The following is a 135,024-nucleotide window of genomic DNA, read 5'->3' as shown; positions in this document are numbered from 1 at the left end:
TTAGTTTTTGTGAAGGTACATGTACAGCTGAGTAAAAGCTATATTCCCATTCAATTTCTATTCCCATTCAGCTTTCTCCAGAGGTCTATCATATCTTTTCTAAAATTCTATTTATTTTTTTTTGCTTCTTTCTTATTTATTTTATGGTTAGATTTATCTAGCTGTGAGAAGGGAAAGTTGAGGTGCCCCACTAGTATAGTTTTACTTTTTATTTCCTCCAACAATTTATTTAACTTTTCCTTTAAGAATTTCAAAGCTATTCTATTTGGTGCATATGGTACCTTTTAGTACAGTGCAATTTCCCTACTTATTTCTTTTAATTAGGTCTATTTTTGCTTTTGCTTTGTCGGAGATCATAATTGCTACCCTCTCCTTTTTAACTTCAGCTGAAGCTTAATAGATTCTGCTCTAGCCCTTTATTTTAACTCTGTGTGGGTCTCTGTTTCAAGTGTGTTTCTTGTAAACAACATATTGTTTAATTCTGGTTTCTAATCTATTCTGCTATCCATTTCTGTTTTATGGGTGAATTAATCCTATTCACATTCAAAGTTATGACTTCAAGCTCTGTATTTCCCTGTATCCTATTTTCTTCTGTTTTTCTGTTTCTGTTTTTACCTTGTCCTTCCTGGGGTGTATGGGGTGTTCAGGGAGGACTAGCATCTCTGGTGTGGGGCTTGCTGAGCCCTTTTCAGGGCTACTCATACACCTTTGGTATCCAGCCAGTCAACCAACACTCACCTGTGACTCTAAGAAGCTGTAACATGTGCAGCAGCCACCGTCTTGGCAGATGAGCTAAACCAGGTTAAGAGTAACTGACAAACCTTAAACCCATTGGTGAATTAGGGGATGATTACCCCAAGCATGTGAACACTTTCCCCTGGGAATGGACAGGTGAAAACAATTTATTCCAAATGCTATGAAAGTGCCTGAAACAGGTGTTGTAGAGTGATTAGAGCTTGGTCAGACATCAAAGATGCCAAGGTTTTCCACTGCATCCTAGGCCATCACCAGTTATCCTGACTTTGTCTTGCCACTGGACTTTGATGACTCAGGAAGAGAGTGAGGCTGACAACTATGCAGCTGTGCCTCACTTAAATCCATTTCTTGATGGAATCAAGACATCACCTGGTGATATCATTGGTCCTCTTCAAAAACAAAGGACAAACAACAACACCTTATCCATTCTCAAAAATCTGTTTTGCTTCTGACCACTGCTTCTCTTAATCTGCCCTCCCATTTATCACCTTCTGCCCCCTTCTTAATCCCCTTCCTCTTCTACTTTCCTGTTGGGTAAGATAGATTTCTATACTCAATTGAGCATGTATATCAGAGTTTCCCAAATTTATTTGGCCTACCACTCCCCTTAAAATCCTCAGAAATCTACTTATTTTAACCCTTTAAGAATTATTTTGAAATTTGCATCATTTCAAATAATTTTTTTAAAAAAAGATGCATCTTAAATTTAATAATTAATTGTAAATTTGTGGGTTTTTTCCTGTATTGAAATTTTGGGAAGATGCAATATTGCATCATGTAACTGTATAGTACCATATTGTAAACAAGTCATTACACATACATATTCCTGCCCGTGTATGATGGACTTCCCAGCAATGCAAGACACTCTCACCTGCCGTTACTTGCTTGTTAAGACCTGTTGGTAGACTTGACTACGGATTGGTTATAACTTGCATTTTGTGTGTTTATTTGGAAAATAATGTAATCACTACAACTTTAACTCTGTTACACAACAGATGAAACATATATGAACAATTTTTCAAAAATTTCTTATAACCTTTAAACTTATTCTTCTTTAAACTTATTGAATCCTTTATGATTTCTGTATATAAAGGCTTCTGTGTCCACAGGAGATAAATTGCTTTGACTCCTTGACTCCTGATCCTTGGGTCTTTGGTAGTATCAATAGAATTTTAGCTATATTGACTTCAGAGCCCTTCATAACGTAGCCCCCTCCTACTTTTCCAGTCTTCTTATACCTTACATCTCACCACAAACTCTTCAATCCAGTGACGCTGGTTTTCTGGCTGTTCCATAAATAAGATACTCCATCTCTTGGCTATGGGCATTTCTTCTGTTCCCCACAACTGGAATGTTCTCCCTCCTCCTCTCCTATTACTGACCTCCTTGTCTTCCTTTAAGTACCAACTGAAATCTGACCTTCTATAGGAAAACTTTCCCAATCCCCCTTAATTCCAAAGCCTTCTCTCTTTTAATTATTTCCTATTTATCCTGTATATAACTTGCTTTGTATATATTTATTTACATGTTGTCTCCTCCATTAGATTGTAAGCTCTTTGAGGGCACAGACTGTCTTTTGCCTCTTTTTGTATTCCAGTGGTTAGCACAGTGCCTGGCACATAGGCACTTAATAAATGTTTATTGGCTGATCTTTTCCTCTTCATCCCTTTAAGCCTAAAGTAAGGGGGAGAATCTTCCTTTTCATTCCCCATATTAAAATCTGCCCTAAAACGGGTTATATTTTCCCTGTAAAGAAAGTAATTTTTGCTTATAGTATATTTCTTCAAATCCCTATTGAGGCAGTTTTCCCCAACCAGAACAAAGAATCTGTTTGATGTAGGGCTCAGCTTTGTCATTCCTCTTTCATAGTATTTATGAATAATATTAACCTAGAGAGGGTAAGTCACTTGGTCATTCATCTAGAAGAGCAGGGTCTCTAACCCAAGTTCTTGACCTACTCTCAGTGGACTTTTAAAATAATTTTTAGCTTCTCCAGGAATTCTTGTTGGGCTTGTATCCTATTCATATTTTTTCTTTGAGATTTTGCTTGTAGCTGTTTTGACATCATTGTTCAGGAATAACCATTGAAGATTTAAAACAAATGATACCTTTCTATTTGAACAAAAAATGGAAATAAAATATGTAGCCATCAAGTGGGGAAATTGTGGCATGTAACTGTAATGGCATAATGGAATTGCACCATAAGAAATTAAGGATATGAAGCATTCAGAAACTGCTTCTAGAAGTATGTAACTATAATGATTTTTCATTTCCAGTCTCCACTAGACCATGATCTTCTGTGCTTCTATGGAAGAATACAAGTGTGAGCTATTATTTCTATGTCCTTCAAGATGTTCAAAGAACAGAGAGCACCATTAGATTGGGAAGCTACAGTACACACACTTGATTTATTTGAAAATGACCCTTTAGGATTAAATAGAACTGTCCTTGTGTAAGGAGGTGTGGGGCCTCTCTTGTGCTTTGACAAAGCTGAAGGGGAGAAGGGACAAGACAGACTTAGAAAAATAAGAAAGGGCCTTCAGATGCAAAGGATTAGACAGCTTCTCTATCTTTGTCCTCAGCCACTCAAATATATGAAACTCTGCTAGAGCCTACAAAGTATAACTCAGTCATTCATCATTAGTAGAGTTGGAGGGAATGAAAGAAATGAGGGAAGCTATCTTTGAACCAGGACAAACTGTCTAATTAGTATAAGACCTTTCTCTACCTCCTGCTTAGGGGTGACAAAGCTCAGAAGGTAAGTTCCGAGGAAGTGAAAGAAGAGATGTGTGTGCTAATTCTAGGCTAATGATCATAGCGCTTGGTGTCAGAACTCATAGGTACTCCAGCTGAAAAGAGAATGGTAACGTAGCAGCTGGAAGGAGTGTGGTGGAAATGTCCTATTGAGAATATCCCATTGAGCCTGGGCTGACTGTGGTTGGACAGCAATCCCAGGGAGGAAAGGAGGTCAACTTGTCCAGCAGAAAAGCCACAACCTGTGAAGAGCTCAAGTGATTTTTCTAGCATAGGCCAACAGCTACCTGGTGGCAAAGTAATCTGCCCAGCTTAGTCTAGCAGCAGCTCAGTGGCTTAGTGACCCATTCAGACCAGATGGGAAGCAGCTGTGCCAGTGGCCAAACAACCTACCAGGTCTGGTCCAGCAGCAGCTAAGTCTGTGATGAGCCACTTCAGCAGCCACATGATTTGCCTGATCCATCCCAGCATTGGACAGGCCTGTTCAGTCAAGAGGCAGAGATATCGTTTCTTGTATGGAGTCAGCTCCACTGAACCTCCGGACAACTTGTATAACACTGACCCATGCCCTGCAGTGACCTTTGTAGAGACTCTCTAGAGAAAGAAAGGACTTGGAGGCCCACCCTTCTGGAGCTGTGAATTGCTTGGCCCATGTATGTTTCCTGTACATGTACCTCTCTACAACTGTTCCACAAGCTGGTGCCTACTCCTCTCCTCACAGACTCTACATGTATGTGTCAAAGGGTTCCTCGGGTTTTTTTGGGGGTGGGCTTGCAGAATGCTTTGTAACTACTATTCTTGCTGTGCCATTTGAATAAATGCCTTTGGAGAGAACCAAATCTCAGATTTACATGAACTGATGCAAAGTGAAATGAGCAGAACCAGGAGAACATTGTACACAGTAACAGCAACATTGTACAAAGATCAATTGTGAATCACTTAGCTATTCTCAGCGATACAATGATCTAAGACAATTCTGAAGGATTAATGATAAAAAATGCTATCCACCTCCAGGGAAGGAACTGATGGAGTCTGAATGCAGATTGAAGCATACTTTTTTTTTACTTTATTTTTCTTGAGTTTTTTTTGTTTGTTTTTGGTCTGTGTTTTCTTTAGTAACAATATGACTAATATGGAAATGTTTTGCATGACTCCACGTACATAACCTATTTCAAACTCTTACTTTCTCAATGGGGGAGGAGAGAAAGGAGGGAGAGAATTTGGAACTCAAAAAATTTTTAGATGAATGTTAAAAATAGTTTTTACATGTAATTGGAAAAAATATTTTAAAAAACTGAATATCCTGGCTAATTGTTAATTGTGGCTCATTAACCACAGGGTTACTCCTAGAACTCTGGGAGTACTAGCAGCAACTATCCCTTTGGATCCAACCTGGTGGAAAGAAGAGGAATCACCCCTGGGAATTACAAAATCTGCCTCATTGAGCTAGGTCTAATTCTCATCTCTCTATCCCTAGCACCTAGCACAGTATACAGCATATAGTGAGTGCTTAGTCCATGTTAAATTGACTTGCATTTCAATAAACATAGGCCCTGCACATTGTAGGCTGTGATTCCAATCCTTCTCAAAGGCCTCCAAGCCTTATCCATTCTCTTCTGGCTAAGCGCCTGACATTGGTGCTTGATGGTGTTGGCTTGTCCAGAACAGGAAAGGTAGAATTTGGGCATATCTGAATGTGACCATGACCTACTTTGTAGTAGCTGGTAATGGGCTTTCATCACTGTCTTATTAGACTCAAATATGATATGACATAACCCAGAGAATGAGCATACTTCTATTTTCTACTACTATTCACACAGAAAGCCTCTGTTTTATCTTCCCCCATTAAAAGACAAGCTCCCTGATGACTAAGACTGTCTTGATGGCTTATATTTGTATTCCTGGGGATTAGCACAGTGCCTGGTACAAAGTAAACTCTTAATAAATACTCTCTTATTCATTCATTTACAAAGCTGGCACTGGTCACTGTTTAACATTGACAGGGCCTAGAATCTACAAGCTGACAGGGATCTGGCCTACTTTCATCACCCAATGATATTAGAGTGTAAGCTTCTTGAGGATAAGAACCATTTCATTTTTGCATCCTCAGCTCCTAGCACACTGTCTGACACCTAGTAAGTGCTTCATAAATATTTATTGACAGAAAGCCCTGAGAAACAGACTAGTTGTGTAACATTGGGCAAGTCACAGAATACTCAGTGCCCCACGTATTACCGATTTTCACAGGTGAAGAGTCCCTACCTTCAGGAAGTCATAGCTGTGGAAAGATTAAAAAAATACAGTGAAAACATAGTGATACAGTGAAAAGCATAGTGGAGCTGGACCACTAGTAGTTTAAGTCAGAAGTCTTTGATTTGAATCCTGGATCTGCTCTGGTCGTTTTAGCTTGGCCAAATCACTTCCCCTTTCTCAGTTTCTTTAAATGCAATATGACAGGGTTGGGTTAGATGATTTTTGAGTTCTCTCCCATTTCTGGATCCTATAATCTTGTGAATGGATGAGGAGCCAGGGGGGATGAGATAGAGAGAAGAGAAGATGAGCTCAGGGCTCCACGCAGGACTCTAGTAACCCATGTCCACAGAGCTTCATCACATGTGGGCTCCTCTGATACACACTAACTGTGTGCCTACTAGCAAGATACTTTTCCTCTCAGTCCCCAGGTCAACTCTCTAAGACCATAAGTTACAACATCTTCATTGGTGGAGAGAATTTCCAAAGCAGGTGAAGAAGTGGGAAAAAGAGTAGGACCTTCCTCTGTCCTCAAGCATTCCATCTCTTATCTGTCCCCTGAGGGGCCCAGAAACTTCCCTGAGCAGGGGAGGCTTACATCTCCTGCTGCATTTGATCTGATCACCAGCCTCAAGCATGAGGAGGTGTTCCTCTGACCAATCACCTTCCATTTCCTGCTGTTCCTGTCCCTTGACAGAAGAGGAAGAGGAAGGGGAACAAGACTTTTCATCTTCTGTTACATGGGTTCAACTTCCATCTTCTTCTGCACCATCTCCTGCCTAATCTCCAGACATCAGAGGGAAGAGGAGTAATGAAATGGGAAGTCCTGACTGACCATCTGACCATGTGCCTTCCATCTTTGCTGCCCTTGTCTCCTGTCTGATCTCAGCCTCGTCGGAGGAGTGGTGCCTTCTGGTCAGTGACAAACACTCTCATGCCTGGTCATACCCTTCACATATTAGCGATTGTGAACCTCTGTAGGTCATTGTCCAAATCCCATTTCCCCCCCCCCAAGTCCTCATTCCCATCACCCTCAACCTTCCCACCCCAAAGTCACAGCCAAATGCCACTCACCCTTTCCACTGTGGCTTCTGCAATTCCTGTTCCACAGGCAATACACTTCTCTTCATCCTTTCCTTCTCCTTCTATCTTCTAGCAACCACTGAAACCTAGATTGCTGCAGTGACACAGATTCTCTGGCCACCCTCTCCAGTACTGGCTGCCCCTTCACTCATTACCCTCTGCTCACTGGTCCAGGTAGGAGAAGTGTAATACTCCATGCGCCCTGTTGTTCCTCCTTCGACCATTACTCAGCAACCTCTTTTCCTTTGAGGTTCATGCTATTCATATCTGCCTCCCAATCAAAATCCTGGTAGCTGTTGTCTTCCATCTTAAGATCACTCCCCTTCCTTCCAAAATGAATAAAGTACACAGCTCACAATTTTTCTCCTTTCCAACTCCTGCCTTCATAATAGGGGACTTCAGAACAGACCCTCCCTCAAACACCGTAGCCACTCAGTTCTTCCACCTACTCATTTCCCACGATCTACTCCATTACCCCACCTCATCCATATACAAAGATGGCCATACCTTCGATCTTTTCATCATTCACCATTGTACCACCTCCATATTCAAGTATTCTGAAAACTCATCTAACCATAATCTGCTGTTTTTCAACCTCTCCCTCTGCCTTCCCCTACCAAATGCTACTTCTTTATCTACCCCATGACCTCCTATCTTCGCCCCCTCAGTTCTCTCCCAGGTCATTTTGTCTGCTCTAGCCCCTCTCTCTTCTTTTCCCCATCGTGACACATTGGTGAACAAGTTCAGCTCTACACTGTACTCTTGTCTGGAGTCCCATTATTATTTTGCCAATTGTGCCATGCCAAGCCTCAACCTTAGATGACTCCTACCATACACCATCTTTGCTCCTACGCACATGCTACTGAACATAGAGAAAATCACACAACTGTTCTGACAGTGTCTACTACAAATTTATGTCATACAACCCCAACTAGACCCTCACTGTTACTAAGCAATCTTTCTATACTACCCTTATCAATTTCCTGCCCACCCTCCACAGTAGCCCTTCCAAACTTTTTTTATTTCTCCTCAAACCTCTTATGCTCCCCCTCCTCTCCTCTCAGCTGAGAACTTTGCCTTATATTTTACAGAAAAAATATTGTGGACACTCACCATGAGTTCCCTCTTCTCCACTCTTCCTCATCTCATATCACTCAGATGCCTTCCACTATTTCCTCCTTCTCCCCTGTCTCACACAAAGAAATGGCCTTACTCTTTACCAAGACCCATCTCTCCATTTGCACAATCCCATTCCTTTCTGTCCCCTCCAACAGACTGTCTCTCTGTCACCTCCAGTCTCTCACTTATCTTCAGTCTCTCCCTGTCTACTGGCTCCTTCCCTACTTCCTACAGTCATGCCTATGTCTCTGTCTTCCTCAAAAAATATATATTTAATTCTTCCATCTCCACTATTATTCTATATTTCTTCTGCCATTGTGGCTACACTCCTTGAAAATATATCTACCAAGGAGATAGACATTCAATGAAATAAGGGAATTCCAGACCTTCCTGATGAAAAGGTCAAAACTTAATGGAAAATTTGATCTTCAAATACAAAACTCAAGAGAGACATAAAAAGTTAAACAGGGGGAAAAACCCCCACAAACCTTGTTAATCAATAAGGGTGAATTGTTTACATCCTCATATAGGATTATACACACACACACACACACACACACACATATATGTCAATCTTGAGAATAGTACAGTTATTATGACAATTGAAAGGGATACACACAGACTGTGGGTGTCTATAAAAAATAACTGACATAATGATAAAAACATAATTAAGGGATGTAAAGAGATGGATCTGGGAGAAGAGGTAAGGAAGTAGTAGAAAAGAGTAAATTATATCACATGAAGAGGCACAAAAACGTATTATAGTAGAGGGAAAGAAGGGAGGGAGAAGAGTAGTATATGAGCTTTACTCTCATCGGATTTGGTTCTAGAAGAGAATAACATATTTTGATCAATACAGAAATCAAACTTGTCCTACAGGCAGTAGAAGGGAAAAGGGGAAAGAAAAGGGGGGTGGTCAGAAGGGAGGGAAGAAGTAGCAAGGGGAAAAGGGTAAGATAAGGGAGGGAAATCAAGAGGGAGGGTAAACTGAGGAAGGTGGTGGTCAAAAGCAAAACTCTTTTAAGGAGTGGAAGGGAGAAGGGAGAAATAAAAGCATAAACGTTGGGGGGAGGGGAGGAGGAAGAGGATGGAAAAAAAGACACAGCTTGTAATCATAACTGTGAATGTGAATGGGATGAACTCTCCCATAAAACAGAGGTGGATAGAAGAATGGATTAAAAACCATAATCCTACAATATGTTGTTTACAAGAAACACACTTGAAACAGAGGAATACACACAGGGTAAAAGCAAAAGGTTGGAGTAGAACACATTGTGCTTCAGCTAAAGTAAAAAAAGCAGGAGTAGCAATCCTAATCTCAGACAAAGCAAAAGCAAAGATAGATCTAATTAAAAGAGATAAGGAAGGACACTGTATCCTGCTAAAAGTCACCATAAACAATGAAGCAACATAATTATTTAACATATATGCATCAAGTGGTTTAGCGTGCAGATTCTTAGAGGAGAAGATAAGGGAGTTACAGGAAGAAATAGACAGCAAAACCATACTAGTGGGGGACCTCAACCTCCCCCTCTCTGAACTTGACAAATCTAACCTCATAATAAACAAGAAAGAAGTTAAGGAGGTGAATAGAATTTTAGAAAAGGCAGATATGATAGACCTCTAGAGAAAACTGAATGCGGATAAAAAGGAATATACTCTTTCCTCAGCAGTACATGGCACATACTCAAAAACTGACCATGTACTAGGGGATAAAAATCTCACAATCCAGTGCAGAAAAACAGAAATAGTCAGTGCATCCTTCTCAGATCATGATGTGATAAAAATTATTTGTAATTAAGGACCATGGAAAGATAAACTAAAAATTAATTGGAAACTAAATAATCTAATCCTAAAGAATGAATGGGCCAAAGAACAAATCATAGACACAATAACTTCATTCAAGAGAATGACAATAATGAGACAACATACCAAACGTATGGGATGCAGCAAAAGAAATTCTTAGGGGAAGTTTTATATCTCTAAATGCGTACATGAATAAAATAGATTAAAAAGGAGATCAATGAAATGGACATGCAACTGAAAAAGCTAGAAAAAGAACAAATCGAAAATCCCCAATTAGATACCAAATTAGAAATACTGAAAATAAAAGGAGAAATTAATAAAATTGAAACCAAGAAAACTATTGAACTAATAAATAAAACTAAGAGCTGGTTTTATGAAAAAAAAAAGCCAATAAAATTGATAAACCCTTGGTCAATTTGATTTAAAAAAAGAAAGACAAAAACCAAATCACCAGTATCAAAAATGAAAAGGGTGAATTCACCTCCAATGAAGAGGAAATTAAAACAATAATTAGGAACTATTTTGCCCAATTGTATGCCCATAAATTTGACAACCTTAGGGAAATGGATGAATATTTACAAAAAAATAAATTGCCCAGGTTAACAGAAGAGGAAATAAATTACCCCAATAGCCCCATCTCAGAAAAAGAAATTGAGCAAGCCATCAATGAACTCCCTAGGAAAAAATCTCCATGGCCAGATGGTTTTACACGTGAATTCTGTCAAACATTTAAAGAACAATTAATTGCCATACTTTATAGACTATTTGAGAAAATATGTGGAGTCCTACCAAATTCTTTTTATAACACATATATGGTACTAATACCTATAGACCAATTTCCCTAATGAATATTGATGCAAACATTTTAAATATTAGCAAAAAGATTGCAGCAACTTATCAGGAGAATAATATACTATGACCAGGTAGAATTTATTCCAGGAATGTAAGGCTGGTTCAATATTAGGAAAACTATCAGCATAATTGATCATATCAATAACAAAAGTAGCAGAAACCATATGATTATCTCAATAGATGCAGAAAAAGCTTTTGACAAACTACAATACCCATTCCTGTTAAAAACACTAGAAAGCATAGGAATAAATGGTTTCTTCCCTAAAACTATAAATGGCATCTACCTAAAACCATCAGCAAGCATTATATGTAATGGGGATAAGGTAGATGCATTCTCAACAAGATCCGGGGTGAAGCAAGGATGTCCATTATCACCCCTATTATTCAATTTTGTACTAGAAATGTTAGCTTTAGCATTAGGAGAAGAAAAAGAAATTGAAGGAATTAGAATAGGCAAAGAAGAAACTAAACTATTACTTTTTGCAGATGATATGTTGTGATTTACTTAGAGAATCCTAGAGAATCAAATAAAAAAACTACTTGAAATGATAAAAAATTTTAGTAAAGTTGCAGGATATAAAATAAACCCACATAAATCCTCAGAATTCCTATACATTACTAACAAAGCCCAACAGCAAGAGATAGAAAGAGAAATTCCATTTAAAATTACTGTAGACACTAAAAAATATTTGGGAGTCTACCTGCCAAGACAAACCCAGGACCTGTATGAACACAATTACAAAACACTTCTCACACAAATAAAGTCAGATCTAAATAAATGGAATAACATCAGTTGCTCATGGTTAGACCAAGCTAATATAATAAAAATGACAATTTTACCTAAATTAATTTACTTATTCAGTGCCATACCAATCAAACTACCAAAAAATCACTTTACAGAGCTGGATAAAATAATAACAAAATTCATCTGGAAGAACAAAAGATCCAGAATATCAAGGGAATTAATGAAAAGAAATGCTAGGGAAGGTGGCCTAGCCATACCAGATATCAAACTGTACTATAAAGCAGCAGTCATCAAAACTACCTGGTACTGGCTAAGAAACAGAGTGGTGGATCAATGGAATAGGTGAGGTACACAAGAAGCAGTAAGTTAATGACTATAGCAATCTACTCTTTGATAAACCCAAAGAATCCAGCTTCTGGGCTAAGAATTCACTATTTCACAAAAACTGCTGGGAAAACTGGAAAATGGTATGGCAGAAACTGGTCATAGACCAATATCTTACACTGTATACCAAAATAAAGTCAAAATGAGTTCATGATTTAGAAATAAAGGCTGATACTATAAGCAATTTGGGAGTACATAGAATAGTTTACCTGTCAGATTTATGGGAAAGGGAAGAACTCATGACCCAACAAGAGAGAGAGAACATTACAAAATGCAAAATGGATAATTTTGATTATGTTAAATTGAAAAGTTTTTGTGTAAACAAAGCCAATGCAACAAAGACTAAGAGGGAAGCAGAGAATTGGGAGAAAATCTTTACAACCAATTTTTCTGATAAAGGCCTCATATCTAAAATATACAGGGAACTGAGACAAATTTATAGGAATAAAAGCCATTCCCCAATTGAGAACTGGTCAAAGGATATGAACAGGCAGTTTTCTGAGGAAGAAATTAAAGATATCTATAGGTCAAAGGATATGAACAGGCAGTTTTCTGAGGAAGAAATTAAAGATATCTATAGGCATATCAAAAAATGCCCTAAATCACTATTGATTAGAGAAATGCAAATCAAAACAACTCTTAGGTACCCTATCTCTCCTGTCAGATTGGCTAACATGACGAAACAGGAAAATGATAAATGCTGGAGAGGATGTGGGAAAATTGGAACATTAATATATTGTTCGTGGAGTTGTGAACAGATCCAGCCTTTCTGGAGAGCAATTTGGAACTATGCCCAAAGGGCTATAAAAATGTGCATTCCCTTCGACCCAGCAATACCACTCCTAGGGCTATATCCCAAAGAGATCACACAAGTGGGAAAGGGACCTGTAAGTACAAAAATATTTGTAGCAGCTCTTTTTGTGGTGGCAAAGAATTGGAAATCAAGGAGATGCTCATAAATTGGGGAATGGCTGAACAAGTTGTGGTATATGAATATAATGGAATGCTATTGTGCTATAAGAAATGGAGAAGATACGGACTTCACAATAACCTGGAAATACCTACATGATCTGATGCCGAGTGAGAGGAGCAGAACCAGGAGAACATTGTACACAACCACAGATATTGATTCTGTGATGGCTAACTTTGATAGACTTCGCTCTTCTCAGCAATACAAGGCTCAAAGACAGCTCCAGAGGAATCATGATGGAAAAAGTTATCTACATCTAGAGAAAGAACTACAGAGTCTGAATGCAGATTGAGGCAAACTATTTACTCTCTTTTTGGGGGATTTTGTTTCTTCTGTCTCATGATTCATTCCGTTGGTCATAATTCTTCTTTATGATTTGACTACTGTGTAAATGAGTTTAATGTGAAGGTATGTATAGAATCTATATCAGACTACATGCCATCTGGGGGGGGGAGGGGGAGGGGCAGGAAGGGAAGAAAATTTGAAACTCAAGAACATGTAGAACTGAGACTTGTAAACTAAAAATAAAAAAAATCTAATTAAATTTAAAAAAAAAAGAAAGAACGGGTGAACTTACAAAAGAAAAGAAAAGAAAATACATCTACCATAGATGCCTCTACTTTCTCTCCTCCCACTCATTTCTTAAGCCCTTACAATCCAGCTTCTAACTTATTGATTCCACTGAAACTACTTTCTCCAAAGTTAGCAAGGATCTCTTAACTGCCAGATCCAACAGCCTTTTCTCAATCCTCATTATTCTTCACCTCCCTGCAGCCTTTGACACTGTCGACGTCCACCCTCTTCTCCTTGAAACTCTCTTTTCTCTCTATTTATAAGACACTACTCTCTTCTGGTTCTCCTACTTATCTAATTGCTCCTTCTCAGTCTCTTTTGCTGGATTCTCATCTACATCATACCCTCTAACCAAAGGTGTCCCACAGGGTTCTGTCCTGGGCCCTCAGCCCTTCCCCCTCTATACTACCTCATTTAGTGACCTAATTATGGATTTAATTATCTTCTCTATAATGATTCTTGTGATGATTCTCAAATCTATGTATCCTTTTCTAACCTCTCTACTGATCTCCAATCTCATATCTCCAGCTGCCTTTCAGACATCTCAAACTCAATGTCCAGTAGACATCTTAAACTCAACCTATTCCAAACTGAACTCATTATCTTTCCTCCTAAATCATCCCCTCAACCAACTTTCCTATTATTTTTGAAAACATTATTCTCTCAATCCCTCAGTTTCACAACCTAGATGCCATCCTCAACTCCTCACTCACTCACCCTCCCACATCCAGTCAGTTGTCAAGTTCTTCATTGCCACCTTTGCAACATCTCTCCTCTACACTACAACACCCTAGTGCAGGCCCTCACCACTGCACACCTGGACTATGTTAATAGCCTGCTGGTGGGTTTACCTACCTCTGGTCTCACTCCAATTCATTCTCCATTCAGCCACTAAAGTGACCTTCCTAAAGTGTAGGTCCAACCACTTCACCCCTTCTCCCTGATCTCACTCCATCACTTCCAGTTGCTCCCTATTTCCTCAAGGATTCAAATGCTGATTCCTATATTTGGCATTCAATTTCATTCATATAACCTGCCCCCTCCTACCCTTCCAGATCTTCTTACACTTTATTTGCTGACAAATACTCTTTGATCTGGTAACAATGGCCTCCTGGATGTTCAAGAACGAGACACTCCATTTCTTAGCTCCAGGCATTTTCACTGGCTGTGCCCCATGACTGGAATGTTCTCTCTCCTCATTGCCTCTTGGCTTCCTTTAAGGTCCCACTAAAATCCCTTCTACAAGAAGGCTTTCCCAATTACTCTTTTTTTAAAAAAAAAAATTTATTTAATATATTTAGTTTTCAGCATTGATTTTCACAAGAGTTTGAATTACAAATTTTTTCCCCATTTCTACCCTCCCCCCACTCCAAGATGGTGTATATTCTGGTTGCCCCATTCTCCAGTCAGCCCTCCCATCTGTCACCCCACTCCCCTCCCATCCCCCTTTCCCTTCTTCTCTTGTAGGGCAAGATAAATTTCTATGCCTCGTTGCCTGTGTATCTTATTTCCTAGTTGCATGCAAAAACGTTTTTTTGGTTGTTGTTGTTCTTGAATGTCTGTTTTTAAAACTTTGAGTTTCAAATTCTCTCCCCTCTTCCCTCCCCACCCACCCTCCCTAAGAAGGCAAGCAATTCAACATAGGCCACATGCGTATCATTATGTAAAACCCTACCACAATACTCGTGTTGTGAAAGATTAACTATGTTTTGCTCCTTCCTAACCTATCCCCCTTTATTGAATTTTCTCCCTTGACCCTGTCCCTTTTCAAAAGTGTTTGCTTTTGATTACCTCCTCCCCCTATCTGCCCTCCCTTCTATCATCCCCCCTTTTTTATCTTCTTCTTCCTTCTTTCCTGTGGGGTAAGATACCCAATTGAGTGTGTATGGTATTCCCTCCTCAGGTGAAATCCAATGAGAGCAAGATTTACTCATTCCCCCTCACCTGCCCCCTCTTTCCTTCCTACAGAACCACTTTTTCTTGCCACTTTTATGCAGGATAATTTACCCCATTCTATCTCTCCCTTTCTCCCTCTCTCAATATATTCCCCTCTTATCCCTCAAATTGATTTTATTTTTTTAGATATCATCCCTTCACATTCAACTCACCCTATGCCCTTTGTGTGTGTGTGTGTGTGTGTGTGTGTGTATATATATATATACATACATACCTACACACATACATACATAGATACACACATATGTATATATATGTATACACACACATATATATATATGCATATTCCTTTCAGCTACTATGATATTGAGGTCTCATGAATCATACACATCATCTTTCCTTGTAGGAATGTAAACAAAACAGTTCAACTTTAGTAAGTCCCTTATGATTTCTCTTTCTTGTTTACCTTTTCATGCTTCTCTTGATTCTTGTGTTTGAAAGTCAAATTTTCTATTCAGCTCTGGTCTTTTCACTAAGAAAGCTTGAAAGTCCTCTATTTTATTGAAAATCCATATTTTGCCTTGGAGCATGATACTCAGTTTTGCTGGGTAGGTGATTCTTGGTTTTAATCCTAGCTCCATTGACCTCTGGAATATCGTATTCCAAGCCCTTCGGTCCCTTAAGGTGGAAGCTGCCAGATCCTGTGTTATCCTAATTGTTTTTCCACAATATTCAAATTGTTTCTTTCTGGCTGCTTGCAGTATTTTCTCCTTGACCTGGGAGCTCTGGAATTTGGCGACAATGTTCCTAGGAGTTTTCTTTTTGGGATCTATTTGAGAAGGCGATCTGTGGATTCTTTCAATTTCTATTTTACCCTCTGGCTCTAGAACATCAGGGCAATTCTCCTTGATAATTTCTTGAAAGATGATATCTGGGCCCTTTTTTTGATCATGGCTTTCAGGTAGTCCAATAATTTTTAAATTATCTCTCCTGGATCTATTTTCTAGGTCAGTGGTTTTTCCCATGAGATATTTGACATTGTCTTCCATTTTTTCATTCCTTTGGTTCTGTTTTATAATATCTTGATTTCTCATCAAGTCCCTAGCTTCCACTTGCTCCAATCTAATTTTTAAAGTAGTATTTTCTTTAGTGGTCTTTTGGACCTCCTTTTCCATTTGGCTAATTCTGCCTTTCAAGGCATTCTTCTCCTCATTGGCTTTTTGGAGTTCTTTTGACATTTGAGTTAGTCTATTTTTTAAAGTGTTGTTTTCTTCAATATTTTTTTCAGTATTTTTTTGGGTCTCCTTTAGCTAGTCATTGACTTGTTTTTCATGGTTTTCTTGCATCATTCTCATTTCTCATCCCAATTTTTCCTCCACTTCTCTAACTTGCTTTTCCAACTCCTTTTTGAGCTCTTCCATGGCCTGAGACCAGTTCATGTTTTTCTTGGAGGCTTTTGGTGTAGGCTCTTGCACTTTGTTGACTTCTTCAGGCCATATGTTTTGGTCTTCTTCGTCACCAAAGAAAGATTCCAAAGTCTGAGACTGAATCTGGGTGTGTTTTCGCTGCCTGGCCATGTTCCCAGTCAACTTACTTGACCCTTGAGTTTTTTGTCGGGGTATGACTGCTTGTAGAGCAAAGAGTACTTTGTTCCAAGCTTGAGGGGATGTGCCGTTGATTTCAGAGCTATTTCTATAAAGCCAGCTCTGCCACCCCAGCACTCCTCCTTCCTCAAGAACCATCAACCCGGACCTGACGCAAATCTTCAGCAGGCTCTTCACTCCTGCTCTGATCTGCCACTTAATTCCTCCCACCACATGGGCCTGGGGCCGGAAGTAACTGCAGCTGTGGTTCTGTAGCTGCACCTCCTCCACTGCCCCTGGGGCGGTGGCCAAACCATGAACTCTGTCCCCCGCAGCTTTTCCCACTAACCTTCTCTGTCGTCTTTGGTGTTTGTGGATTGAGAAGTCTGGTAACTGTCACAGCTCACTGATTCAGGGTGCTAGGGCCAGTTCTGCCTGGCTCCTGGTCTGGTTGATCCTGCTGCCTCCCACGCTGAGCTCTGCTCCCCTCCACTCCCTGCACGATAGACTTCATCCAGCAACCATCCAGGCTGTCCTGGGCTGGATCCCTGCTTCCCTCTGCTATTTTGTGGGTTCTTCAGTTCTAGAATTTGTTCAGAGCCATTTTTTATAGGTTTTTGGAGGGATGTGTCCCAATTACTCTTAATTCTAGTGCTTTCCCTCTATTAATTATTCCCTATTTATCATACGTACATATATGTATGTATGAGTACACACACACACACACACACACACATACATATCTTGTTTGTATGTATGTTTGAATGTTGTCTCTTCCATTACATTGTAAGCTCCTTGAGAGCAAGGTTGTCTTTTGCCTCTTTTTTATCCCCAGAGCTTAGCACAGTACCTGGTACATAGTAGGAAATTCATAAATGTTTACTGACTTGACACGCTTTCCTCATACTGATGAAATCACAGGTTCCAAATAGCATCTTCTAAATAGTTCACATTTACATAATACCACTAGGTTTGGAATGGTTTGAGACCTGTCTTTCACATTTACTAACTATACAACCCTAAGCAAGTGACTCAACCTCCATGAGATTCAACTTTCCTATCTGTGAAATATGGACAGTAAAATACCACCTAAGGTTTTGTAAGCCTTAAAGAGTTATAGAAATGAGAAATGTTATTATATTATTGTAGCCAGAATGGACTTTGTTTTCTTTGAATGACTCAGCTCGCCTCATTGAGCTTCCCTGGACGCTGGGGCTTGCTCTTCTGGGGCAGGACCAGAGCTTCCTGTGTGATGAGTCGTGGCGCTGGCTGAGGGGAAGTGTGTTAACGTGGTCTACGCTGGGGGAGGGGCCAAGTCAAGAACCAATCGGCCCTGGTCGTTCAGGTGGCGCTTGATGATGTCAAAAACTCTATAAGAGGGGAGAGGACGGCTTGAAGATCCTCCTTTCCTTTTCCGGTTGGAGCCAGAGACGCCTACAGCCGAAGCTGAGCTGCCGGTAGCAGAGCTGACTAGAGGCTAGTGGGTAATCTTCTTACCGTAGAGGGGAAGCATGTATACGATTTTGCCTTATACCATCTTGCTTCTCTGTGGCCTCCTATTTACCCTTGTGAGGCGGACTTATTGGGCCTGGAAGCTTTTGATGAAAATATCAAAATGGGGATGCTGGTTTGTGGGATTGTTACTGTGGAGTGTAAATACATGCTTTAGTTCTCCTGCCTTCTGCCTAGAGAATTCCTTATATCCTGCAATATGAGATTCTCTTTGAAATCATAAATTCTGCCTTCCTAATATAATTATTCAGTTTTTATAACAGCCTTGGCAGGCAGATAGTGAACAGATTTTCATTTTACAAATGAGGAAACTAAAGCTTAGAGAGTTGTTCACGTAAGACTAGATGTGTAAGAGCTAGAACCAGGACTTCAAAACTGAGGTCTCCTGACACCAAGATCAATGCTCTGTTTTTCACATGATGATGCTACTTGTTGAAGTCACTTGTTTCAGGCCCCCAAACCCAAAGGTAATGAGAAGTCCTCTAAACATGTGTGGCTAGACTCGTCCTAGTATTAGTGTTTCAGCACCTTAGTATTAGTGTTTCAGCTTCTGGTCAGAGACTCAGACTGTTAGAGCAGGAGAGGATTCGGAGACCATATAATCCATACTGGTCACCTTTCAGGGGACGGAACAGAATCCCATAGTGTAGAAGGGATTGGCTCAAGGTCACATAGCTACTCCTTTCCACAAAAAGATGAGCTGAATATTTGTCTTCCCAAAGTAGATTCTACACCATCAGCATTCCTCTTCTGGTCCTAACCAGCTTTGCAACAAAAATAAACTACAAACTCATCTCTCCCCAGGAAATTGGCTAAGTACGAGATGTGTGTGTGTGTGTGTGTGTGTGTGTGTGTGTGTGTGTGTAAAAACTAATCAAAATAATGTTAATGTAGGAAACTAGAAATCAGAGCCTAGTGATCATTAAGTAGGAATTTTATTTTGAGATAATACAGTATAAGTGTCAGCAATCAAATTTTAAAGGAAAATATTCTTGGTTGCAATGCTGGGTTATTGTCATAATAAAACACATTTTGGTAGTTTTTGTTGGTTACAAAGTACATTCACATATATTTTCTCATTTGGCTGCTCAAGAGTTGTTAGCTGGCAGATGAGGAAACTGAAGCCCAGAAAGGGGAAATGACTTGTCTCCACTAAATGGCAGAGCAAATAGAAGACAGGTTTTCTGACTCCAAATCTAATGCTCTTCTGACTACATCAGGCTGCCTTTCAGTCAAAGCTGGCTTGGCTTACCTGTTTCTCTCATTGATACCTGGTCTCCCATATTCATAACCTTGGGTTATCTTCAACTCTTTCCTCTTCCTCATTTCTCTTATCTAAGTAAATTCCCAGTCCTGTCTATTCTGCCTCCACAAAACCTTTCATGTCATTCTCTTCCTTCCCACTGTTTCTACATTAGCAGAAGACCTCATTATCTCCTACCTGGACTACAGCAATGTATTCCTTACAAGTCTTTCTGACTTCTCATTTTATCCCTTTCAATCTGTCCTTCCTACTGTTACCAGAACCAGTTATGTGATTTTACTGATCAAAAAATCTTGAAGAGCCCCTTAATGCTAACCAAATGAGGTTTAAATTCCTCTGTCTGGCATGTGAAGGTCTCCACAGACACTACCTAACTTCCTAATTTTATCTAGCATTCTATGCCCAAGTAAAATCAATCCTTCTGTCCCTATGGTCCCTACCTGTTCTTCTGTCTCCATGTGTATGTCTTTGCTTATGTTGTTCTCTCTACTGAGTTCCTACTTATCCTTTCATGTCTAACTTCATTGTCACCTCTTCTATGAAGCCTTCCCTGATTCCTCTCCAACAACTGGTAAATGACCTGGGTACTTGGCATTCATCTAATGAACCTATTCTGTAATACTGTATATTATAGTTGCTGGTGTTGATATCTTACAATCCTAAGGACCATGCCTTGCATAAACTTTGCCTCTATCCCATTACTCATTCGGTTGATAAGTGGCTATTAATGCCTGCTATACCAGACACTGGGAGTACAGGCCCCACCTTCAAGGAGTTTACATCCATTAGAAGATCCCATGTTCACAGAGAGGTAAACAGTAATGATATACACAAAAACAATAAAGAGGGATAGGGGTTAGGGCACTATCAACTGGAGGAATCAGGAAAGGTCTATTGGAGCTGAGCCTTGACAGGAGCTATGGGTTCCAAGAGGTGATGAAGGCTTGAACTAGGTCTGCACCTACTGCAGAGCTCTGTATATAACAATGTCTGATATACTTTTATATTTCATGTTAGAAGCATAGACACAATTCTCAAGTTGATGCAGTCTACATAAGTCTATACCTTACCTATAAAAGGTTTCCATAGGACACACTATGAAAGGCATAGCCATATCAGTAGCAGTTCCAGTAGACTCTCTGAGGTCTATCTTCTCATTAATGAACAGAAAAAAGAGCTGAAGGAGGGAAAGAAACAGAAAAGACACAGTTATATTAGCAGCAGTCATGACTTATGCTTCTCGGATAGGAACAATATTTATCAGAATTCACTCCTAGTTTTTCCTTAAAAGTTTTAAAGTTATCCTTAAGACTGGATTAGTCTGTGGAGCTCAGGCTCAAACCACCGACACAACTTCCTTGGTGACCTAAGAACAAAATCCAGTTTAAAGGAAATCAGGAGCTAGTTCCTCAGGCTTTTAACCAGTGTGTCAGCATGTTCAACACAGAGGCAGGGAAACTATGCTCAAGTGAATCAATGCTGTTTCCTTGCTGAATATCCTTTCTCTGCTATGGCTGAGTGAACCTCCTTTTGTTCATTGCCAGATGATCTATGAATGTCTTTTTCCATTCACATCCTAAACATGAAGCATCAGAGAAGCCTAAATCAGGCCTAATCTACAGTAGCTTCTATTTCTGAGATGCTGAATTAAGTACTGGGAAAGTTCTTTTTTTTTTTATCCAAGTTTTGGGTAGCTGCTCGCCTTCTACTGCATTAACATTTTAAAATAATTGTTTAGAGGAAAGGATATGAGGGACAGGAGCTATCTCTAACAGAGTGTAGGCAGTGACAAAGTGTGATGCCTTATTCCATCAATATGCTAGTGACATATAATTAATTGCATCACCATTACCAAAAAGTCACATTTCTATAGGGCTTTACAGATTACAAAGCATTTCTCATTATGGCACAGTGAGACAGGGAGTATGTATGTTACTATATTTATGTTACACATGGAGGCTGATTTGCATGGGTTCACACAGTGAGTGTCAGAGCTGGGATTTTTTTTTTTTTTATCGTGAGATGGCCTTTATGAGGCCTTTATTTGCATGAGGTATTTAGCTGAGCTGGTTCCCTGATATTACAGCGTAGAAATCTCAGACAGATAACACAGATATCTAAGAAACTGTAGAGAATACAAAATGCATAAACTGGCAATAGTTTGGAATGCCGCGCATTTGTAGCGAGCTTTATGGTTACAAAGCATTTTGTAATGTACAGTTTCTTTGCAAAAAATTGTGCACTAGATAAACTATGTATGATTCATTTTTATTTGCTAGTATTCTTTAAAAAAATTTTAGAAACATTTTTATTTAAAGTTTTGAGTTCCAAATTCTACCCCCCTTTCACCTCTCCCCATCTCCCCTCCCTTGGATAGTAAGCAATCAGATATAGGTTATACATGTACAATTATGTAGAACATTTCCATATTAGTAATTTGATATAAGAAGACTTGAATAAAAGGAAAAAAAGAAAGTGAAAAATAGCATGCTTCAGTCTGTATTCAATCAATATCAGTTCTTTCTCTGGAGGCAGATAATATGCTTCTTCATTAGTCCTTTGGGATTGTCTTGGATCATTGAATTGATGAGAATAGGTAAATAATTCACAATTCTTCATTGAAGAATATTGCTGTTACTATGTACAATGTTCTCCTGGTTCTGTTCACTTCACTCTGCATCTGTTCATATAAGTCTTTCCAGGTTTTTCTGAAATCATCCTGCTTGACATTTCTTATAGCACAATAATATTCCATTACATCATATACCATAGCTTGTTTAGCTATTCCCCAAATGATGGGAATCCCTTTGATTTCCAATTCTTAGTCATCACAAAAAGAGCTACTATAAATATTTTTATAAAAATAGTTTGTTTTCCCTTTTGGGGTGGGGGAGTGGGTAGGATATCTTTGGGACCTAGCAGTGGTATTGCTGAATCAAAGGATATGTAAAGTTTTATAGACCTTAGCTCCAAATTGCTCTCCAGAATGGTTGGGTCAGTTTACAACTCTACCAACAATGCATTAGTTTTCCAGTTTTCCCTTATGCTCCAACATCCAATGTTTTCCTTTTTTTGATCATATTAACCACTCTGATAGGTGTGAGGTAATACTTCAGAGTTGTTTTAATTTGCATTCCTCTGATCAATAGTAATTTAGAGCATTTTTTCAAGACTTTAGATAGCTTTACTGCCTGTTCATATCCTTTGACTGTTAATCAATTGGGGAATGACTTGCATTTTTTATAAATTTGACTCAGTTTTCTACATATTTGAGAAATGAGGCCTTTATTGGAAATACTTATTACAAAATTTCTTCTCTAGTTTTCTTCTTTCCTTATAATTTTGGCTGCATTGGTTACGTTTTTGCAAAATCTTTTTAATTTTATATTATCAAAATTATCTATTTTATACTTTGTAATGCTCTCTGTATCTTCTTTGGTCCTAATTCTTCCCTTATCCATAAATCTGACACATAAGCTATTCCATGCTCTCTTAATTTGCTTATGGAATTACCCTTTGTGTATAAATCATGTACTCATTTTGACCTTATGATGTGACTTATATGGTGTGAGATGTTGGTCTATGCCTAGTTTCTGCCATATTGTTTTCCAGTTTTCCCAGCAGTTTTTGTCAAATAATGAGTTTTTGTTCCAAAAGCTTGGTTCTTTGGGTTTATCATATACTAGATTACTTTGGTCATTTACTATAATGTAGTTTGTACCTAATCTATTCCACAGATCCACCGCTCTATTTTTTAGCCAGTAACAAACAGTTTTAATGATTGTTGCTTTATAATAGTTTGAGATCTGGTATGGTTAGATTACCTCCTTTCATATTTTTTTTCCATTGATTCCCTTGATACCCTTGAGCTTTTGTTCTTCCAGATGAATTTTATTTTTTCTAGCTTTATAAAATAATTTTTGATTGTTTGATTGGTATGACACTGAATAGATTAATTTAGGTAGAATTGTCATTTTTATTATACGGGCTCAGCCTACCCATGAACAATTAATATTTTTCCAATTGTTTAAATCTGACTTCATTTTTGCGAAACATGTTTTATAATTGTGTTCATATAGTCCCTGGGTTTCTCTTGGCAGGTAGACTCCCAAGTATTTTATATTGTCTACAATTATTTTAAATGGAATTTCTCTTTCTATCTCTTGCTGCTGGACTTTGTTGGTAATATACAGAAATGCTGATTTATGTGGATTTATTTTGTGTCTTTCAACTTTGTTAAAGTTGTTAATAATTTCAAGTAGTTTTTAGTTGATTCTCTAGGATTTTTTAAGTATAACATCATGTCATCTGTAAAGAGTGACAGTTTTGTTTCCTCATTGCCTATTCTAATTCCTTTTGTTTCTTTTTCTTCTCTTATTGCTATAGCTAAAATTTCTAATAAAATATTAAATGACAGAGGTGATAATGGGCATCCTTGCTTCACCTCGATTGTATTGGGAAGGCTTCTTATGTATCCCCATTAAAGATAATGCTTACTGATAGTTTTAGATAAATATTACATATTGTTCTAAGGAAGGCTCCATTTATTCCTATGCTCTCTAGTGTTTTTAATAGGAATGGATGCTGTAGTTTATCAAAGGCTTTTTTGCATCTATTGAGATAATCATGATTTCTGTTGGTTTTGTTATTGATATGGTCAACTATGCTGATAGTTTTCCTAATATTGAACCAGCCCTGCATTACTGATGTAAATCCCACCTGGTCACAGTGTATGATCCTTGTGATATATTGCTATAATCTCTTTGCAAGTATTTTATTTAAAATTTTTGCATCAATACTCATTAGGAAAATTGGTTTATAATTTTCTTTCTCTGTTTTGGCTCTTCCTGGTTTGGGTATGAGCAAACATATTTGTGTCATAAAAGGAATTTGGTAGGACTCTGCCTATTTTTCCAAATAGTTTATATTGTATTGGGATTAATTGCTCTTTAAATGTTTGGAAGAATTCACTTGTGAATCCATCTAGTCCTGGGGATTTTTCTTAAGAAGTCCATTGATGGCTTGTTCAATTTCTTTTTCTAATATTGGGTTATTTAAGTATTTTACTTCTGTTAATCTGGTAATTTATATTTTTGTAGATATTCATCCATTTCATTTAGATTGTCAAATTTATTGGTATATAATTGGGCAAAACAGCTCCTAACAATTGCCTTAATTTCCTCTTCGTCGGTGGTGAATTCACCCCTTTCATTTTTGATACTAGTAATTTGGTTTTCTTCTTTCTTTTTTTAAATCAAATTAACCAATGGTTTATCAATTTTTTTCTTCATAAAACCAGCTTCTGGTTTTATTAGTGCAATGCCTTTCTTGCTTTCAATTTTATTAATCTATCCTTTGATTTTTCAGGATTTCCAATCGGTATTTAATTGGAGATTATTTTGTTCTTTTTTTAAAGTTCTTTTTAGTTGCATGTCCAATTCATTGATCTGCTTTTTCTCTATTTTATTGATGTAAGCAATTAAGATATATATATGTATGTATGTATGTATGTATGTATGTATGTATTTTCCCCCAAGTGCCATTTTGGCTGCATCCCATAAATTTTGGTATGTTCTCTCATTGTTGTCATTTTCTATAATGAAATTATCAATTGTTTCAATGATTTGTTCTTTGACCCACTTGTTTTGTAGGATGATTATTTCATTTCCAATTAATTTTTAATCCCTTTCCACTGTCCATTATTGAATGTAATATTTATTGCATTATGATCTAAAAAGGATGCATTTACTTACTATTTCTGCATTTGGTTGTGAAGTTTTTATATCCCAATACATGGTCAATTTTTGTGTAGGTGCCATGTAGTGCTGAGAAAAAGGTACATTCCTTTCTATTCCCATTCAGTTTTCTCCAGAGATCTATCATATCTAACTTTTCCAGAATTTTATTCACCTCTTTAACTTCTTTCTTGTTTATTTTTTGGTTAGATTTATCTAATTCTGAGAGGGGGAAACTTGAGGTCCTCAACTAGTATATTATTTCCTCCTGTAACTCATTTAACTTCTTCAAAAATTTAGATGCTATACCATTTGGTGTGGATGTATTTAGTATTGATATTACTTCATTGTCTATGGTACCTTTCAGCAAGATACAGTTTCCTTCTTTATCTCTTTCAATTAGATCTATTTCTGCTTTTGCTTTGTCTGAGATCATGATTGCTACCCATGCTTTCTTTGCTTCAGCCAAAGCATAATAGTTCTGTTCGAGCTCCTTACCGTTGCTCTGTATGTATCTCTCTGCTTCAAATGTGTTTCTTGTAAACAATATACTGTAAGATTCTAGTTTTTAATCTATTCTGCTATCTGCTTTTGTTTTATGGGTGAGTTCAGCTCATTCACATTGAGTTATCATAACTAACTGTATTTCCCTCCATGCTATTTTTCACTTGTTTATCTCCCCTCTCTCTTACACTCCGTCCTCTCCCTCCTCACAGGTATTTTACTTCTGATCATTGCCTTCCCCAATATACCCTTCCTTTTATCAGCCTCCCCTCCCCCTTCTATTATTCCTATCCCTTTTTACTTCCTTATAGTGTAAGATTTCTATATCCAACTGAGTGTGGATGTTATTCTCTCTTTGAGGCAATTGTGATGAGAGTAAGGTTCAAGCTTTGCTCTCCACCCCCACCCCCACCTCCACATCTTCTCTGCCATTATAATAGCCCTTTTATGTCTCTTTTATGTGGGATAATTTACTTCATTCAATCTCCCCCTTCCTTCTTCAAGTGCAATTTTCATTGTTATCCCTTTTTTTTTTCCTTTTGGGTATTATCTCATCAAAGTCACCTTATATCCATACCCTCTGTCTACATCTACTCCTTCTAATTGCTCTTATAGTAAGAAAATTGTTAAGAGTTGCGAATATTATCTTGCCATATAAAAATGTAAATAGCTTAACCTTACTGAATTTCTTATATTTTCCCTTTCTTGTTTCTTTTTTACCTTTTTATGTTTCCCTTGAGTCTTGTATTTGGAGGTCAGATTTTTTTATTTGGCTCTGGTCTTTTAATTAGAAATGCTTGAAAGTCCTCTATTCTGTTAAATATCCATTTTTCCCCTGAAAAATTATATTTAATTTTGCTGGGTAGGTGATTATTGGTTGTAATGCCTTCTACTACATTGTATTGCAAGCCCTCTAGTTCTTTAACGTGGAAGCTGCCAAATCTTGTGTAATCCTGACTGTAGCTCCATGATATTTGAATTGTTTCTTTTTGGCAGCTTGCAATACTTTTTCCTTCATCTGTGAGCTCTAGAATTTGGCTATGATGTTCTTGTGAGTTTTCATTTTGGGGTCTCTTTCAGGCAGTGATCAGAAGATTGTTTCCATTTTTATTTTGTCCTTTGGTTCTGATATAACAGGGCAGTTTTCTTTGATAAGTTCTTGAAAGATGTTATCCAGGCCTTTTTTTTTTAACCATGGCTTTCAGGTAGTCCAATAATTCTTATATTACCTTTCCTGGATCTATTTTCTAGGTCAGTTATTTTTCCAATGAGAAATTTCACATTTTCTTCTATTTTTTTTTTTACTTTTTTGATTTTGTTTTATCATAGCTTGATGTCTTGGAGTCATTAGCTTGTTTGGTTCTAATCTTTAAGGCAATATTTTCTTTAGTGAGCTTTTGTACTTTTTTCCCATTTGGCAGAATCTATGTTTTAGGAAGTTAATTTCCTCAATAAATTTTTGTATATCTTTTTCCATGCTATTGACTCTTTTTTCATGATTCTCTTGCATTACTTTCATTTCTTTTCCCAGTTTTTCTTCTACTTCTCTAATTTGCTTTTTGAAATCCTTTTTAAGCTCTCCCAGGAATTCTTTTTGAGCCTGAGACCATATTACATTTTTCTTTGAGGCTTCATATGTAGCCATATTGACACTGTTGTCCTCTTCAAGTTTATGTCTTGATCCTCCCTATCACCATAGCAACTTTCTATAGTCAAGCTCTTTTTCTTTGTTTGGTTTTTGCTCATTTTTTTTCTGCCTCTTTTTGTGACATGATGTTTTTATGTGAGAGTTGAGCTCTGGTCTTGCACTGTCCCAAGTTTTTTGTGCTGAGGCTCTAGGTTTTATTGCTGGCTTTCACTGCCTGCACCAGGGGTGGGTGCTCCTATGATAACAGAATCCTTCTGGTGGCTAGCACTGGAGGAGAGCCCTTGTTGCTGGTCTGCCCCAGGGCAGGGCTCTTCTGCTTGGTTACTATGGAACCAGGGTCTCTTCTAGCAGGCCTTGGATGAGTAATTTTGTTGCTGATCTGCCCAAGGGGTGGGGCCCTGCTGCTGGTTGCTATGGAAACAGAGTCTCTCTGCTGATAGGCCCCAGGGGTAGGGTCTTGCTGTTGGCCAGAGCTAAGGAGGGGCTTCACTACTGGTCAGCAACTAGGGTCAAGGCCTGGCTTATGTCTTGTACAGTGGGTGGGATCGCTGGGGTGGGGCCTTGCTACACTACACAGAATGCTCACTTGTCTGGGAGTCTTCAGGTTTGCAGGAGGGTGGGACCTCACTGGTGGATTGCCCCAGGCTTGGAGCCTTGCTGCAGGCCCCCTGCTGTGAGGCTGGCTGCTGCTGCTGGTCCTGGACCTTGTTACCCTCCCTTTCCCGCTATGCTGGTAAACTGCTTCCCTGCTCCTAGATCACTTCTGAGGTGGTTTTCTAGTGGTTTGGAGGGGAATTTGGGAGGGCTTCAGAGCATTTCTTTCTCATCCACCATCTTGGTACTGGAAGTTCGAGAACTGGGATTTTAACTCAAGTAAATCCATTAGTCTTTTCTTTATGCTGGGAATAGTAAGTCTAGAGTATGTGGTCTTTAAAAACCAAGATTATTAAAATAAATAAAAGGGAAAAAAAGTGAATGAATCACTTAACCTAAGAAGATACATACCTAGATGCATCTACCCTGAGTTTTTCAGGCAATTTTAAACCTACTCTTCTGCAGCCTTCATCTCTGATTACACCATGTTGTCACCTGAAAAAGTTCAAATAAAATGTGAGGCAAAACAAATTTTGTTACTTTTAGCTTCAACTTGATAGTAGTGGAAGTCTACTAGTGGAGTAGTAGTCTAGTAGAGGAAGGGGACTGCTCTATTTATTCTTATGTAAGAATGGGGTTGAATACACCTTCACCCCATTTTAGCCTTCATAACTTGTCTAGGTGAAAACAAGTCTTAATCAACCAATAAAAAGATCTTAGTCATTGTTTTTCAGTTGTTTCAGTCGTCTCTGACTCTCCATGACCCCATCTGGGGTTTTCTTGTCAAAGATACTGGGGTGGTTTGCCATTTCTTTCTCCAGCTCATTTTACAGATGAGGAAACTGAGGCAAACAGGATTAAGTGATGAGTGGGAGATAACTTTGTGAAGACTTCACAGAGAGAGAATACAGGAATTATTTTCTTCCTAAAGTAAGTGGAGTCTTGGAGGAATGAAATGGACTCGGGATTTAACCTTCTAGGGATTTGGTTACGCAACTTCTAGGAATTCAGGGCTTGGGGCAGTAAGTGCCCTCCCTTCTCTCCCTTAGTGCTAGCACAAAGTTTTACCAAATAAGGATCTAATGGACTACATACAAGTTGTTTGTCTCCTGCTCCAGGAAGACCCTCCCCTCCCCATTCCTCCTCTTTACCTTAGCCATATTACTGCCACATCAGCAACTACTTGCTAAATAAGGAGATATGTTTGGATTGGCTATGCTTGATTTCCTGGTTCTTTGTCTAGCTTTTCGCACCTAGATTGTAAGCCCACCTCCCAACCATGAGAGGAAGGATAGGGGTGGGAGGGAATTTTCTAGCATTAGGATATATATTGGTGCCTTTCCTTTTGTAATTTGCCTCCTTCTGCTAGTCCATCCTAGTGGAGGTGACACCCCTTTCTCGTGTGAATTGAATACTTTCTGTTCTTACCTCAAGATGCCTCTTTGCTTTATAAATTTTATATTGGCAAGGGTCTTGTACCCCACAGCAGTGACTTGCCCAGGATCACACAGCTAGGAAGTGTCTGAGGCCAGATTTGAATTCATGAAGATGAATCTTCCTGACTCCAGGCCTGGCATTTTATTCATCATGCCACCTAGCTGCCCTTGGGGAATAAAAGTCTTTAAAAGTCATTAGATGGAATGAAATTATATCTGACAAGAACTCTATTCCAAGAAGCAGGGAAACTTAACCAAGCTTCTAGGGACTGTCTTTATATTATCAAGTCAACTGAGGATGGGGGGAATTCCAGGAAGTAGGAATTTACTGGGAGTGATAGGGAGGGAGAGACCTGTGCTTGGGCCTATCATCCTCTCCCCCTCCCCTTCGATGAGAGGACCTTCAAGCTTCATAGGGTCCAGACTGATGTTGTACTCCCCATGTTCCCAGTGCTGTCTCTGCTGCATTCCTTGGTCAGCTGATGGCAGTGCCCACATCAGCAGAAGTGGACTCATCGCTCAACAAGGATCCTAGCAAAGAAACTACACCAGGCCTAAAAAGAACTTATTCAGCTCCCCATGGAGAAAAACACTTCCCATGGAGAAAAAAGGAGCTGTGAATTACCTACTTGCCATATGTACTTTCTCTAAGATTGAGCCTACTTTCAATAAATATTCACCTTTAAAAAATAAAATTCCCTAGATGCATACCCTAATAACTGTGTCCACAGACTATTCACCCATGGTCTGTGTAATCCACATCACTTGTTGGGAGTAAGGAGGTGGTCATGGTGATAGTGAAGGAGAAGATCTCCACATGGGACCCGCTTAATCTCATAGGGTATTTCAGCGAATGGGGTTGCCAAAGGTTTCCTCCACCACCAGCAGCAATGGCTCCTGGCAAGGAAATAATGAGGAAAATGGATGAGGCGCTGATAAGGCGTCAACAAAGAGATCACATGCTGTTGGTGTACAAAAGGCGATGCTTGGAGATTTGTGGAGAGGATGAAGGTCCTGAAGGCGATAACGAAGGGGAGGAGACGGAGACCAGCACGAACAGTGAGTGTCCTGTGAACTACTCAGGACGAAGTAAGATAATTAAATTTATTGACTTACACAATAAACCTTACAGTGTTTTACATCTTAAAACATTTTAACATGCCATATATCCTTTAGCTGCAATCATTTATTTTATACTATTTGGCAACACCTTTGACAAACAGAACATTTTTCTAAGTCTAATTTTGTTTATAGCCCATAGGTTTTCAGTCAAGTTCCAAGGCCATTGAATCATGTTTATTTCCATCACTGGATAAATTTCTTGACATTTTGTGGCATGGTTCTTAATACGCAGCATGATGCAAAGTTGTGTTGTAGCATTCCATCTCTATTTCAGAATACCTGTCATTCCAGAACAATTCTGCTTCTCAGTAGACCAATATTTATCCTCCTCAATGGGAATAAGATTTCCAGGTACACTGGAAGAAAAAAGTCCCCAAACTTCTGGAATTCTTTAAACAATGGTTTTGGTATGTCCCAGAATGAAAGAATGCATTGCACCAGTATTTCAATCTTTGTATTGCCTTGCCCATAACTACCTCACATTGTAAGAGGAATCAATAACAACCTCTCCAACTGCCAAATTTCCCTGAAGGTCTTTGTTTGTATTCTCAGGATTAATTAGACTGTTTCCCAGCAATAGTTTATCAATTGTTGCAACTGTTTTTTTTTTGTTTCTTTTTGTGCTTTGATATGACTGTTCCGGTTTTATCACGGGCATGAATGATCCTTGGTTTCTCTAATTCTGAGCCTATGTAATATCTCTACTAGAAACTGAAGTATGCTCTTTAAAAGCTAGAACTTTTGCATATTTCCTTAAGGTAAAAATCACAAAATTAAAAGCATAATAAAAGAGTAATGACACAGAACTCCAGCACTCAACTGATAAGACAACTAATGCAAGGTGAGGAAACCAGCTCATTCTGGTTTCATTTGGTCAAGGCTACATGTTCTGTGGCAACCTAGTGTTAATATGGGAGGCATCTATAACAACTGATGGAAAAAAAATCAAAATTATTGCTTACATCAAGTATTTCATAGAATTATTAAGTCCAGTGGATTATGACGAACAGCCACCACGAAAGAGATTTCCAACTAGAACCAGAAATTGTGACTCCAGGAGGAAGCATAGAAAAACATATACTGTAAAGCTGGAAGGGACCCTTCAATTGAACATCTTGTGGACTTGGGGATCTTAAACTAGTCTGGATTTTTTTCTTCTTTATTCTGTGTTTGAATAATGAAGTTTTCTCTGCTAAGCTCTGGTCAGCAGACTGCAAAGAAAGATTTGGTGTGTGAACTCTGAGCTAGTTGAGCAGAAAGATGTCATAAGATCATATTATTTTGAGACTAAAATGCCTTTAGAGGTCATTTAGTCCAACTCATTTGATAAATGAGGAAACTTAGGGAGATTAGTCAAATTTTATGCAAGTAAATTTGGCTTATCCAGGGTTACACAGGTAGTATGTCCCCCTAACATGACTTAGCCCCTTTGTATCTTTGGGAGGGAGGTCAAGGGACTGGGCAAAAGTTACAAATCCATGGAAATAGAAGTATTTGATAGTCTTACACACTATTGTAATAGAAACATGAAAAAGGAGTTAGAATGAATTCATCTTCTGATGACCTAGTGGCTACCGTGAACTCAAGCTGCCACCTAGTGGGAGATGAGCAGGATATTTACAGCTGTGGGGACTAGAAGTGATGAAAAAGCAAGTAAGAGGCTCTGGGCTAAGGGCAACCTTCAATAGAGAACCAGATGCATGGTTTTCTTTCCTTTTATATCTTCCTTCCTTTCCTTTTTTTCTTTCTTTCTTTCTAAAAAGAGGACACTGTGGCAGATTCTGAAGTTGAAATCAAGGACAAGAGTGTCAGCAGTAGTTGGATTTCTTGTCATTTGGTTTTAATTTTGAAAGACCACCACGGAGACGAACCAGAGGTTTTTTTTGCAACTCCCCTAGCACCTCGCTGATAGCCCATAAATTTACACTGAACTTACCTGTTGAACTAAATCTTGTTTACAGTGCTATGAAAGGCAGCTTGATGTAGGAACTAGGAATCTGAATAGGATGACCTGGGTTCAACTGCCTTTGACACTTACTGCTAGAGTGAGGAGCACTCCCTTTAAAGTGTGGTGTAATGAAAAGAGCACTAGATTTGAGGTCAGAAGACTTGAATCTGAATCACTTTTCTGATACTTAAAGTAATAGATAGTACAACGGATACAGTGTTGGATCTGGATTTTAAAAAGACCTGAGTTCAAATCTTTCCTTAGACTCTCTTTGCTGTGTGACCCTGAGCAAGTTACATAATTTCTAAATGCCTCAGGTTCCTCATCTTTAAAACGGGGATGATAATAGCACCTACCTCCCAGGATTGTTGTGAGGATCAAAGGAGACACTTATAAAGTATGTTGCAAACCTTAAAGTGCTATCTAAACACTAGCTATTATTATTATCTATGTGACCTTGAGGATGCTGTCTCCGTGTTTCAGGTTTCTCATGTGTGAAATGAAGGAATTGGATAAGGTGACTGTTGATATCTTTTCTGCCTAACTATATGACTGATCACCTATGAAAGGCTGGCTCTGTCTGAGATGGTAGGTAAATCACTTCTGAGTTTTAGTTTATAAAATAGGGTTAAATAATAGCTTGCTTTACCTACTTTATAGGGTTGCTATATGATACTACAGAAATGTCAGTGCTCATTATTAGTATGTTCTCACAAATACTAAGTAATTCATTTGTTCACTTGACAAATATTTACTGAATGCCTACTATGTGCAAAACAATGTGGCAGGCAGTGTGGAAAGTAAGACTCATGCTTGTGAAACATTGATTAACAATGTGAAGCAGTTTATGTGTCACTTCCGATAATACAGCTAGCATGTCAGGAGTGCAAAAAAGGAAAAAAGATTACTGGTCTAGAATGGTTGGTGAAGACTGTGTGGAAGATGTGAGACCTGAATTGAACCATGAAGGAAGAAGGGCAAAGGCTAAGATTTGCCAATAAGCTCAGGGGGCCTAAAGAACAGGGAAGGAGACCTACCTGGTTAGAGCTGAAGATTAGAATATGGGATATAAACTTAGGTATGGTACGGTGAGATTACAGAATGTCCCGAGTGCCAGATCAAGGAATTTGGACTTTATTCTGTATGAAGCAAATTGGGAACTATTGGAAGTTTTTGATTAGAAGACAGATGTTTGCCTTTAGCGTGTAGGATGGAGGAACAAGAGAGGCTGAAGACAAGGGAAGACAATTACTACTGTAATAGTCTGGGTATATGATAGGGGCCTGGCGGTAGTAGGAATGCAAATGAAAGAACTTTTCAAAGAAAAAAATCAACAAGACTTAAAATTGTGAAATATCAGAGTTGGAAGGGGCATTAAAAATCTAATCTACCCTACTTGTTTTATTGGTTCAGAGAGGGGATGTGGCCTAACTGCATTTTTATAGTGTATTGATGACTTAGCTCCTCAAATCATCACCAGTCATTCACTTCTATGACAGTGAACCCATCTCACTGTCACAATTTTGTTCAGTCGTTTTTCACTTGTGACTGACTGTGACCCCATTTCATGTTTTCTTGGCAAAGATACTAGAGTGGCTTGCTATTTCCTTCTCCAGCTCATTTTACAGACGAGGAAATTGAGGCAAACAGTTAAGTGACTTGCCTAGGGTCCCACAGCTAGTAAGTGTCTGAGGCTGGATTTGAACTCATGAAGATGTCTTCCCAACTCCAGCCCAGGTACTCTATCCACTGTACTGCCCAACTGCCCAGTCACTGCCACAGGAGTTTTGAAACAAATGATTTCATAGTGTTAATTTGGTGGAAACGAGGCTTACCCTTAGAGACTTAAGTCAATAGAGAAGTAACATTGTCAAGCAATTCAATAGTCTTAATCTAGTTCTCTGATTTCTTAAGGAGTCTTGAGATAATTTAATTACCGCTATCCTTCCCTTCAAAGTAAGAATGGAACTCCTGGACTCTCTGTTAGTCATGAATATATGTTAATTAATTGATGTATCTAAGTTTTCTAAGGCCCAGATATAAAAATACTACACCATATCTCTGTAGTACTTTATTTTTGCAGATAGCCTTGTGAGGCAGGAAGCACAAGTGCTATTACCTCCATTTTTACAGATGAGAAAACTCAGACCCAAGGAGACTGTGACTTGCCAGGAAAGTTACCCCATGAATGAAAAGCATTCTGAGGGCTAAAATGTCACAAGATGCAGATGCTAGAGGCAGTTGGACCTTCCTTCTGATTCCTCACTTAGGTCACATGCTCTTATAGTTTCAATGCATCATTCCAAGTCATGCTGCACAAAGGCCAGAACTAATAGGCCTATATATAAAACCGGAAACTTCAAGTCACACTAGATTGTGTGTGACAAGGTTTCTCACCTGACAAGGTGTTCCATACACATTACTGCTGTCTGAGTCATACCCCTATAAAGCAAGCTTCAGCTTCTAAGACTGATTTACATAAATATTGCAACAAAAGAGATTCATCAACTAACATAATGTCAGGACTGGAACGGATCTTGACTTTCATCTAGTCCTACCCTGTCGCTTTAAAGAAGAGGAAACTGAGGCCCAAAGAGGTAAAGTAATCTGCCTCACGTCACAGAGATGATCAGGGCTAAGGGTCTGAATGAATGAATGAATGAATGAGCATTTATTAAGTACTTACAGCGTGAAAGGCACTGTGCTCAACACTGGGGATACAAACAAAAGAGCAAAAGCTGTCCCTGTCCTCAAAGAGCTCACATTGAATTTCTTTGATTCAGAGAATAACTGCTATTTACTGTGATGTTTTATAAGTGAAAGTTACACCCATTTCACCTGTAGAAACATTCATTTCACAGGGCTAAAAGTAACTCTGTTATTATCTTTGTAGCTGTCTCTGCTGTTCTTATCTGTCAGAAGTTACATACTTTTTCCCAGCTTAAAATGAATATGAGATATTGAAAATATCTGCAGAAAATGCCCCTCAAAAGCAATTAACAAAAGAATCCATCTCATCTTCCTTCCACTTGCACCTGTTAGGGAAAAAACCCCCATAAAATCCCTTGTAACAAAGTATCTGTCACGTATTTGACAAGCAAAACAAATCCCTGTACTGGCCATGTCCAAAAACTGTTTCAATCTGAATCATCTCCTCTTTCAGGAGGTGGGTAGCATGTTTCATCACAGGTCTTCTGGTGTTGTGGTCTTGGAGACTGATGGAGAGGAAGGAGTGAGGCAAAACACAGCTGAGGCTTTCCTGAAAGCATTCTGAGAGGCAACCACCAATCAGGAGAGGAAACTCATGCTGCAAGTTTCTCCAAGGCAAGACTTTTGGTGTAGCCAGACAATACCTGGAAGTTTTAGAAGAGATGTCTGGAGAGAAGAGAAAATAGTCATAGCTAACATTTATAGAGCTTAGAATTTGCAAAGTGCTTTACACATATGATCTCATTCGGTCCTCACAATAACCCTGTAACATTGCTAATGTTACTTCGATTTTACAAATAAGGAAACAGGCTGAGTGAGAGGCCCAGAATCTCATATCTAATAGGTATCTGAGGCAGGATTCAAGTTTACGTCTGTAAGTTGGGTGCTCTATCCACTGCACCACTTGGTTGCCTAAACTAGTACTTTCCATCCTCCAACTTTTTGGGGGGGCTGGAGGGAGTAGGAATGGAGGCAGAAAGGTAAAAATGAGATTAGAATTTAGTTGTAGCTGGAGATTTTGTTTTTGGTAAATGTAGCTGTTCTCAACTCTGGAATCCTTCCTGATGGCATCTTGGCAGATGTCACTATCAAATAAATTCAAGTCAAGAAGCATTTATTAAGTACCAACTAAGTGCTAGGGGTACAAAGAAAAGCAAAAGACAGTCTCTGCTCTCAAGGGCCTCACAGTCTAATGGAGGAGACAACATGAAAACAACTAGGTACAAACAGGATCAGTATAGGATAAATTAATCTTAAAGGGAAGGCGCTAAGATTAAGGAGGATAAGGATGGTTCCCTGTAGTTGGGACTTTAGTTAAGATTTAAAGGAGGCCTGGAGGAAGAGATGAGGAGATAAGTTCCAAGCATGGTGATTGGCCAGTGAGTATGTCTGGAATTAGGAGATGAAGTGCCTTGTGTAAGGAAGAGCAAAAAGGCTGGTGTCACTGGATCGTAGAGTACAGAGGAGAGTAGGATATAAGAAGCCCGGAAAGGTAGAAAAAGGCCAGGTCTGAAGGGCTTTAAAAGCCAAATAGGTTTTACATTTTATCTTGGAGGAAACAGAGAGCCGCTGGTGGTGGTGGTGGTGGTGGTAGTGGTGGTGGTGGTGGTGGTGGTGGTGGTGGTGGTGTCAGTGTCAACCCTGTACTTTAGGAGTGTTAGTAGCTTTAAAATGGACTAAATGTATATGTTCAAGTCCCCTGATATAAGGGCAAGAGGTGAGGATAGAAAACTGTGAGCCAGGCACTGAACTCACTGAGGAAGCTAGGAGAATCCTGGAGGTTTGTAGACAAGAGCCACTGGAATCTTGAGTGATAAGTATAGCTCAAACGAACTTCAAAGGAGGAAAGGCTACCCAGTAATGGTGGCAGAGAGAGGGCCTAAAAGTGGCAATGGGAAGCAAGTATTTCAACTTCTCCACCATAATCAGTGAGTTGTAGATATTAGTGAAAGCACAGCCAGTGCTGGAAAGAATGACCAGTAAGTCATATCATTCAGTGGGAGCAAAGTCTCAGTGAGCACAAGAAGATGCAGGGAAAAGGCAAGAAAAGGGCTTAAGATGGATTTTTAACGAATCCCAGATAGGCTTTGAAAATCATGTCCCATTTTAAGTCCTAGCTCCACCACTTACTAGCTGTGAGGCTATGAGCAAATACAGATCTCAATCCTTCTAATTCTGTAATTCATGTCAATGTTCTTCCATAAATTTTCCACTTAGGATCTAGGCTATGCCTGGAGGCCTTCCTCTGAGTCTTTTAATACTTCATATATATATATAATAGGGGACTGGCATATGCACAGTGCTTTTGATGCTATTCCCTATATGGAAGAGTCTAGGGAGCCTGCTTCTGAGAATGTCATGGTAATGTGTGATAGAAGTCATGTGATAGAAGTATGGGGCACATACATTAGGTAAATGGTTCTGGCCTTCCAACTGCATGGTGGACAGTAGCCTCTTTGACTGTCTGTAGTTATGGAACTGGAGTGACCTTCAAAAAGGTCTCAGTCAGTCTCAGCCTCTTTCACACTCAGTAAATTTCTGCTCTTGGTTTAATTGCTTTGCTGATAGTTTCCAGGAAGAGACAATGCTAAAAAGTACTTGGGCCCTCTCTCTTCTGAGGCCATGTAGTCCCACAAATATGGATCTTGGTTCTTTTCCTACCTCAGTTATATCCTCTTTTATTTAAGGTGATTAATCTGGAGGGTCTGACCTTGTGAATTTCAGAAGATCAGGAGAAAGAGCTTCTTGGAGTCCAGGAATCCAGTCCATGCTGGGTTTTTCAGACAACTCAGCATCAATGCCCCATGGAGAGAGGAGTGTCCTGACCTTTGGAACCCCACCCAGCAGTAGGTGAGATAAGGAATTATCTGGCATGAACGTTGCATTTTGACATGAACTTACTGGGACCAATGCTATGCAGAAACTGTGCTAAGTTTAAGACCACTCTCCTCACAGACTAAGACAGTATAGGGGAAGGTCTGCCCCCAAGGGATTGAGGGAAAAGGTTTGCCCTTTTTGTTATCACTGTATATTCTAAGTAAATATCCTTCTGACACAGCTAATTAACATTAAGTACTTGGGAGCTAGTCACTGTTGGCTAACAGTGGAGGGAACACAAATAGTGGGATTTAAGCCAACAGCACTATAGAGGAGATGCTGCTTAACCCCGATTCCTCAGAAGACCTATAGAACCCTGAGGGGAAGAGGTAGCTGGCCTTGATCTGAGCTCAGAGTATCTCTATAAACATACTAATGCTACATATACTGTGTCTGCAATCGCTTGCCCTCACCACAATTGGCCCATCTCCTACTCCCATTATACATGTCCTTAAAGACATCTTTTTTTGCTTCTTCTTGCATACAAGTTGTTGTTAGTAATAATGCTATGGATCATCACACTTCTTTCTATAGTCATTTTGGTTACCAGCAATTTTGATTCTTCTTAAAGAGTGGTATTCCATGATTCTCAACCACAGTGCATCAATGGGGAGGATGCTGACATAAAAAATGATGGGCTTTTGTATCAGAGGGCTAGCTGGCATCACTGAAAGCAGTGCTCCCTTCCCCAAATGTAATCAAGTCTCATTGTTAAGTCAATTCTTTCCTTACCTCACTGTCCAAATGCACTGCTTGATCAAGATACATGTACTCACAAATTAACTCAATGATCTGCCCATCTGATTGTATGTTATAATATAGGCAATATTTACTCTATCCTTTTTTTCCTGTGGAAATTACCAGGCAATTCTCTTTTCAATGTCTGGATACATTGAGGAAGTCCTGTGGTATGAATATAATTGGTACAATATTAGCTGCTAACAAGAGTATCACCATCCATATACAATCTCCTGTTTAGATTTTGTGCAGGGTATCCTTTATGACAGTGGTGAAGATGTTCAGTAAGCTTATATCTCTGTTTTATATCTCACTTGATAACTGATAATCAGATGATTGTGGAACAAAGTTATCTCTGTGGTGGCATCTATCAAAGACTCTTGTATGGTACAATCATTAGTCAATTGTATAACGGTGAAGATGTATTTTGCCCTAAAGAATTGTTAGCAAAAGCCAGTTTCCTACATATATTTCCATCAAAGATACCTTCACTAAGTACATAAGTCTTTCTAATAAAGATTTTAAAGAAATAAGAAAGTAGACATAAGAGTCCTAAGCATGTGCTTGTATTTTAAACAGGTATTGTCTTTTGTCACCATACCTCTCTGGCATGAAGATCAAAAGTGTTTACTTAGAATACAAACTCATTTTCAAAAGAAGATCAGCAGTATCACCTCATAAAACAGCAAAAAGCAATGGAAGGGAGAAAAAGCCTACAAAAGTTTGTCATGATAGACTGGGTATAATAAGTGTTCAGAAAACACTGCACCAAAAACAAGTAGATAAGCATAGTACCCAAAGGCAAAATCTATTCAATATTTATTTGTTGCCCTTTGTACAATTTTATCTACAATAGTTTTAAAAATTATAAACAAAATTCATCACATTGGTTATATCCAAAAATGTATGTCTCTTTCTGCATTTCAAGTTTATTATCTTATGATTTATTATTACTGCAGGAGGTTCATCATCTAGTCTCTTTGACTCATGGTTTATCACTGCATTGATCAGAGTTCTAAAGTCTTTCCTAATTTTGTTTTCATAATGTTGTGATTACATAAATTGTTCTCCTAGTTCTGTTCAACTTAGCCCTTCATCAGTTCAGATAACTCTTGCCAGGCTCCTCTGAAACTGTCCATTTTGTCATTTCTTATGGCACAAAATATTGCCTTACAGTCACACACCATATTTTGCTTAGCCATTCCCCAATATGACACCTGCTTAGTTTCCAATTTTTGGCTACCACAAAAAGAGCTGCTGTATTTGTGAACATATAAGTCCTTCTCCTCTCTGGCTTCTTTGTAGTACAGGTCTAGTACTGGTATAGCTGGGTCAAAGGTCATGCAGTTTAGCAACATTTTGGGCGTGGTTTCAAATTATTTTCCACGATGAATGGACCAATTCACAACTCTATCAACAAAACACTAGACTTTATAGACCCTCCAACATTTGTCATTTTCCTTTTTTGTTATCTTTGTCAATCTGATGAGTATGAGGTGGAAAGTTGCTTTAATTTGTATTTTTCTAATTGTAAGAGATTTAAAGCATTTTAAATGATTATTGATAGTTTGAATTTCTTCCTTTGAAAACTGCTTGTTCATATTCTTTTTTTTTTCTTAGCCAAAGAAAAAAGACAAAGTTTATTAAGGATTCACCATGTTGGGTTGTCTTAAGAAATCCCACCCCTTGTGACACCTGTTTTCACAAGCGGGCCAGATTCAGTCTAATCATTTTGAAAAACAGGCAACTCGCTTGGGGTCTGGTCCTAAGGACTGGATTAGGATTCCCAAAGCCTGTCCTCTCCTTTCATCAACATACAGAGTAAAAGGTTTTTCTAGATTTAGGTAAAGCTAATGCTGGAGTAGTGGTCAATTTAGTTTTCAAAGTCTCAAAAGCTTTTGCTTGGTGTGGGCCCCACTCTAGAGGGAGTGAGTCAGGGCCCTGAGTGGCAATTAATGGTTGCAGTCCCTCCCAAGCCTTGGGCTTAACTGGATATTGAGGGCATGTAGGGGAACTATGGCTGGGGTGGCAGAAGTAGCTTGCCCAGGAATTCCCTGATCCCAAACAATTGGCTCAACCCTCTCCCACACCTCTGAGGAAACATGGGGAGGTCTGGTAAACAGAGGGAAAAGGGAGTTATGAGGTTTAACTAGAGAAAATTGGCTTTCCAATTTCACCACCAGGTCCCGTCCCAACAAGGGGGCAGGGCCAGAGGAGAGTGCAAGGAAGGAGTGTTCAAACAACAGATCCTTGATGCCCATGACCCGATAGGTCGAGGGGCATGTAGGGCCAGAGCAATTAGTTAAAACAAGAGAACACAGCCGTGATAAAGTGGGTAACCCTACCTTCTGCCTCGATTTTGCCCAAGGCTCAATGAGAGAGGTGGAGAAAGTGAGAGCACTGCCAAACCCCAAGCTTTCCCCTCCTGTTGAGTATTGAGAAGACTGGAGGACAGGGTACTGGGAGGAGGCTCCACCACTTTTTAACCTCGGGGACAATCCTTCCTCCAATGTCCCTCCTGGTTACATGCTGGGCACGGTCCTCGGTCCTCGAGGCGTGGATCCTGGAGGCTTCCTCCAGGGGGGCACCCTAGAGGGGCACTCCTTGGACCAGCGACCCTCCTTGTGGCATCCAAAGCAGGTTTCCCCACTGCCCAAGTCGCGGGGCTTCCTCCAAGGGGGCGCTCTGGAGGGACGCTCCTTGGGTCTTTTCCTGGCCATGGCAGCAGCCAAGAATTGAGCGTGTTCTCTGTCTCTAGCTCTTTCCCTGCATTTTCTTTCCTCTGCTGCGACCAGGTCTCTATTGTTGAAAACTCCGAAGGCCGTCTCCAGTAATTGGACCTGAGGTGTTTGGGGTCCCACGGCCAATTTCTGCAGTTTCCTCCTAATATCTGGGGCAGACTGATTAATGAAATACACATTAAGTATTTGTATCAGGAGGGCCGAGTTTATAATCTCAAAGAGGATCATAAACATGTCTGAAAGGTTCGGAACCGCCGGATATAAGAAACTCTCAAAGTAGAAGGCAGAAGAATCAAAACATTTATTTAGGCTCCACAGTAACCAACCCATGAACCAGAAGCCCCATTTTGATATGTTGATCAAAATCTTCCAGGCCCAATAAGTACGCCTTGCAAGAGTAACCAGGAGGCTACAGAGAAGCATGATTGCGTAAAGCAAAATCATGCTTCCCCCTCGATGGTAATAAGATTACCCACTGGCCTGAAGTCTTTGTTCAGCTTCCTCCCGTAGATCAGCTCTGCTACTGGCAGCTCCTGCCTCAGCTGTGTCTGTGGCTGAAACTGACGTAACTGTCGTAACTGCCTCTGTAACTGCCTCTGGCTCCAACTGTCGCTGTAACTGTCGCTGTAATGGCCTGAAGTCTTTGTTCAGCTTTCTCCCGTAGGTTAGCTCTGCTACTGGCAGCTCCTGCTTCAGCTGTGTCTGTCGCTGTGGCTGTAACTGACGTAACTGTCGTAACTGCCTCTGTAACTGTCGTTGTAACTGTCGCTGTAATGGCCTGAAGTCTTTGTTCAGCTTTCTCCCGTAGGTTAGCTCTGCTACTGGCAGCTCCTGCTTCAGCTGTGTCTGTCGCTGTGGCTGTAACTGACGTAACTGTCGTAACTGCCTCTGTAACTGTCGTTGTAACTGTCGCTGGCTCCAACCGGAAAAGGAAGAGAAGATCTTCAAGCTGTCCTCTCCCCTCTTATAGGGTTTTTGACATCATCAAGCTCCGCCCAAATGACCAGGGCCGATTGGTTCCTGAGTTGGCTCCTCCCCCTAGGGTAGACCAGGTTCTGGAGCTAACACCTCCCCTCAGCCAGCCCCATGACTCATCACACAGGAAGTTCTGGTCCTGCCCCGGAAGAGCAAGCCCCAGCGTCCAGGGAAGCTCAATGAGGTAAACTGAGTCATTCAAAGAAAACAAAGGCCATTCTGGCTACACTCCACCCCTTGTTATAGGATACATAATCTAATCAGCCATGTATCCTAGAACATACATTGTGATCCAATTACAAAGGAAACTAAAACATATCATTCATTATAAAGCAAAACATATCATTCAGTGACATTCCCAAATATTGGTTTACAATTCAAATGTGATCCACCCCTAGATCCCAGCAAGATAATCTCTTCAATCAATCATCCCCAAAATAATTATTAATAATCCAAATGTCCACCCCTAAATCCTTGTATCCATTACATAGGATCAATAATATCATAACAATAAAACAACACAGCAAGGATAACACAAAATAAGTAAACAGAACACTATCATCATTTCCACCCCCCTTGAACGATTGGGGCTCAAAATCTTGGGGTGAGGGGTGAAGGTCTCATTTTCCATAGCTTCTTCATGCTGAAATTGGATGTAGAGATGGCCCTGCCCCCAAAAAGTCCCATTCCAGAGGTCATTTCTTTAACGAGCTGGCAGGAATTCCAAGAATGCTACATGCTTAGGCAGTCACCGGAAAGTGCAGGGTGCTTAAGCCTGAAGGAAACAAAACTAGCAACAAGGTTAGCCAAAACAAAGGACAAAAAGAATAGACAAGTATGGACTATAATTCTTCAAATAAATCATCTCAAGTTTGGTTGAGATTTCAGTTATGCAAAGATCCAACATCAGAGCCAAACTCAGGTAGGAAATGTTTCTTTTCAAAAGGAACATAATGAGGAAGCCAAGAGGATCCCACCCTAGATAGAGACTAGGATTGTCCTCCCAGCCTTTCCCCAAATGTACAAGTTTTCATCCGTTGATCACACAAGGTCACCTTCAGTCTGAGTGGCTTGTAGGCTTGCAGGAGCAGTTCTTATTTCCCTATTTCTCGTGTTATCAAGTCCTCTATACATTCTGTATAATTCATTGGTTGGAATTCCATCTATCATTTCAAAACCTACCCCTGCTCTCAATAAAGCAGTAAACATTTCTTTCCTTGTTACTCTCCTTTGGCGCCAAGTTTGCTGGTTATTCACTCTTCTCTCTCGAGGAGATCTATCCCCTCCCCAGTCACCTAAGTCATGTAACTGTAAAATCTTATTTATCACTGTTGTAAGACGGCTCCCTACTTCTCCAAGTAATAAATTCAAAATTAGTTGTTTATAAGCAGGGGGAGCTGTCTTAATTATTAAATTCCTATGAGGCAGTTCCATTGAATCATTGTAATATTTGTCTGCAGTTCCTGTCATAATGGCAGTCTTCATTACCTCCTCCTTTAGTCTCATGATACAATCTCTAAGTGAATACCAGGGTCTGTGCTCAGTGGGCCACATAGAATCAGTAGCATATCTCTTATTGCATCCCACAGCGGCTAATGCCAACAGAGTAGTCCCGCTATCACCATCTCCTTGCTGATGATGTTCCCTAAAAGCTTGTTGAACTAGAGGATCATGGCTGATACCTATGAATCTCATGCAGTCTGTCCCATCTACTGATATTCCACCGGCCCCTTGATCACTGAGTCTTACCATCCAAGATATCAATGGTTCTCCTATTCTTTGGCTGAATCTACTCAAAATATCTGTGACCTCTTGCGGTGAGAAATCTTCCTGAATTTCCCTTGTAACTGAATCTTCACCTCGGGTTTCTGTCTTCCTCCTTTGTATGGGTCAAGCCCTTGTCTGATCATTTAACCATCTCCTATTCTCTGTGTGAGGCACATCCTGAACCCCAGTAGTGTTTTGTGCCTCAGCCCCTAACATTGTCTCATTCTCTCCCCACTCACTTCCTCTGCCACCATGGCTAGGACGAAGCAGGCAGTCAGGCTCTTTCTGGGCTGGGTTGAAATGCACTCTGGGCTTTTTTGGTCTCCTGTTGCTCTTAGCCACATTAATAGAAAAGTTCTCATTTGAGTCAGTTTGGTCTTCTGCTATCTGAGATTTCCCTTCTTCCTGTGGGGTAGGAGTGCCCCCATGTCTTTCACTTAATCTCAATCTTTCGTATACTAGACGGTAGGCTGATAACACTATCCAGCTTTGCCTAGATAGTGATGCCCCTGACTGAATCCCAACTTCTCGTAAACACTTTTCCAAATCCCTAGGATCTCCTCTCCGTAGCCTTGGTTCCCAGTTTTCACAGGGTCCAGCTTTTTTTAGCCAATTCTTTTGCTAGGGAGGAATAAAATGGATCCTCCCATCCTGGGATATTCATCTCTTCCTCTGAAATTGTTCTGCTTCTAAATAGAGATCTTATACCTAGCGATCCTGTTCGTGACGCCAAATGTATCAGGAGGGCCGAGTTTATAATCTCAAAGAGGATCATAAACATGTCTGAAAGGTTCGGAACCGCCGGATATAAGAAACTCTCAAAGTAGAAGGCAGAAGAATCAAAACATTTATTTAGGCTCCACAGTAACCAACCCATGAACCAGAAGCCCCATTTTGATATGTTGATCAAAATCTTCCAGGCCCAATAAGTACGCCTTGCAAGAGTAACCAGGAGGCTACAGAGAAGCATGATTGCGTAAAGCAAAATCATGCTTCCCCCTCGATGGTAATAAGATTACCCACTGGCCTGAAGTCTTTGTTCAGCTTCCTCCCGTAGATCAGCTCTGCTACTGGCAGCTCCTGCCTCAGCTGTGTCTGTGGCTGAAACTGACGTAACTGTCGTAACTGCCTCTGTAACTGCCTCTGGCTCCAACTGTCGCTGTAACTGTCGCTGTAATGGCCTGAAGTCTTTGTTCAGCTTTCTCCCGTAGGTTAGCTCTGCTACTGGCAGCTCCTGCTTCAGCTGTGTCTGTCGCTGTGGCTGTAACTGACGTAACTGTCGTAACTGCCTCTGTAACTGTCGTTGTAACTGTCGCTGTAATGGCCTGAAGTCTTTGTTCAGCTTTCTCCCGTAGGTTAGCTCTGCTACTGGCAGCTCCTGCTTCAGCTGTGTCTGTCGCTGTGGCTGTAACTGACGTAACTGTCGTAACTGCCTCTGTAACTGTCGTTGTAACTGTCGCTGGCTCCAACCGGAAAAGGAAGAGAAGATCTTCAAGCTGTCCTCTCCCCTCTTATAGGGTTTTTGACATCATCAAGCTCCGCCCAAATGACCAGGGCCGATTGGTTCCTGAGTTGGCTCCTCCCCCTAGGGTAGACCAGGTTCTGGAGCTAACACCTCCCCTCAGCCAGCCCCATGACTCATCACACAGGAAGTTCTGGTCCTGCCCCGGAAGAGCAAGCCCCAGCGTCCAGGGAAGCTCAATGAGGTAAACTGAGTCATTCAAAGAAAACAAAGGCCATTCTGGCTACAGTATTGCAGCCCCTTCAATAGAATCAGGATCCAAATTTGTATTCTTCTTAATAGCTTCTACTAGCCTGGCTTAGAAAAGAGCAGGGTTTTCCTTTTCTCTCTGAGTAATTTCCCTAATTTTTTGAAAATTTATTTGCTTTTGGAATGAGGTTCTTAGGTCTTGTAACAGGCAAATTATCATATGATCTCTTTTTCCTCTATCCTCACTCCTTTGATAATTCCATCTTGGGTCACTATTGGGAACAGCAGCTGTACCTGGGGGATATTTCATGGGGTTATCACTAGACAAACCATCCCCAAATTTTTGGGCTTGTTCCTAGATTCTCTTCTTCTCCTCAGTGGTACTGAAGAGGTTAAATCAAAATGATGATTGTTAGTGAACCATAGGTTTCTAGGCGTGCTCGAGACCCCAAAATACTGACACGCTGGGTCCTGCCAAAAGAACTCGACTCAAGCCTTCTCAGCCAAAGGAAAAGATAAAGTTTATTAGGGATTCACCATAATGGGTTGTCTTAAGAGATCCCACCCTTTGTGACACCTGTTTCCACAAGCGGGCCAGATTCAATCTAAGTTAAGTTAGATTGAATCTGAGCCGAGCTAGATTGAACCTGAGCACCTTCATGGAGGCAAGATGGAGATTACATACACAAAGATTGTAGGAGGGATTGAGGGGTGGTCTGGGGTGACTAGAGGAGGGCTTTAGGGAGGGTCTTGAGGAGGAGTCTAAGGAGGACCAGATGAGGTCAGAGTCCAGGAACCAAGAAAATGGGATTAATGATGGGAAGTAGCTGAAAGCATGGATAGCGAAAGTATCAAGGTTGGGAAGCAACTGAAGGCATGCATATCTATTGTAACAATAGAGGGCAAGGTTTAGGCAGAGATTTGGGCCTAATGATAATGTGAGGCTGTAGTCTCTGGGGAAGGCCAGATCTAGTTGGAAGATTCAAGGACAGTTCAAGGGGGCTCCCAGAGACTGTATTCCAGATGCAAGGGGGTTCCCAGAGACTGTGCCCTCATCAGTACAACAGGTAGAGAAAAGGATGTGCAAATCACCCCAAGAAAGTTCAAATTGTAGGGCCAGATCCCTAAAACCCTCAGTAAATTTAGTGGGATCTTCTGAGTATCTCCCCAGTTTTTCTTTAATTTGAATGAGATCTGAAACGGAGAATGGAACATGGCACTCTCCCTGCCGGGGAGGCAGGCGACTCCCTCAGGGGAAAAAGCCTTGAAGGCGCTGTGGGAACTGGAGCTTGGGGAGGGATATAGGAAGTCCCGCTTCTGGTGAGGGAGGGGCTGGGGGGTGCTGGCTGACCTAGGTTAGACTGCAAGGCCAGGGCACCTGGCTGGCAAGGGAGAAGATCAGCTGGTACCTTAGGAGGGGTGGGGGTCAGAGAAGAAGATACCAAAGAGACCTGAGTGGGAGCCACCTCAGAGACAGGGGAGGAGGTACTGCCGTGGGGGCAGGGCCCGAGGCTGGAGCCTGAGTAGGGGTTGCCTCCGGGGTGGGGCCCATGGTGGTAGATAATGCAGGGCCTGAAATAGGGGCAGGCCATGGGGCCAGAACCTGAGTATGGGGTCCCTTCAGGGGAAGGGGCCACAGAGGGAGGCACCTCAACCAGACCCTTGGCTGGGACCTGAGCAGGGGTCACCAAGGGGGGAGGAGCCATGGGAGGAGTTGCAGGATGGGAGACCTGGACTATGAAGGAGGTAGGAACCACAGGTTTCTAGGGGTGCTTGAGACCCCAAAACACCAACACGCTGGGTCCTGCTGAAAGAATTCAACTCAAGCCTTCTTAGCCAAAGAAAAAGACAAAGTTTATTAAGGATTTGCCATGTTGGGCTATCTTAAGAAATCCCACCCTTTGTGACGCCTGTTTTCACAAGCCGGCCAGATTCAATCTACTGAGCTAGATTGAATCTCAGCCTGTTCATACTCTTTGACCATTCATTTACTGAGAATGGCTCTTATTCTTACAAATTTAAATTAATTCCTTATACATTGTTGACATAAGACCTTTATCAGAGAAACTTGCTGCAAAGATTCTTTCCCCATTTACCTATTTTCCATCTAATTTTAACTATATTAGTTTGTGCAAAACCTTTTGAATTTTATATAATCAAAACTGTCCATTTTATCTCGTGTTATTTTCTATGACTTGTTTAGTCATGAACTCTTTCCTTTATCCATAGATCTGAAAGATAACCCTAACCCTATTTTGTTTACGATGTGATCTTTTGTATCCATGTCATGTATCCACCTAGAGCTTATTTTGGTATATGGTGTTAGATATTGGTCTAAATCTAATTTCCAGATCTGCCAGACTGCTGTCCACTTTCCCTAGTAGTTTTTGTCAAATAGTGAGGTCTTCCCTTAGTAACTTGGATCTTTAAGTTTATGGAGTACTATGCTACTATGTTGATTTTTTATGCCGTATACTTAATCTGTTCCATTGAATAAACTAATTTTTTTAACCAGTCTAAATCATTTTAATGATTACCAATTTATAGTACAGTTTGGGATCTAGTACTGACAGATCTTCTTCCTTCTCATTTTTTTTCATTATTACTCATAAGTTTCTTGATTTTTTTGATCCTCCTTATGAATTTGTTTACTATTTTTTCTAGCTCTGTAAAATAATTCTTTGGTAGTCTGATTAGCATGGCACTGAATAAGCAAATTAATTTAGATAGTATTGTCATTTTATTATATTGGCTCAAGCTACCATGAGCAACTAATGTTTCCACATGAAAGTTTTAGGAATGATCTTTGGACCTCTTCATTGCTGTAACTGTTTTACACTGATTAAACTTCTAGGAAATTATGATAATCAGAGTCAATATATTTATTTTTATCTATATATTATTTTTCTATGGCTAAGCAAACTGCAAAGAAGTAGCCGATGTCTTTACCTTTAACCATTTCATTTTTTAAAAAAATTTACTTCCCATTTTTAAGAGCCAAGTTTGTTTAAATAGGTTGGCTTCGTGTTTTAATTTCAAGCTATGTTTTCCCATCTTTATCCTTTCTCCTACTTTCATGTAAATTTTGACCTCTGACGAGCTGATGATCTGAATTCTTTCAAATAACTGGTTCTGAAATGACTCATATGTTGGTGCTTCCTATCTGCTAAAATATGATCAGTGTCAGTTTATATGCTTGTTAACCCTCCTACTAGAAAGTTTTGATAAGATATAGGCATAAGGCTCCTAAGTAATTTTCAAGCTCTGGAATCTTATTTTCCAACATATTTCTCTCTATCCTTCCCTGGGCCCCTACACACCAAAGTTACATAGTATTTAATAATTGCTTGTTCATTGATATATGTTAATTTGGTTAAAGAATCTTGTGATTCTGTATGGAATTATCTATATCATTTTCTGTAATAAATGTTAGTATATAAGCTGCATCTATCTTTATAGTGGTCACCCTGCATATGCTCCTCTCGAGTTTTGCAAGGTGAGATGACCATGTGGATCATGAAATGAAGGTCTTTGTAGCCTTTGGATACAAAATGAAACCAACTCTTCCAATTACTTTATTTGCTTCTTTGAGGCAAACCTATGAATCATCCTTCCATTTAGCTGTAATTTCTTCCGGTTTTCTGGTTTCATTTATGGTGAAAATATCTATACTTGAGGTTTAGTTTCCTCAACAACTTATTAAAGTGTTCATTAACAAAGACCTCACATTTAGAATATGAATAGTTAGATTAATGACCCTTCAAGTTAGACCAACACCAGAATGTTTCACCTGGGCATTTGTTGTTTGGAAAGACAGTTACTGTCCTCAGCAATCATAGGTAGAGTTATGATGTAAGAGGAAAAAGCACAAGGATCAAAATCCTAAGCCCTGAGTTCAAACCGTGGTTCTGTTATTTTTTAGCTATAACCTTGGGAAATTTTGCAGATGAGTTAAAAACTGTGATTTTTAGCACACTTTGGCACTGACGCTAAATAAGAAGAGGGATACCCTGGAACTTCTCCATGCTCAGTGAGGCTGGTCCTCACTCAGGAGGCACATTCTGTTACTAAGACTACACATACTCTCAGCCTTTTGAGATTGGCTGACCCAGCTAGAACTTTTGCTATAGTGACCTAAGCTTCGCAGATCCTACATCATCTACAGGCCACAAGGAGGTATTGGAATAGGACTTCTGGGGAAGCTACATGATTTAGCATTAAACTGATATGGGTTGTGGAGAGCAGGATTTTCTGACATTAAAAGCATGTAAATTTATAAAAAAAAAATAGTAAAAAGTGTTCTTTATTGTGCCGCAGCTGCCTATCTTTCCTGCTCTTGGATTCTGGTCCTGCTTCTAAGCAATTTTGAGCTACATTTGTCATCTGTTCCCCTTTTATGCCACGTTTCTTGATATGATTTAGTTTGTACTTTTCAATTAATTCAATTTTAGGGGACGGAATTGAAAATCACAGAGCATCCACTATGAACTAGCTGAGTTTTATATGTTCTGCACAGGACCTGTAACACTGTGGGAGCCTAATAAACCTCAAATAAACAAACCAAATATCCCTAGGCAGGCATAGAGCAGGTACTCAGATGGTACAAAGAACATCAGGAACAGCCACATTTGTCTCTTCAGCCTGCAGCAAGGTCACTGTACCTATGGGAACACAGTGTGGGTTGATTCTGGGGCAGACACACAAATTATTAATGTTTGTGAATGACTTTAAAATTGTGTGATTCTTAGCACCCTGTGCCTACTTTTCCACTATTCTTATTACAGAAGAATATTATATAGGAGCCTCTCTATATTTACTTAGGCTGGTCTTCATGCAAAAAGCAGTATCATCAGGACCACACTGAAAGCCTTTCCATCTTGGTTGAACCTGCCAGAACTTGGGCTCTGCTCACATACAGCTTCAAGAATCAAGGTTCACCTCCATGCCACGATGAATTATCATATACCACCAAGCTGGGCCAGAACAAGAATGTTTCACCTGAGCATTTGTCATTTGGGTAGACAGTAATTGTCTTCAGGAATTGTTGGTAGGCCATGACGTGGGGAAAAGCACAGGAATTAGAATCATAAGAACTGGGTTCAAATCTTGGCTCTGTTACTTTCTAGCTGTGACCCTGGGAAAGTCACACAACTTTTTGGGGATTCATGGGTTTACAGATTTAGAAATGGGATTCACAGGTTTTTAGAAAAGGGCTTTAGAGATTTCATCAAACCATATTATTTTACAAATAGTAAAGCCCAGATCCTACAGGAAGAAATAAAGAAGCCAGGATACACAACCAGATTCTTTGGCTTCAAATCCATACTCTTTTCACTACTCCATACTTAGTTTCTTTATCTTTAAAATGACTGGAGTGGACTAGTTGATTTTTAGTTGGAAAGCAGCATAATACAATGGAATATATGCTGGATTTGGAGTCAAAGGATCTAAGTCCAAATTCTGGCTTTTCCATTCATTAGCTGTGAGACTTTGGGACTGCACTTTCTTTGACTATAAAATTAAGGAGTTGGATTAGTTGCCCATTAGAGTCCCTTCTGGTTCTAAATCTATGGTCCTATATTCTCTTGAGGGTCTAAGTCTCATTTTATACATATACATATATGCATATACAATACATATGTACACACATGTATACATATGTATACATATGCATGTATATTTTACAAACTCTAGGGATGACAGTAGCTCATATTCATAGGGTGCAATGCAAAGTGCTTTTGTGTCCATTATTTCATTTGAACCTTAGAACTCCCCCTGTGAAGTCAGCAGGTCAGGGGTTTCTATTTCCATTTACCAGATGAGGAAAGTCAAATCCAATGAAGTGATACGACTTGCCCAAGGTCACATAGCTCCTAATTAGTAGACCTAAAACCAGGACCCCTTATTTCCAGAGCTGTGTTCTTTGCACTGTACCAAACTGTCTCTTGAAGGGTAAAAACCACGATTATAATTCAAAAGACAGCATCTCAACCAGCTTCATGGCCACAATTCACAAGCACTGAGTTTTGCATGACCAGACAATTTTCATGAAATGTGGCCAATGTTGTACAGTTGGAAGAATGGTAAACAGTACGGTAGCTCTGTCATTCACTACCTGAAAGATTATAGGCAGTTGTTTTTGCCTCTACCTCAGTTCTTTCATTTGTAAGATGGAGATAGTAATCCTTACACTCATTCCCGCAGAGCTGGTGAGGAAAGTGTTTGAAACTGCAAAGCAATGGGAAACATTATTTTTAGTAATATCATCGGACCCTTGGGCTATCCACATCTCTTTTCCAAGTTCAGTTTCCCTACCTGTAAATTGAGGGGGTTAGGCTATTTGGTCTCTAAGGTACCATACAGCTCTAAATGCGTTATGATCTGTAAAATGGGGATAAGAATACTTGCATGACTTACCTCATAGGATTATTGAGGCTTTATAAACTGTAAAGTGATAGAGAAGGGGAAGCTGGAATAACAACTTATATTTCTATAAATTTACCATTCCCATTTCTCCTCTTCGTTTAGTTTCATAGCAGTCGGGCCAGAAGCCAGTCTCTTCTTTCCCTTCCCCCGCTGGCACCTGAAGGGCCTTGTCCTGGTACGATGTCTTCTCGGTGGGCATGGCTGAGTCCGTCTCTATGGCGACCTCCTCCCAGGACTCAGGTCCAACCTCCGTTTCTATAGAGACGCAGCCTCCTCACCGTCCCGCCCCTCAATCCCCGTGATGGACAAGTTCGAGTCTTGTTGCCATAGTGACCCCAGGTAGAGGCACTAAGTACGAGCCTGGTCGCCATGGAGACTACAAGGGAAAAGGTTGGAGGGCGGGGAAGAGAAAAAAGGCGAAGGAGAAGGAAGGAACGCTAACTGCCTTCTCTTAGTGGGGAAGAAGGAGGAGAAAGACAAGTTTCCAATGCCACTCCGCTAAAGGAAGGAAAAAAAAAAAAGAGGCATGGGGAAGAGAGAGTAAACTAGAAGAAATGAAGGGGGAGGAGGAAAGAGAAAGAATAACAGGAAGTGATGTCATCCGCACGTGCTTCTGAAATACGCATGCGCGCTGGCCCTTGATTTCCCCCGCCCCCCTCCCCCCCCCGAGCCGTCCGCGCGCTGCCGAGTCACGAGGGTGGGACGAGCAGGAGTGGGGGCGGGGCTGCGGTCCCTGCGACGCAAGCGCAGTGGGAGAGTACAGTGGCGCTGGGCGCCCCTCACACAGCTGAGGATCCGGGTCTCTCCGGGCCCCGGGTCGGGGAGAAGAGTAGAGCCCACTGGACTGGGTCGGGCAACCGCCTCTGCCGCTGGGAGGTGAGTGTCTGACTGGGCAGGGCCCAGGGGGTCGCTGTCTGGCCCTGTCCCACCGTGCCCCGAGGCGGCCCCCGGGCCGGGCCTGGCCCTCCGGCCGACGGGCTGTCCTCTCGTCTGCCTCCCCGCGCTTCCTGAGCGGCCCTTCGACCGCGCTCGGCCGTTCTGTCTGGCCGGCAGCCGGGGCCACCTTCTCGACCCTTCCGCCTTCCCGGCCCCGGTGCCGGCGCGTCCGCCGTCGGCTCCCTTTCCCGCCCGCAGCTCCTCAGCCCCGAGCTCTGCCCCCGTCCCGCCCCTCTCCGCCACCGCGGTCGGCTGCCAGCTTCCCCTTGGCGGCCGCTGCCCTTTGCCCCTTCCCGCCCTTTCCCTCTGCCGCTCCCGGCCATTCTCCCTCACTCCCCCCGCCCCCCGACTGTCCCCCAGCCCTTGCCGGACCCCAGCTCCCGGGCACCTGGAGCTGGGACGGGGCGGCCGCAGTAGGGGCGCCGTGGACACTCTGGGTAGCGCCCTCGGGGACGGGGAGGGGGCAAGGGATGTGCCGTCCTAGTCCAGCCCCTCAGGCCCGGACCTGTTGTAAATTCCCGAGGCCAGGAGTATTGACTTCTTTCCAAGATGAGAAATGTGTCTTGAAGCGCTGTTGGTTCCCACTTTGTGCTCCTGGATGGAGTGCGAGTTTCTGGGATGGCTTTGCAGTCTTTAGCCGCCTCGGCTCCCGGGTTCTGGAAAAGTATCTGAATTTGTAATGGGGGAATTCTCCGTCTATAAGGAGACCCAGGTGCTGGTGGATTAGCTGCTGGTTTGTGGTTAGTCGGAAAGGTTAAAGGAATAGACTGAGAGTGCCAAAGTATCAATGTCCCTCGGAAGTAGAGGAAATGAGGGTACTGAGGTACGTACAGACTCTTGGGCTCATCATGGGCTAGGTGGCACTGTTAGTGTAGTGGAAAAAAGATGGGATTTTGAGTCAGAAGCTGGGTTTGCATTCCACTTCTGCTAGACTTAGGACATGTCACTTCGTGCTTCGATTTCCTCCTCTGTAAAATGAAAAGGTTGGATTAGATGATAGATGATGTCCAAGGACCCTTCCAGATCCAAATCCTGTGATTCTGGAAAGATCTGGGGGGGTGGAGGAGATGTAGAATTGACACAGAACTGAATTAACTTTGGATTCTCATGGAACTGGGCAACTTAAAGTAATGCCTGTGCTTTTAAAAACAGCAGCAATATTGTAAAAGTTTGTTTCTAGGGAATTTAGTTGCAAATTGTGGGGGGTTTGAAGCAACCCATACCATAAATTAATCCCATCTTTGTCCCTAAAGTGAGCTTGTAGAGCTCTTAAGGAACAAGGAATACCATATTGTCTAATAAAGCCTTTACAACTATGACATACTTTGATCTATCATCAGTCAGTATGCTTTTATTAAATGTCTACTGTGTGCCAGGCATTGTGCTAAATGCTGGGGATACAAAGAAAGTCAAAAGACCATGTCTGCCCTCAAGGAGCTCACAGTCAAATGGAAGATATAGCATGCAGACAACTATGTACAAACAGGCTGTATAGGGGATAAATTGGAGATAATCTTAGAGGGAAGGCACTAGAGTTAAGGGAGATTAACCCCATAGGGTAAAGGTTAACTACTTTGAGCTAAAAAAGGAAACAGTATGAGAAAAATGCTGGACATTGGAAAATAGTTGAAGTATTCATTTTAAGTTCTTGGGATGAATGGGAGCTGTTTTGTTAGAATAGAAATTTGAGAATAGAAATTTGTCAGCTATTGAAAAAGCTTTTAAAAAGGATGCTTTTTAAGATAATTCGCTTACATGTGTAGAGCCTGTAGTTTAGTACCATGCCTAGTTTGAGTATTAATCAGAAGTCTTATCATTATTTATGGCTCAGAGTTCAGGAGCTGGGAAGGAAGTGAAGGAAATCTGTGGAATTTGATTTGCATAGTGTTAGATTAGAAGCTTCTAGAGACCAGGAACATAGTCTTTCGTGTGTGTGTGTGTGTGTGTGTGTGTCCGTGTGCCCCCGTGTCCGTCTCTACTGGCTATAATGTTCCACACAGATTACTGCATTATAACAGAGTGGAAGGATCCTGGATTTGGAGTTAACAAACACTGGTAGGTTTTTGTTTTTGTATTTTTATGAGCATCTCTAATCTGCATGTAACTTCTAGCTGTTGGGGAGCTGAGGTGTCAGCTTGGGGCTGAGATAGATAAGTGTAATTGGGAAATATTTAACAAAATAAATAAAAATATAATAGAGATAATGTTAACATGTGCTTTTCTAAATCAATATGTGGCCCATGAGTATATTTATGTAATGTTCAATGGTACCCATTTCTATTTGACACCATGGCTGTGGGGAATACTATAGTTGTGAAAGTCCCTACTCTCAGGAAAAGCTTGAAACAAAGATGTTCATTAGTTTATGCATTTGGTCTATTCTGCTGTAGATCTAGAATTTAAATGACAGGTAAGGTCACGTGGGTGAGTCGCTTGTGTGACTCATCCCTGACGCCGAAAAAGATATAAAACCAGGGCTTAGCCTCCTCTTCCTTGGAGCTCTGTGCTGCAGCAGTGGTGGCGGGCATGACTCTGGGCCAGCCCTTGTTCTGAGCTCCCGGGCTGAACCTAGATTTTGGTAACTATGAATATGTATTGGGTCTGTCTGTTGATGTTTGTACTTTGTAATTTGCTCTGAAGTTCAGGGTGCTGGCTTTTTTCCCTGAACTAAGTGAATGATATTTGTGTGCTGAATTAAAGTAAGCTTGTCAAACCCCTTCACCTTGCTTTCCTTAGTTAAGCAGATCAAAAGAACCTGTGCTGTTGGCAGCTTTCTGGGTGCTGTCTGTGGGTGGATCTTATACCCCCACAGAAGCTGCTAGACGGATTGTTGAAACAGAGGGGTGTGTCTGTTTGTAAACTTGGGTGTGATTCTACGTAGAGTGTATTTAAATCTCTATTAGGAAGTTGGGATGAAATTTGGCCGAGTTCTCTGAGCGTATTTTCACTGTCTGAAATGCCAGTGTGAATGGACACGTTAAAAGTAAATATAAAGCAATATTGTCCTTACTTGAGCAACTTAGTGTCCATGGAACTTATTTTGCAGTGCCATCATCTGATTCTTTTTCTCAACAATTAAATGAAAATAATCATTCTCTGATTCCGCTTCTTTATATGGTAATATATCAGATATATTATGACACCTCTAGTCTTTGGAAGTTTCATAATAACATCAAACTGAGAAATGAGCAGATGTGAAATTAAAGAACCAAGAGGGAAGTTGCTGGGGTAGCGGGGAGAGGCATGAGAATGGAGAAAAGAACAGTATGAAGAGATAGGTAAAGAGAATTATTTTTTCAAGAATACCCTGTTTGTGTGTGTCTTTTAGCTGTAGTCACATTCTTTGGAGGTAGATGTTAGTTTGCCTATTTTTGTTATACAAAATTTTACATTAACTTACAAATATGTTGTGTAGATTGAACTCTTAAGTGAGTCTTCTACATTTTTCCTATTTTTACTACTCTAAAGTGAGGCATTTTGTATGTTGAAATCAAGAAGTTTCTTATGTATGGTATGGTACTATATTGAATACATCAGTAATAAAGGAACTATTTTTCTAACTCTACCTGCTTTAATCTTGGCTTAATGATACCTTATACTCTGAAGCACATTTTTTTTTAACATTAATGTGTAGGTTAGGAAGTACTTAAGTGGGTACTTGGAGGAGAATAGTATGTGTGTCATAGGGTTATATTAAGCTGGGGTTAAGTGTTAGACCAGGAGGAAACTCAGTAGCATTTCTTGGAATCCAAGTATTCTGCCTTGACATCCAGTCTCCCCCCTTCTCACTATATATATATACAGTTCATTTCTGATGAAAAGATTAGTGTATTTGTAGGGTACCTAGACCCTTTCAAAAAAGAGGAAGGTGTTGTTTTTTCCTGTTAGTAGGTAAACTAAAAAGCAAGGATATTGGGGTAATTCTTTCTTCAAGCCCAGCTGTTAGGATGTTGGCCACAAATTAATTTTGGTTTTTAAAAAATTGCACATTTTATATTTTAAATGTTTCTCTTTTGATTCTCTCCTGCTCTCCCACTGTTTTACCATGAATTCCCTTTCAAAAATACTTTTCTTCATACTAGAATTCCCCCCAAGAAATACGGAAATATTATCTTATAGAACCTGTGGTTTTTTTTTTAATTAATTTTTTTGTTTTATTTTCAACATTAACAGATAACAACCATAACGGTGAAGCAACTTCCACAATGAAATCTGAAGCCAAGGATGGAGAAGAAGAGAGTCTGCAGACTGCTTTCAAGAAGCTAAGGGTGGACGCAGCAGGGTAAATATGTGATAAAATTTCTGGGAATTTTTCATTGATTGTAATTAAATGACTCATTTTCTTAGAGGTCTTTCTATCCTCTATGTAATTTCTCAAATCATTAAGAAATTAATGCACATTCTTCTCATAATGCAGTATATAGCCAGAGTCTGCCAGCAAAATTTCATCTATCAAAAGGTGAAAATTATTCAGTCTGCGTGTCCTTGCTTTCTTGCTCATATTAAATCTGAAAATCTATTCCTTAAAACACTTCAGAATTAAGTGTTTTGGTTGTCTTTCACTATGAATCGCTTTATTTTTGTTCTGGGATTTTTTTAAAATTAGAAATTATTAGATAAAATCCCAGCAAGTTCTGAGATGAATTTAACCTGAATGTCTCAAAGGAATCATAGGATCTTTCACTAAAACTGAATTGGCTCAATAGAAATCTTTAAAGACTGTAGATTTCATGGACCTTGATTGCTGAGCTGATCACTATGGAAACCTATTCAGTAGGGTTCTGTCACTGAGATCAATAATCTTGGACCCTTTGGTCAGAGTAATTAGTGCACCTGCAGACCAGCTGCTCACTGAATCTTAATATCTTGACCTTTTCAGTATGCTATGTGTATCTTCATTCCCTACCCAAATAAGGGAGGAAATCCCAAATTTTTATTAGTAATTAGGGTTTTCCTTTTGATTTTGAGGCTTCCTACTTGGAAGTACAAAACAAGAGCACCCAGCAACAGGTATGTGTTTATATGAAATTTACTATCAGGGCTGCTTGTGGTTTGGTCATTACCCTGGCCTAGTAAGAGGATTTCATGACAGATGTTTGCTTCAGAAGTATTCATTTTTCACTTTCATGATGCCCCAACTAAGGACCTTTGGTATTTTGGTATTTTGTTAGCAACATAGAGAAATGAGAGGAACAGTACTTATTTTTCCTTGTTCCCAAACCATGATTTAATTTTAGGAAAGAAGTAGACATTTTCAAAATTTTATATTCACTATAAGTGCTCTTAAATGCATTATTATATAGAAAAGTGAAAATCAGAATGTGGATAGAAAGGTCTCAGAATGAGAACCTATATAAATATCTGTTTCTATGGTTATAAACAGTATTGGAAAACCAGGAAATTTATTAACTAATTTAGAAGTTGTACTCAGGTCATTATCAAATCTGTAAAGTGGCTGACATCTTTATACTTCCTTTTGGTATATAAGCTAAGCTTGTCTGAAAGTAGTAAGTTTATTTATGTGGCAACAGCCTACTATTTGGACTGATGAAATCTAAAATCAGAAAGAATTTTCCACACAAGAAGATTCATATTCTGAAATCCTTAGATCTTCATGAAACAAAACCTAATAAGTGTATGTCTTTTTTCCATAATTCTTAAAATTAGTAATTCCACTGTGAATTTTTTTTTCCATTGAGCTATCATCATGAAAGGCAATGCAATGTTCTTATGTATAGGAAGTCATCTTTTATAGTGCTTTAAAAAAATTAAAGCAGGCTACTTTTGTGATTCCTCGACCCCTCCTCCCCCCACCAACAATTCATTTGAACCCCTTAAAAAGACTTATAAAGTAATAGTATATATTATATAGCCCAAAATGTACGTTTCTAGATTTGTAAGAAAGGAGAGCATGTGAAAGAGAATATTAAATGGTATGAACGATGAGTCATTGCTGTGACTAAGCGGAATGAGAATACTAGCAATTCATCAGCAGTTCCCAGCCTCTTTTGTCGTTATTGGTTTAGAAACTGAGGCATTATAGTATTGTGGAAAGAGCATGGGTTCAGAAGACCTAAATTTAAATTCTAGCTCTGTTAGATAACTGTGACAAGTAATTTAAACAAACCTGTTTGAACTTCTGTTTCCTCATCTTAAAATAAGGTTGACAATACTCATACTACTACCCTCTTCACAAGATTGTTATGAGGAAAGTGTTTTGTAAGCTCTAAAGCACTCCATAAAGGTGTGAGCTATTATAAAGAATTATCTGTGGGATTAATTCATTAGCAAGTGCCAGGTGACCCATATACACCTAAGAAATATTTAAATTATGTGGTCCTTTGTAACAGATTGTTTTAATTTGTAATGGTAATCTATTTTATCTGGGCTAGTATCTTGTTATGAACGTTCCTGATTTGAAAAATACAGTTTTTAGACAGTCTAATCATTACTTCAACAGTTGTTATCCTAAATGTGAGATTCTGATCTAAAACTAATGAGTCAGCATGTTACTGGCAGAATTGAAGTTTTTGAACATTGAAATTCTCATTATAAATGAAACTAGATGACATAAAGAAATTAGAGCTAAATGGAAAGGACGCTTAGAGGGTTTTTTTTTGAGAGGCAGATAAAACAATTGGTTTTAGCTTATGCCCAAAGAAAACAAGAAACATCATTTTATGGCATATTTGATCATCTTGCCTTTCAGTGCTCATGATGTGTGTAATAAAAAGACCATTGTGAAGGTAATTGCAGGCTGTGCTCCAACATAAGCTGAGGAAATTGAGAAATTCTATGCAGAACCCATTAATATCCTCCAAACTAGTGATTTTAATGCAAAGTTATATATGGAGAGGATATTGAGAAAAACGTGGGAAAATATGGTTCATTTTTAAGAAATGAAGCAGGATGAATACCCGTACCCTCCTCAGAAACCTTATACCTACATATTATTTATATTTAAATATACATATTTCTTTTAAAGAGAAAGTTGGAGAGCACAGAAGATCCCAAGAAATAAAATTGACCATAGCTTAAGATAGGAAATAATCAGATACCACTCGGGAAGTCATTTAAGAATCAGCTGTCTCTCTGCAGAATATGCAGAACATCAGTTTTTTAGAAAAGATTAAAATCAATACTGAATTTGAATAAAGGATAAAGACGAGGTCTGGTGTCCAGTTACGTGATCTAGTCAGATGATTTATTGACGTTAAAGAATGGGAGCTAGAACTGGGAAGAGTGATTGACAGTAGATTATCACCATTTCTTATGGAAGTTTCCAAAAGGATACTGAAATCTCAGCCAGCAAACACTTTATCTCCTTACCAAGGAGAGACAGATGACAGTCAGAAGAAACAGTAGTTTAGAATATAAATTCATTTACGAAACCATATGTAAGAGGTCAGAAGTAATTTGGACATTATCATCTCATTAAATGGCATGAAGTGGTAAAGAAAAATTTTCAGAGAGCTTAGCCTGAAACCCAGTCGAGGAGGATCATCCCTGGGCATTTAAAAATGAAATTTGAAGGAAGATAGCAGGTGAAAAATGGCGCAGATCTGCGAGCATTTCTACCATAAGCGATTTTCTTTGTCTGTGATAGTGGAACCCCACCAATTTGGACTCAACATCTCAGCCTCCAATTTGCTAAATGAGAATGTTGAAATGGCGTTAAGGAAGACCTTGTGTATTGGAGCAGACACAGTGTAAATTGAGGAAATCTGTGTTGGATTCAGTATAATTTTGAGGGTAAGGAGGGATTGAATCCCAAGATAGCTGAACAGAAGGGAAGATATGTGATTAGGGGAAAATCATAGCTGCCATTATATGACCAAAAAAAGCAGTTTAGAGTATGATGATTGCCAACCCATATGCCTAGCTTGTCAGCTCTATAAAATCTTTGAGAGTAATCTACACATGTATTGAGGGTATCCTTGATGAAAATAGGAGATCATAACAAGTTGGCTTTAACAAATGATACTTTACACCTTCTCATAGTCACACAGTTGACTGAAAAATTTTGGCAAATGTAATTTGTGTCTCATAAGAACTCATTGTGTTATTTCTAAAAACCATATAATTTAGTAGGGCAGAATACTTCCTTAAAGACTTTTCTCCAACAAGGTGTTTCTCATGCACGAGTGAGGCTTATCCAGGATATCTTGCTAACAGCACAGATAATTTTGGTCAGTGTTCCATTGATAATCAATATAAAGCATGGAACAAATAGGAAATCATGGAGGATATATATCATAAATGGAAGAGGGGGGGTCTATAGATGGTGTTTTTCAGATGACCCCTGTTTTTTGTAGATATTGTGCTGACTTTAGCGAGTCTTAAGAATATGACAGATACCTCTAAATGAATTTTAAAATCACTGGAGGGCTTGGACTAACAATAAATCTGGAAAAATCAGGTGCACAAAGATTACAATTAAATAGACCAGAAGAATCCAGACTTGCCCAAATTCCCTAGGAAGCCCTGAACAAGATTGAAATGTAATTGGGAAATGTTTAACAAAATAAATAAAAATACAATACAACATAGTTTTAACTTGTGGTTTTTCTGAGTTAACACACAGTTCACAAGAATCTGTTTCTTTTTTGAGTTTGACACCACTTGTCTAGACTATATGTAGTGAGATGGATAGCCCATTGAGTTTGTCCATCAATACCTAAGTCTTGGGTAGACATTGCAGATGGATGATGAGCTAGACTCAGAATTGAGTAGAGAAGAGTGGATTAAGTTGCATTTGAGTACTTGTACACTACGTAATCGCAAGCTTCTCCCAGAAACAAAAATCTGTCTTTTCATCACTAGGTCTTCTGATGCTCTCTTAGTTCATATCATGGTATATATATCACATCCAAAGAAATCAAAATTTCAGATGACACTAAAGATTTGTGGGGTGAGATACAGCATAAAAAATAACTTATAGATATGTTTGGGGGGGAAAAAGCCTGACTTGTCATTTATTAAGAATGAAAGATAGCAAATGGACAGTCTGAGTTGCACTGAACTCCCATGGTGCCTAAGACCTCCAGCCTAGTGACTAGGCCTCCTATGGAAGATATACAGCCATGGATTAGAAGCCATGGACCTGTTGCAATATACCCTGTTATTGAGTATTCACAGATGAGATCATAGATCCATTAAAACGTAATATCTCTTTTTGGAGACATTGATGACCATCATATCATTTTAAAACATCATCTCTTTCAGTCTTTCTCAAATGGATATGATTTAGTTCTGAGTTCTATGGTGGGATTAAAATGTGCACATTTTTCAGATTCTGTTATTAAGAAAAAATACGGTTTTTGTTTTTTAATGAAAATGGGAGGTTGGAACTAGTCCATAATCCAAGTTAGATTAAGTCTTTAAGAAGCTTGATTCTGAAGATCAGATAGTTATATTAGAAGTCTGGCTTACCAACAAAAGATGTTGAGTGTCATTTACATTCTCCCCCCACACGAAGAATGATCTGCCCCAGATAAACAATCTAAAAGCCTATTAATAGTCCAGTGCTGGTTATACCTAGGATTTAATACTTTGATTTATGACTTTAAAAACTGAGTGCCTTTGGGAACCTGCCTTTTGTCAGAGACCAGGGCAAGAATTTCTGTAGAAAGATTTTTTGCGAAATATTAAAGCATTAAAAAGTTATTTGATATGGTAGAGGTTTGGGGGGGGAGGGTGAGCAAGGCAGAGCTGACTACTTGTCAGAGGAATTAGATTGTCATTTTAACAAGCTTCATAAAAATTATGCCACACAAATTACTGTGTTGGGGCATCTAGTCTTATTCCTATGTTAGCTGAAAACTTATTGTGACGAGCAGTAGAGAGAATAGTTTCCTATGGCTCCATGTAAGGGACTGTGCTAATATCTGTGTTTTCCTTAGCTGGCTAGAGATTTTTGATGGTAGACCATTTTAAATGGAATGAAAAAAGAGGTCAGACTCTTTCAGAAACATTTGGAAACTCAGAGATGTCTATAGTGACCATAATCTTTATCCTTATCTTCTAGATCCATAGTTTCTCTTTCTGTTGGAGAGGGAGCAAGTGCCAGAGCATCAGTTAGGACAGCTACAGATGAGACCAAGCCTAAAACCATATGTGCATCTAAAGATAGTTGGCACAGGTAAGAATATTTTTTGCAAATTCCTTTTAGTCAAAGCTAAGTTCATTAAACCTAAGGGATAATAGTATATTTTTCCCTGGAATGTTGAGACTTTTCCCATAAAAATGAAAAGGTAGTTAAAAATGTGTTTAAAGCAACAACAGTTGCAGTTATACTTAAGTGCATCCATATTAAATCTAGATTCTTAACTAGATAACTTAACAGTTAAAAATCTAGATACTTAACTGTATTTTAGTGAAGATCACATTATGTTGTTTACCTTCTAGTTAAGTATGATAAAAAATGTGTAGAAAGTTATTAATTCCTCTGATTTTTGTATTTGTGCTTTCTTTATTCAGTTCTACAAGAAAGGCTTCACGAGGAGCAGTGAGAACCCAGCGTCGTCGGCGTTCTAAGTCTCCAGTCCTTCATCCCCCAAAGTTTATACACTGCAGTACAAAGGCTGCATCTTCCACCAGTCAGCTCAGACACAAAAGCCAAACTGACTGTCCTGACAGCAATAGCCTCCTAGGGATTCTACCCACTAACGAGTTCAGTGCAAGGGAATGCTGTATTTCTTCTCTTAGTGAGGCTAATCACACACGAGCTGTGAAGGAGCCCTTGGGGGCCACAGTTCCTGATGGTGCTTCAGAAGGCAAAACAGAAGAAGATTCCCCCGATGTTGCCCTGGCCTCCCAAGCAAGTCTCAAGGCCAGTGATCTCTCTGACTTTCAATCAGTGTCCAAGCTAAACCTGGGCAAGCCATGTGCATGTGTAGGCAAGGAGTGCCAATGTAAGAGGTGGCAAGACATGGAAGTGTACTCCTTCTCAGGTTTGCAGAATGTCCCTCCCTTGGCGCCAGAACGAAGATCCACCCTCGAGGACTACTCGCAGTCTTTCCATAGCAGAACTCCATCTGGCTCGCCCCGCTCTTGTTCTGAGCAAGCTAGGGCCTATGTGGATGATGTAACTATTGAAGATCTTTCAGGCTACATGGAATATTACTTGTATATTCCCAAGAAAATGTCCCATATGGCAGAAATGATGTACACCTGATAGCAATAAGCAAAATCGTATGCTTTAAAACCAATGAAGGGTTGGAAAAGTGACTTAGTTACTGGCAGACCGCTCAGCCACTCTGTGTGAGAAGATACCTTCCTCTGCTCACTGTGCTTGCAATAAAAACATTTCTTTGCATCTCAGTTAATTTTCATTCTTTAAACTAGTTTCCCTTTTTCTCTCCATCTCCCTTGTCCCAAAAGAAACCCCGGAAAAACCAAAAAAACCCTTTCATTTTGAAACATCCCAAGATGGATCATAGGATTTAGAACTGAAAGGGGCCTTAGAACACCAAATAATCTAACCCTGCCATTTCCCCAACCCCAGTTTTACAGAGGAAGAAACTGAGGTCCATAAAGGCTAACTGACTTTAAGTTTAATTCAGCAAGCATTTAAGTGCCTACTCTGTGCAAGGAACCATGCTATGTGGGTTCAAGGCAAAAATGAAAATTAATCTCTGCCCTCAAGGAGCTTCCTTGTGCTAAGAAATACAGACATGCTAACATGTTAAGTAAAGCATACAATACATTTAATTTGAGGAAGCAGAGAACACCAACAGTAAGAGGACCCAAAAAAAAACTTCTTTAAGGTGGTACCTGGACTTTAAAGGGAACTGGATTCTAAGGCTTGTCCAAGGTTTCACAGCTAGTGAGTGACAGCTGGGATTTGAATCCCGGTCTTTTGACTCCAAATCAGTGAAGAGACCAATCTCACAAAACTGTTGGTGGGTGAATATTTAATAAGGCACTCTTTCTTAGGCCTGTTAAGCAACAGATAACTTGGGAAAATCTGAATGGGTTTTGTAAATGATTTGAATGCTGTTTATGCCATAGTTAATGACCCAAAGAATTCTCCAAAGAGCGAAAAGCCTTAAAATGGATTTATTGTCCCTGATTTAATTCAGCACAAGTTTTTATGATTCCAGAGTTAATCTGTTAGTGTCAGGCCATAGGTCTGTGGTTCACCAAATACAACACAAAATTATTTAGTCAACATCCACTGAAACTTCCCACAAGCTATGTATCCTTTATTTGGTGGTGAAATGAAATTGCAGGCCTCAAATGGATGATTTTGTTAGCAGTAATGGGTGTGCGAGAGGCCCCAAATTTACTTGGATGAACCCACTTGCTGTTTGTGCTGAGTCACTGATTCAGTATGAATACGGTGATATCAAGCATCTCAGTGCATTTTCCCACCAGGCCACTGCAGTTGGAACACAGGAGCAAGATGGCCTGCTTGTTTTTTGGAGAACTTTAAGCTGAAATGGAGATGATGTTTTAGAAGTAACTAGGGGCTGTTATATTCTGCATGGTTATATACCTGCAACTTCTGGGTGCTATTGGTTTGGGCAACCTCACAAGCAGCCCAAGCTCCTTCTTGGCTTCAGTGTTGCTACTAGAGAGGGGCAAAGCAGACAAAGCTAGGAGTGACCTGTCTTAAAATGGGCCACTACATCTTTCAGTTGCTTTTTAAAGTTATAAAAATGGAAGTCATTTTTTTTATGATGTTCAATTGTAATTGGAACAGTTGACAAGAAATGAAGAGTAGTCTTTAAGTTGTCATGTTAGAGACATTATGAAGAGATGTAAGGATTGAAAATTGGAACAAATAGTTGTTCCCATTAATATTTTTCTGGTGAAGAAATCTAGTTTTTCATAGGGATTTAGATAGTTCAGATTTGTGGAGAAATAGGATACATATTGAAATTTCATGCATCTCAATGGACATATAGCTATCTTTGACTATGAAGACTCCTCTACAGTCCAGAGAAACTTAATTTGACCTTTCTAAAAGTCCCTTATAGCTCTAAATCCTATGATCTGTTTTCCTGTAATGGCCCCTTGAGAAAATCTGTTTTGGGAGGACTTTATTTACTAAAATTCTGGAATCAGTAATGTTTCTAGCAGGCAACTAACTTTAGAAATTGGAATTCTGATTTCCCTGCTTTAAGACAACTGGGATTTCTGTGTACAGCCCTCTTCTGGGTACTGCTCTTTGTTTGCCAAACATTACATGCAGTCTTTCTTCTCCAGCTGCATATTTTACATGAAATAATCAGGCTGTAGGAATTGAAAAGAAACAGGCTGAAGGATGAAGGAGGGTGTATGGCTTTTGCCAAATATAGAGTTATTGAACAGTGAATGGAGTGTTTGACATTAAAGAGGAGGAAAGCAGATAAGAGGTTTTGGACTGTTGCTTTGGAAATGGGCAGATTCATTGCAGTTTAAATTCTACCATTTCCTTTTTGCTTGTAGTAGAATACTAAAATTCCAAATTTTCGAAATGGTTCAATGCAGTTTCATAAATATTTCCTGAGGGCAAAAAGAAAAAAAAAAACTTGTTCTGTTCTGTAATACATTTGGCCATGTGAGGTCGCCCTTTCTTCTTAAGAAATCCAGCAATAATATTACTGTGGAGATGCCCCAGGAGAGCATTAGCCTCAAAGTGGTTGATTGCCCATCCATTTAGCTATGTTATATGTTCAAAATGGAAACATGGTATCAACATAGGCTAGGAACTATCTACCAAACTTGTAAAACCATTTACTTAGGGTTTTTAAGAAATTGGAGTGAGCTTTTACCAGTTAGAACAGTTTTGTTAAAGGGGAAGATATACAATTTTGGACTAAGATACATTGGAGGGGGTAGACAGGGGAAGGGAATAATATCAAAGTATTTAGCATTTAAGGGAGTTCCTTTTCACTTGCTTGCTATTTTGTTTGGCATGATGACTTCTTCAAGTGTGAAAATTGCCTCCTGAATAAACAGATTTGAAAGGGCTTTTTGGTGCAGCTGTTTGTTTTGTAACCTTTCCAGATATTTCTACCTTTGATGAAAAGTGCCTATATTTGTGTAAATAGAATTTTTCTTTCTTTTTTTTTAATTAGCGGACAGCTTGCCTTAAATCAAGATCATTATCACATCACCTAGATGATTCAACTTGTTCTTGGGGGTAGGGTTTGGGACGCTATTCCTCAAGGAAGAGCTCCTGTCTCTTCCCAGCTCACAAGTTACTACTTCTTCCTTTGTCAGCAATGAGCCAAAGAACATGTGAGTTCCTAAAGCACCTAGGAGCTGTCACTGCAGGTCTCTCCTGGTGTAACATTGAGGAATTCTTCGTAATCAAACAGTCCAGGCAAGCTGACAACCTATTCAGATGACAAGTCAAACTATGTAAGACATGGTGTTTTTCAGTGCCTTTCCAACTTAGATTCAGCAGTTATTGGTGAGGGAGTATGATAGGTCCAGAATCATACGATCATGGATTTGAAACTGAAAGGATCTTAAATTTCTTTTAATCCAACTTCTGTCCCCACCTCTTTTTTATAAATTGGGGCCCAGAGAGGTTAGGTTACTTGCCTAGACTCAAAACCATGTTCATTCCACAATATATTTCTGCAGGAGTGATTTGGATGTAGATTATCAGTTCTGAAAACTACTCTGGGAAGCATATGTCTCAGAAGCCTTTTTCCAACTGGGGAAGGGGAGAAGGTGTATGTATGTTGGTCATTGAAATAAAGGATGAGACTCTACAATGAGGTATGTGATGTGGAATAACACTGAATTTGGAGAAAGATGAATTTGAGTCAGATAATGGGCAGCAGAATGTAAATAGAGCCCTGGATTTGGAGTTGAGAACAGTGTTCTGATTCTCCTTAGTCATGTGACCTTAGGACATGTCATTTAGCCTCTCTAGGCCTCAGTTTTCTTACCTGTAAAATGAAAATTCAGTTAGATACCCAAGGGTCCTTTTGGCATACCAACACTGCCTGTGAATGAGTTGCCATAGGCATCCCTCTCTTTTAAAAGCTTTTGAACTTCTAGGAAATCAATTTTTTTTCCTGATAAAATAGAAGAACCTTAGGACACCCAGAAATATGGGTGAAGCAGCTCTTTCAGACCAATTTTTAAAAGAAGTTATTTCTTCTTTATGCTGTTATCATTATACATATACAATATATATGTATATATGTTATGTGTGTGTGTGTGTATACACATACATCATTATACATCAGAGAAGCATCGTGACCAAAAAAGAAGATGGATCAGACGCTAATATAGTGTTGGTAGAGTTGTGAATTGGACCAATCATTCTGGAAAGCAATCTGGAATTTTGCTAAGAAAGTAATTCAAATATCCATACCCTTTAACCTAAAGACCCCACTTCTAGGCATATATTCCCAAAGAGGTCAAATATAGAAAGGTTCCAAATACATAAAAATTCTCAATAGCATAATTTTTGCAGTAGCAAAAAAAATATATAATGGGTGTCCACTGATTAAACAAGGTAGGGTACATGAAAGGAAGAGAATATTACTATACCATGAGAAACAAATCAGAAGACTATATTGACATATGAACTGTTGCGACATGAAGGAAGCAGAACTAGGGAAGCAACGCATACAATGACAATAACCCAAATGGGGAAAATAAAAATCCCAAACAACTCTCTCATTATAGTGATCAAGCTTGTTTCCAAAGATATGTGAAATTCCCTTCTGTGCATATAGATATGAAAAATTGCATATGTTAGTAGCTTTTGGTTAATTTGGCTAAATGACTTTATTTTTAAAAATTCTCAAAAGGGATGGCTTTCTGATGGTGAGGACAAAAGGGATATGTTTTAAAATGAAGAAGATATATAAATAAAAGATAATTTTTTCAAATGGGCCGGTAATGTAATGAAATCAAGAAATGACCGATAAATAGCTCTCCGTTTCTATTTGAAAAGGCCATCAACATGTCGGGTGAACTCCTTGTGGCAGATTTCTGGGGGAATGTGGACAAGAGTCTCAAAGGATGGGCAGACATAGATGCTTTGCTATTAGAGCAAATGTCCACATTGTTAAGAAGACATCCATTGGAGCATTAGAGTGTGATACCCCCATGTATTTAACTTTTTCACTCAACCCTCAAATATGTGTCAAGGACTGGTGACTTTATTGGTTTGGAAGCTCTCTCTAACAACAGATCACAAGCTATGACTTAGAATCTTAGAATTTCCAGGGACTCAGGTTATAACTCGCCTGTGGTCATTTTATACCTAGTATCACAGGGAAGACCTGAACCCAGGTCTTCCTGACTCCAAGTCCAAGATTTTCTATTCACTGGGTCATACTGCCCTCAACCCTTACAAGTGCACAAGATATGGGAGAAAGCAATTCTTTATTACTCACCCAGCAAAAGAGGTATTTAGTTTTGGCAGGTAATTTTTGGCATAGAGCATTTTGAGTTTCTCTGGCCTATCAGTCTGACTGAATTGAGGATTACAACTTTGCCATACAGTTATAGTGCCAATAAATAGTCAATTAGCCAGTAAGTAGTACAAAGAGCGTTAATGGTGAATTAGCAGAATGCTGCTCAAACACTGGGCTGTTCAGTATTAAATATAGTGCTATAGTTAGAATGTAGTTTCACATGCCTTTTAATAGAGTATTTCTGAAAGTTAATGTGCCTCCCCACCCCCTCAGGAACACAACCATAACAACCTCAATTTTTTATATCATTTGTTGAGAGCAGAAATATAAGTAGTAACCACAGTTGTATTCCTTGCACTTGCACTTTTTAATTGGAACAGAGAATGGTGTTTCAGAAACTCTTAATATGTCATCCCTATTTTAGTCTCCTCTGCCTATGTAGGAGAAGGTGGTTGGAGGAAAACTGGCAAAAAGAGTTGGTGTGGCCATATTAGAAGAAAAGAAAGTGAACTGTCTCCTTTTTTCTGTCTGCTGGCTTGAGGAGCTAAAGGTTAGCTGAAGAAAGCTCATGATTAGTGAAGATAACATTGCCTTTGTTTTTTCCTTTTGTATATGGAGCAGAAACACGAGTAGGCACAAAGTTAGCTTTGGGCCAGGCTCTGGAAGCAGGCTTGGGATTTGTGTTGGTGGCAACAGAAGGGTCAGCTTCCTGCTTCAGTTTGAAACCAGGTGCCCTTGAGGGAGCAAAGTCAGAGTCTTTCCCTGGGTGATTCTAAGTGAATTAGAAAACTGGTCATCAGATTACTCAATAGTCCTTGTTTTTGTGATAGCTGGTGTGAAACGATGACCCCAGTATAAGACCCAAACAGTTGTTGGGGAATTTACAATCTTTTGTTAACCTCATCGTGCTTCGTGACATCCCAGCTAAAAGATGCAACAGCAAGTGAATTTGCCTCCTCTGAGGAGTCAAATAAAAAGAAAATTCTTTAAAGGTTTGATGGGTCAGAGTCTGAGCTGTAGCAGAGGGGTGTAGAACTGAATATAGCTGTTGGGTAACTAGTGCAACAGTTTCCTCCTTTGCATCTTTCTTGGCAGTGTTCCCATACCCTGACTCCTGAATGCTTCCTTATTCCCACGCCTCCACTTTCCCAAGAACTACCTCTGCAGCCCTTCTAACCCCAGGGGTCTGCTGGGATAGTCCAGATCTTGGCACTGCACATCAGAAAGATTCATTGGTCTCCAAAACATTTGGTAGGAACTGAGATGCTGCTGAATCCACTCAGGCCCATTGTCCCAAGAGCCAAAGAGGTTTGTCATGGGAGGGATGGAAAGGGGAGATTCTCTGGCAATACATTCACTTAAAATACCTGAGTTAAAGACTGGGGTAGGAAGGGGGTGCATATCCTATGGTATATAAGGGCTTCAGTGATGGCAGAACATAGTGGAGACTGAAGCAAAGGTATATGCAGCCCCTTTGCCCTTTCAGAAATACACACACACACACACACACACACACACACACACACACGTACTTATGTGTGTGCACGAGCCCACCCACATGTGTATGCTTTGACCATGTATGCTGCTGCTTCCAGAGCAGAGAGGGAGTGCCATCTGTTTAGGGCCCTGTTTGTCCAGTGTTCCCCAGGGTTCCTGAAGTGTGTGTTGGGTTTGAGGGGGACAGGGGGTAAAGGGGAGGCAGGTGGAAGTGGGTCAGATTTCTTGTATGTTATCTAGACTGTGCCTAGAATCCAGCCTCTTCCTAATACTTTCTTCCAAAAGCAAACAGAATTTTTAAAAATTCCCCATGCCTTTGAGAGAAAGATTTATGCCAGTGGGTTCCTGTGACAGATTGGTCAGAGTTTGGCATGGAAATCCTGTTTTAGGGAGTGAGTAGATTGCAGAAGTGATGGGAGCAGGGTCTGAGTGTTTCCCCCAAGGCTCTCATCACTTTAAAGTTTTCTTTGATTTAAATATTCTGTCTTATTCTTTCCTCCCTCTTTCTGAAATTTCTTCTTTATACTCCCCACCTCCCCAACCCCAGACCCAGAGCTATGTTAGATATATGTCAGTGGGAAGACAAGGCAAAAAACTGCCAAGACAGATACCCATCCTCACTCTCTCCCCTTCAAGCCACTCCCTGGTCTGAAGCTCTGGCTCCTGATTTTAAACACAAGCCTTCCCATTCCCTCCCCTCCTTTCCTTCCCTACCCCACTTAGCCTCCCTGCCCTCTGTGCAACCCCCTCCTTTCCTCCCCCCCCCCCCCCCGGGAAGCTAACTTCAGGGGAAGGAGGGACTTTTACCTACCTCATTCGAGGGGCCCAGGGAGGTTGGGCTATAGGGTTATTTTGGGAATAGCTCCTCGGATCTGAAGGCCTTGTTAGGGTAGCACTGACCTTTCCACCAGAGGAGGAGGGGAGGATCAGGAGAAGGGGGCGGGGGCTACAGGAGAGAGACAGGCAGACCCCACACACCCACTAGAACTGTGAAAGGAGCCAGCTGAGCATTTGGAGTGATAGCATTGCCTTGGGGAACTCAGTACAGCCCTGGGGCGCTCAGAGAGGGATTTCCCCACTACTGGAACTGCTTGGAGAATCATCACCCCCATCCTTTCTTTCCCCAGCAACCTCCCCGGTGAGGTTTCTTAAAGGGACCATGCAACTTTTCCAGTCCTCCCTAGAACTGCCTTTGGAGTAGTAAAGGGACACTTTTGGGAATGTGAAATCTTTCCTGCCTGTTTGTCTTAGAAGCAACAGTTCCTCTACTCCCTCAGACTGAGTCTTGAGTGAGGGCCGGGGACCCACTTGCCTGTCATTTACAGACAGACACACTACCTACCACCTTGGTTCTCCGGACCTTCAGAACTCTGGCAGGATCATGTTCATATCACATTGGAGCTGCATCCCAAGTGTGAAGGTATAGCCCTGAGCCGGGACTGGAAAGGGGCTGGGGGGTGGAGCCCTGGGGCTCCCCCCCAGGCTCGAGCTGGAGGGCGGAGAGGAAGCCGGGGGCTATGATGAGATGAGTGGAGGCCGCTTTGACTTTGATGATGGTGGTGCATACTGTGGGGGCTGGCAAGATGGCAAGGCCCACGGACATGGGCTCTGCACAGGACCCAAGGGCCAGGGCGAGTATTCTGGCTCCTGGAACTTTGGCTTTGAAGTGGTGGGCATCTACACCTGGCCCAGCGGCAACACCTATGAGGGTTACTGGTGCCAAGGCAAGAGGCATGGCCTGGGGATAGAGACCAAGGGGCGCTGGCTTTACAAGGGTGAGTGGACTCACGGCTTCAAGGGGCGCTATGGGACCCGGCAGAGCTCGAGCAGTGGAGCCAAATATGAGGGCACTTGGAATAACGGACTTCAGGATGGCTATGGCACCGAGACCTACGCAGATGGAGGTATGTTGGCCTTGCGGCAGCAGAGCAATTTAAAAAAAAATATGAGAGGGAAGGAAAAGGGGGAATAGAGAATATTTGACCTAGAAGACAAAGATGCTTTGGAGTATGTCAAACTGAGTCAACTTGCACATATATTCTGTGCATAAAGCATTCATTAATTGCCCTTATAGGTGGTAGGGTGCGATAAAGAGAAATAGACAGGAATCAGGAGACCTGGGGTCCAGTTCTAACTCAGCCATTAACGGTGTCTCATTGGGCAAGTCACTTCCTCTTTTTGTGTCAATTTTGAGCCTCGGTTGAGGAGGTTGGACCAGGTGGTTCCTAAAGTCCCTTCTCTAGCTCTGATGCTGTCATAATTTACTCTAGTAGAAAGAGGAAGTGGTATGGATGATTCAAAATCATGAGAGATTTTAAAATGTTTCTGTTTGGCTTTAGAATGCATGATATACTTTTGGTACCAGACTTACTTTCTATAGGCTAACATTTAAAATAGTTTGCATTCTAGGAGCACACAATGACGGATTCTCCACCTTCTGCTTTCTGTGAGTGTGGAAGAAGGCATGGAGAAGCCAGTCGCATGAAAATTTTCCTCTACATAATCAAAAGTCGACTCAATAATGTGACTGAGTATGCATGTAGGCTTGTTACTAAATATGGACTTGCATTTTGAGGGAGGAGGTATACTTGCCAATTGGTGTGTATACTCTGTGTTTGTACCCACATATTGTATGCGTATGGATGTGTGGGGCACTTCATTGACTCAGGGGTATTGTGTAGCCAGAGAGGAACAATGAGCCTAGGTGTCTGGAAAGTGTGATAGTTCAGGATGTCGAACCCCTCCCACTACACTTTACAGTTTAGTCAGCCAATCATGCACACTTTACAAAGTGCATTTCACATCTACCCTTCTTTGATCCTTACAATAACCTTGTGAGGGAAACAGTGTATCTCCATTTTGGAGGTAAGGAAATATCTCAGAGAGCAAATATGACTTGCCCCTAGTCACCAGTTCAAGTAATGATGGAGCCAGGGCTGGAACCCAGATTTTCCAAGCCTACTGCTCTTTTTGTTCCACCCTATGTAGAAAAATACAACCATTCTCCCCACCCTATTCCTTGTGTTTGGAAACCATCTGAGAGTCCAGAAAACACTGTTGTGCCTTCTCAGTGACTAGGTCTATAGGTTGGGCCCCCCAATCATTTCTTCTTCCGTCATTGTTACCTTCCCTTCAGCAGGTATCCTTTGGGCCATATATTTGAACAGTGGTCCAGAATGTTGCCCCATGAGATCCTGTAGGTGCACACAGAGTCGAGGGAAAACTCTGATCCCAAGGCTTGTTACCAGCTGGTTAGGGCAGCATTCCTTCCTGCTGTGGCCATATATAGCAAGCCTAAAAAAAGCTGCTGATTGGTGCCGGGATGGAGGGGACCCACACTTGAAAATCAGCTCTTCAGTTATGTGCTGCCACTCTCATGGTATTTCAGAGGTTCTCTTGGAACTCCAGCATGCCTTATAGGAGATCAAACCATGGAATATCAGAACTAGAAGGGGCTTTAAAACATAGGCTGTCATCTAAAAAGGATGTTAGAGACATCTTAGCCCCACCCCCTAATTTTATAGGTGGGGAAACTGAGGCCCAGAGGAAGGGAAATAGTTTGACCAAAATCACATAGCAATAGCACCTACTATGTGCAAAGCACTGGGGTTATGAAGATAAAAGAACAGTGTCTGTTTTCCTGACATTTACACTCTATTGAGGAATACAATATACAAATTATAATCACAAACACATATAGTGTTTTATGGTTTGCAGAACAAGTAGGTTTAAAAAAAAATTGTCTTCCACACCCTGTTAGGTGGTGCGTGTATTATTCCCATTTCACAATCAGAGAGGTGAGACTCAGAGAGGCAACGTGATCTGTTCACGGGCACACAAGGTAGTAAGTATCTGGAGGTGAAACACATTTATGAGGGAATATGATGAGAGAGAAAGCAAGAACAATTGGAGAGCACCTGGGAAGGCTTCATAGAGAAGGAAGCACCTGAGCTGAGCCTCAGAGGAAAAGGAAAATTGTGAGAGGCAGAGAGGAGAGAAGGCATGAAGGAGGGTAGAGGGAGAAGGAGGTGGAAGGGGGTGAGAGGATGGGAGATAGGAAATGAGGGAAGAGGGAAGGTGGGGGGAAGGAGAGGATAGGGGAAGGGAAAAGGGAGGATGGGAGTAGGGGGGAAGAGGAGAAGAGTCTGCAAGCTATAGTTACATAAGCTTGATTTTGATTCCTGGAGAAATCCTACAATGGATAATTGAAGAGGATAGTTGCTGAATACCTAGAAAGGGAAATGGTTCTTCATCAAGAACAGGTTGTACCTGGGGCAACTAGGTACACCAGTCCTGGAGTCAGGAGGACATGAGTTCAAATCTGGCCTCAGACACTTACTAGCTGTGTGATTCTGGGCAAGTCACTTAACCCCAGTTGCCTCAAAAATAAAAAAGGGAAGAAAAAAGAACAAGTAAAACCTGATTAAATCCATTTCCTTCCTTTGATAGACTTACCAAATTAGTAGATAAGGGGAGTGCTGCGGAGATCGTTTACCTAACTCTCATACAATTCTTGTGAAGAAGATGGATAGTTTTGGAGTAAGCTGTTTGACCAGACTGAAGGAATAGCTGCTCATGGTTCAACCTCAACACAGGCAAGAAGTCATAGTACCTTAGGGATCTGCGCTTGGCCCTATGGGATTTAACATTTTTATTGGTGACTTGGATAAAGGCATAGATGATATCTCATCAGAGGGATAGCCAGGGAGAGAAGGCTTATGGTAAATGGCAGAGTCAAGAAACAAAAGGATCCACAAGGATCTTGACAGGCTAAAGAACTGGGCTTGATCTAGAAAGATACATTGAATAGGGACAAATGCAAAGTCTCGTACTTGGGTACGAAAAACCCCGCAAAAACAAAAACACTCAAGCCAAGACCTTAACAAGCACAAGGTAGGGGAAGCAAAGATAGACAACAGCTTCAAAAAAGATCCAGAAGTCTTGGACTGCGTGTTCAATATGAGTCAGCTTGATTTGGCATCTAAAACAGCTAATGCAAGCTTGGACTTTAGGAGGGTGTAGTTCTCCTGTACTCGGCCATCTTTATACCTCATTTGGAGGCTTATGTTCAGTTCTAAGCACCTGGGCTTAAGGACATTGGTAAACAGCACAGTATTTGAAAAAAAGCAAACCGGGATGGTGAAGGCCTTGGGTCCGTGACATATGAGGCTCAGCCGAAGGGACTGGGCATCTTCAGTGTGGAGAAGAGATTTGGGGGTGGGAGGGGCAGTTGTCTTCCAGTGAGTGAGGGGCCACCCTGTGGGAGAAGGACTAGATTTGTTGTTTGGCTGATGAAGGCAGAACCAGAAATAATAGGTAGAAGTAGCAAAGAGGAAAATCATCAAGGAAAAAACGCCCAACAATGGGATAGGAGAAAGTGAAGGGAACAAGCATTTATTAAGCACCTAGTGTGTGCCAAGTACCGTGCAAAGCACTTTACAAATATTATCTCATTTGATCCTCACAACAACCCTGGGAGGTAGGTGCTATTATTATCCCCATTGGACAGTTGGTGGAGGAAACTGAAGTAGGTAGAGGTTAAGTGACTTGCCCAAGGTCACACACCTAATGTGGGTCTGAGGCTGGGTATGAACTCAAGCCCAGCAGTCTATATAGAACTCCATTTAGCTCCCAAAATGGAATGGTCGGCTTCCAGAGCTGGTGGGTTCCCCCTCCTTAGAGGTCTTCAAGCAGAGGATGGGTGGTCACTTGTCAGGTATGTTATGGTGGGGGTGACTTTTGAATATGAGTTGGACTAGGTGGCTGCTGAAGTCTCTTCAAATTCCCAGATTCTTTGATGCTGTATTTCCAAATTGTGAAAATGCATGGAAAGGGAATGTTGATTTGGAAGGAAAGCCAGTAATCCAGTTTGGCTGGAATGTAGAGTTATGAACAGGTAGGCGGTGCAATGGATAGAACACTGGGCCTGGAGTCAGGGAGACTCATTTTCCCAAGTTCAAATCTGGCCTCAGACACTTACCAGCTGTGTGACCCTGGGTGAGTCACTTAATCCTTTTGCCTCAGTTTCCTCATCTGTAAAATGAGCTGGAGAAGGAAAGGGCAAACTGCTCCAGTATCTTTGCCAAGAAAACCCCAAATGGGGTCACGAAGAGTCAGACACGACTGAAGATGACTGAACAAATACAGCAAAGCATGAGGACAGGTTGAAGCCAAACTATTATAGAGTCCCTTAAATAACAGGATGAAGAGTTTGTACTTCATAGAAATCCTTTGTGTCCTCTGAAGCTCCGTTCAAGCCCCACCTTCATGAAGCCTTTCTTGATTTCTTGAAATTGAATTCCTGAAATTTATATTTATTATATATATATTATATATATATATGTACACACACACACACACATATATGCACAAGTGACCTCAGAATGTAAACTTCTTGAGGGCAGGAGCTGCTTCATTTTTGGCACCTACCACAGTGCTTATCACTTAGTAAATACTTGTTGATTGAATAAGCAAATGGCAGGGTCAGATTTGCACCTTAGGAAGTTCATTTTGGCAGCTGGAATATGGATTGTGAGAGAAGAGACTGGAAGGTGGGAGATCAATTAGGAGGCTATTACAGCAGTCCTGGTGAGGTGATGAGAGTCTGAAATAATTTACTGGCTGTGTCAGTGAAGAAAAGGGAAAGATGATCAGAATCAAGAATTGTCGACTGAGTGGATACAAAAGGAGAGGGAGAAAGAGGAGGTAAGAATGACTATGAACCTGGGTGGTTGGGAGAAGGAAGATAGGGGTATCCTATGTGGAAATCAGGAAGTTTGGAACAGGAGTGAGTATAGAGGGGAAGATAAATTCTGCTTTGGATAAGTGAAATTTGAGATGCTTATGGGATCAACAGAGAAGGGAAAAGGGAAGGGAAGGAGAGGGAAAGGGAGGGGAAGGGAGGGGAGGGCAGGGGATGGAATGGAATTTGCCAAGTGCCTGTTAGACATATGGAACTAGTATCCAGGAGAGAGATTAAGAATGGCTTCATTCAGTCACAAAATTACAGATAGATTTGGGAGTCATCTCAGTAGATTGGATCACTGAACCTGTGGAAGCTAGTGAGATCATCAAAGGAGAGTATGTGGTGGGAAAAGACAAAGCCCAAGACAGGATGTTGAGAGGACACTCACACTTGAAGATGGACTATGATCTAGTAAAAGAGATTTAAGAAGAAATGGTCAGACAGGTAGAAGGAGAACTAAGGGAGAAGAATATCACCAAAGCCAAGGAATGACAGGATATTCAGTAAAGGAGAATGGTGGGAAATATAAAGAACTACCTTTTCTCTCACCCTTCCTACTGTCTGCATCCTTCCTCCTTACCTCCCTTTTATTGTGCCCGCTTTCTTTAGACACTGGATCTCACATCTCTCATGGTGGGGAAGGGGTTGGGTGTTGTATTTTAAAATTGTAAGGCATTGGATGATAGAGTTAGGATCAAAAACTCTCTGGACAGGTTAGAACAATAGGCCCAAGGAGGTTTATGGGATTTACTAAAAGCCATACTTAATACAAAAGGAATGAATCATATCTATCCATCTGTCCGCTCACAGATGCAGATATTCCTTTCAACAGCACAACTTGCAAATCTCCCGTACCTTTTCATTCTGTGTGACTCTTTCTGTGTTGTCCCATGAGTCCTTGATGGGATTTTCACCTAGCATGTGGGAAGCCTCCTTCTAGGTCTCTTCAAACTCCTCGGGTACCAATGGAGCACACAGAATGTCCCTCACTCTGTATGACCAACCCAACTCCTTTTCTGGTCTTATAACTCTGATAATATGTTTTGTGCCCATTATTCACAATTTTTGGTTGTTAGTATACTGCCTACCTATGTCTACTATATAGCTTTCCATCGGGCAAGCTGTAGTTTTGATAATCTGGAGATCGTGGTATTTGTTGCATGATTTATAGTTATATGTTATCACTGGAAGACTATTGTTTTTAAAAAGCTGCATTTTTTGGAGAGAAATTTGGGGTCACTGAGAAATAGTTTAGTGCTCTCAAAATACAATCCAGCCCATTTTCTTCCTCAGATCTAGGTCCAGGTCACAGCATCTTAGAGTTGTAAGGAACCTCAATGACTATCTGGTCTAGCCCATTTCTGACCGAGAATCCCCTCTACAGTATCACTGACAAGTGGTCATTCAGTCTGCTAGAAGACCTCCAGTAAGGGGAAACCCACCACTTCTTGAGTCAGCAATTTGACTCTATTCTTATTTAGCCCTAATTATTAGAAAACGTTCCTTTTATTGAGCCAAAATTTGCCTTTCTGCGACTTCTACTCATGGCTCCTCTTTCTTCCTTTTGGGGCCAAATAAAATAAATCCAACACCTCTTCCATAAGATGCCCTTCAAATACTTGAAGATGCTCGTCATATCCCCCTAAGATTTCACATCTCTGAGTCAAACAGACCTAGGTTTCTGCTATTGATCCTCATCTAGTTTCCAATCCTATCAGTGACCTGGTTACTCTCCTCCGGACATATTCCAGAAACATATCTGTCCTAAAATATGGTGCCTAGAACAGAACAAAGTATTCCAGATGCAGTCTGGCCAGGGCAGAGTATAATAATAAGATTGTCATCTTCCTTGTACTGAATATTATGCCTCCCTTAACATAGCCTGGAACAATGTTAACTTTTCTGATTGCCTTGTCACACTGCAGACTCACATGAGCTTGCCTGTCTGCTTAAAAACTCTGGATTATTTTCACCTGAGCATCTAGCAGCGTCCCCCTCATCTTCTTGTTGTAAAGTTGATTGTTCTGGAATCTAGTTGAAAGCTTTGCTTTTATCCCTATTAAATTGTACTTTATAAGACTTGGGCCATTGTTCTAGCCTGTCAAGATGCTTTTGGATCCTAAATCTGTCATCCAGTGTCCTAGCTATTTCTCCTAGTTTCATCATCTGCAAATTTGGCAAGCATGCCATCTATGCCTCCATGTATGTCATTGATAAAAATATTGAATAATATTTTTATTAATAATATAGCCACAGAGATATTCATGGGGCACTCTGCTGAAGACCTTCCAAGTTTACACCAATCCATTAATGATGACTCTGGATCTGATCACTCATACAGCTCTAATTGTGCTATCATCTATCTCACATCTATCCATATTGTCCACAAGAATAGAATGAGAGACTTAATTAAATTATTGACTAAAATATAGGTCTGTTGTGCCTACAGCATTCCCCTTCTCTACCAGGCTGATTACATTTTGTGTGTGTGTGTGTGTGTGTGTGTGTGTGTGTGTGTGTATGTGTGTATGTGAGAGAGAGACAGAGAGAGAGAGAGAGAGAGAGACAGAAGGGGAGGAGAGAAGAGGGGAAGGAAGGAAGGAAGGAAGGATAGAAGAAAGGAAAAGAAAGAAAACTAAATGAGTTATCTTGGATGAACTCTTCTTCATATCCATCTATGTTTTCTCTCTAAGATATAGATTTATATGGAACAGCTCCATGGGATGTCCATCGATCTGTATATTATAGTCTAGGTAATAAACATTCTTTATCTATTTAGTTTTTTCTGTATAGTTAGGCACATTTCTTTTGCATTATTTTGGATCTCATTCAAGTCTCTGCAGGAATGAATGACTCACAGTGAAAATTCAGGCATTAGTGGGGAGATTTTTGGAGAGGAGGTGTGGATCCACCTCCCAATGCCTCACCTTTTTAGGGACCCTTTATTCCTCCTTATGCTGGGGAGAATTTGAACCAGGGCTTGCTGGTACAGTCAGCTAATGAGGTGCAGGATTGAAATTCCTCCAGTCACAGTGTGACTCAGCCTTCCCCAGAGCTGTCTGCCCTCTGACCTGTACCTCACCTGCCGTACCTCAGGGAAGAAGCCAGGGCTTGATATTTTCAGGAGGGCCTGGGAGCTGGGACGGTGCTCTTCCCTCACTTGTGAACACCTGACTTCATTAGAGTAGCCTTCTTCCCTACATTTTGTTTTCTCTCTCTCCTCCTTCCTTCTACCCATGAGGCCTTCTGGGTTAGAGCAACCAAAAAAGAGAACTTTGTTGCAAAACCCATCTGTTTTGTCCGATTTCCATAATCTTTCCCCATCTTGCTTTGGGGTGGAAACTGGAAAACTGACTTGTTGAATTCAGCCCACCAAATACTATGGGGTGGAAACTGGAAAACTGACTTGTTGAATTCAGCCCACCAAATACTATGTGCTTGGTGCTTGAGATACAGAAATGAAACTATAGTCCCTGCCCTTGGGAAGCTTATAATCTAGCAAAAGGGAGAAAACAAATAATCTCAGTAATAGCTAGCATTTATATAGTTCTTTAAGGGTTACAAAGTGCTTTAGGTAAGTTGGCTCATTTGTTACTCATAACAACCCTGTAAGATAGGGCTATCATTATCCCCATTTTCCAGATAAAGAAACTGAGGCCGAAAGACATTGGATGACTTGCCCAGAGACACACAGCTAGTGTATGAGACAGAATTTGAATTCAAGTCTTACAGACTTCAAGTCTCGCACTCTGTTCATTGTACCACTTAGGTGCCTTAAATCACATTATCAAATATGTAGACCATCATAATCCAAGTTACAATCGCATGTTTGTTCAGTCATTTTAGTCCTGTCTGACTTCTCCGTGACCCCATTTGGGGTTTCCTTGACAAAGATGCTGGAGTGGTTTGCCATTTCCTTCTCCAGTTTATTTGACAGATGAGGAAACTAAGGCAAAAAGGGTAAAGTGATTTGCCAAGGGTCACACAGCCAATAAGTGTTTGAGGCCAGATTTGAACCCAGTATTCTATCCACTGTGCCAGCGGGCTGCCCTATGATTTCATGAGAGAGGTCCAAATAAAGTGGCATTTAAAGAGGGAGAGATCACTTGTTGCTAGGAGTTTGGTGGGGGTAATCAAAGAAAGCTCCCTTCTATTTTGACCAAAGTTGTCCCGAAATTGGCCGAGCTCACAGGTGGAATCATTCTGGCTCAGAAAGTCCTTCCTATCTGCTTCTTAGAAGTTAGAAGTCAAGAGCTTTAGCTTTTCAAAGCACTCTCATACCCATCTCACATGTAGAATGCTGGGGCAAGGATCCTGAGGCCATACTAGGTCATCAGGATGGGATTTTAATTGGGGCAATGAGAGATCGCCTAGGTCAACGCCTTCATTTTTCAGAGGATGAAATTAGAGCTCAGAAAAGTTAAGTGACTTGCATATGATTCAGCCTGAGCAGAGAGTCTTGGGTATAGTAAGGTACTTAATGCGTGTCGAGTAAGTGAACATTCCCCTTGTATAGCTGAGAAAACGGAGACTCAGGAAAGTGAAGTCACACCTCCCTCTTTACCCTCTTTAACCTTTCATCCTGCCCCAAAATAATAGATCAATTGTTAATATTTAGACCATGAATGGGAAGAGAATTTTAGATTTCATGGTAAAGGAGGCTTTATAAATACAGCCAACATTTCTTTAGAACTACATAATTACAGAGGGCTTTAAAAGTATTCTCTCATTTGATCCTTACAATCTGGTGAGATTGGTACAAGTATTATCCTTTAATTTTATGGTGAGGAAACTAAGGCCTAGAGAAGAGAAATCATTTATCTAAGGATATGTAGACAATCAGTGACAGAACTAGAACCTGGATCCAGGTATGTCTTTGTTTTTTAAGTTTAACTGTTATTTGCTTTTGTTTTTAATACCACAGGTATTTCACCTTAACCCCCTTCCCACAGTAGAATCTGTCCCAATAACAGAAAAAAAATTTCTGCAAAGCCAACAGACACAATGATTGCAGCTGTGGGAGCTACAATCTCTTTGTGTGTATGTGTATAAAGCATACACACATACACATATATGTATATATATATGTATATATATATTCGTATATAAAGAAAGCATACATATATACCACATGTATGAAATACATTTGTACGTATATATCTCTGTGTATGCATATAAATATATGTATATATGTGTGTATATATGTATACACACATACATATATATACTTCCAAATATGTAATACTGCCCGCCTTTCTACTGAAAGGATGAAGGTGTGTTTCCTTGTCAGTTTTCCAGAACCAAGATTGTTCATTACGATTCATCATTTTCTGCTGTTGTTGTAATTCACGTTCTTGTAGTCATTGTGTGTATCATTCTCTTGGATCTGCTTTTTTTTTCACCCTGCATCCCTTCATACAAATCTTCTGCATTTTTCTGAATTCCTCATATTTGTTGTTTTTATGTTGCAATGATATTCCAGCACATTCATATGCCGAGATTTGTTTAGTCATTTCCCTGTCTACGGGCCCCCATTTTCTTTTCTTGGCTACCTCAGAAGTGTTTCTGTGAATATACTGTTATATCTAGGATATTTCTTGACCTCCTGGGAATATTTGCCTAATAGTGGGATAACTTGGTCAAAGGGTCTAAGCAGTTTGGTGACTCTTTGCAAATTAATTTCCAGATCATTCTCTAGCACCTCTAACACTGTGTTTTTTGACATCTTTGTCAAGGAACCCAAGCCTTCTTCAAGCCCGGGGCTCTTTCCCTCACATCTTTCTGCCTTACTGTCAGACTCTCAAACCTTATTTCCCACAGGCAAACCATTTCCTTGATTTACTTAGGAGGTTCTGCCAAGGAGAGTGACTTTTTTATTTGCTCCTAAAGTGGATGGGACTAGAGGGGAAGTGTGTCTTTAACCCTGCAGAAGAGCCAAGTCAGGGTTCAGGATGTATTTCTAAACTTAGAAGATTTAGAATTGGCGAGGACCTCAGGGATTATCTGGCCCAATACCCTTATTTTGCAAATGGGAAAACTGAGATCTAGAGAGACCGACACGCTCAAAGATAATTGGAGATTGTAACACAGTTCCTCTGATTTCAAATCCACTGATTCTTGGTTTTCTGCCATACCAACCTATCGTGATCTCTCAGCCCATCAGACCTTCAGGGAGGCAGGGTGGTGTCGAGGGAAGAGCACTAGCCTGGGAGTTTAGTTTGTACCAGGCAGTGTCAGCTGCAGTCTTGACAGTTGTCAGCACTTTGTTTGGGGGAGGGGATAGGGAAGATGTCAGTCTCATTCTCAAATATTTCTGTTAGGTGTGATGGGTAATTAATTAAAGATTGTCTGAAAGCCAAGGAGTATTGGAGCCATGAGGTCCCAGGGTCAGAGTTCTCCTCCCCATAATATGCAACCCAATCCTTTCTACCCAGAGTGTAAAAATAGTCCGAATCAGCCTCGTTGCTTTGGGTGGCATGCAGTAGTCTCTTTAGCCAGAGAGTGTTGACTTTCAGCACAGGCGGTTTTAGATGGGAAGTGAAAGACTGTGATCCCAGGCTTGTAGAGAGCAACAGAAACTTTCTGCCTGCGTGAACATTCCTCATGGAGCGTGTTGGAAAGACCAGCTGGATTAGAAGCCAAAAGAACTGAACTTGAGTCCTAGCTCTGCCACTAATTCACTGTGTGTTCTTGGGAAAGTCACTTCCTTCATTTCTTCATCCAAAAAACATAGATTAATAGCCCTATTGTGAAGGTGTTATGTGAATGTTTTCTTTTAACCCTTTGGAATCTGGTATCCAATGTTCTATGCTAATTAGGGATAGAGGTCATGTTAGGGAGGGTTTCTTGGATGATTTCCCATCTTTAGCCATAAAAGGACCATCCATTGACCCTTATCACTAAGTCTGCTCCTGACATGAGCCAGACCATGTCCTTGCCATAAGACTCCAGATGCCCTGATGTGAACTCCAGAACATCCAGCCCTACCCCAGGGTTACCAACATTCTGGTCAAATTGCTCATTTCTATGTCATATGTATTTCCATTTTAATGTCAGAGAATCTGAGTTGAAATGTATCCCAAAAACTCTCTTGTCTATCCTCTATCATGACAAGATCCCACCCTGCTATAGTGTCCTAGGTTAGCAATGTGATAGTTCTATTGTCAGACCAAATCTATGATATCGTAATCTGTTCTAAGTGTCACATTTTAGAAAGGACACTGATAAATTAGAGAATGTCCTGAGGAGGGTAACAAGACCCTGAGTTCCTGCCATACAAGGATCTGTTGAAGTAACTGAGGAAGGTGAGACATGATATTTTTTTCAAGGGTTTGAAAGTCTCTCCATATGAAAAATGAATTAAGCTTGTCCTGCTTGACTGCAGAAGGTTTAACTAGGAACAGTGGGTGGAATTGGTAGAGAGAGATTTGGGCCTTTGAGAAAAGGAAAAATGACCAGTTAGAGCTATCTGGAATAGAGTAGGGTGCCTTGAAAGGCAATGAGTTCCCCATTACTGAGTTCTTTAGATGGAAGCTGGGTGGCCACTTCTCAGGTATATTGGAGGGGGGATTCTTGTTCAGGTTTGGGTTGGACAGGATGGCCTGTCAGATTCCTTCAAACTCTGAGATTCTGTGATTCCCTAGCAAGTGATCCAACTTCCACTTCATCCTCTGTAGTGAGAGGGAACCCTTCACTTCCTGAGGTAGCCCATTTCTACTTTTGGACAGCCCTAATTGCCAAGAAGCTTCACCTTATGTGAAGCCAAAAAAATGTCTGCAACTTCTAGCCTTTGCCTTGAGTACTGCCTTCTACAGCCAAGAAGAAAGAGGCTAATCCCTTTCTTCATGTGATGGCCCTTCAAATACCTGAAGTTACCCTTCATGTCTGCTTCCCCACCACTATTCTCTTCTCTTTACTAAGTATCCCTGGTTCTTTTAACTAATCTTAATATATTGTAGTCCCTAGTTCTGGGAGCTCTTTTCAGTATCTAATCCAGTTTGAAAGTGTCCTTCCTAAAGCGTGGTACTCCAAACTAGATAGATGTGGCTTGACAAGAACAGAGGACATCAGGGACTGTCATCTTTCTTGTTCAAGATACTGTGCCTCTTTTAATAAGGCCTAATATACCATTACATTTTGAGGTTGCCAGGTTACATTGTTGAATCCTATTGAGGTTGCAGTCCAGAAATATCAAACATTATTCCCCCTCCCCTCAAATCTTTTTTTGTGCAAACTATTGTCTAGCCATGTTTTCCTTATCCTGTACTTATACAGTTGATTGTTTGTACCCAGAGGTAGGACTTTACATTGATCCCTACTAAATTTCATTTTATTAGGTTTGTCCTATTGTTCTAACATGTTGAGGTATTTTTGGATCCTCATTCTGTCATTCAATATGTTAGCTATCACTCTTAATCTTGTGTTATCTACAAATTCTACAAATACAACATCAATACTTTCATTCAAACCATTGATAAAAATGTTGTACCGAAAAGGACCAAAGACAGATCTCTGGACCACTCACCTAGAAACCTCTCCCTAAGGTGACATCATCACAAGTCCATCATCCCTCCCCTTCTTTGCAGAGGTGGGGAACGTGGTGTGGAACATCACATCTACTGTTAGATTTAGCTAGTTTTCCTGAACTGCTGCTTCTTCCCTCTTTTTCTTTTTTTAAATATTCTTTGTAACAAGGGATGGTTCTCTGGGTAGGGGAAGCATATATTTGGAAATGAAGAGATCCAATTGGTCACTTAACAGGTTTTAAATTCACTATACTATTGTCTGGACTTCATCTCTCCATCTCATCTGCATGGATAATATGAAAAAAAATTTAAATGCTTTGCTGAAATCCAGGTAAATGTCATCTATGAAATTTCTCTGATTTACCAGTCAGTCTAATGAGTTTGTTAAAAAAAAAAAATGACCAAATATAGGATCATAGGTTAGAGCTGGGAAGGACCTCATATCATCTAACCCTACTTCTACTCAAAACATGATTCTCTACTGGACAAGTAAGTGCTCATCCAGCCTCCTCTTGAATACCTCCAGTGATGGGCAACTCACTACCTACCAAGGCATCCTTTTCTACTGTTTTTGGCAGCTCTAGTTGTTAAAAAAGTTCTTTTGTTTTATTGAACTGTCTCTCTATAACTTCCAAGGGTTTTGGTTTTGTACTCTGGAACTGAAGAGAACAAATCAAATCCTTCTTGTACATAGCTGATCTTTAGATACTTGAAGACAGTCAATCATATCTCTCTCAAACTCTTATCTTCCTCAGGTTGAACATCTCTAGTTCTTTCCAGTGATCCTTTTATGGCAGGATCCAAACTCCCTCTACATCCTGGTCACCGTCCTTTGTCTAGACTCCAGCTTATTAATGTCTCCTCTCCAAGATAACACTTTATTGGAAATATGAAAATGATTTCATTAAATTACCCACTTGGTATTACTATCTTCATTTAAATTTGTTCTGGTTCTGACCTTAGAGAGCTCAAAAATGCAACTTCAGACAATTTTTCTCCCCAGAGAATACCACTGAATTGAAGTTTGTGCTCCCCAATTCCGGTTCCATTGTTGGAAGGGCATTCCTAGCGGAGGTGCCAAGGTCTTTTTTCTCTAATAATGATGATAACGATGGTGAAGAGAGTAGCTCCTTTTTCTAAGCTTTGCATCATGCTTTTTTCACAACATCCTCATGTATTATTATCTGTTTTGCAGGTATAAAAATGCAGGCCCAGAAATGTTGCAATTCTTCCATAGTAATACTGTCGGTAAATGTTTGAGCCAGGATTTGAACCTCTGTCTCCTGACTCTTCCCATGCCATCTCATAGAATGTTAAGAATTGAAAAGAACTTTAAGAGGCCTTATAGTTCAATCTCCCAACTTTGCAGAGGAGGAAAATAGAGAACACAGAGGGAATAGCATTCACCCAAAGTCACACAGCTAGTGGCAAGGGCTGGGCGGGCAAAGCCAAGACTGGAATTCGGTTCCCAGTCTTGTGTTCTTGTCAGTGTATCATACCGTAAAATTTCTGAGGACCCATTTGGATTCCTGAAATGGGATCTGTGTCAGAGCCCCAAAGCACCTGTTGCCTTGTAGGTAATTTTTTTCAGCAAAAAACTGAATACCACCCCCCAGAGTCCCAGTTTGGTTTCTGGTGTATAGAGAAGAGTGATTATAATGGAACGACCTCCATAGAACAAAGAATGTTAGAGCTGGGACGACCCCAGAAACACAGAACGTCAGAGGACTCTTATGATGTTAGAGGGGTCCTTAAAAAATCTTGTTGGGGCAGCTAGGTGGCACAGTGAGTAGAGCACTGGCCCTGGAGTTAAGAGGACCTGAGTTTAAATCCGACCTCATACACTTGACACACTTACTAGCTGTGTGACCTTGGGCAAATCATTTAACCCTAATTGCCCTGCCTTCCTCCATCTCCCATCTCGTCCAACCTCCTCAAGTAGGGCAAATTCCCAAGGCTTTCTTTTTGGCCAAACAGGCCAGAGTATTATGGGGCTCAGACCTTTTGCTCCTCTTCTTGGTAAGCACAGAATACACAGGTTCTTTCCCAGGCATTTGAATGGAGGAAAGACCCACAGCAACAAAATCATGAATCCATTGAAGGATACAGTCAGGCGGAAAAAGCGTTAAATTGTTCTTTTTGACCTCAGAAGACAGAATTGGACCAAAGGATGCTAAGAGATTATCATATTAATCCGGACATGAAGGAATGAGGGCACAGACTAGGATGATCATAGTGGGATTGAATTGTGAGGAAAAAGAAATTCGTGTTTAAGTATTGGTTATAATGTGTAGATAACCTCTGGGCTCCCTCTCTACTTTGAGACTCCATGATACTGAGATGCAGGGCGTGAGATTTCTATCCAAAGTAACCCAAGTTTTCCTAACAGCTAGAGCTATCCAAAAACAGAATGGGTTGCTAGTGAGATAGTAGGTAAGCAGTGTCCTAAAACAGGAAATCTTTGAGTAGAAGTAGATGGTCATTTGTCAGGGATTGTAGAAGGGATTCCTATCCAGAGATGGGTGAAATGTATGGCCTCTGAGAGCCCTTCCACCTGTGAAGTTGTATGACTCTGATTCCTGGAAGAAGCTCCTATTAACCTCCCAGGCTGTAGGACTTGAAGACTCCCTTTTTTTTTTTTTATAATCCTTGATACGACCCACCCCGGGATAAGGAGTCAGTACGTGTCTTGCTGAGGTTGGTAGAAAAACTTTTTAAAAATTGCTGGTGGAGATTGTCTTCAACCTGACTCTAAGATGATGGTGGGTAGGTGGGTAAGTAACTTTCCCATCTTAATGGAGATATTGAGTGTTAGACTAATAACCTTATCCATTCAAATCAATGGAGTTCCCCCAAAAGAACCCAGGCATCCTAACTCCCAGGGTCAAGGTGAGTGAATTACACTGGTCCAATTTAAACAGTCAAGTCTAGGTAGGCTGTGTGACCTTGGGTGAGTCACTTCCAGTTGTGTGCTGGTCCCAGCTTATACTGACTCAGAGTCAATTATTAAGTGTTCAGTGCGAGCATTATACCCTGAAACTGGCAAACGCTACAAATCAGGGCTTGACATTGTTTTGTGGATCATCTAGCTTCAACTAAATGCTGGAGTAAATGTTAACAATGCAAATTAGACTTAAAACTGGGTCAGGGTTACTTTTTTTTTAAACAATAGCCACATGTTAAACATTTACCAGCACAGTCCCCATTTTGGACAATTGCCCATATTTCTTTTTTTTCTACTTTTTATTAAATACATTTTTTATTTTCAGTTTATAACACTCAGTTCCACAAGTTGAGTTCTACTTTTTTTCCCTCTCCCTCCCCTTCCCCCTCCCCCCAAGATGGCATGGAATCCGATATATGTTCTACATATACCTTCCCATTAGACATATTTACACAATAGTCAAGTTGTAAAGAAGAATTATGACCAATGGAATGAATCATGAGAAAGAAAAAACAAAGCCAAAAAAGAAGAGAAAAAAAGAGAGAGCAAACAGTTTGCCTCAATCTGCATTCATACTCTGTAATTCTTTCTCTGGATATAGATAGCTCTCTCCATCATGAGTCCTTTGGAGTTGTGTTTAAACCTTGTATTGCTGAAGAGAGCCAAGTCTCTCAAAGTTAGGCATCACAGAAGCAATATGTCAGTTGCTGTGTACAATGTCCTCCTCGTTCTGCTCCACTCACTCAGCTTCATATCATGTAGGCCTTTCCAGGTTATTACGAAGTCCAAATGTTCCCCATTTCTTGTAGCACAATAGTATTCCATTACATTCATATACCACAACTTGTTCAGCCATTCCCCAATTGATGGGCATCCCCTTGATTTCCGATTCTTTGCTACCACAAAAAGAGCTGCTATAAATATTTTCGTACATACGGGTCCCTTTCCCACTTGTGTGATCTCTTGGGGATACAGCCCTAGAAGTGGTGTTGCTGGGTCAAAGGGGATGCACATTTTTACAGCCCTTTGAATTGCCCATATTTCTAAAGCACTTTGATGTTCACAAAGCACTTTTCCTTACAAGCGCCCTGTGAGGTAGGTGGTTTACATGTGATTTGTATTTGACAGATGAGCACCTGCCTCCCAGAGTCATTATAAGGACCAAATGAGATGATGCATGGGAAGTGCTTTGCAAACCTTAAAGCGCTATGTGAACACCGGCTCTTATCATTACTATTATGTCTTAAAGTGCTGTATGACGACTTCACAGTTATTTTTCAGTCATGTCCAACTCTTTGTGATTCCATATTGGAGTTTTCTTGGCAGAGACACTAGAGTGGTTTGTCATTTCCTTCTCCAGCTCATTTTGCAGATGAGGAAACTGAGGCAAACAAGGTTAAGTGACTTGCTCAGGGTCACACAGCTAGTGTCCGAGGCTAGATTTGAGCTCATGAAGGTGAATCTTCTTGATTCCAAGCCCAAGCATTTAGGTAGCACAGTGGTTAGAGGGCCTGGAGTCAGACAGACCTGAGTTCAAATACAGCCTCAGGCACTTCCTAGCTGTGTGACCTCGGGCAAGTCACTTAACCTCTGTTTGCCTCAATTTCCTGAACTGTAAAATGGAGATAAGGGCAGCCGAGTGGCACAGTGGGTAGAGTGCCGAGCCTAGAGTCAAGAAAACTCATCTTCCTGAGTTCAAATCCAGCCTCAGACACTTATTGGCTGTGTGACCCTGGGCAAGTCACTTAAACCTATTTGCCTCAGTTTCCTCATCTGCAAAATAAGCTGTAGAAGGAAATGGCAAACCACTCCAGTATCTCTGTTAAAAAAAAACAAACCAAAATGACTGAACCAAAAAAAAATTTGGATAATAATAGTACCTACCTCACAGCTTTGTTATGAGGGTCAAATGATATAACAATTATAAAGTACTTAGTACTTGGCACACAGTAGGTATTTAATTAATGCTTATTATTATCATTATTGTTATGAGGAGGAGGAGGAGAAGGAAATCAGGACTCCAAGAGAGGTGTCTGGCGCCTATCACTAATAAATGGCAGAGCTTGATCTTGAACCCAGGGCCAACTCCATGGCCAGATTACTTTGTGCTGCCCACACTACCACTGCACAAGCCTAGCTTCCTTTAGTCCCTGCAGAGTAGGGTCACATCTCAGAGAGCAGGGCAGGGGGCAGCCCACACCAGGTGTGACAGTTTTTGACACTTTGCTCCTGCCCCTAAAGTCTGGTTCTCTCCCTGTCCTTATTCCAGGGTCTGCCAGCTCAAGGGCCTCAGCTGGTGACCAGCAAATTTCCTAATATAACTTGGCTGTTTCCTGCTCATTTGGCAGAAGCCACTCTCCCATTGCAACTGTGCCTTCTTTTGGACTTAAAGGGACCCCTCTGGCCCATTTCACCTCAAATTCAATACACCTGTATTACATATGGTAGATTTCAGAGTTGGTCATTAGAATAATCACCAGATCCTTTCCTCCATCTCTTTTTTCTACCCTCTTTTTATTGTTTTCCTTTCTTCCTCTGTTTCCATTTAACTATCTTATTCTTTCCCTCCATTCTCCTTTCTCTCTGTCTTCCTTTCTATGAAACTGCCTCCAAGCCAGGCCAGAGCCTTGGGCAGGTTTGTAGATGAACTGAATTTTGGCTTGGTAGTTGGTGCTCAGCAAGGTAGTCCTCCTGAGCCACCATGATAAACCCTGGCTAGGTCAGTGTCCACTGAGGAGAAAAAGGACCCCATATTCTTGTTCCCAGAGTTACTGGTTATTTCCAGGAACTATGATCTATCAAGGAACAGCTAGGTGGCATGGTGGATAGAGTGCTGGGCTTGGAATCAGAATGACTCATCTTTCTGAGTTCAAATCTGGCTCAGACATTTACTAGCTGTGTGACCTTGGGCAAGTCACTTCACCCTGTTTGCCTCAGTCCCTCATATGTAAAATGAGCTGGAGAAGGATTTGGTAAACCACTTTAGAATCTTTGCCAAGGAAATCCCAAAATGGGGTCATGAAGAGTTGGACATGACTGAGAAACAACCTAAAAGGGGAAGTGATTTGTAGGTGGAGTCAAGGACCCAAGATGAAAGGAGAGGGGAGGGGAGGTAGGAAGGAGTAGGGCCAGTGGAATTTGGTCTGTCCTGGCTGACCATGGGGAATATAAATGTTGTCTGTCAGTGTTGCTTCAGGTGGACGTTAAAGAGACAGCCCTGAAGAACACTTTAAAGTTGAGGTAGGAAGGAGGGCTCATGGGAAAATGAAGGTTTTCCTGGGAGAATTGGATTGGATATGGAAGTCTAAGGAGAAAGGAACAAAGGACATTATTATTATTATTATTATTATTTTAAACTGAAGCTGTTCAAAAGAAAATGAACTCAGTAGCGTAGTAGAAAGAGCTGACTGAGCATCAGGAAATTTAAGGCTCTAGCTCTGCCATTAACTTTGAATGACTTTGGACAAGTCATTTCTCATCAGGTTTTCATTTCCTCCTAGGTAAAGTGGGGTGGAGGATGGGGGCGGAGGCTGAAATAGAGGTGGGGAGAAGATGGTCAGATTAGATGCTTTCCTCAAGTTCATTCTCTCTGCAGTGAACTTGCTGCGAGAACTTAATGAAATCGTTTCCTCCTCACTCTGGTTCTGTTTATTCCTCTGAGAATGGGAGGATTGGACTAGGGGCTGGGAATGAGCACCTGCTACATGTCGGGCTCTGTGATTAGCACTCCACAAATACCCCGTTGGATTCTCACAACAGCCCCGTGAGGTAGATGCTGTTTTTATTCTCATTTCACAGCTTAGGAAACTGAGGCAAACAGAGGTTTAAGTGACTTACCCAGGGTCACACAGCTAGTAAGTGTCAAACCTGAACTCACGTGTTCCTGACTCCAGACCCAGTACTCTATCCAGTGAGCCATCAGAAGATTTCTAAGGTATTTTCCAGCTCTAATCCTATCCTTTCCTTTAGTGATGGTATGTTGTGATTCTTTAACAAATGAGAACATTGAAGGTAGGAGGGGGATTTCAGGTTAACTCTGAAAGGAAAGGATAGTTTCTTCTCTCAGGCGCATCAGCCATGTGAGTATGAGACCTAGGCTCTAGGGCTGGGCGGAGCCATCCAGTGATAGCTCTGGTAGCCACTGGCAAGGGGAGGCTTTTGCATTTATGATCTAGAAATCAACACCCCCAGATTCTGTTACCAATTTCTGCCCCTAGGCAAGACCCAAACCAACCAGGTCCCTGGATCCCCTTCCTGAGCTTCTCAGTGGCTACAGCACCTCTAAAATTAGTTTACAGAGAGAACAGGGCAGGACAGCTCTGGCTACAAGTACAGGCTCAGGGAGAGGTGTCTGCTGGAAGGCAGGAGACCTCCAGAGATATCTCTCTTCTACCTACAATCCTAAGGCCCCTGTTCAGAATAGTAAAAGGACCTTTAAATTCAGTAGTAGTAGCAGTAGTAGTAATAAGTGTTACTAATTAGTGCTTTTACTTACTTTCAAACTTCTATATTACTATTACAATTTTCTCACTAATGATATTAAAAGTAACAATAAGGGACATTTCTATAACCCCTTGAAGTGCACAAAGCATTTTCACATATGTTTGATTAATCCTTCCAATAGCTCTGTGAGATACAATATAGGAAGGCAGAAATTTCAGGAATAATGTATACGGTCCAGGACTACAGGAATTATCCGTTTCCCAGTTCAGGGCAAAAACGGCTTGCCCACGGCCAGAAGCTGGATTCAGACCCCAATCTTGTTGCCTCACATCCATTAATCCATCTGTGATACTGTGATTCCTTCTTATTGGCCTCCCATCTCATACCCTGTACACTTTATCTTTGATCATTCAATGAGATACCTTCTACATGCTAGGCACTGTACTATATGCTAAGGATACATATATAAAAGTGAGACCATCCGAGAGGCGGCATAACTTTCTTGATTGAGCAATTGATTTAATCATTGGAAAGCTGGCTGTGGAGTCTGAAAGTCCTGAGTCTGACTGACACCAATGGTGAGACCCTGAGTTAAGTCAATTAAACCTCTCACTGCCCCAGGCAGCTCTCTAAGACTACAGATTGCTGAGAAGGAGCCAATTTGCTTAGAAAGAGGAAGTTCCTTATCCAGAGATCCCAATATGGAAAAAAAAATCAAAAACCCACAAGTCTGTTCCCCACCCAAAAGAACAAAAACAAAAATTTTAAAAGGGTGAGACAGTTCCTGTCTTCAAGGAGCTTATATATGCCACAAGAGGATGCAGCACGTGAATAGACAAATAAATATAGGATATATACAAAACAAATGTATGGTGGTTGGGGGTAGGTACTAAACTCTGGAGAATCAAGAAAAGTCTCTTACAGAATGTATTGCTTGAGCTGAATCTTGAAAGAGAGTCTGAGTTTCAAGAACCGGAGGAGAAAAAGGAAAGTATTCCAGGTGTGGGGGATGGCCTTCTCAGAGGTATGGTGATAGCACATGGAAAGCCATGGATGGATGATGGCAAGTAGGCCATTGGTTAGCCTGTTCATAGAGTGTATTTAAGGATGAATAATATATAATTCCTGGGGGAAAATAGTCGAGGACAAGGCTGTGGCAGGCTTTAAATGCCAAGTAATAGAATTCTAGTTTATCCTTACGGCAATGGGGAACCACTGAAGCTTTTTGAAGAGAGAAATGATATGGTCAGTCCTGTGCTTTAGAAGCATCGCTTTGAAGCTGCATGGAAGATAGTTAAAGTCAGTCAGTCAACAAACATTTATTAAGCCCTCTTGTGGTGTGGTTAAAGCCAGATCATGTGGTTAAACAGGTGCCGCTAAGCATTAGGAGTACAAATACAATAAAAACAGAAAGGCCGTCCCTGCTCTCAAGGAACTTAAGTTGCAATGGGGGAAGAAAACATATAAAAGGAAACTCCAGAAAGTAAGGGGGTAGGTACTTGGCAGGACTATGATGAAGTCCAGGGATGTTAAGCCTGGTGGGAAATTTAGAGATGGCAGGCCTCAGATAGGCTAGGAACAACATCCTGGGATACACCCCTGCATAGTGACCATCCTGGATCACTGGGATAACAGTGATGAATGATAACCATATGAAGGAGACTGAGAAGGCTAGGCCCAATATAGAATCATGACAGAGCCATGTCCAGAAAGCCGAGGGAGAAGAGAATACCCACAAAGAGGGGGTGATCAACAGTATTGAATGCCTCAGAGTGGTCAAGAAAGATGAGAACTTAAAAAAAATTGGATTTAACCATCAAAAAATACTGGTTCTTGTGGCTTCATAGTGTATTGTGGCAGGACTGCCTCAAACAATTCAGTCAGACCACCTCTAATCCAAGTATAGGCATTTATTGGGAATGGCACCTCTAACGGGCTGAGTTCCAAGAGGAGCCCCAACTAAGACAACCCAAGCAAATTTATAGTGTAATGATACTGATTACGCAACAGAAATTATGAATGTTAAAAAGGCAGGAGGGGGTTTGTTAAGGGATTAACAATGGGGAGGGGGTCCCAGCCTCAGTGGAACTGTGCCTGCATACAGAAAAACCCATTGGGGGGCATTAATATATGATAATGATATTACGATAAGCCTCTCTACATCATAAGGTCAGTTCTTTACTATTATTGTGAAGGTGCCTACTTAGAGAAAGTCCTTTCTATTGTTTGGGGTCCACATCCTGCTCAGGCATCCTGGTAATGCTGCTTTTTAATTGGCTGTCTATTGTGGTCCTGTCTGAGATCAGATGGATGTGGTTGTAGTTGAGTGCATGGACACACCCACTGTTTCTGTGAGAAGTATGAGGAATGGGTCTGGGGGCAGTGGCTAGTTAGAGGCAGTGGCTGGGATCCCATCACATGGACACACCTGCTATTTTCTGCAAGAAATGTGAATTCATGGACACACCTATTGTTCTGGTGCATAGTGAGGTTTATATGAGGAAGTTAGAATATTGAGTCAGGGGTGAGGAGGCAGTGGCTAGGTAGGGGCAGTGGGCCTACTATTCAGTGAGGCCTGTGATTGAGTCTGGGGGCCTGTGGTGTGGTTAAAGCCAGATCATGTGGTTAAATCAGGGCATGCCTGCTGTTCAGTGGGGCCCAAAAGGAAGTTTGAATATTGGGGCAGCTTTATTAGGATTCCGTCACTGGTGATCTAGGAGACCGCAGTGTCAATGGAAGGGTAGGAACAGAATCCAGATAGCAAAGGGCTGGGACATGAATAAAAGGTGAGAAAGTGGAGGCAAGAGTGTGGAAGGCTTTTTTCTAGAAGTTAAACTATGAAGGGAAGGGAGAGACAGGATGATAGCTTAATAGGTGGTAGGGCCAAATGTAGGATTTTTTTAAAAAAGGATTAATTGGGGGAGATCTGGGCCTGCTTATAGGGAGTAAGGAAGGAGCCAATGGACAAGGAAAGGTGGAATATTAGAGAAATAGGGGGCAAGCTCTTCATGTCACTCTGTATAATAGCATCTGTATCTTATTCTCTCTAATCAACTCTAAGTTTTAGGAGGACAGGAGCTGTCTTATCTAAGCTTTGTATCACTCCCAGTGGCTAGCATTTAGGCGTTCTGTATGCAGTTGTTGAGTCATTTCAGTCATGTCCGACTCTTCCTGACCCCATTTGGGGTTTTCTTGGCAAAGATACTGGAGTGGTTTGCCATTTCCTTCTCCAGCTCATTTTACAGATGAGGAAACTGAGGCAAACAGGTTTAGGTGACTTTGCAAGGGGGACACAGCTAGGCGAAATTTGAACTCAGGTCTTCCAGACTTCAGGCTCAGCGCTCTATCCACTGTGCCACCTCGATCTAAGTGTTCTGTATACAGTAAGCACCTAATAAATGTTTTCTGGACTGAATTGAAATCATCTAGTGAAAAGAACACTAAATTTCAGTTCAGCAGACTTGACTTCCAGTCTTTGCTTTCTGTGTGAACATTGGAAGGGCCTTTGTTTGAATGTTGCTTATGCATTTTTTAAGAGCATAATCTTGTCTTACCCCACTATACCGTCAACTCTTCAAGGACAGATACCAGCACTTCTACTTCCTTTTGATTTCTCATGTGCTAAGTCTCTGCATACTTGGGAAAGGTTGGCATCTCATAATTAATTAATCAGCATTCTTTACTAAGTCTTTCCTTCCCAGGCAGTATGCTGGGTGCTACAGTAGGAAAAAACAAAGACCCCTGAAGGAGACGTTGGGAGCCCTGGATGTGTGTCTGTGGCCTCCCACTGACTTTTGTCATGGCCTTGAGCAAATTGTTGGATTTCCTCGGGTCTCAGTTTTCTGTTCCTGTTGTAAATAATCTCTTCTCAGTGTCTAGGCCCAGGCCTTTATCTGGATACAACATCCTAATGAGAGAATCATATAATCCCAACCCTCCACTTTACTGATGAGAAGACTTCGGGTTAGATACGTAGGGAACTGCAGAGGTCACAATGAGAAGGGGAAGAGCTGGCAAGAAAACCCAGGTTTCCTGACCCCCACAGCCAGGGATCTTTCTACTCTACCCTACTTACTGACCATGAGGATCAAATGAAAGAATAAATACGAATGTGCTTTTAAAATTGTGAAAGCATTTTAGGATCTCAGAATGTCAGAATTGGAAGGATAGAATGAAACAAGCACCTACTATGTGCCAGACACTGTGCTAAGACAATATTCATAAATACTGTCTCATTTGATCCTCACAACTCTGGCAGGTAAGTGGTCCTATTATTTCCCCTTTATAGCGGAAGAAACTAAAGCAAGGAGAGGTCAAGTGACTTGCCCAGGGTCACACAGCTAGTTGGTGTCAGATGGGGGGCATTTGAATTCAGGTCTTCCTGGCTCCGGGCCCAGAGTCCGTTATCCATTGTACCACCTGGATGTCCCCTGGAAGGGTCCTTAGAGATGATCTGGTCCATTCTCCTCATTTTATTAATGGAGCAACTGAGGTTCAAAGTGGGCAAGTGTCACATAGCCGACTAGAGACAAAGCTAAGACTAGGATTAGGACCCAAGTCTCACTCAGTGCCGTGTTTTCTCTACTGGGATTTGTCAGTGGCTGTTCCCATCAGCATAAAAACCTGGGCCCAGGAGCTAACCTGATTTTTCTTCTCCCTCCTTAGGAACATATCAAGGTCAGTTCACCAATGGCATGCGCCATGGTTATGGCATCCGGCAGAGCGTCCCATATGGCATGGCAGTGGTGGTCCGTTCACCACTCCGAACATCCCTCTCTTCCCTACGAAGTGAACACAGCAATGGAACCCTGGCCCAGCAGGATGCCCCCTCCACCCCCATGGATGGCACCACCCTGGCTACCCCCACCATCTCCCGTGGTGGCTTTGCCCTCAGCCTCTACGCCAATGCAGAGGCTGCTGCCAAGCACCCTCGGGGCAGTGGTGGCTTCTTCCAGAGAGGCTCTCTACTGGGGAAATTGAGGCGCTCAGAGTCACGGAACTCTCTGGCCAGCCAGAAGAGCCGGGTCAGCTTCCTGAAGAGTGACCTGAGTTCAGCCGCCAGTGATGCAGCCTCTACCACCAGCCTGGGAGAAGGGGCTGAGGCGGAGGACTTTGCCCCATTTGAGTCTGACATCGATGCCACCACCACAGAGACCTACATGGGTGAGTGGAAAAATGACAAGAGGTCGGGCTTTGGGGTCAGCGAGCGTTCCAGTGGGCTGAAGTATGAGGGTGAGTGGCTGGACAACTTGAGGCACGGCTATGGCTGTACCACCCTGCCTGATGGCAAGAAAGAGGAAGGAAAGTACAGGCACAATGTGCTGGTCAAAGGCATGAAGAAACGTGTTCTCGCCCTTAAGAGCTCCAAAATCCGGCAGAAGGTGGACCACAGCGTGGAGGGGGCTCAGCGGGCAGCGGCCATTGCCCGCCAGAAGTCAGAGATTGCAGCCTCCAGGTAGGATTAAAGATAACAACCAGGAGATGGGGAGTCTGCTCTGGGAGGGGGAGACCATGGGATTAAGCTTTGAAGGATCTGGGAGATCTTCTACTGACCTTTTCTCATCAGGCCTCTTGAAATACTGGAGGGAGATCTTTCTGTTTCTCACCAAAAAGACAACTAGTCTGTGCCTATCCCAAGTACTGTCTTCTCTTAGCTCATTCAGAGACAGAGAGGAGTTTTCAGAGAGGCTTTACTGGTATTTTAAAGTAAGCACCACACAAACTTAAGAGTACAGAATTGATAAGTCATAGAAATCATGAGTTTTTTCCTAGGATAAAAGCTGGCTGGTTCTATAGTGGGAAGAACACTGGATTTAGAATCCCAGCCAGCTCACACAGTAGATAGAGCCCTGGACCTGGACAGGACCAGGAAGACCTGAATTCTTATTGGCTATGTGATCCTGGGAAAGTCACTTAACCGCCTCTTTGTGGGGAGGCAATTGGGATTAAGTGACTTGTCCAGGGTCACACGACTAGTAAGTGTCAAGTATCTAAGATCAGGATTTGAACTCAGGTCCTCCACTGCACCGCCTAGCTGCCTTTAACCTCCCTCTTCATCAGTTTTCCTCAAGTACAGAATGAGGATAATAATAGCACCTACCTCCAGAGTTGTTATAAGGATCGAAGAAGTATCTGTAAAGTACTTGGCACACAGTAGGTACTCATGCAGTGCTCATAACCTTCCTTCTAAGTACCAGAGTGTGAATCCCAGCTCTGTCTCTTAGCCAATCACTTTTCTTCTCTGGGCTCTATGTCCCCACCTTTAAAATGAGGGGATTGAAAAGGGGCTAAGGGTCCTTTCACTGCCGATTCCTGCACCCAAAGTAAGTCTTACATTTCCTCATTAACTAGCCGTGCCCTATCCACCTACAATAACTATTCAATGTGGATTTTCTTTTTTAAGAAATTCTTTTAACGAGGATTTACACAAGGAATATCCTTTGCCAGATCATATGTTTGGACTTAGGGTTCAGAAAATATAATTGCTTTATGTCTACCTCATGTCTAAATCTAGCCTCACCATTTTGCGTTTGCCATCTTGCCTTGGGAAAAAGCCTGGCGAGTCCTCTCACACCATCCTCACCCTGTGTGACCCCGAGCAAGGCTCTTCCCTTCTCTGTTCTTCTCACTTTCCCTCAGTCAAATGAGAGGATCAGACCAAGATGGCCTTTAAGGTACCATTCCAGTATGAACTCCCCATATTGTAACATTCTGTGCTTTGTGCTCTAAGGTTATTTCTAGCTCTAGGTGTGAGTCCAGAGTGAAACTGCCCATCTCTGACAGCAAATCCCAAAGGCTATGGAGCAAATGAGGAAGGAAAATGAAGTCGCCAAATAGCTGTCCCTTCTTGGTTTTACTCTCCAGCTTGCCCCTTGAGGGACTTGGCCCCACAGTGCCATTCTCACTGAAGTCAAAATTCTGAGCAAGCAGTTCCCATTGGAAGGATTCTGAGAGCCATAAATAGAGATCTGAGACTCCTGGGCTTCTCTATCTCCTTCGGCGATGTAAATCTCCCTTGGATTCAGGCTGTATGTGAGGCAACCAAAGTTGCTGCTGCACTTTCCATCAGCCTGGGAATGCCTTGTTCTTTCTGAGCTGGCAAGCTTGGTGGGGGAGGGGAGGCTGTTCCCGCTTACTCTTTAGGCATGGGATAAATTTCCTATTAAGGGCAACTCTGGGCTTGAAGGAAATGCAATGTTAAGGCTCTTCTCACCCCAGACCTCTTTAGAAGCTGATGAGAGGAAAAAGAAAGATAGCAGGTTATAAGGGGAAGTTTTGCTTCAGGCTGGGGTTAGACTAGATAGGTGACCTCCTAAGGTCCCTTGGAGCCCTGGGAATCTGATTCTAAGTCGGAGACAGGCAGCAGGGTGAATCATTAACCACAGAATGTCGAGGCTGGAAGCATTGAATACCAGAGCTAAGGAGGGATTATAAAACATAGAATGTCATAGCTGGAAGTGACCTTAGAGATTGAGTCTAACCCCTTATTTTACAGAGGAAGAAACTGAATCCCAGATATGAAAAGAGGCTCACCCCATGCCACTGATGGAGCTGGGGAAGAATGTGCTCCTGGGAGGTTAAGCCTGTCTACATAGTCACCAGCCTCCCTGTGTCAGCCACGTGTGGGTTTCCTTCTTATAATAGACCTACATTTTAAAGCACTTCTTACTTAAGGTCCCCAGCTGTATCTATGCCTCTAACCTTCAAGGACCCTAGCAGCAAAGGGTATTGGGGGGTCTTGATTCCAGTGTCTTGCACAGTAATCCAGTGGAGAAGAAATTTAGTCAACTACCCCCTTGTCACCTCCCCAATATGGCACGGCCCTCAAATATAAAGAAGTTCTGAGAGCATTAGAACTGGAAAAGGTCACAGAACATAGAATGTTAGAGTTAGCTGGGCCCTTTAAAAAACAGAATATAAGAGCTAGAAGAAATTTTGAAGATAACCTAATCTCTTTGGTTTTGGTTTTTAAAGACTGGGTCTCCTCTCTCACCTAGGCTGGAAATGAAGGTGCCAGATCCCACTACTGATCCTGCTTTGACCTGATTCATTTCCAACCTGGACCAGTTCCCCCTTCTTTAGGCAACTGGCTGTGCTCCCCCCTCCTTGGGATTCTTAGCTCTACTGAAGCTCAGAACTTCCCAGCTCAAAAGAAGTACAAGCCTCAGTCTCTCTGGTAGCTGGGATTTCAGGTGTTTGCCGCTTTACAAGAGAAATCCAAGACCCAGAGAAGGAGAAATGACTTGTTCGATGTTACCCAGGGAGTTAGTGACAAAGCCAGAGCTAGAATCCCAGCCTTCTGGCACCACCCCGCCCAAGATAGCTTTTACTGTGGAACCCAGAGCATTCACATGAGAAATAGCATGCTGTAGATAAAGATGTTTCAGGGAAGAGGCATCACCAAAGGGCAACAAGCAGCTTCAGGGAGTTACAAGGGAAAGATCTGGGGTTGTGGGAAGGGATTCAGGTTGATGATGCAAATTGTATTTTAGCCTCACTTACTTCTTATCCACTTGACTCATATGCTTATTCTTGGACTCTAAATTGTAGGACCCTTTGTGAAACACAAAGACTATATAGTCTTTGGGCTGAATACATACATATATATACATATGTATATAGCCCTATATATAGGGCTGAAGCTCAGTAATAGATTTCCACTCAGACCTGTCTGGTGTCAGGCCAGATGTCCACAAGTGCCTGGTGTGCTGGGATCTATCTGCATTGTTGGGAAAGAAGGCAGGGAGGGGCTGGATGGCAGCTCCTGTAAGCCACTAGCCCCAAAGAGGCCACCAGCTTCTCTCCCATGCTATGTGAGCAAATATGAGCAGAGAGAAGCAAGGTTTCCACTGTTGGCGCTCATCACATGCCCGCCCAAGACTATATAGTGCTTGGTAAGGGAAAAAAGAGGAACTTCCAGGTGTCACAGTGACCACACTATACCTCAGCTCTTAATGGCATGACTGAGCAAGGGGTGAGAAGTAATGGGGTGGGGCAGGGAGAGTATAGCAGAGTTGTTAAGTTGGGCTATGTAAAAAGCATCATTAAAGCCTGGCCAGGAATTTCCTTCCAGTGAAGTTAACAAGAATCCTAGAACATAGAATGTCAGAACTATAAGGAACCTTAGACCATAGACTGTCAGAACTCAGAAGGACTTACATAGACTGTCAGAGCTGGAAGGGACCTTAGAACAGGGACTATCAGAGATGGGAAGAATACTAGAGATTATTCAAATCTTCTCATTTTACAGATAGGGAAATTGAGGTCCCCTAAGGGAACATGATTTAGGATCCTAAGTAAAGCTAGAGGAAACCTCCTTAGAACGTTGCATGTTAGAGATTGGAAGGGATCTTAGAGCAGAGAATGTTAGAGATAGAAAAGCTCTTAATAATCTAACCCTCTCTCGGCTTCCATCGTAAAATGACAGGGTTGAACTATATGGTCTCCAACTCTGCCATTCCGATTCTCTTAAGATTTCATGTGTGTTCTGGGAACCCCCTTGAACTCTCCTTGAATCTTCCCACTAGATCTGGTGTTCGCCTGAGGCCATAAGCCTTTCATTATCGCTATGCCTCAATCTCTGTTACCTCTGGATTGCCTCCGGCTACTTTCCCCCTTGATCCTATCAAAATCCCATTCTCTTGGTCCCTGGGGCCAGACCTCTAGTTACCCCAGTCCCATCAAGATCCTCCTTGGGCTCCTCCTCAAGATCCTCCCTGGACCCCCCTTCCAGTCACCCCAGACTACTTGACCACCCCTAGATCCCTCCCACAGTCTTTCTGTATATAAGATCCATCTTGCCTCCATGAAGGTGCTCAGACTTAGTCTGACCCACTGGCGTTAGCGATACAAATGCTCAGGCTCCTTAAAAGTCTGCCCAATGTGGCGAGTCTTTAATATGTTGTTTTTTTTGGCTGAAAAAAAATTCATGTGTGTGAGTTCTGTTTTCTTAATAAGGCTCTGAGCATTTTAAATCAATCTATCAATTTAAAAGCATTTATTAAGCATTTATTTTGTATTAAATGCTGGGGATACAAAGAAAGGTTTAAAAAGAAACCAGCCCTTGCTCTCGAGGAGCTTCCATTCAAATGGGGGAGAGATCTTGTAAATAACTAGGTTAATACAAGCTATACAGAAGGTAGAATAGAGGTGATCTCAGAGAGGAATACTGAACAATTGAGGGAAGAGGGGACCAGGAAAGACCTTCTGTAGAAGCTGGAGTTTGAGCTGAGTTTTGAAGAGAGGCTGGCAAACGAGAAGGTGGAGGTGAGGAGGGAGAGTGGAACTCGCCTGGTCAGGAAAGACTTAATGAATTGATTTGAAAACAACGACCTTGTCCTACATGAGGCGTTCTGGGGCTTTATGGAATGGGTCAGACATCATCTTTCCTTTTCAGCTTCTGGGATCTCCTTGGAATCCTCAGCCCTCACCTCCATGAAAAACACAAGCAAGGCCTTTGGGAAACTCTCCAGGTTCCCAGGAGTGTCTCATAACTGGCCCGCTCCCACCAGGTGTCAGCCTGTGAGTTATGGAGAGCTTCTTTTCGTCAGAGTGGTGCCTTCACACTCTCAACGGTCTTCCTCAGAGGGCCCAGCTGCTATGGCTCACATGCCTGGGGACATCTGGGGGCTGGGCCTCCTTCCTGGCCAACTTCCCTTCTTTGTTCAGACCTAACTAACTCCCTTGGGACCCTAAAGTCTGTTCCCAGTTCAGAGTACACCCCCTCAGAGCTCTCCCTTAAAGTAAGGTGTGGTGAAGTACATTTTACTAACACATCTTACTAGCTGGGTCTCTTCCCATAATTCCCCCACAAAGCACAGCATCCTCCCTCCCTCTGTTTGCCTCAGATCTCTGTGTGCTCAGGACTTCATGTAGGCTGGAACGGGGCCCAGCCCCAGCCCCTGACCCAGGATGGTGGCGAGTGGTGTGGATGACGTTCTGAAAAGCCCTGGAGTCAGCAGACATTCCCTGTCTAAATATGGGAAAGCATCGCAGCACTGGTTTAGCCGAGCCTGGGGGGAATGTGACAGCTGAGCAGTGGAGCCTGCCCATGAAATTCCAGCACCCCTCAGCCTGTGTCTCTCCCTTCTCTTCCCCCACCATCCCAGGTGGGGCCCCGCCTCGGCATTCCAGTGAGCAAGATCCTTCTAGAACTACCCCCTGTGTCACAGACACCCCTTGGCCCTGCCCCCACCACCATCTGGACCTTCTTAAGGGCTTAGAATCAGGTCTGAAAACTGATAAAGCCAGTGAGGGGGGAGGGGGAGGGCAGGGAAGGAGGGAAGGAATTTCAGCCAGCATCTTCAGTGTCTGGGTGTGGGTCCTTTTAGAGATTTAGGGAGCAGTGGGGATCGCAGAAGGAGCTGGCCTCCAAGTTCCCATTCTGGACTGGGAGTCAGAAGGCCTAGATTCTCCTTCTAGCTCCATCATCGATTAACTGGATCAGCTCATGCAAATCATCTCCCCTCTTTTTTGAGGGTGGGGGGCAAATGAAGGAGTCAGGACTAGGTAACCTCTTAAAGTCTCTGCCAACTTGGTTGTTCAGTGATTTTTGTGGTTCTCCTTTTATGTTCCCCAAGAGGGACAGACAGGTCCTTGGGCTGGATCTGTTGAGCCTCAGACTTACGAGTTTTTAGTCAAAGGACACATGCTTACTGATGTCTCCCAGGTGTGGTGCTGTGGGCTGGATACCTCTGAGGATGCAAGAAAGCAGAAGCTACTTGAGGAACTTAGTCTAATTGGGAAAAAGATAAGATTAGAACATGTGTAAAGGCACAGAATGTGGAAGGGACCCTAAAAAGCCATCTATTCTAGGGGTTCTTAATCTTTTTTATGTTATAGATCCCTTTGGCCAGAGGTGGGGAACCTACAGCCTTGAGGTCACATGTGGCCTTCTAGGTCCTCAGGTGTGGCCTTTTGACTGAGTCCAAACTTCACAGAACAAATCCTTTTATTAAAGGGAATTGTTCTGTGAAGTTTGGATTCAGTCAAAGGACAGCACTTGAGGACCTAGAGGGCCACATGTGGCCTCAAGGATGCAGGATCCCCACCCCTGCCTTTGGCAGTCTGGTAAAACCTATGGGCCCCCTCTCAGAAAAATGTTTTTAAATAAGTGAAGGAAATGCTAAATTCCCATTAGAGGTTAGTGAAAATAAGGATGTAATTCTTTACCCATCCAAGTTCATGGACCCCAAGGATCTGTACGCCTCCAGTGAACCTTTCATCCAGTTCTACCCCTTCCTTTTATAGAGGATGCCAAGGCTCTGTGATGGAAAGAGTCTTAACCAAGGTCAAAGAGCCAGATAGTACAACAGCTGGGATGAGAATCAGGATGTCATGAATCCAGTGGTATCTCCATTGTCAGTCAGCAATTTAATAGTCAATATTTGTTGAGTGTTTCCTATGTGCTAAGAGGATCATGGATAGAAAACTCCCACAGAGCCAGGAAGACCAAGGTTCAAATCTTATCTGACATATACCGGCTGGGGAAGCCATTTGTAACCTTCCTGTATATCAGGTGTCTCTCTAACACTATATTTCAGGGAAGATGCAGGCCTGCATTGGTAGAGGAGGTAGCTCATTGTGAGCTCCCTAGACCAACGAAATCATGGGTCCTATCCCTACTCCTGTGTCACAGGGGCTCATGCTCAGGCACCCCAGGTTAGGGCTGCCCACCTCTCTACCTGGCAGGATTCCTGCTCCCACCATCCTCACTCTTTCAGGAGTGCTGCTGAATGTGCTCAACTATGAGAATACACGGGCGCGCGCGCGCGCGCGCACACACACACACACACACACACACACACACACACACACACACAAACAATCACCCCCATGGCGCCTACATCACCAGCAGTTTGTGGGAGGAGGATGGGGGTGGAGAGTGTTAAAAAGAAGAGACAGATCTTTTGGCCTGGCCCAGAGAGAAGGTCTGCTGATGGAGTCTGGCTTCCCTTGGCCCAGGACTCGGGTCACGTCCCCAACAGACATAACAATGACAGCTCTTGGATGGAGTTTAGAGAATGCAAAATGAACGATCCGGTCCAGGTCAAAGTTTGTTTAGGACAAAACAAAGGCTGTAGGCATTGTGTTACCAAATGGTCAAGGAGGGCCCAGAGATGCAAACGACTTACCTAAGGTTACACATCACCTTAGTGGCAAAGCCTTAGGAGAACCCAGGTCTCCTGACTCCCGGTCTAGTGTTTCTTAAACTCTAGCAGGAATCTTCCAAGTGCCCCCCACCCTTGTTAATTAAGAGCTTCGGGCCACCTCCTGTCTGCCACAGGACAGCTCATGGGACCTAGGCTGGTCTTTTGCTCATTATTTCTTATTTCCATTCATTGGTTTCTTCATCTGTAAAATGAGGGAGTAGGGTGCGAAGATTCTTAACCCGGGGTCCGTGAACTTTTTATAAAATATATTTTGATAACTGTAGAGCAATATAATTAGTTTCTTTTATAATCCCATGTATATATATATATATGTATGTATGTATACATATGATATGCTTATATAATACATTTCTACATAATAAAAAAAGATCATTTCCAGATCTAAAATCTTTGGCCTTTACTCCTCCATTGACTCTTTCCCTTCTGCCTAAAAACAAAGTTAGGTATCCATTATCCTTTAAAAAAAAAGTTCCTTTGATCCTTTGAACCTCAAACTATGATAGTCTCTCTCTTCCGGGAGATTGCCGGTGGTGGTACCAGGAGTGCCATTCCCCTTTTACTTTCCTCCTTTCCCCCTCCTCCTTGCTGGGCCGCCCCCAAGTCCATCTAGGCCATCCTGATTGCTGGAAGACCTGCTGCCACTGTGCCCCCTTGCCTTCTTCCTTCAACTCTTCATCCCGGACAGAGGTGGGCCTGACCAGAGGAGGATGCCCCAGCTCACCCTGGCTGCTTGCCTGATCGCAAGGCTTGGATGAGATGGGAGGCACTAACTGTGCTCCTCCTGGTACAACAGAGGACTCCCAGGCTTTACCATCTGCTCTGCAGACCCTTGGAACTATTAGCTGAGTCATAATAATTTAGCCTAAGGAACATTTAGGACTCTGGCCTTTCCCTCCATTCTGCAGCTGATCTTTCTTTGCCTCCCTAAATGGAATGTGGGCTCCTTGAGAACAGGGACTTTCTTACTTTTTCTACATATATCCTCAGCTCTTAGTACAGTGCTTTGCACACAGTAAGCACTCAATAAATGCTTTTTTTCATTCATTCAAAAGTAGTATACACTCCATAACACCCGCTCACACCTCAAATCTCCTGTGATCTGGCTTCCATCTCCAACACTCCACTGAAACCGCATCCTCCAAGATGGTGAGTGAATTCCCACTTGCTAAATCTCGCTACTGCTCAGTTCTCGCCCTCCTGGATTCCTATACGGCATTACACTGTTGATAACCCCTTCCTTGGCATTTTTCCTCTCCTCCGTCTCTTCCTATCTCACCACTTCTTCATCTTTTTCCTACTCACTAAACATGAGCATTCCTCAAGGCTCCGCCCTCGCTCTTCTCCCCATAGGTGCTCTCCCTACTGGAAATCTCACTCAACTCTATGGCTCCAATTTCTACCGTATGTATGTAGAGGAAGCTGGATGGTGCCGTGGAGGGAGGCAATACAAGGAGGCGTGAAAAACAGTGTGAACAAAGGCATAGGACAGGAAATAATAGTAATTGCTGGGACTATGTACCAGGTGCTTTACAATCATCACCTTATGTTATCCTTCCAATAACCCTAGGAGGCAGGTGCTACTATTATCTCTGTTTTCCACATGAAGAAACTGAGGCAGGCAGAGGTGAAATGATTTGCCTAGGGTACCCCAGCTAATACGTACCTAAGGCTGGATTTGAACTCAGATCTTCCTGATTCCTGGCCTAGACCTCTATCCATTGTACTGCCTCAGCTGCCTCATAGCCCAAGGAAAAGAATGGTATATAGTGGAAAGGACATTGGATTGGGGGGCTGGGTCAGAATCCTTGGCTCTGCCGGGCACTTAAATAATGTTTGCGAAGCTTAGCGCAGTGACTAGCACATAGTAGGTGCTACATAAATGATGATTGTGATCATCATTATTATTAAATGCCTCTGTGCCTTTGTTCATACCATTTCCCCCTCTTTGTATTCTCTCTTTCTTCAAATCTTAGCCTCTGACATCGTGTTCAAGCCCCTGCCTCTTCCTTCCCCAACCCCTCCAGCCCATACTGACCTCTGAACCCCCATAGTACATCCAATCATTGAATCTCATAGAGGGAAGGAAGAGTCAGGGCCCCTCTAGTCTAATTTGTACTTGACCGTGAATCCTCTCCGTGGCATTGCTAGCCAAGCAGCCATCCTCATCCCTTAACTTGCTACCTCCCAAGGCAGTTGGTCCATCCCATTCTTGTTCCCCATGGTTGCTGGATGCAACGACTTGTACGGAGTAGCAAACATTGGTAAATGGATGGATGGATGAATGAGTGATAATCAATAAGAATTTCCTAACAATTAGAGTTCTCACATTGATATTGATCCATGAGTCACTACCTTTTAGACATGGTTACGCAACCCATTCTGAAGACAACTCACTGCCTATGCCTTTTGTTTATCCTGCGCATTGAGATGTGGGAGAATAGAAGGAATGTCTCTCTCCCATCCCACAAGGCTGGTCAAATCATAATAAATTGTCAGCTGGTGTATCAGTAAGGCAAGATTCACAACCTCGAAGATGACCATGAATATGCCTGTATAGTTCAGAATCACAAAGTATAAGAGATTCTCTTGGTAGAAGGCAGGGGAAGTATAACATTTATTTAGACACCAGATGATCAAATCTCAGAACCAATAACTCCAATTCGACATAGCAGTAATTGCATTCCAAAACCAGTAAGTCCACCTCAACATAACAACAAGGAAATTATAACACAGTATTACAGCAAGGAACCAAGTCACCCTGTAACGTTCCCATAAACACTCACAAATCCCAACTGTCTGCTTGCCTGCATTCTCTCCTCCCTCAGTTCTCTGGTCTCCTCAGATCCTTGGTTTCTGCTCTCCATTCGCACTCTATCTGCAGCTCTGTCGACTTGGAGTTCTTACTCCTTCTCCTTGGGCTGAATTCTGACTTCACAATGGCTACCTTCTGGGTATATACACTCTTTTTAGGGCCCAAGGGCTTCATGCCCAATCATCAAAAGGGTATAGGCCTGAAGCTTAGTACTTAGTAAGTAAAGAATTTAGGCCTGGGGCTTAGCACCTAGTAAGTAAAGGGTGTAGGCCTGCCTACAAACGAACCTCTAATCAAACTTCCCTTAACTAGCCCCACCTATTGGGTTTATTGAATGGGGTAGGGGAGGTCTTTAATCACTGATTGGCATCACAAGGGTGTAAGCCTGCCTCTAATCAAGCCTCCTTTAACTAGCTACACCTGAGGCCTATTGAATGGGTGGGTGGGGGAAGATCTTTAATCACTGATTGGCATCACAGCTGGTTAATAAAGGACCAGACACATCAATTATATTAATCGTTACAAGAAATTTTTAAAATTTTACTGTGATTTACTACAACTTCTCCTATCTATGAACATGCACTTACATACAAATTATTAGAAGCAGATGTTATAATTTTACTTTGAAATAAAAATTTTCATCCTCCCATCTCTAGTATGTGCAAATGTACCATGTCAATTGACTGGCTTGGTCTTTTGAGGGTGTTTTAAATTCCAGCCTTCTTTAATCAACCTTGCAACACCTCTGTACATAATTAACATGCAAGAATCACAAAGAAATTATGATTAGTTATAGCTTTATGTGAAACCAATCTGCAATAAGAAACAACTTGAAGTAAAGAAAATTGTATAGAAAAATGCTCCCTCACTATAGGCACCAAGGACAAGGGAAAAAAGAATTAAATCTTCACTATCCTTTTGTTGATCCCCAAGGGTGACAATAGCCAGCAGTATTAGTCCATTCCAACCAGCCACATTATTTTTTCCCTAATGAGCATTCAGCAGACAAGCCTGTATGTAGTCTAGTCTCTGAACCTGCATTGAAAAATGCCTACAAGCATCCCTCTCTCTTTCTCTTTCCTTCTCTCCTTCTTCTCTCTCTCTCTCTGTCTCTGTCTCTATCTCTGTCTCTGTCTCTCTCTCTCTCTCTCTCTCTCTCTCCCTCTCTCTGTCTCTTTCCCCCTCCTTCCCTCCCTCTCCCTTCTCTATCCTCTCCCCCTCTCCCTTACCCTCACTCTCTTTGTCACCTCCTCCCTCTCCCTTAACCTCTCCCTCTCTCTCTTGCCCTCAGTCTCTATGCCCTCTTTCCTTTCCCCACTCCACTGCCCTTATTCCACTGCCATTATGCTTACTCCTCTAAACCCAAACTTCAACTGACCAGCTTCAACTCTTCCTCCTTCCTGTCCTTTTTGTCCATTTGAAAAATGCCTTTGTGAATCTCTCTCCCTGGGTGAGGAAAGGAAAGGATTTAGGATTACAATTTGTGGTTTAGGTTTCACAGAATCAAACAGGGAAAGTCTGAATACCTGGTTACACTTAGAGCAACTCTGCGAGGTAGTTACTAAAGGTATTATTATTGTATTATTTTTCCATTTCACATATGAGGAAACTGAGGTTCAGTGGGTTCAAATGACTCTCCCATGATCACATGGCTAATAAGTGTCAGAGGTGGGATTAGAACCAAGGTCTTCATGACTACAAACCTGACCTTCTGCAGGCTGAGCAATGCTGCCTCCCAAGGCAGTCTGTTATACTTTTAGGCAACTCAAATTGTTAGGAATTTTTTCCTTAAATGGAATCTAAATCTGACTCTTTGTAACTTCTGCGTCCTGATCCTGGTCTTGCCCTCTGGGACCGAGCTGAGCAAACCTAAACCTTCTTGAGGCTGGAGGACAGTCAGTCCACATAATTCCCGGCACCATTAAAGGGCGGGGTCTGGGCTTGCATCTATAAATCACAGCTCTATAAATCCTTTGTGCTCCTTGGCTTCAGCCTCCTGCTTAGTCCCAGAACTTCTTTGCTTAGTACAGGAACTTCTCTTCTCTCCAGGAGGCTTGGTCCAGAACCTAATGTTGTCTAGGAACTCCTCTGTGTCGAGAAGCCTTGGTCCTGGAATTCCCCTGCTTGTGCAACAACTACTCTGCTTCTCCAGTGCTGCTGCCCAACTCCTGCTGGCTCTCATTCCTACAATCCCTAGAGGAAAGCAGAGACTGTCCTCTTGATTCCCCTCTTTCCTCCATCCACTGCCTTGTACCCGAGGCTCTTGGTACCCTGGGGTGGGGGAGGGACACTTTGGGGCATTGTGGCTGCAGAGCCTTTTCTCCAGGGAACTAAGAAAAATCTGTGTGTGCCTGACCAGCTTCTGTGTAGCCATGTCACCTCTGGTTCCTTCCATACCCTTTTTGTCCATGTAACTTCATTTTATCTCCCAAGTCTGAAGACATCATTCATACATATGACAATGGCTAAATCATTCATAAATATGGTCTTTTGAAAAAGTATTTTCTGCTATCTTTTATTTGAAATCACCTACATTTCCCAGTGCATCCCCATTCCTCTCCCTCCATCTTTTTAGATGACTTCCCCTTCTCTATCTCAACAGACTCATTTTTGTCTTGTCTTTGGAATTCTGTTCCTGAGAATTTCTCATCTGCCCTCAGCCAACTTCCCCTATAGAATGTTAGCCCATGGAATCCTAACTACCCTTTCTCTAAATTCTTTTAAATCTACCGTCCCTAAATCGAGGGTCTGTGCTAAACAAAACCTGGCTTGCCTCTCCTTTTCTATCAGGTATTCTAAAACTGGGGGAGCCATCTGCAGTCATCCTGATCTATATCTGGCCACTGGACCTAGATGGCTCCAGAGGAGAAAGTGAGGCTGGTGACTTCCCACAGCCCTGACTCACTTAAATCCATTTCCCTTGCAAGTCATGGCATCACTTCCCTGATGCCATGGTCCTCTTGGAGAAGGAAGGACAAACAACCACTCTAAACCAGAGTGGTCGGTTTCCCCTCATCATTTCTGTTACCTCTTATTTCTTCCTTACTGGTCCTTAGTAGCTCAGGACACATACACTACTTCCTCTGCCTTTTGATGAATGACACTATTTTTAAGACATCAGGAATTTACCAGACATTTTGTCTCAACAGACATTCTGATGGATAAAGGTCCCCATTGCTACCATGTTGTGCCTCTGTACCAGATTTGAGACTCATTTACTGGATGTCTCATCTATGCATTTTCTTTGTAGATAGAGTACTGTAGTTTCTCAGTCACTGATCTCTCCAAATGTCCAGTTTGTGAGACAGCTAGGTGGTAAAGTGAATAGAAAGCTGGGCGTGGAGTGAGGAAGGCTTTACTTCAAATCTGGTCTCAGACACTATCTGTGTGACCTTGGGCAAATCATTTAATTTCTCTTTGCCTCAGTTTTCTCAACTGTAAAAATGGAATACTAATAGCACCTATCTTCCAGGGTCGTTTCAAGGATCAAATGAGATATTTGCAAAGTGCTTAGCACAATGCCTAGCACATAGTAGGCACTTAACTGCTTATTTCCTTCCTTCCTTCTTTCATCCCTCTTTTCCCCCTTTCCTCCCTCTCTCCCTCCCTTTCTTTTCCTTCTTTCCTCCCTGCCTTCTTCTCCCTTGCTCCCTCTCCTTCCTTCTTCCCTCTCCTTCCTTCCTTCCTTCCTTCCTTCCTTCCTTCCTTCCTTCCTTCCTTCCTTCCTTCCTTCTTTCTTTCCTTCCTTCCTTCTTTCCTTGTGACACATCCAGGCAGATTTGTCCTATAGGCATGTGGAAATGTCAGTCTGGAGCTCAGGAGGAAGTTGGGACTGGAGAGATATGTTTGGGAGCCATCCTCATGGGGATGGCAGATGAAACTGTTGCTGGAAATTGGCTTGGAAAACACCCACACTGAGGGGTCAGAAGGAGTTGGAGGAGCAATCACTGAATTTAAGAATTTTCTTAGGGTCTCTAGAGTCCACAGTCTATAGTGGTCACATCATCCAACCTATCCATGAAAGGGATATATAACACATGAAAGAAGCGGTTGTCCAGCCTCTTGAAGACTCCAAGGGGGAAAAACCCACCACCTCCCGGAAGCCCGTGTCACTTGTGGACAGCTCTAGTTATTAGGAAGTTTGCCCCGACATCATGCTGACTTTATTTTTTTGTCATGTCCACTCCTTACTCCTGGTTCTGCCCTTTGAGACAAAGAGAAGAAAACTAACCCCTCCCCCACAATACTTGAAGACAGCCCTCATGTGCCCCCCGAGTCTTTTTTTTTCCTCCAGGCTAAGCATGCCCCTAGCCCCTTCAACTGATTCTCATAGGACAAAGACTCCATCCCACTTGCCCTCCCCTGAACACTCTGTAACTTATCAATGTCTTTCTTAAACCATGACAGAGATAAAGAAAGGACAGAGAGGTAGGAGGAAAACGAAGAAAGCTTTTGAAGCTAAGGAAAGAGAGAGTATAATGGATAGTGGTGGCTTCCATTCTGATGTCTCTTCTATGGCAGAAGAGTTCACTTACACTAGAATGAGCCTTGATAATGAAGTTGTATGTCTGGGAGGGGTGAAGCACCTGCCTCCTCCTCTCCCCATCAGGGCATGAAAGCCTGGCTGAACTAGTGAGTGGCAGGGAGGATCAAAGGTCTGACACAGCATCTGCTACCCCTCTCCCTGCCCTCGATTTCCCTGCCAGATCAGAGGCACCGATGCAGTGGCTAATATTAGAAAGCTGGGTATCCACTTCTAGGAGGCTGAGGCTGGGCTTTATTTTTAACCCCACCAGCCAAAGGGCCAGGCCCCCTTTGTATGTGACCTAGGAAGTCAGGAGGAAGTTGAAAGGCATTAGAAGCCCTGGGGGAGAGGGGGCTCAGAGAGGAAAAGGAATGAAACAGCAGGTGGGAGGTGGGGTGGGGCAGAGCCCTCCAGGTGCCTGTAAGTACCACTCATCATCATGACTGTGACCACAGACTGGGAGCGTATTAAATGTCCCAGAATCCTGGGATGTCTGAGATGGTGGGGACCTTCAAACATTCCACATGGAAAGTTAGATGCACATAGCAAATGCTTAATAAATGTTTGTTGACGACAGACTGACAAGTGACCTTGTGTTTGTCCTTCGTTCTCTAAGAGGACCGTGGCATCAGGGAAATGATAATGTGACTTGCAGTTGACTTTGATTTGAGTGAGGGAGGGCTGTGCAAGGTCACCATCCTCACTTTCTCCTCCAGGGCCATCTGGGTCCAGCGGCCTGATATTCACCAGGATGACCGGAGATGCCCAGGATGCATCAAGAGACCCTGGCCCTTTTAGGCTGAGACCTTTTCAGGTTCTCACTTAGAGTGAGGCAACAAGTGACCTTAGAGACCGTCTGATGCAGGGGATCTTAACCCTTTCTGTGCCATGAGCACCTTGGGCAGTCTGGTGAAGCCTCTGGACCCCTTCTCAGCAGAATGGTTTTAAATGCATCAAATAAAATACAAAAGGTTACAAAGGAAATCAATTATATTGAAATGTTTTTTTTTTTAAATTCATGGAGCCTAAGTTAAAGAGCCCTGACCTAGTTCAGCTCTTTGGTTTTATTCATTTAATAATTTTAAACATTCTATTTGGTGCTTTTATATCATTTAAATCCAATTCACTTGCACGTCATAGCATCACCTCCCGGACATCACGGTCCTCTTTGAGAACGAAGGACATGGAACAACAACATCCTAATACTCACCTTCCCCCCAATAAAATGCTCCTTTGTAACAGAGAAAAACAAGAAAAAATACACCATCACAGGAACTGCAGCTGATAGCCTCTGTACTTACTATTCAGCACCCGTAGTCCACCACTTCTCTATGAAAAGATTGGAGTATTTCCTCCTTGGTGTCCTGGAACCAGCGCTGGTCATTGCTGTTAGCCTGAATTCTGATGCCTTTTAGCTTTATTCTCATTTACATCAGAGAAGTCATTTTACAGAAGAAATGCCTGACTCCCGATCCAGGGCTGCTTCTACTAGGTCGCAATTAAAAATGCCTCATTTTTAATTTACAAAGTGCTTTCCTCACGGTGACACCATGAGGTGTCAGTACACCTAGTACCAGTACCACCTAGGGGTGTACTGGTGTTTTACAGCCAGCTCTGGGGGGTGGGGAGAAGGGTACATTCAACATACTTTTAATTTTAATCTGCACTATGAATATTTTCTCTATCACTTTCTTAAGTCTAGACAGTCAACAAAACAATGAAAGAAACCCTGATTTGTAATGTTTGCTGATTTGTAGATTTTCACACTGAAAATTTTATAGTTGGGTGCTGGATTTGAGCTGGCTCCAGAAATGAAAACAGAAGCCCAGTAAGGGCAAAGTGAGTGGGTCCAAGTCACCATGCCTCTAGTAAGCATTAGAGCTAATACTTAAAGTGGAAGGAGCACAGGATGTGGGTTTGAGTCCTGTCTCTGTGACATTAGACAAGTCACTTCACCTCAGTTTCCTCACCTATAAAAAGAGATTGCTCCACTACATGTCCTCAAAGGTCCCTTCTGTAGACAATTAGTAAGGAATATTTATTAAGTACCTACTATGTAACTAGGTACCTAGGTGGCACAATGGAGAGAGTGCTTGTCCTGGAGTCAGGAAGACCAGACTTTAAATCCAGCCCGAAACACTTATTAGCTGTGTGACCCTGGGCAAGTCACTTAACCCTGTTTGCCTCAGTTTCCTCATCTGTAAAATGAGTTGGAGAAGGAAATGGCAAAACACTCCAGTATCTTTGCCAAGAAAACTCCAAATGGGGTCACAAAGAGTGGGACATGACCCAACAATAACAACGGAAAAAAAAATGTAACCAGGCTCTGTAACAGGAATTATAAGGCTAGCTCTAGGACCTATGATGCCAAGTAAGAAAACAAACTAACAAACAAGACCATGGGTAGAACGGGGCAGCTAGGTGGCACAGTGCATAGAGTGCTGGACCTGAAGTCTGGAAGACTTACCTTCCAGAGTTCAAATCTGGGTGGGGATGGAAGGGTGGGGATTGTTAGACCTCTATCCCTGCCTAGTCTCAAAATTACTTTCTAGCTCTCTATTTTCATTTCAATGATACATTTCCTTTGTGTATCAATTAAAGATACTTTTCCTTTGTGAATTCAAGGCCCATTAGGACATACAGATAAGGCAGGCAGATAGAGCCCTAGGGGCTGGAGTCGAGAAGACCCAAGTTCAAATATGACCTCAGACACTTCCTAATTGTGTGTCTTTGGGCAAGTTACTTAACCTCTGTTTGTCTCAATTTCCTCACTTGTAAAGTGGAAATTGTAATAGTGACTAGTACACGGTTTGGCATATATTAAGATTTTAATTAATTAAATTAAATTAAATTAAGATTTAATTAATTAAATCATAATAGCAACTACCTCCCAGGGTTGTTGTGACGACCAAATGAGATCATATTTGTAAAAAGGGTCTTAGCACATGCTGGGTACTATATAAATGCTTGGTGGTGGTGGTGGTGGTGGTGGTGGTGTCCCTGCCTTAGGAGCCTCAAGTGTGTAGTCAGGTCATAAGACCTACAGAGAAATAATTACAATACAAAGTGTGTATAATACAAAGCCTGAGGTGCTTTAGGGGTTCACAGGAGAGGAAACACCACTCTCAGCTGAGGAACTCAAGAAAGGCTTTTGAGAGGAGGCAGTATTTCAGCTGGGCCTTTAAAGAAAGGTAATGGCAAAAACGTTGTTGGAATAGTATTCCAGACATAGAAAGCAGCATGAAGAAAGGCAGCAAGGTGGGAAATGGTGCCACATGTTTAAGAAGATTCAACATGAATTTTGTTAAAATCTTAACATATGCCAAACCATATGCTAGTCATAATGTGGGGGGGGGGGGTGTGGGTGTGTGTGTGTTCAAGATGGTACAGAAATTAGGGAACCTGCCAGCACACAGCAGTCACAGATTGGTCTGGGGAAAAAAAGTACATGTATGAAATAACTACAGATTACAAGGTAGTCTTCACTAAGTGCTGAATAGTGGGACTGCCCATAACTTCTATGGGTTTTTCAGAGCAAGGAAAGATCATTGCAGCAGCATCTAGTAGATAAGGCACTGGGTGTGGAATCAAGAAAAGCTGGGTACTACCTGTGTGGCCCCAGACAAGTCCCTTAATTTCTCCGTGCCTCGGTGTCCTCATCTATTTCATACAGGGCTTCTTAAACTTTTTCCACTCACACCCCCTTTTTGCCTTTTGGTAGTGTTTGGTTGGTGTTTCATGGCCTGAGGGCATACGCAGTGCAAAGTTCCCATGCTTGGCATTCAGAACCAAGTCTGCAGTGAGGTTGTGTGATGCAACACGGTCAAGTGATGCCTGCCTGAAACACCTGGGATTCATTATGAGTTTGATTTTGAATTAATTTTTGGTCGTTGGCATTCAAAAACCTTTTATTGTTGCCCGTATGTATAAGAAGCCCTGAAATGAGGGGTTTGGTCTGCATGGCCTCTAAGGGTCCTCCCCACTCTAAGTCTATGATTCTGTGACCCGTTGTGGATTTGAGTGTTGTGAACTGGATCTGGAGAGGTGGGATTTGGCTGCTCAGAGAGGAAGAAGGAGGGCATTCCAGATAGGAGGAACAGCCTAAGTACACAGATGAAGGTGGGAAGGAGTTTTCTGCAGAGTACCTTTTCACAGTCAGGCTTGTATTACCCACATGTGCACATGCTGTTTTAGGACAGAACCCCATCCTAACTCTAGCCTAGGCCCAGGGCTCCTTCATGGGTGAAGCTCTGGGGCTGGCTGGTCATTCTTTCAGCAGGAATTGGTTTTTTGTTGTTTGTTTGGGCTTTTTTTGGAGGGGGGAAGGAAAGGCAATTGGGCTTAAGTGATTTGTCCAAGGTCACACGGCTAGCAAGTGTCAAATGTCTGAGGCTGGATTTGAACTCAGGTCCTTCTGACTCCAGGCCGGTGCTCTAAGCACTGCACCACCTAGCTTCAGCAGGAATTGTTGAAGAAGGAGTGGCTTGAGCAAACAGCAAACTCTGAAGGTTGATAGCCCAGAATCTCATCTACTTGGCTAAGTGTGCTCTTTGCACGAGCCAAGCAAAACACAGAACGAATCCTAATCTGAGAAGTGCAAAAGTTATACCAATTTAGATTTAAAGTTCTGGATGGGCTCTTCAACACAGAACAGCGGGATCTTGAAAGCCAATAAAACATGGAATGTCAAATCTTGGAGGGACCTTAGATCATAGAATGTTAGAGCGGGAAGAGACCTTAGAACACCATTAATCAGAGCTGCCAGGGACCTTCTCCTTGATATTCTCTTCTCTCTAGGTTTTCGTGGTTCTCCTCCTACCTGACCATTCCTTCTCAGTCTGCTTTGCTGCATCCTCATCCAGATCATGTCCATTAACTGTGGGTGCCCACAGGGTTCTTCCTTCTCCTCTATTATTTCACTTGCTGATCTCATCAGCTCCCAGGGATTCAATTATCAATTAATGCTGATGATTCTCAAATATGTTTATCCAGGCATTTTCGCTGGCTGTCCCTCACACCTGGCATACTCTCCCTCTAGATCTCTCCTTCCTAGCTTCCCTGGCTTCCTTCAAGCCCCAGCTAAATTCTTACCTTTTACAAGAAAATTTTCCCCACCCCCTTTAAATTCAAGTGCCATCCCAATGATGAGGGCACAGTCTCTGGGAACCCCCTTGAATCTGGAATACAGTCTCTGGGAGCCCCCTTGAACTCTCCTTGAATCTTCCAACTAGATCTGGCCTTCCCCTAAGGCCATAAGCCTTACATTATCATTAGGCCCAAATCTCTACCTAGCCTTGCCCTTTATTGTCCAGCTACTTCCCACCCTAGATACTATCAATATCCATGCCTTCAGCTATTTTCCACCCTTAACTCCATTCTCTTGGTTCCTGGAGTCTGACCTCTTCTCATCTTCCTTAGACTCCTCCTCAAGACCCTCCCTAAAGCCCTCCTTTACTCACCCCAGACTACCCCTCAATCCCTCCTACAATCTTTGTGTATATAATCTCCATCTTGCCTCCATGAAGGCGCTCAGAGTCAATCTAGCTCAGTAGATTGAAGCTGGCCAGGCATCACAAAGGGTGGAATTTCTTAAAATAACCCATTATGGTGAATCCCTAATAAGCTTTGTCTTTTCCCTTGGCTGAGAAGGCTTGAGTCAAATTCTTTCAGCAGGACCCGGCATGTAGGTATTTTGGGATCTTGAGCACCCCTAGAAACCTATGGTTCCCTACCATCATCATTTTTTTTAACCTCTTCACCTCTGTTAATTATTTCTTACCCATCTTGTTTGCACATAGTTGTTTAGATGTTGTCTCTCTTAATAGATTGTGAGCTCCTTGAAGGCAGGCTCTGGCTTTTTTTTTTTGCCTTTCTTTGTAAAACCAGCACTCAGCACAGTGCCTGCCACATAATAGCACTTAATAAATGTTTATTGACTGATTGACTCTTACAAGCACTGTGATAAGTTCTGTTGATACACACAGAAAAGCAAGACAGTCTGTCTTCAGAGTTCACTTTCTGATTGGGAGACAAAACATATAGGAGGTTTTAGCTACAAGGTGGATGGAAAGGTCTGGTGGTAGTCTTTAGGGTGCATCAGTAGTGCAGATGGTAAGGTCTAGAGGTCCACCATCTTGTAGGAAGGATTGTAGTTGGTGATGTTCATCCAAGCAGTTCAAGCAGCCATATGCTCCATCAGTCACTGTTGGGAAGGGGGTAGTGAGCCTGAGGGTCAGAGCAGAGTGGGGATGATGGTAGAGGGAATGGGGCATCTAAGGGGAGGAGATATAGGTGGGAACTGGCCAGTGAGGACTGTACTCTTTCTGCCACTCCCAGGGTCTACTTTGCTCCTTGAAAATTCCTTTGCTGTCTTTAGAGGTAAAGGTGGGGTTCTTTATCTAGTCTCTGAAAAACTTTTTGCCAGAGTTTTGCCATGTAAAAACAACCTTTTCTGTGTCTGAAAAAGATGCCCTGTCTTTGCCATCCAGAAATGTATACGAGTAATGGTCACAGGCCGTTGTCTTTGCTCCAGAGCTGGCCTTCCCCAAACTTGGAAGGATTCTGTCTCACTATGGCTTCCTTCTGGCAGTTTTCTTCAGCCTCTCCCCAACAGCCCCACCCATCCCCCAATCCCTTCAGTCTGGAGGCCAAGGTCCTCCTAGTTCTTTTCAGCGCTTCTTGCCCAGGGACAAATCTCCCATTCCGGCTGCCTCATGTATTTCACAAGACTCAGATCCTGACAATCCAGGAAATTCCTGTCACCGAGGGACTCGAGGCTCTCAGAGGCTGAATTGAACCAAGCAAAAGGGTTTGGACAGGGATTCCATAAGGGGTGGGCTCTGGCCAGGAACACAAGAGTGAAGAGACAGGCAGAGATGACAGTCAAGGAAAGGAGATTCAGACATTTTAATAACCACCACTACTGCCTCACATATAGAGAGAAGTTTATTGTTATACGGCACTTTACAGCCACCATCTCAGCCTTACCACCCTGGGAGGTGCACAGTACAAGCCCTGTTACAGAATTAGGGATGGAAAGGGATTTGGCCAAAGTCACTCAGTGAGTTAGGGACCGAGCTGAAGCGATGCTGAGGACAGGCAGGGATGTCCTAGTAAATATTTAATAACCAGCACTCTGAATACCCACTTTTACATTTCATTTGCTTCAACATTTTCTCCATCATTTCCTTAAGTCGAGATAATCAACAAAACAACAAATCAATCCCTGACTTGTAGCATTTGCTGATTTCCAAGGTGTAAATCCTCATGATGAAAATTTAACAATCAGCTTTTCCAAACCAGCACTCACCGGTTCCGGCATCCCCTGAGTACAGGGTTCTTTTTATGACATTGGCCTGTATCCCTGCAGAGTGGACCCATGGAATTAGCCAATATTTGTATCCCCATAGGAGCCTTAACTAAGCAATCCAGACAGAAACAAAAGGGGAGGAAAAACCCCGAAACAACCCCTTTCCCCGTCTGTCTACAGGACTCTGGCCATTGGGCTGAAGGGGATCCATTCCTCATACTGGGCAACGTGGGGTGGTAGAAAGAACATCAAACCCGGAGTCAGGAGACCTGAGTCTATATCCCAGCTCTGACTCTAGTTTTTTGGTCACTTCCAAGTCATTTTCCCTCTCTGCTCCTCCTCAGTTTCGTCAGCTATAAAATGAGGCTAACAATATTTTCCTGACCTCCTTCCTAAAGTTATCGTGAGGGAAGGTAAAACACTACATGGCTGTGTATCATCATTGCCTTTTTCTAAGTGGATACAGTATTGGGCCTCCTGGAGTCAGGAAGATCTGAGTTCAAATGTGACCTCAGAAACTTACTGGCTGTGTGACCCTGGGCAAGTCACTTGACCACTATCTGACTCAGTTTCCGCCGCTGTAAAATGGGGATTATAGCTCCTACCTCACAGGGTTATTGTGAGGGTCAAATGAGAGGATATTTGTAAAGCACTTGGCATATAGTAATTATTTGATAAATGTCTATTCTCTTCTTCTTTTTCCTCTTACTCTAGTGCACCAGAAGACCCATAAGGATAATGGCACCAGTCACTTACTGTTTTAGTGACGTGGCTTTGCCACAAGTTAGAGGTGGCTTAGTGGGCTCTGATCTGGCTATAAATGGATTTGAAGCCAAGGGACCTGGGTTTGAATCCTGACTCTGCTAGTTACTGCCATGTGACCTTGGGCAAGTCACTTTACTCTCTAGGCCTCAGTTTCATCTGCAAAATAAGGATAGTTGTACTAAATAAGCTCTGAGGTCATTTCCGGTTTTCCATCCTAGGATCCTGTGGGCTTTCAATGAGAGAGCCAAGTGGCCCTGAGCTATTTAGGGGAGGAAGCTCCAGTTTCAGCAGAGGAAGCTTCTGCCATGCCCCTGGGAAGATGAATGGCTAGGTGGGGCAAATGCCATAGATTGCTCCTGCAGTTGGGTTCATCCAGGCTTCCTAACAGGACAAAGGGAGCCTGGGTTGTCCTAGAGTCCCTGAGCTGAGGGATAAGTCAGGGAATGTGGATACCAACTGCAACAGATGATTTGGGGGTGGGGGTGGACCACCTTAAAGTTCTGAGTAGAGGGATGAACTGGGCTGGGGTAGAGGAGAAAGCCTGAACCAAAATGTAGCAATGACACCTCGCAGGGTGTTCAGGACCCTGCAGAACCTCTTGATGCGGCCATACTCGCTTCCTGTGGCCAGCTCTGCGAACTAGAAAAGAAGGCAGAGTCCCCACATTAAGCATACTCACAGTCTAATAGGGGAAAGAGAAGTCTCAAACAGGATAGTAACAATAGGGAAAAAGGTTAGACACAGAAGAGATTTTAGAACAGAGTGTTAGAGCTGGAAAGGATCCGTGAAGAATATTGGCGTCTTTAGTTCTTTTGTTTTTACTCAAAGTAGAATTCTTACTCAAATTCAAACTTGCCTTACTTTGCTTACTCAAATCCAAAACATCAGAGAAAATCATCTACAGAAGGCATTGCACTTCAACTACCAAGTGCATCCAGTTTAGACTCAAAATTTTCTAAAATGCTAAGGGGGGGCAAATAATTTAATTAACAGCAGCTACTGCCACTACCACCACCATCACACCTTTACTAGGTGTTATCAAGTGTCCAGGACACAGAAGAAGTTAGCCCTCTCAGAGGAGACACCAGATTCACGTGCAGCAAATAGTAGGTTAGGGAGTATTTTGTTTGTTTTGAAATCTCAGCGATACAGAAACTTCTGAAAATGGAGGAAGAAAAGGGGGAATCTGTCTCTAGAGCTAAGTGACCAGACCTGTGCCCGCTATCCATTCATTCACACGTTGGCCCTGGGCTACCATCCTCCAAGCATATTGCTAATAAGGAAAGCATCTCTTTAATTCTTAAAACCCAGAGGAATCTATCCCAAATCCCTCATTTTACAGGTGAGACCACTGAGGCTCCAAGAATTAAGTGACTTTCTGAGATTCGTGGTCAGATGCAGGCCTCTTGGCTCCTCAGCCAGAAGGCAGGGGTCAGAGCGGCGCTGCCATAGGATCAGTCCTGAGGTCGGGGTGTGAAGAAAACTGAGTGCCCACCCTCTTCCTGATATTCATATGCCTCAAAGAGGTCTGGTGGGCCTTTTATGCCTGTTTTGCTGCTGCAGGAGAAACTGAAGGTTCAAGTCATTCAGCTAATTATCAGGCCAAGTGTAGGGACTCGAACTTCTGATTCTGGGGGCTATTTTTTTTCCTGTTTCCCACATGATGCCTCCTCAGTAAAGCAGAAGTGTCCTTCCTCCCCCTCCCATTCCCATCAGCAGTGGGGTAGGGATTTCCTATTTCTCCCTGAGGAAAGCCAGAAGGACCAAACCATTGCCTTTTGGCCACTCCATAACTGTGAGCTCTCAGTAAGAAGGTTCATATGACTTAAAAGTTAGCTAAAATATTGGAAAGCAGCTAGTCCAACCCTGCTTCAACCTGTTTTGTCATTTTGGGAAGAGCGCCATCCTTCTCTGGGCCTCAGTTTTACCTTTCTGACAAATGGGGCAACCACTGACACCCATGATAGATATCTGTGGTTGGGAAGCCAGAGATAATCTGTGACTAATGTAACCTGGAGTCAGAAGGGGTGGAGGTGAGTGTTTAGGCTAGGCCAGGCTAGGCTAGACTATGCGTCTCAAATGTGTCTCCTTCCCCCAGGGGTTTCAGCTGCAGAACTCTCTGCTCCCTTTCCCAGAACCACCAGCATTATTTTTAACTCTGCTGACTGTGGGGAGATAATCCTATGTGAAATCAAGAAGAGAGCTCTTCTACTCCAATACCAACCCCTCCCCCAGGAAGACCACCCCCTCCCAACATAGCACTTCCCACCCCTCTCCCACTCAGTACTATCCTCCTGATAGTCAGCCACCTACAGGAAGCCCCTGTCCAGCACTATTCTCCCCTGGATATTTGGAAGCCCCCTAGTAATTCCAGTGCTTCCCATGGGGTACTTAAGCAGAGTTCCTTGCCCTACAGCTGTGTGCTTAGAATAGGGGACGCATACTTCTGGAGGTAGGAAATGGGGAGAAGGTATGGTTCAGGAACCCTGGTTCTACTACTAATTCTGTGTGTGACCTTGGGCAAGTCATTTTAATCTCTCTGGACCTCAGTTTTCTCAACCATAAAATGGGATGACAATAATTTCACTACCTCTCAGGATTATTGTGTGGAATCTTTAACGTGCTATAGAAATGTGAGTTATTTGGCAATCATTGCATTAGCCCCGCCGGGGATGCCATAGCCTGACAGGCTTTGTGTTGCCATTCTATGATTTCTTTTCCCCTTCGAGTCTTTCTTACTATAATGATGGTAATTCTATAGTGCTTCACCATTTGTAAAGTACTTTTCTCACGGCCCTAAGGGGTGAGTAGTACAAGTTTTAAGATCCCCATTTATTTGGAGGTGAAATGACTTGCCCAGGATCATTTAGCTAGTAAGCATGAGAGGTGGGTTTGAATCTAGCTCTCTTGACTCCAAGGAGATAGCCCTTCCTTCTACACCTAGCTGTGTATAAACACACAGTCTATGAAAATTGACGTAGATTTATGTAGGCAGCAGGGGGTACTAGTGAGTTAGGCAGGCTTAGCAGCAAGTTGGGGGGGTTGGGCTGAATCAGGGAGGGAGTGATGGCATGATGGGGCAGGGGCTTCCTTGCTTTGTGGAAGCACCCTCCCTCCTCCCTCCAGGGAATGGCATTCCTTTGGGACCCAGCTGTCCAATCCATGGTTCAGAGGGGAGACCAAGCTAAAGCTGCACATGCTTTGTTCCCTCACAGCCTGACACTCTCACCAGCTTGGGACTTATTTCCAGGAGCAGCTGCAAGCCAAATGCACATGCCAGGGCTATACACTCTCTTTACAGCACTCACAGCTTTGAGCCCCCAGCTCAGGGTGCACTGATCAAAGCTTTCATCTCCCTAGAGCGAGGACTCTTAACCACATTTGTATAATGACCCCTCCGCAGTCATCAAAATATAGAATTAAAAAAAAAAAGTTCAGAGATCCCAGGTTAAGAACCCTGGTCTAGAATAAGAATTGCTTTCTATCTTATCCCTTCTCTGTGTGTCAGCTGCTTAGCGTTTCTGGTGGTCAACCGGGTCTCACAGTAGGTAAATGAGATCTAAGTTGAGAGCAAGAAATAAAGGACCAGCTTGACCCCCTGGTTAAGTGGAAATGAGGAAGAGGGCTTCGCTGGGAGGTCAGCAGGAGCCCCTGGATCCGTCCTATACGGTGGACCCGTTTTCCCTGCTCCAGAGCTGGGTACCCCGGGCACTCCCTCTGCCTTGGATACAGCACCGGATCAGTCTGGATCTTCTGATAGGCTCACATGCCTTATCTCTTGGCAGTTAGCTGCTTCCATACCTTGCTCTGGTGTTGTTTCTTTCGGGTGGCCTGGCTCACTGGCCTTTTTAACTTGTAACTCTTTTTTTCCCTCAAAGGTAAGGTGGAGGTGGGTCAATGTTGGCCAATCTGGAATCGGTCTTTTCCCCAAGTCTCTCTACACCAAAGGCAGGTTATAAACCCTCATGTTGCATGGACTCCAAAGTGAGCATACAAGTGCAGACACATATCTCTGTACATACTGATACATGAATGTGTAACTGCCCACCCCAGGGAATTACTGTAACTGGATTGAGGATCCTCTGTCTGGGATCAAGAATGTTATTGTGCTGGAGTGAAAGAGCCCTGGAGAGACTGTGAGCTCTCTGCCTCTTGTTTCCCCAGGACAAGTCATGCCAAGGCCAAGGCGGATGGAGCAGAGCAGGCAGCAGTGGCGGCAAACAATGAATCCAGCATCGCTCGGACCCTGGCCAGGGAGCTGTCTCCAGACTTCTACCAGCCAGGTAAGGCACAGCCTGGTGGGGACAGGAAGAGGTCTGTGGCATGGGCTAGCAGAAGTAAGAGAGGTAGGAGATTTCAGGACTTTGTCTCTGGGGTGCTAAACCTTCCCCACTGTCTCCTAGCCAACCAATCACCAGACTATCACAAGAACAACTCACTTTTCCAGAACACTTGATGGTTACATGATGTTTTCACATTCATTATCTCATCCAATCCTTGTGACAATCCTGAGAGATAGGCAAGGCAGGGATTATAATTCCCATTTTACAGGTTAAGAAACTAAGGCTCAGACCACGTCTCTCCACCAGGCTCTTTCTAGCAGAGCCAGGACCCAAACCCCGGTCTTCTGACTCATAATCCAAGGCTCCAACTCCCTCTATAGGTGGAGAACGTGGAATTTGGGCTGGACCTTGAAGGATAGACAAGATTTCCACTTAGGGTCCTTGGTCCTCTTTTTTCCAGGGGTTCCCTCTACAGATCTAGGCCAGCTCCTGGAGGTACAGGTAGGGAGGTCACACAGTGCAGCATGATGGACTTGGTGACAGGAAACCAGGCAATTATTAGCTGTGTGACTCTCAGATGACATAGCCTCTGTGCCTCAGTTTCTTTTTCTGTAAAATGAGGGTAATAATAGCACCTGCCTCTCAAGATCGCTGCAAGGATCAAATGAATGAATATATTGCAGACCTAAAAGCATTACGTAAATGCCAGGTACTACGGTCAGTCATCGTTTTTAGTGTTATCATGACTGTGATGTGACTCCTACACAGACATCACAGTGTAATGAAAAGAGCGCATTCAGGATCTGAGTTCAAGTCCATGCCCTGACAATTTATTAGCTATGAGACGGTGGGCAAATCACTTTATCTTCCTGAGACTCAGTGACCTCATATTTAAGAGGGAGCTAGTAAGGGATTACTAGGTGCTGCAGCGGATGGAGCAATGGCCCTGGAGTCAAGAGGACTTGAGCTCAAATCAGACACTTACTAGCTGTGTGACCCTGGGCAAGTCATTTAATCCTGATCGCCTCCCCCCTCCCCACTCAAAAAAAGGGAGCTAGTAATGTGTGTACCATGAGGGCCAGAGGGAATATGCTTTTTAAAACTTTAAGCATTATGTAATATGAAATTATTACCATTCTTATGATAGTTTCATTTTTCTCATCTTTTTCAGTGGGGCTGTCATAGAAATAGTCCTGGGACAAATCAATGTCAACCTAGGAGGAATAGGATAGAGATAAGGACTGTCAGGCTTGTGATGTCACCGATAGAGAGGAGTTCAATCAAACTCAAATACAGATGGAGGCCTGCAGCCAAGCCACAGAGGGATGGAGAAAACCACAAATTAACATTTTCTGTGTTGCATAGTATTGGTATTTGTTTTGTTAAACATTTCCGAAAGGTATCTTTCTCTGGTTCCAGCTGCACTTGGGAGTTTTGTAGGCTTTGATTTTGATGATTCTGGTTGAGAACTCCCAGATGGAGAGACCCTTAACAAGGCAGTCTGACACCTCTGCCACTTATAGTCTTAAACAGTTGGCTAGAGCACTGAGAAGTTAAGTACCTTGTCCAGGGTCACGGGGCCAATGCCAGCAGAGGTGGCTCCAAGGCCAGCTCTCAAGCCATTATTTTATGATTGTCTCTTGCTGTCCTGCTATTATTCTTTTATATTTAATGTCCTGTGGGCTGTCACATGGGTAAATAAAATAACTTCTGTTTATAGTTAGGTGGCACAGTGGAAGTCAGGAAGTCCTGAGTTCAAATGCAGCCTCAGACATTTATTATCAGTGTGACCCTGGGCAAGTCACTTCACCCTGTTTGCCTCAGTTTCCTTATCTATAAAATGAGTCGGAGAAGGAATTGGCAAACTACTCTAGTATTCTTTGCCAAGAAAACCTCAAATCGGATCACAAAGAGACAGACTGAAACAACTGAGCAGCAACATCATAAAATAAAGGTATCAGGATGTAAGCTCACCCTCTGTGTAAAGGTCACAGACAGCATGCTTAGTCCAACTCCAGTAGCAGGCAGGACCACAGGGATAATATTCACTTCGTATTGTTTCCATATTATTTTGATCTTCTCCATGTAGGTTAGAAATCAATTATTTGGTAGGTGATATTTATTTTAAAATGTGTCTTAAATTTGTATCTATCATTCTTCTCATATGATATCCTCCAGTATGAATAGTCCTGGGGTAGGTTGCTATCCTTTGTCGTTGTTTGGTCATTCTTCAGTCGTGTCTAACTCTTCATGTCCCCGCTTGGGGTTTTCTTGGTAAAAACACTGGAGCAATTTACCATTCCCTCCTCTAGCTCATTTTACAGATGAGGAAACTGAGGCAAACAGGATAAAGTGACTTGCCTAGGGTCACACAGCTAGTAGGTGCCTGTGGTTCAGATTTGAACTAGAGAAGATGGGTCTTCCTGACTCCAGGCATGGCACTTTATCCACCGTACCACCTAGCTGCCTGGTATATAATTCTAACAAGCTGCTGGTATATACTTCTGCCATCTGATCAGATCTTTCTAGGTATTTGGCAGGTGCTAAATTTTTACAGCCTGCACCATTTCTATTGTTTTCTTGAATAATCTGCATCAATCACTAAATCCTAGTTTCTTAAGGATAATGTATTTCTAATTTCTGGTGGCAATGACTTGGTCCTACATCACTACCTCCATTTCTGTAAATGAGCTAGAATGACTCAGCCATGTGTTTATTATTATCATTTTTATTCTTCCTAGGCCCTGAGTACCAGAAGCGGAGGTTGCTCCAGGAGATCATAGAGAATGCTGAAAGTGTTATGGAGCATGTAGGCCGTGGAGAGGCCCCAGGAATCCAGGAGCCCCCTCCGGAGAGCCCCCAGCTGCATGAACGGGAAGCCTCCCTCCAAGGGGGTAGCACTCCAGCCCGCACCCCATCCCCTCACCTTGCAGGTACACCCCCTGAGGCTAAGCGGCCTAGGCCAGGAGCACAGAAGGATGGCTTCCTGAGCCCAGGAGAATGGAATGGGGAGCAGAGCCGAGAAGGCAGCCGTCCAGCGACCCCATCTGATGGGGGTCCTGGTGAGAGAAGGAACAGGAGCCCCGCAAGAACCCCTACTGACCACATGGAGATCCAGCCACTGCAGCCACCACCCGCACATCCTACTAGGGAGCCAGAAGTAGCACACTACCAGGGGTACCACAGCTACGCTGTCCGCACATCACCCCCTGTCCCACCACCGTTTGATGAGGAGGAGGCTGACAGTGCTGCCCCCACCACACCTGTGACCCCCCCAGCCTCTCCAGTGTCCAAGCCAGATGTCCGGCCTGAGATGGAGGCACTCCCAAGTGCCACCACACCCCCCAAGCCAGAGCTGAAAGCCAGGGCCCCCAAAACAGAGCCAAAGCATCCACCTTCTCCCATCAAGGCAGAAACCCCAAGCCACACCAAGCTCACCAGAAAAACAGAAGCCAGGGGCTCATCCAAGGGTGGGGCCAAAAAGAAGGGACGTCGAGAAGCAGCGGCTGCGGCAGCCTTGGAAGCCGAGATGGAATTGGAAGAGGTAATGCTGGCTGGGCTAGGGCTGGAGTCATCTTCCCCATATAGAAGAGGCGGCTTCTGCAGAGGGATCCCTAGGACCATGCACTTTAGAGTCAGGTGGGATCTTAGAATTCCTCTAGGCAGCTCCTCTCAGTTTACAAATAAAGACACTGAGGCCTAGAGAGGGGAAACTCATTGCCTAAAACCACTCAGGAAGTAAATGGCAGGATTCAAACACAGACCATCTGATTCCAAGCCCAGGGTTCTTGTCACTATACAATGGACATCTTTTCTGGCTTGTAACCCCTGCAACCCAGTGATAGACAGCGAGACTTTCCAGGACGAGCCAGCAGGAAGGGAAAGGATGCTTTCTGACACATTCTCACATCCTAGAGAAAATGTGGTAGATATGGTAACATATAAGATTAAGGTTAAGTCTCCTTCACTGGCAGAGACACCAACGTGAGGTACCAAAGGCCCCAGCTGGCCTGGAAATCTTCAATAACTGGTGAGCCCCTCATCCCTATGGAATGAGTTTTGTTTGTCCTTTGTTCTCCAAGAGGACCATGACATTGAGAGGATGGTCATGACTTGCAAGTGAATTGGATTTAAGTGAGGCAGGGCTGTGCAAAGTCGCCAGCCTCACTTTCTTCTCCACAGCCATCTGGGTCCAGTGGCCAGATATAGATTAGGATGACTAGGGATGGCCCCAGATGCAATGGGAGACCTTGGCCTTTTTGAACTAGGTGGCGCAGTGGATAGAGCACCAGCCCTGAAGTGAGGAGAACCTGAGTTCAAATGCAGCCTCAGACACTTATTAGCTGTGTGACCCTGGCCAAGTCGCTGAACCCGGATTGCCTCCAAAAATAAAAGAAAGTAAAATGTCTGAAATACCTATTGGCATGACATGGGATGAATTAGGTCCTACCTAAAGGCAGGGGGATGACGAGGTAGCCACCAGGGGGCTCTTGCAGCCCCCTTCAGTCCTGTGCATGAATACCCAGAGGATGCTCCAGCAGGGAGTCTTCCCTGAACGTTCACCCTGTGGTCCTCTCTAGCCCTCTCCCTCGCTCTTTTTCCCTACAGGCTCCCAACACTGTCCTTATCTGCATGGTGATTCTACTGAACATCGGCTTGGCCATCCTCTTTGTGCATTTTCTGACCTGACGTGGCCTTGGCTCAGGTGAGGCCAGGTAGGGAAGATGCAGGGCTGGCTTCCTCCTCCTACCAGGGTGGGAGGGGATAAATGTATGGAGCCAAAGGAGAGGTCAAAGGGATGAGCATACTGCCCGAATTAAACGTACTCCTGTCGCTTCCTGGTGCGAAGCCTCTCCCCACCCCTCAGGTGGCTTCCCAGGTCACTCTGCCCCTGGGACCGGGATACAAGTGAGATGCTTAGAAACAAGCACAAGAAGGTAGGAGAGCGAGGCTGCCTGGAGCTTTGACAAATGACGTTGCTGGAATTGTTCTGGACATGAGAGGGATTTATCACTGGTTTGACAAGAGTGGGGGCTGATTCTTTAGCCCTGTAGCCAGGGCTTCAGTTACAGGATCAACCAGGGGTGGGAAACCTGTGGCCTTGAGGCCACATGTGGCCTTCTAGGTCCTTGGGTGCAGCCTTTTGAATGAGTCCAAGTTTTATAGAACAAATTCTTTCATTAAGGTTATTTGTTCTGTGAAGTCTGGATTCAGTCAAAGGGCCACACTTGAGGACCTAGAGGACCACATGTGGCCTCAAGGCTGCAGGTTCCCCACCCCTGGGATAGACCTTCCCATCTGACTTCCTTCCCTGAGCCGGGAAGCCTAACCTATGTATGGGATTGTTGGGGAGCCTTCCCCAAAATATTCTCCTTCATATACTGAGTACCTACAGCCTCTCCCTGAATACTCTCCTCTGTTGAGGTCCTGGGGGTTCAAGTCCCCAGATATTCACCCTGGACACTCTGCACTCTACTCTAAGCCTTTAAAAACACTGCTCCTTGAGCCACGCCCCCTAAAACATCTCTTCCTGGCCTGATCCCTCAAACACTCTTTACAGACACTACTCTCTGACCTGGGTCCCCAAACAAACTTCCCTACAGGTGGATCAATGGTTTAATCTCTCAGACACTGGCCCCAGTGTCTCTCAGACAATGCCATCTGAACATTGCCCTTGGGCCTTGATCTCCAGATACCCTCCCTGTATCCTGAATTCTCCAGGGACTACCCCATAGCCCTCTCCCTCTGACATTCTTTCCCAGTACTACCTCATGACCTGGTACCCAGTCACTCCCAAGATCCTTCTCCATGGCCTCCTAGGGAGAGGCTTAGCTGGCCAGGGATGGTGTCCCTTCTCGCTCTGTTGTGGTCACCCAGCTTGTCCCTTTGTCATGACTCTTGCTCATTGTTTTTTTTTTTTTTTTCTGATCCGAGGAGTTCCCACCCATGCAAATGTTGGATCTCTTTGCAATGACTGGATGCAACCGCAGCTGTTGAGAGATGCCGAGGGCAAGATACTGGACCCAGGAACTGGCCACAGGCTTTCCAGCTCTGGCAGCCCCAGCCCCGAAAGAAAACTGCCCTGTGTTCTGTTTAGCTTCCCTGATCCCAATCTGGCTTGGTCTTTCCCGGTCTGGGGTGAGGAGGGGCTTTCCCTCTCTAAGCCCTCTATGAACCTGAGGGCGGCATCACCTACATGAGTGTTTGTGGCTGCACCTGCATGTGTACCCAGAGAAGGGGACCAGCAAACCCCCCACTCTTCCCGCTTGTCTGGCTGTTGGTGGAGGTGTCTCAGGGAACACCTCAGGTACAATGGAATGACTCTCCTCAACCCCTACCCCAAACCTTTCTTTCCCAAGGCAGGGGTTTGGTTCTACTCTCCAAGGCTGCTGAGGTTAGCCAGCCCAGGCTCTCTTGAAGGATCCTTCTAGAAATTCAAAAGCTGGTTAAGGGGCTCTCTGACTCAAGTGGCCAAAGGCAGCTGGGAAGGAAGGTGGCATGGGGTGAACAGAAGTATTGGAGAGGCCCTTGTTCTCCTTTGTGGCAGGTGAATATCTATGGCAGGGAGGGGGAAAGCTGCCTTGGCTGAGACTTGCTTCTCTCCCCTTTCTGCTTCTGGGCTGCCGCTGCAGAGCAAAACAATGACCCCAAAAGCAATGAACAGGAACAAATCCATATACTGCAGATGCCTGAGGCCCGAGGCCATGGGGAAAACCACTTTGAGTGATGCTGCCTCTCCTGATCCCCGCAGTGCAAAGGGGCTCCCACTGTGGCAGAAGCAGGCCTGGCAGCCCATGGAGTTTTGGTGGGATGGGAGGCTGGGTGCTTGGAGATTGATCACTGTTTCTTTGGAGTGCTTGAAGATGACTTTTGGCTTGGCTGATAGAGGATGGCACTTGCATGCGCCTACATTTAAAAGCATTTCTGTCAGTGGGGGGTCTCCCAGGATGTGCCCTTCTGCTGTGGAGAGGAGTGGATAAGAAAGCTCCAAAGGTGAGGTAGGAGGCAGGCATCCTGAGGGGAAGGGACTCAGACCAGTCCCTCAATGCTTGGCCTAAGATGAAGCAAATGAGGAGTGGGGCTAGATGGAGATGTGCATGTTATGGGAGCCCAAGTTAAGAAAGTGAATTTTCCCCTCTTTGGTCCCTGTTTTTTGGACACATTTCTAAGCTCCCCAGTTGGTCCCATGTGAGGAAGACTGCCTCCCAGCCACTACCATAAAGAGGCAATATAGAGAAGGCCTTGGGTGAAAAATACCGCTCCTCCTCTCATTCCCCTTCTCCTCGTACCCCTCTCAGCCTCCATCCTGTGCTTGCCTAAAGCCTCTGAGATTGGAACAGAGATGGGCATAGAGGTGGAGGTGGGGGTGAGGAACACTGTGCTTTCTCTGTTATCTCTTTTCTCTCTTTCTCTCAATACTCCTGAGCCTTGTTCCTGGACCTTGGGATCTTGAGGACGTTTGTCCACTTGCCAGGGTCCAGATCCCAGCTGCCCTTTAGCTTGGTTTAAATCTCAGCTCTGATTTCTGCACAGGGAGGTCAGAGGCACCTACCCTCTTGATATAGGCGGCAATGGGGTGCCCAGTCTGGTTTCTGTGTGATGGTGGAAATTGACCTTTCAGAGGAGGTACCTAAAAGTACCTGCTACTTCAGGCTAGAGCACCTCAATCCCCAAGACTGGCAACAAACATTTTAGGCCTGGTTCCAGCCTTGGGATGATCCTCTCTCTGATCATGCCTGGGTCCAGAGGACAATGGCAGGGGGAGGTGCCTGTGTGCTATGTCCTGGCCTGTCTGTCTCTCTTTCTGCTATACTCTATGCGATAATAAAGTTACCTGCTCACTGTCCCAGGCCGAGGCCTGTGAATTGGTTCTATATGTGGCCAAACTCTTCTCTCAACTAAGGTGGTTTGGAGTGGGGGGAGGGGCGGGGGGCAGAATATTCAGGAATAAGAGAAATCCCTGATTGTAAGGGGGGTTTGGTGAGGGAGGGGCTTGGAGGCAGGGGGATGGACCAGATGACCTCTGGAGGTGTTAGCTGGGACCCTGGGACTTAACTCCATGTGACTTTGCAGAGTGTGTGAGAGATCCAGGAAAAATTGCTTATCTTTTTGGGGCCCTTCTCACTCTTTCTCCTCCTTACTGCTTCTTAGGTACCATCCCCTTCACATTCCCTCTAAGCGGCGAGGTGATGAATGGATCAAGTTTCTCCCCTT

The 135,024-nt window shown here is 42.4% G+C and overlaps 2 protein-coding genes across 6 annotated transcripts; both read left to right on the top strand.

Annotated features, from left to right (window-relative positions):
• The first annotated feature begins 52,828 nt into the window (after positions 1–52,828).
• On the top strand, positions 52,829–67,373 carry OSER1 (oxidative stress responsive serine rich 1). 2 transcript variants are annotated; one of them, XM_036752061.1, is made up of 5 exons: positions 53,214–53,354; positions 55,415–55,469; positions 57,588–57,696; positions 63,442–63,555; positions 63,894–67,373. In XM_036752061.1, the coding sequence occupies exons 3-5, from the start codon at positions 57,620–57,622 to the stop codon at positions 64,588–64,590; spliced, it is 888 nt and encodes a 295-aa protein (XP_036607956.1). In that variant the 5' UTR covers positions 53,214–53,354; positions 55,415–55,469; positions 57,588–57,619; the 3' UTR covers positions 64,591–67,373. The 2 variants fall into 2 exon arrangements, with proteins under 2 accessions (XP_036607955.1, XP_036607956.1); XM_036752060.1 differs by lacking the exon at positions 55,415–55,469 and having other exon boundaries at positions 52,829–53,354.
• A 4,823-nt stretch (positions 67,374–72,196) lies between these two features.
• Positions 72,197–134,684, top strand: JPH2 (junctophilin 2). Of its 4 annotated transcripts, none has more exons than XM_036753085.1 (6): positions 72,197–73,191; positions 98,610–99,399; positions 126,692–126,810; positions 129,552–130,354; positions 131,419–131,515; positions 132,748–134,684. In XM_036753085.1, the coding sequence occupies exons 1-5, from the start codon at positions 72,813–72,815 to the stop codon at positions 131,497–131,499; spliced, it is 2,172 nt and encodes a 723-aa protein (XP_036608980.1). In that variant the 5' UTR covers positions 72,197–72,812; the 3' UTR covers positions 131,500–131,515; positions 132,748–134,684. The 4 variants fall into 4 exon arrangements, with proteins under 4 accessions (XP_036608980.1, XP_036608978.1, XP_036608979.1 ...); XM_036753083.1 differs by having other exon boundaries at positions 132,745–134,684; XM_036753084.1 differs by having other exon boundaries at positions 131,419–131,525.
• The last annotated feature ends 340 nt before the right edge of the window (positions 134,685–135,024 follow it).

The sequence above is a fragment of the Trichosurus vulpecula genome, chromosome 3 (genome assembly GCF_011100635.1).
Source record: "Trichosurus vulpecula isolate mTriVul1 chromosome 3, mTriVul1.pri, whole genome shotgun sequence".
Lineage (NCBI taxonomy): Eukaryota > Metazoa > Chordata > Mammalia > Diprotodontia > Phalangeridae > Trichosurus > Trichosurus vulpecula.
This window is presented reverse-complemented; position numbering and strand designations above follow the sequence as displayed.

What these genes read in the sequence shown, in the direction of transcription:
- OSER1 (XM_036752060.1), top strand. Translation starts at nt 57,620, where the DNA reads ATGAAATCTGAAGCCAAGGATGGAGAAGAAGAGAGTCTGCAGACTGCT. An exon ending in CTAAGGGTGGACGCAGCAGG is followed by an intron (nt 57,697 to 63,441) that starts GTAAATATGTGA and finishes CTTATCTTCTAG; the next exon opens with ATCCATAGTTTCTCTTTCTG. An exon ending in TCTAAAGATAGTTGGCACAG is followed by an intron (nt 63,556 to 63,893) that starts GTAAGAATATTT and finishes TTCTTTATTCAG; the next exon opens with TTCTACAAGAAAGGCTTCAC.
- JPH2 (XM_036753085.1), top strand. Translation starts at nt 72,813, where the DNA reads ATGAGTGGAGGCCGCTTTGACTTTGATGATGGTGGTGCATACTGTGGG. An exon ending in CGAGACCTACGCAGATGGAG is followed by an intron (nt 73,192 to 98,609) that starts GTATGTTGGCCT and finishes CTCCCTCCTTAG; the next exon opens with GAACATATCAAGGTCAGTTC. An exon ending in TCAGAGATTGCAGCCTCCAG is followed by an intron (nt 99,400 to 126,691) that starts GTAGGATTAAAG and finishes TTGTTTCCCCAG; the next exon opens with GACAAGTCATGCCAAGGCCA.